The 116,989-nt window shown below is 41.3% G+C and overlaps 9 protein-coding genes across 21 annotated transcripts; 5 read left to right on the top strand and 4 right to left on the bottom strand.

Annotated features, from left to right (window-relative positions):
• Window positions 1-12,954: 12,954 nt before the first annotated feature.
• Window positions 12,955-36,611, bottom strand: cckbra (cholecystokinin B receptor a). Its single transcript, XM_029519266.1, has 5 exons — window positions 36,389-36,611; window positions 25,973-26,221; window positions 19,683-19,944; window positions 15,371-15,498; window positions 12,955-14,292 (listed from the first exon to the last, which is right to left on the bottom strand). The coding sequence occupies exons 1-5, from the start codon at window positions 36,519-36,521 to the stop codon at window positions 13,715-13,717; spliced, it is 1,350 nt and encodes a 449-aa protein (XP_029375126.1). The 5' UTR covers window positions 36,522-36,611; the 3' UTR covers window positions 12,955-13,714.
• Window positions 36,612-40,717: 4,106 nt separating this feature from the next.
• LOC115050554 (uncharacterized) lies at window positions 40,718-44,626 on the top strand. The gene is made up of 5 exons (XM_029513413.1): window positions 40,718-40,765; window positions 41,662-41,758; window positions 42,687-43,165; window positions 43,522-44,008; window positions 44,121-44,626. Exons 1-4 carry the CDS (start codon window positions 40,718-40,720, stop codon window positions 43,825-43,827), a joined length of 930 nt encoding a protein of 309 aa, XP_029369273.1. The 3' UTR covers window positions 43,828-44,008; window positions 44,121-44,626.
• nudt15 (nudix (nucleoside diphosphate linked moiety X)-type motif 15) lies at window positions 43,734-48,284 on the bottom strand. 5 transcript variants are annotated; one of them, XM_029519279.1, is made up of 9 exons: window positions 48,141-48,284; window positions 47,799-47,970; window positions 46,830-47,273; window positions 46,638-46,700; window positions 46,212-46,420; window positions 45,888-46,047; window positions 45,677-45,810; window positions 45,547-45,580; window positions 45,211-45,458 (listed from the first exon to the last, which is right to left on the bottom strand). In XM_029519279.1, exons 1-8 carry the CDS (start codon window positions 48,147-48,149, stop codon window positions 45,572-45,574), a joined length of 1,200 nt encoding a protein of 399 aa, XP_029375139.1. In that variant the 5' UTR covers window positions 48,150-48,284; the 3' UTR covers window positions 45,211-45,458; window positions 45,547-45,571. The 5 variants fall into 5 exon arrangements, with proteins under 5 accessions (XP_029375171.1, XP_029375163.1, XP_029375139.1 ...); XM_029519287.1 differs by having other exon boundaries at window positions 46,212-46,417; XM_029519294.1 differs by lacking the exons at window positions 45,211-45,458; window positions 45,547-45,580 and having other exon boundaries at window positions 45,788-45,810; window positions 45,888-46,001.
• A 247-nt stretch (window positions 48,285-48,531) lies between these two features.
• trim25l (tripartite motif containing 25, like) lies at window positions 48,532-54,314 on the top strand. Its single transcript, XM_029521674.1, has 16 exons — window positions 48,532-49,448; window positions 50,257-50,352; window positions 50,446-50,679; window positions 50,887-51,046; window positions 51,134-51,166; window positions 51,251-51,289; window positions 51,375-51,419; window positions 51,503-51,556; window positions 51,682-51,729; window positions 51,810-51,869; window positions 52,022-52,210; window positions 52,299-52,412; window positions 52,571-52,606; window positions 52,697-52,765; window positions 52,874-52,939; window positions 53,028-54,314. The coding sequence occupies exons 1-16, from the start codon at window positions 48,837-48,839 to the stop codon at window positions 53,600-53,602; spliced, it is 2,430 nt and encodes an 809-aa protein (XP_029377534.1). The 5' UTR covers window positions 48,532-48,836; the 3' UTR covers window positions 53,603-54,314.
• trak2 (trafficking protein, kinesin binding 2) lies at window positions 54,285-64,614 on the bottom strand. Of its 2 annotated transcripts, none has more exons than XM_029521661.1 (15): window positions 64,507-64,614; window positions 61,587-61,627; window positions 60,642-60,718; window positions 60,429-60,545; window positions 60,011-60,229; window positions 59,565-59,643; window positions 59,330-59,460; window positions 59,107-59,181; window positions 58,735-58,872; window positions 58,570-58,649; window positions 58,299-58,439; window positions 57,909-58,207; window positions 57,316-57,819; window positions 57,137-57,236; window positions 54,285-57,042 (listed from the first exon to the last, which is right to left on the bottom strand). In XM_029521661.1, the coding sequence occupies exons 3-15, from the start codon at window positions 60,690-60,692 to the stop codon at window positions 56,274-56,276; spliced, it is 2,703 nt and encodes a 900-aa protein (XP_029377521.1). In that variant the 5' UTR covers window positions 60,693-60,718; window positions 61,587-61,627; window positions 64,507-64,614; the 3' UTR covers window positions 54,285-56,273. The 2 variants fall into 2 exon arrangements, with proteins under 2 accessions (XP_029377521.1, XP_029377513.1); XM_029521653.1 differs by lacking the exons at window positions 61,587-61,627; window positions 64,507-64,614 and adding exons at window positions 61,272-61,331; window positions 63,971-64,131.
• A 386-nt stretch (window positions 64,615-65,000) lies between these two features.
• Window positions 65,001-75,145, top strand: stradb (STE20 related adaptor beta). 6 transcript variants are annotated; one of them, XM_029521719.1, is made up of 18 exons: window positions 65,001-65,396; window positions 65,605-66,826; window positions 67,395-67,503; window positions 67,655-67,849; window positions 68,180-68,237; window positions 68,350-68,454; window positions 68,544-68,908; window positions 69,372-69,606; window positions 70,243-70,323; window positions 71,551-71,653; window positions 71,734-71,759; window positions 71,951-72,059; window positions 72,331-72,454; window positions 72,555-72,726; window positions 72,852-72,956; window positions 73,045-73,301; window positions 73,396-73,438; window positions 73,596-75,145. In XM_029521719.1, the coding sequence occupies exons 8-18, from the start codon at window positions 69,595-69,597 to the stop codon at window positions 73,755-73,757; spliced, it is 1,194 nt and encodes a 397-aa protein (XP_029377579.1). In that variant the 5' UTR covers window positions 65,001-65,396; window positions 65,605-66,826; window positions 67,395-67,503; window positions 67,655-67,849; window positions 68,180-68,237; window positions 68,350-68,454; window positions 68,544-68,908; window positions 69,372-69,594; the 3' UTR covers window positions 73,758-75,145. The 6 variants fall into 6 exon arrangements, with proteins under 6 accessions (XP_029377579.1, XP_029377562.1, XP_029377554.1 ...); XM_029521702.1 differs by having other exon boundaries at window positions 65,004-65,396; window positions 65,605-65,669; window positions 66,744-67,503; window positions 71,734-71,855; XM_029521694.1 differs by having other exon boundaries at window positions 65,004-65,396; window positions 65,605-66,822; window positions 71,734-71,855.
• Window positions 75,146-76,105: 960 nt separating this feature from the next.
• Window positions 76,106-83,145, top strand: acp2 (acid phosphatase 2, lysosomal). Its single transcript, XM_029515993.1, has 13 exons — window positions 76,106-76,280; window positions 77,910-78,005; window positions 78,260-78,346; window positions 78,577-78,637; window positions 78,719-78,810; window positions 78,901-78,999; window positions 79,166-79,255; window positions 79,930-80,013; window positions 80,104-80,152; window positions 80,527-80,615; window positions 80,754-80,860; window positions 81,203-81,378; window positions 81,500-83,145. The coding sequence occupies exons 1-13, from the start codon at window positions 76,191-76,193 to the stop codon at window positions 81,643-81,645; spliced, it is 1,266 nt and encodes a 421-aa protein (XP_029371853.1). The 5' UTR covers window positions 76,106-76,190; the 3' UTR covers window positions 81,646-83,145.
• Window positions 83,146-85,955: 2,810 nt separating this feature from the next.
• gpr137c (G protein-coupled receptor 137c) lies at window positions 85,956-94,113 on the bottom strand. Its single transcript, XM_029515981.1, has 8 exons — window positions 93,524-94,113; window positions 89,016-89,065; window positions 88,572-88,679; window positions 88,343-88,481; window positions 87,827-87,976; window positions 86,753-86,878; window positions 86,541-86,665; window positions 85,956-86,392 (listed from the first exon to the last, which is right to left on the bottom strand). The coding sequence occupies exons 1-8, from the start codon at window positions 93,923-93,925 to the stop codon at window positions 86,107-86,109; spliced, it is 1,386 nt and encodes a 461-aa protein (XP_029371841.1). The 5' UTR covers window positions 93,926-94,113; the 3' UTR covers window positions 85,956-86,106.
• An 804-nt stretch (window positions 94,114-94,917) lies between these two features.
• Window positions 94,918-105,701, top strand: txndc16 (thioredoxin domain containing 16). 3 transcript variants are annotated; one of them, XM_029519943.1, is made up of 20 exons: window positions 94,918-95,327; window positions 95,735-95,910; window positions 96,254-96,336; window positions 96,461-96,534; window positions 96,732-96,806; window positions 96,972-97,093; window positions 97,253-97,343; window positions 97,453-97,621; window positions 97,790-97,959; window positions 98,163-98,223; window positions 98,307-98,433; window positions 98,515-98,661; window positions 98,773-98,832; window positions 99,497-99,701; window positions 101,487-101,623; window positions 101,942-102,026; window positions 102,360-102,495; window positions 103,070-103,257; window positions 103,371-103,561; window positions 104,368-104,675. In XM_029519943.1, exons 2-20 carry the CDS (start codon window positions 95,757-95,759, stop codon window positions 104,673-104,675), a joined length of 2,583 nt encoding a protein of 860 aa, XP_029375803.1. In that variant the 5' UTR covers window positions 94,918-95,327; window positions 95,735-95,756. The 3 variants fall into 3 exon arrangements, with proteins under 3 accessions (XP_029375803.1, XP_029375795.1, XP_029375811.1); XM_029519935.1 differs by having other exon boundaries at window positions 95,730-95,910; XM_029519951.1 differs by lacking the exon at window positions 94,918-95,327 and having other exon boundaries at window positions 95,757-95,910; window positions 104,368-105,701.
• The last annotated feature ends 11,288 nt before the right edge of the window (window positions 105,702-116,989 follow it).

The following is a 116,989-nucleotide window of genomic DNA, read 5'->3' as shown; positions in this document are numbered from 1 at the left end:
CACAAACAAACAGCATAGCAATGCGCTTTGGTGGAAAAGTGATCCAGCCAGCTTCTTAACTTTAGCTCATTGAAGTTTATTATATATTTTACATATCATTTTGCAGGAAAACATTTAAAAGTATTATTCATGTGCATATGTATTTTATGTATGTAAAACGATTTGTTGGCCTACAGGGAGCCCACCACTGGGCCTAGCAGCAGGTTTGGAGCCACTGCTATAGTCAATATTTGGACAAAGGATCACAAATTTGCTAATTCATCAGTACGAGTTACTGTCATATGAAATAGCTGACATTTCCCCCTCAGCTCTACAGAAAGCATCTTTAATTTCCAGCTCCAAAGGTTAACAAGTTAAGTCACATGGTCCGTTGTAGGTGGGTAGAGCAGTTTTCATGCCTGCAGCGATGACATCCCAGTCTTTGGATAAATATGTAGTTACTTGTTAGCTACTGGCATTTTTATAACACTTTTTAAAGTGTTTTAAAAAGTGTAGACTGGGGTATTTCCTGGCGTATTTTAGTAAAACAAAATGTGAAAAGGGTTTTTGTTAACTAGTTGGGATTGAGGACTCATTTCTGCAGCACTCTGTTGGCTGAAGACGCCCTCCCCATCTTTCGACTAGTTTGGAAAGATTCCCAGAATAAGACTCTTGTCTAAAGAGAAGCTCCTCTGGAGCCTCTTGTCAAAGTGAGATGTGAAACACTTAAGCGGATCATAAATTCCAGTCACATATGCAGTCTCTCCCATCACGGGTTTTTCTGTCTTTTAACAATCTTGAACTACCTGACAATGAAACACGGTGAAAATTGTGATTTATGGTGATTAGCCATAGAAGGTTTCCTTTCTCCATGGGCCATCAGAAGGTCTCAACCAGGGGCATACAGAGGGGCAGGTGGACGTGGGGAGGGGGTGTTATCAGTGAATAGTTGGCATGAGTGATGTGGCCAAAAGGTCAAGTGTTTCTGAGTTGAACTGCACTTGCACCTGCTCTGGTTTTATAGTTAAAGTCATGATGGGAAGTTATAATTCTATCTTTCTGTGTTTGTATGACATTTTTGTTTTTAGTTATGAGATTCAGTTCATGTGTCCACACGCAATTGTAAACCCAAAACCTTGGACAGAGCTTTTTGGTCAATGCTTTGTGATTTGTGATTTTTTCTTTTTTTTTTTTCTCCCCTGATGGCAGCAGCAAAGTTGGCGACAGAAGGGATGGCATGCACGTGCAGCGCACAAACCCCGGTTGCTGCTGCGGTCAGGACTGCACCTTCATGTTACACACGTCATCAGGTAAGATACCATTTTGTGTCTTTTAGAGATACTTCTGTATTTCGTCGAGTTGTGCATATTATACCTCTACAACCTCCACTTACTGGCATCTTAGCACCCAAATGCCCCTGAGTGTTTGCTCTGCAGCGGACAGCATCACCTCAAGTAATCATGTGACTTCAGTTGACTTATGGCAGCCAGGCCTTTTTGTCCACGGCAAAATTAATATTCATTGTTAGAATAGGGCTTCTTGCAGTGGGCTTGCAGGGAGTTCTTACTCACTACCTCTTACCCAGAGTTCACCAAATTGTGAGATTTCTCATGCGTGCCTTGTGGATGTCCTGTCATTGAGTGAGTCAGAGCAAAGAAGTGATATCAGCTTTCAGGATTTTGTTCCCTTCAGGGAGAAAGAAGAATCATAAAAAAGACATTACAGTCAAAAAATGTAATTTACTTTTGATGGGATTTCTTCCAGATAGCACAGCTTTGCTTGCTAACCAATTGACTGTAAAATAAGACTCCTCACTTGATGAGTTTTTACGCTTTCATAGGATAGTGATTACAGTCTGTTTCATCAAAGATGCACAGTACTTCATGGATCTACAGCTGTGGTTGTGAAAGAATAATGCATATTGTATCATGCTACACTAGAAAAAAAAACACGATCAGTGTGAACATTTTTTACCTCAAAGAAAACTTGAATCAAGAAGCAAACCAGGCTTATTGACTAAAGACATTTACATAGTTTGTTGAAAAATTAAGTCAAATATTTATAGGTTCACGTTTCCTCTGAGGCATAAGAGTCCTCTGAGAAAAAGGACAGAAACATTAGCAAAGTGAAATAAGATCAGGTGTCATTGTAATACAGCTAAAACGGGTTGTTAATGTTATTGTCAAAGATTGTCATTCATAGTCATTGCCTGCCAAATCGGCCTGTTTTGCCAGAAGAGATAAAATTTGGGTTTCACCAATGCAGATTTTGTCCCCAGCAGACACAGCCATGCTATCTTTTTCCCTGCTCTTTGTGCTTATCAGCTCCTGGTTGTGCCCTTGTATTTAACTGGCAGGCTAGAGTGGCATTGATTGAACAAGTTTCTTCTGGGCCTGGAAGCAAATAAGCATATTTACCATTGGGTAACTTTGAAGATTTAGTTTGGCTCGTTTACCGAGGCATTTTTGTTCTTGGTCAGTGAATAGAAACTATTGTTTGGTAGCAAATAAATAAGCCCTAGGTCGTTTTATCCTTTCACTTATTATGGTGGCAAGTAATAATTTAAATGCAGAGTGTTCAACCCTTCCTTTGAGACTGTTGAGTAACATAAAAACGACGGGGCTCGTTGACAAAGTAGAGTTCAGAAGGTGTGCGTATTATTCCAGACATGGCAATCAATGTGTTAGGCCGACTGCAAGAGTGTTCAGAGGGTCGTTTAGGGGGATGTTTTCAGTTGCCTTGAGCTCAGCAAATGATCTGCTTCCATGACTCCTCCTCACTTTCAGCTCTTTGGGCCAAGTGCCTGTCAAGATGATTGACGCCAAGTAGCTCATATGAAGGGTTAGGGTTAGGGCAATTTGTTTCTCACAGAGGGGTTACATTACATCAACAAAATATCCCATCAGTTCAAAGTAGTGCTGTATTTGTGATGTTTTACCAGAGTAGACATGAAGAATGTGAAAATACTGAGTTACTTGAGAAGGTGTAAGAAGGACGGTAAGAGCAGCATCACAACAATGCATCTATAGGGTAGGGCACTGGGCTTGTGGCAAAAGAAAAAACTGCCCAAGTACGGTCCTAAATTGTTTTTTTAACTTTACTGAGCTTGCCATAATGCTTAGATAGTGAATAGGGAAGCGTGAATGAATGAGTGACTGATTTCAGATCTTATTCTTTCAGTGTCAATCATTCAAGGCAAATGGACCAGGTAATGGAAACCAGCATTAAGCCTCATAAAGCAGTTTAATGGTAAAAGTTGTCCCAGACATTTTCCTACTTTGTCTCTCTGATCACGTACGGTCCAGACATTCAGGAAGTTTTTAGTGACAGCCAAATTGCAGACGTCTCCTCCTCTCCAAATCTGGGAAAAAAAAAATCATCAGATGTGACTGAATGGTCATGAATGGTCTCATTGGTTTATATATTGTCAGGCCTGTGATGGACAAGATTATAGAATATAATCTGTTTTTGGCTGTACAGACAGACATTTGTCTCTAACATAGTCTTGCTTTAAAGGAGAACAAAGCTTTTTGGATAATATTGATTCCCATAAATTTTTTTTTTTTTTTTTTTTTTCTTCCCCCCCAAGTCTGAAGCATCAGCAACCTCAGGGTTAAGCTTCTCTTATTGTTTATTTTAACCTTCATCAGCAACTAATCCTGCTGCTTTGATATCAATTTGGGGGACACAATCATCTCCCAGCAAAAGCAAATAACCCCAACCTCAGGGGCTGCATCACACTTGATCTGAGAAATCCTTCCAAGGCTGTGAGCAATGCGTGATATTTTCAGCCCAAGTGCCTTCTAACAGCCAAAATGTCATATCCCAGTGACAGACTTAAAGTATGTTCATATTTTCTTCCTCTTCCCTTCTGTTTCTGTTATGAAATACTCATTTATTCTGTTATTGAGCCACAGCAGCAACCTCTGACTTGACCCTGTTGGCTTGCAGCCCCTCCCCTCCTTGTGCCCCCATGCCATGTGGCACAGCCTCAGAAATCACCATTTTTGTAATGAGGTGCCAGCAAGGGTGACGGATGATGTCTGTCCTCTGCTCCTCAATTTGGACCCCAAGGTGCAGAGCTTTGGCAAACAGAGCCAGAAGGAAATCAGAGAGTGGAGGAAATGCAGGAAATGTGGTGCACCATGTGTTTAATCCGACTCCCACATAAACAGATATGTCAGTGACACAAGACAACAAGACGACAATACGAAGTTTCCTCCTTTTTTTTTTTTTTTGGGGTCTCAGTAATTTGATTCCCACGTGTCCCATGAGTTATACATGAAGAATAAAAGTACAATTAAATGGATGGGTAGTCATAGATTGTGATGTAATTTTTATGACCACATCTATCAAAAGTATAATGCAGCCTTAAGTGTAAAATAATCAGCTCTTAATGGATGTTGTTTTTCAACACAAATCGCACTGTTTGAGTCCAGCTCCCAGCACTACTTATGATTGTAATCTCATTAAACCTTTCAAAATAGGGCAAAGCCTTTTATCAAATTACTGAGTAATCGCCAGTGTTGAAGTAAACCTGAGGTGCGACCTGTGCACGAGTTAGCGTAGTGTGATGTGCATTCACTCAGGCAGTTTGTAGTGTTGTGTAATTGTGTATACACGCAATAATTTCATCCAGTCAGTTATATCTAATTAGAAAATCATTCTCGTGTCAGGATGGAGATGAACTTAGCTCTGGAAAGCTTCGGTTTTGGTCAGAGGGCTTGTACGTGACAGACCGGTTGTTAGTGAGAACCAATTTAACAGGAGATTGTTTTACAAATGAGACCACTGGTGTGGTCCTGGTTGTCACTGTAGTGATTAAATGGCGACAGTACGTGGAAAGCATTCTTAGGTAAAGTTATGTTACTTCTAACATTTTTCAAGCAGGAAACAACTTACCTTCATACACAATCTTCATAGGAAGGCAGATTGTGGATAGACAGAGAAAACACTGGATGAGGGATTTAAAAAAAAAAAAAAAAAAAAAGCAGGTGCAGTGTTGGTGATGACGCCACGATGTAAATGTAGCAAAATATTAATTTTAAAAATAAAATGTTGAGCTTGGATGTAGCCTCAGTAGATTAAGACTATGATTTTTGCACTGGAGCAGTCACAATAGTCGTCACAGCACTGAGTAAAATGAGCTGAAACTCATTTGCAAAGAAGAAAGTTTATTCTTGGTTATTTAATAAGTATTTAACTAACTCAACTTTCCTAACTGAAATGATTCTTCTTTTCTGAGGAAGCTTATTCTCGTTCAGAAGCTATAAAACAAATTAGCTAATTGTTTAGTCAGTTTCATTATTTTTATGCAATAATATTTAATCAAACAGCCTAAATTTTGCACCCATGCTGCTGAACATTACACATTTGTGTTACTGCAATAAAGATCATAAACAGTCCAAAGACGTTAAAAAGTTATAAAGTGCAGTTTTAATGAGAGGGCAGAGTGATGATCTGTTGCAAAGTCGGGATGACAGCAGGGGAAGAGAGACACCCTGAGAGCTCCTCACAAAAAGTTATTTTATTTATTTATTCATCCATTTTCCTTCTGAGAGAAACTTAAGTCTTTTGATTCGGCAAATTGTGCATGACTGCTTCTTAAATGAAACTGCCAAAAAAGAAAGGAGAGAAAAAAGAAGAAAAAGCTCTCATGCATGACAAAAACTGGTTAACTTATTTAAAGATTTTACTGGGTTCCCACAAGTGTCACTGCTTTCAAGACCGAAACTTTAAAGCTCAGTGGCATAAATAGCTTTTCTCCATAGGACATCCCCAATATGCCAGGCCTCATGAGGACTGTCAAAAAGACGGTGGAAGGGTTATGTGTCTTTTGCCGGATTGCTTGAAACAACTTTGACGCTCATCTTGAACCAGCACATAGAAGGTGCCAAAGATGAGAGCATAAACCTGTTAGACTGATACTTCTTCACACTTCCCTCTGCTGCAGGAAATTTATGCACAACATTTGCCAAGCACTGCAAGCTGTTGGTCTTGGCTTGGAGATGGTCAGGACAGAGAAGACAAATGCCAAATGAAGAAGGCAGTGAAGTCCAGTCCCATTAATATTAGCTCCCATCCCATTTCACAGGCCAAGCTTTTACTTCTCGCAGTAAAATGCAACTGTTTCAACCCCATGAGCAAGGATAAAATTACTGGGAGAGGAGTTTACCACAAGTAGTCAAACTCCATCTCCTGAGGCAGCAACACTGGAGAACACATATATTTGTACAGCATTGTCTCCAATTTTAAAGGCAAACACCTCCTCTCTGTTTTTTAGTGTCACATCAAACTTGTGTGTTTTTATAAGCTATATGTCAGACTTTGTACCTTGGACACTGTTCCAGGAGCTTCAGTTACTTAGCAACTAAATAATTTATCGCATGGAAAAAAACAGACAAAACAAAAAACAAATTCTCCGCCCTAACAGGGGAGGAAAACTTTAAACCACAGAAGGACATTAATGATTAATGACATAAATCACTCATATGTCTCCCCCAGCAAGAACATTCAAGGTGGAAATGTCACCCTAAAGCGTTTCCTCCCATGATGCGAATCCAAACTTTATCACATTCATCTTTAGTAAAAGGAGTCATTACAGCCATCAGAGCTCTGAGGTGTCAGATGAAAATGTCAGCTGCTGTGTCACCGCTTTATCTTGGCATCTTTGAATGCTGTTCATCAGGCTGCACATCATTCTTTCTGACTGAGCGTGGAGGGAAGGGGGAAATTCTGCTGTGAGCTCTCAGGGCTTCTTACAGTCAGAGAAAAAATATTAGTTATGTAATTAATATTTGCTTCAATATTTGATTTCACTGTGCTGTTAGACAAGTTTAACCCCTCGGAGGAACGAAATTAACACTTCAAAAACATTGGCTTCTTTGAAATGAAGCTAACACGTTTGCTTAATTTTTATACCCTGGAGGTATAAATCTTTATCCCAAAGAAAACCATCAACTTAGTGCCACATTCCAAATCACATAGACCCCCAATGTTAAAATGTCCAACTTTAAACTCTTTTGGTCTCAATAGATAACCTTCATGATAACTGTACATTAATTTAATTGTATTAAGTTTTCATTTCTGTATAATTGGGGGGGGGAAAAAAAAAAAAAAAAAAAAAAAAGGTCTCAGTGAAGGAGAAAGTATGTGTGTGTTTGTGCTACAAATCTTTAGGTCAGTATGGTACGATGTACTGCTCACCTGTTTGATAGAATGCTCCAAAGAAAAATGTGAACCGTGTTATATCTGATTCAGCTTCCCTGGACACATTTTAAACCGCTTTGCATCAGTGCACCATGTTTGAAAAGTGTATGCATGACATGGAAAAGAGTAATAAGTAATGCCCTGATGGTTTTATAGCTCACACTGGTTTATTTACCAAAGAGCTCCATGTCAGTAAAGGTGAATGAATATATACTGTGGCTCCTGGAAAGAACAAAAATAATGTAAAAGTTGCATTATTCAACAGCACCCAGAGCAATATAGACTAAATGTAAAAACAGGGGAGAAGCTGAATGGAGCTGCACCTCCAAAGTGTTATTTCTTACTTTAGGCCAGGGCTCGACAACCTGTCGACTGCGATATACCGGTAGATCTTTGAGACTTTCCTTGTAGCTCTCCAAAATAATAGAGAGCTATCCTGTGCTTTTACTGTTCTGTTCTGCAAGTGCCTCTCTCTCAATCCAGATACGCGAATTAGTTTGCTAGCTAGCCTGGCGGAGGGTTCAAGTAAGAAGGCAAAAACATGTAATTTCCACCCAGAATGGGAAGAGGAATTTTTATTTACCTTTTGTGAAAGTAGTGTGTATGTGTGGCATACATACATTCAGTATTTACTTTTACGATGTTATTTCAAAATAGCTTTGTTCTATTGGCAATTTCTGAAACTCATTCACTGCACGTTTATTTATTTATATATATATATATATATATATATATATATATATATATATATATATATATATATATATATATATATATATATATGCATGCATGAACCCTGTATGCCCACTAGATGGCACTATTACAGAAACATCAGAAAAGTGCTGTGGATCCTTCTTATTAAATAAAATTTTCTGCATCTTTGACTTAATGTACTAACATTTCTTTTTATTATTTTTGATATATCAATTACTTACAGTCTTTGCTTGGCTGCATCAATCTGAATGTTGCACTAAAGTGCGTGTAATTCAAATACAGGCAAATTAAAGTGTTCGCTGTCTTTTTCCATTGACAGTTCAGTAGGTTGATCTTGCCTTTCACCAAGGCTGAGATCAGGGATCTTGGACTTGTTGCCTACAACTGCTTCAGGCTGTTCCGAGACAATGAGCCTGCATTATGATTGTGTGGGTCCAAATGGCAGAACCCCCTGCAGACTGTGTATGTGATGGAGGAGGCTGTCCTCCCTGTCCTCGTCATGTCAAGAGACGAAACTGCACTGGATGCGTGCAGAAGTCTGAGGACTATGTGACAGAAGGTTGCAGAGAAGACAAATGAGCAGTCCTTGTTGCACCATGGCCCCCCCACAACAAAGCAACAGAGAATATCTGTCCATTTACTAGATCTGGCTTCCGTTACTGAGCCCTGTGGCAGAGGGCAGCCATGACAAATAGTGTGGGAGGCAGAAGACTAATGTCATACAGAATACAAAGAGGCATGCAGGACTGCAGAGTGACGAGAGCTGAAGAGCTGAGTAACAGGGAAGCAAAGTAAGGATACCGAGGTCTTCTGTGTGTTTGCCTGCAGTCACCATGAATTTTACTTTGTAGTCAGAAAACCTGTTTTGGAGGAAAACAAGTTGTGTTTCAAAGGATTCCAGATTAAGCTTGATGGGATATTGTTGTATTTCCAGCGTAGCTGAAGGGAACGAGGGTTGAAGACAGCACCAGGGGCTGTCTCCATCTGTTTCGCCAAAGCCCTTATGTCGTTTTTTTAGTGAACAAGACTCCTTTTCCTCACTTGGTGGGAGCAAAACCAATCTGTAAAGGCATCACCGCCATATCGTTCCCTTAAAAAGTAGATAAAGCTAAATTGTTGACTGAAAACAAATGCAGGAAAGATGATGCTATGAGTGAACAACAGTTCTTAAGTTTCTGATCACTGAATAAACACTGGGATGATTCCCCAATAATAATTTTTAATATTCGTAATCACAGATTAATGAGAAAACCAAGTTTGACAAAGTTTATACAGTTTTACAAAATATGATTTGTTATATTCCTGTCCAGGGTGTACTCCGCACCTTGCCCGACGTGAGCTCGGATTGGCTGCAGCAGCCCCGCGACCTGGAAACGGAAAAAGCGGTAGAAGATGGATAGATGGATTTGTTATATTTTTTTTCCTAATTCGTCACGTGGACTGCAACCATTAACTGATATCCATTCCAACGGTAAACAGCCCAACCATCATCTGTATTTGCGCCATTTACTGTGTGCGCTGGCTCTGTAAAATTACCTGCCAACGTGGCGTTTTCCCCAGGCGCCGTGGCTGAGAGCAAAAAAACAAACATATGTTTTTGTTTTCACGTGGAAACAAGATTTGTGTATCTGAAGGATATCTTTAAAAGAAATGTGCATTTTTCTCCCTTTGCTAGTCCAACAAAACAGATTAAAGTCGCGGCCTGGATGTGTTACCACGGCAACAGCTCCTTAGCATTCAGCCTCTTCCTCATCCCTGCCCATCTAATATGACTTTGAACCTCCTGGGGGCTTCCCATTCCCCAGAGAACTGCTTCATACCAGCGAGTATTCGCAAGGGGAGCTAACTTGCTATTGTTTGTTGCTATTTTATTATTCAGCAGCCTTTTTCATGTTGTGTACACTCGCAGCCCAACTCTTCTCTGCTTAAGGTGAAAAAGTGATGGCAACTTCACTGGAGGCATTTGAAGTCAGGCATTTGTCGTATATTCAATTTTACAGCAGAAACAATTTTTTTTTATTGCAATAATAACAACAGTGTCAAGTTTTATCCAGTATGAATTTATTTTTGTTTAATAATGTAAATTTGGCATGAAAAACACTGCACTTACAGCCAGTAACCATCAACCAAACCATGACACACAAGACAGCTTCATAATAATTAGATCTTATAGAAGAAACAGTGGAAGCAAACCATCACAAACATCAAAAATGTCACATTTAGAATCTCTGACAGATGTAATTCCTGGTTCAACTAACAGACAACTACATATTTCTTATTAATAAAAGGTTGCACAAACAGGCAGCAAACCAAAAAAGGATTTGGTAAACACTTATCGCACAACGCACAGACATAGATCTGTTCACAGTAAGACAGGGCTAATAAGAGCAAAGTGTGCAGTTTCATCACATTCCCTTTCCTTTTAAAGATACAGAACAAATGGCTGAGAGAGAAAATGACCATGAAGAGGAACAGCAGATTCTTGTTTCTTCACTCAGGTTCATAACCTGTAAGCTAAAGGTAAATGTTTTGTACCGCAGGTAAAGCACACACAAAAAAAAAATCTCTCTTTGCAATTATGAATTATTCTGCAAAGAAACAAAATAAAAAATCCCACAGAGGCACATTTCACTCACAGCCATCCACCAAGAGGCCTTTATAAATAATTGAGAAATAACTCCTCCTGATTTACTTATGAGGTGTTTGTAAGTGCTGGGAATCGTGGCGCTTCCAGCCATAAACTTTTTATAAAGAAAAAGTTTTCTTGCATTTTTTTTTAAGGCTTTGGAGATAACTTTATAGTATAATGTCACTCTATTATGCCAGTTTAATAGAATTTATAATGAGCATCTTAAAGAGAAGATTATTTTTCAAAGGTAGTTAACAAGCCATTTTTTCTTAAGTGAGCGCAGATGAACTGTCACAAATCTGAATTTTGCGTTTCACTGCGAGAAAAGTGACATCTCAGAAAGAAGACACTACAATTTCTATTTTTGTGTTCTGAAATTTTCTCCACATGTTGAGCTGAAGAGAAAAATGGGTGTGCTTGGCCCTTTTTTTTTTTTTTTTTTTTTTTTTAAGTTTAGTTTAGTTTTTCCTACCATACGTGCTGCCTCAAGCACATAGTATTCCTGTTTAGAGAATTACAGTACAGATCAGAAAGAAACCAACTGTGTGCATGGGCCCATGCCTCAGTATCATTTCAGGTCCAGTTAGCATCAGGTATTTTGCTGCAGATGGGGTCGGAAGGAGATTAGACAGGCACTATTTTTATGTTAAGCTGTTGCTCCAAAGTGATCTGTTTATGTCAGCTGTCAAAGATTAACTTAACATTTTATTGTCCATGATGCCAAATTACTTTAATATCTTGAAAGGAGAGCCTTTTTTATTTTTTTTTTAATACTCCTAGTGTTCTGACTAAAAGTGTGAAAATAAAAAGGCAGCTTTATCTGGGGTGTTTTGATTTAATTAATCATACATATCCAACAAGGCTCACTGGAGGTGAATAGCAAAACACAATAAAAAAGCAGCACATTTTTAAGAACAAATCTTAGACCCTCTGGGTGAGATTTTACCATAACGAAGCGGGCACGGTTACCCACCAGTTTTGCACTCGTCATTCATAATGCACATGAACTAAGGTTCAGATTTACTTTAATAAATTGAATGAAAATCAAATGAAAAAGAAGTTTAAAGTTTAAAAACGGCTGTGACCGTTTTTCGTACTTAAATGTGTCTTTCATTAAACTACAGGATTTTCATTTGATCCTCAAAATGTTCAGAGAAAATATAATTTCATTTAGAAATTAATGGAAATTTTAATGGATCATCAGGAAACTGACAGGTTCTTTAGTTCACCAATTATTGACAAGAACACAGAAATCACTTGTTACCTACCTTTTATTATCAAAGTGCATACAGAGAGAAGCTACCAGACAACGTGTTTAGAAGGAAAGATTTGTTGTGGATTTGTTGTGTGCCAATTCCCCGACTTTGAGCCAATCTTGATATCACCACCTGTAAACCGCGCTCGGACTGCGCTGTCACCGACACGCTGTTGTCATTCATGTATTCATACACCTCTGCGCTAGAGGGGATAAAAGGGGTGGCCTGTATATTGGCATAATGAGCTGAGTTAAAGTATATAAAGTATTAAAATTATTTCTGTGGCAATTTCATCCCAATTGCATTGTTTTATTCATATCAATTAAGGGCAAAAAAAAAATAAAAAATTCTTTCTTTCGAAAAGAGTTTAGAAATAGATTGTTTTATGTCTTTTCACTTGAGCAAGCTGCAAGTGATAATACTCTAATCTCTACTCGTCTTCATGCTAGTCAAGGCAAATGTCTCCTGACTCTGCCTTGACAGACATGAAAGTGAATGAATTCTATTTTTTTGCTGAAGGTGCAAGTGTCTCATTCGAGTTTCTTATTTCACAAATGTTTTAATATACCGACCATTTACTCATGTCTGATTTTGCACTTTGAGTTACATTCTCTCTGGAAAGGTTCTTTAGAAATCAACTTTGTTGTGATAATTTTTATGAGAACTGATTAAGTATGTGAACGGCAAACACATGTTGCACAAAGACAAAGCCATGAGGTCTGCATTGCAGGAGAGGGTCCCTGAGAAACACCTCATTAGTCTGAGCCCAGGAAACAAGGGGGGGCTTTATACTTGGGTGATGCTTTGAGTAATTGGGAGCACTGCAGCAGAGGGCAGGGAGGACATAAAAGACACCATAGAGCCAAGGAGAAAATTGAGCAGAGAAGGTGTACTTCTGAAACATGTTTCTTGTGCCAGAGGAGCAGCAACAAGTGCGATCAACCTCTAAATATGCAATTTGTTTCTGCGAATTCACATGCTAATGTTGATGTCTTTATCAGTATTCAGGATACATTTGTCGTTGCACTGATGGAAGATTTAAATTTTCTGTTAAACAGGGTGGATCAACGTGAACTTTGTGCCAGGCTTTCCTACTTACACACCAGTATAGAAGGCTTAATTATAGTCTTAGGATGTTTATCTTCGAAATGCAAAGATGCACCTGCCTCGTCATCATTAATTCAAAGTGGCTCTACAGAAGGGTCAACATCCCAACTTTACAGAGAAGCCAACAGAATCACCTGATTTTGTGCATACTAAATCTGCTTTACTCTTAGTAAGAGAGGAAGATAACACAGGAAGAGCAAAACATTTTTTCACAGGTGAACAACAAGCTTGTCTTCGATATATTTTCATGTTAACAGATTGATTTCTATGTTTCAGAAATGTAAAGTAAGACCTATTCATCTAAAACTGTCTGCTGTAGACCCTAAAAATGTAATTCTGATAGCAGAGAGGGAGAGACTGCCCCGACGAATGAAGGTGAAGCAACATTAAAAGACACAAGTCTACACAGATTCATCATAGTGAATCTTCACTCTTCAGCAGTACACAGGAAATTAACCTTTGGCATGGTCAGAACATTAAGATATACACAAACACAAGATTTTCTTTTTCAGCGTTTTTCACTAAAATGTCTGTCTTAGCGGGTGAACAACCTACCATGATGAAGCCACACAAAGAGAACAGGCACTTAATGTCTTCTTCAGGATGCAAAAGAACCGATTAAACAAAAAAGAAAATGTCAGCAATCTTAAACTATTTTTTCCGGCCTCGCATTCATGCACACAGAGACAGGGTTAGACTTTTTCAAAGACTTCATAATCCAGGACAATGATGCTACTCAGCGCATGACTTACAGCATGTTGAGATTAAGAGTGAAAACCAGGGGGTGCACACGGTGTGACTGCCCAGCGCTCTTCCAGCCTCAGCAGGTGCCAGTGGTGTTGACGGTAGTGTAGCTGAACTTTGACATGGACATGGCCATTGATGTGGCCATTGAGGTAGCTGTCATCCCATCCTCTCCTCCCTCCTTCTTCTTGCACCACCAGCACTGGCGGCAGAGTCGATTGCGGCAGCAGCAGGCGAAGGTGGACAGCAGGGCCTTGCGGAAGCGTGTGTTCATGAAGCAGTAAATGATGGGGTTGACGCAGGCAGAGGTGTAGGACAGCAGGTGGATGAAGGAGATGGGAGCTCCTGAGAGAGCTTTGGAGGCTGATTTCAGGTCAAAGGCTTTCCATGTGTTGGCTGAGTACAGGGGCATCCAGCAGATGAAGAAGAGCGCTACGATCACCATCAGCATACGGATGACCCGCCGTTTGGCCTGCAGCTTGGCCTCTGACGTGTTGCTGCGGGCGCGCTCAGTCTTGACCTGGGTTGCGGCTGACGAGGCGGAGAGGGTGGGAAGCTCCACAGCAGAGGAGGGCTTTTTAGCCACCTGGATATAGCAGCCATCATCGTCATCATTAGACCCCGCCACAGGTCTGCTAACGCCGTTCTTTTGTCCTGTAAAGGGAGCAAAATGTTAGTCTGGGGCAGATTAGCGCAGAGTATCTTTAATTTCACTACTTCTCCTCCTAAAGATGTTTTATATTGCTATATATTCACCATCACTTCATTTACATCCCATGACTTCCAGCGAGGTTTTGTCATTTATGAAATAGGTCTGATTAATAGTAATAGTAGTAGTAATAGATTAATAGTGCATAAATGTAGACAGATTGTTGAAGTTGAAGGAATTTGATCTCCCCTCTCTGAGCTGGAGCATTGAAGAATGACCAGGAGTTTGCTGAAAATCATTACTGATTCTCATTCACAGTCTAGAAACTGCTTTCAGTAAGCTTTTATTTGTATAGGATTAAATATGTCATGTTCTTATTGGAAAGTGTTGTTGGTATTTCTTACTATTGTTACTTACTAATGTTAGTGGTGGCAAATTAAGATCAAATAATTTACTCTTCTGGAACTCCACGGTAGATTTGAGGAAAACGTAGGACGTCTTATCAATAATGTGGAATGGAAGAACCTGAATCTTGATTTGAACTATCATTATTGATGTTATGGGTGGTGTGTGTGGAGTAGTTGTTTTATGTACAGCATTGGGAAATGAGGATGTGTGAATAGCATAATGTGAAATATTAAACACGAAACACAGACTCTCTGCCAAGAATGGAAGTTCGTCGTTTTACTGTATCGCAAAGAAATAAGATTAGTAGTCGCTACTGATGTCTATTTTAGATTTTGTCTGAACCTTGATGAATCACACGTTTGCCTGGACTCCATGGAAACCAATGACCCACATGCACACAGTTAGTTAGAACAGCAACGATATTTCACCTGAAGGAAATTAATTTCTACTGTAGTAAAATTAAAAGCAAGGTGGAATGAGAGCAAGTAGACTTCATGACAGCTGAGAATAAGTGTTTTTTTTTTTTTGATACACCATTGACGTTTTTCTATCATAGAGCATTGTACTGGTCTATAGAAAGTGCAATAGGTGTTATCTCCTGTATGAGTTGAATCAATGTGAAAGCGTGAAAAAAGCGTGTGGTGTGGTGTGAACTGGATTTATAATGGCTCTCACCAGTGCTCTCTGTGTTCTGGCTCAGCTCAAACTGAATGCCTCGATAGAGCTCTCTGGAGATCAGACCGTAGGCTATAATCATCACCACCCCGGGGATGAAGAACAGAGCGAATAGTAGCAGCACATACCTTGGGAGAAACACATCCAGAACAGAAAGTGAGGTGTTAAAAAAAAAAAATAAAATAAATGAGAAAACAGAGAAAAAAGTAACTGGGCCAAATCAGAAAACAGACAGCAAAGATCTTTCTTTGCTTGCACACTGCCATGCAGTTGCTGTAGGCCCTGCTGTTTGCTGACCTCTCCCAAAGACTGCCTTTACCCTCATGCTGCTCAGCAAAAGGTTTCTCCCTGCAGGCTGTCAGCCTTCTCTGTCTGTCTTTGGAAATGTGTTCTATCAGACGCCATGTTTCTATCTATACAAACATTTTAAATGGAATCAGTTTAATGTGATCATTATCCTTTATCCATTATCCTAGTTACTCTGCGTTTATTGTCCAACGATGGTGAAAGTAATCCCACAGTGAAAACTCTCAGGAACAAGCATAAACTGAATATAAAAATGGATGTAAAATCCATAAGCGTTGGTTTCACTTAATACAGAAGAGCCTGAAAACTGCATCTCCTAATCTCCTATCTAATGACAATTCCTCAACTTTATTAGACCAGTGAACATTTTCCTCGTTAATTCATTCTCATTCTCTAGTTTCAACTTTTTTTTTTTTTCTTTTTTTTTCCCCCTTTCCCTTGGAACGTGATATAAATTTTTTAGATGACTGCCCCATGTAGTGGAAAATGGACCATAAATCCGGGCATGTATGATAATCTGTGATAGCCTGCTCCGCGCAGACCTCTTTCCAGCGTCTGGACTGAAGACACATCCAAAAAAAAAAGCAACAAGGTGATTAAAAAGCACAAAAAATATCCAAATTTAGAATTTTTCAGTCGAAAGGGTTGTGTCCTACAATCCTAGTATTTTGTTTCAACATGCAGTAAAAGATTTGGGACCATAAAAGTGTGGTTCCTTCCAGCAAATGAATGAAAACTAAGCCCAATTATTGTGAAAGAGAAAACTACAAAGACTTCCCCATGAATAAATAACATTAAGAAATTGTACAGCTGTCACTTTGATCACTGTAATGTTTCTTCACCATCTTTTTGATTCAGCACAATCAGAGCCTGCTCCTCTTAACCAGCGGTGTCTGCGGCACACATCAGTCAACACATGAAAGTAACAGAGAGGAAGAGACACAGGGTTTTATCCATTCTCTGATATTCTAATGCTTTCCTGGGTGACCCTCTTAACTCAACATGACCCCTCTCTTTTAGTTCTTATTCGCAAAAAAAAAAAGGCTTCAATCACAGCCCCACATCAGCTGTATGTTTGAAACTGGAAATCTGTTCGGCTCTGACAAAAGCTGCCAGGAAGTGAAATTGTAGGAGTGAACATGCTGTCAAAGGGGGAAGAACGGTGCCGGTAGATTTTGTTGTGTTTTATGTTCAGATGAAGCCCAGATGGATGGAGCTGATGCAGGATGACAGGATGAATACTGATCGGGAGCTCCCTCTTTTGACTGAACCCACGCCACTTAATTGACTAATTGCTAAAGGAATGGAGGAGTGTCCCTTTTAAAGCAAAACTCCCCCAGTTTGGAGCTCAGCAATGACACTTGCTACTAGTAAGATTGAGGATGAGATAGGATGGCTGATCCCCTCAGGATATAACTTTGGCCTTTTTTTTTTTTTTTTTTTTTTTTTTTTTCCAAAATAGTGTGCAAGGATTTTAGGTTTTTTTTTTTTTTTTTTTTTGGAAGCTTGTTGAAAATGTGCATGTTCCTTTAGTTTCAGGATAATATTGTTTTTGGTCTGTTGTGACACATGTGACCTTGAATAACAATGCAGCAATTACATCCCTGCGAGTTTTAGTATTGCACTTAGCATTGTGGTTATTTTTGTTGAGAAACATAATTTTGTCATATTTCACTCGCAATTAATTCTATCCTAAAAAGTTGCTGTGTGTGTGTATGTGTGTGTGTGTGTGTGTGTGTATGTATATATCAGCAAACATCAGTGATGACAGGAAAACAGCATTAAAATACAAGACTGAATTTTATGTCCGCTGAATATTTCAAACAAACAAAACACAATTTATTTGCTGTGAAGTTGAAAATATCAGGTACTGTACCAAACAAAGTGCTGTACTAATGCAGGCTAACTGTGGGCCTATTGTGCACCCTGTACTGAACACTAATGAAACTGAATATTGGATCTTAAATGTGTTTGTGAGCTGATGAAGTTGGTCTCACACTGGGACAGCCAGGTATCTGTTCACACAATACACACAATACAATTCACAAAATAATTTGATCAGAGTTCAGTTAAAACATTATGTAGTGCATTGATGCATCGATGCAAAGCACCAAGACTTTTTAATGAAAGCTGTGTCAACACACATCTGTCGTACTGTCTGACTCTTCATTAGGCGTTTGATGGCTCTGCTGTGTCTTTATCATTTCCACGATACCAGATTGAGATTTCTAGAACTAGATTATTCAGCGTTGGGAGCTAAAAAGGGGTCCATGTTCAGACGATGAGAGGTGGATTGGAAGAGTTGTCATTTCAACCCTTAATAACAGAGTAATTTTCAGAGTAAAGGAAAGATGGTCATGATGAAAGTGTGATTTGAAACTCGAGAGGTTCTTGTAATCTGTGACATGTCAGGAACTTTCTGAGCTTTGACTTTTTTCCTCTACCTCATCTTCCTGCTCCTTGTGTTCAACCCAACAGACTAATTAATTGGTCTCCCACTGCCTTCCCAGTGAAGCTTAAGAATTTGATTGACAGTTACAGAAAACTGAACTTCTGAGAGTATGACCACAGAAGTTTTGAAGTCGAAAGATGTACAGGTTTGGCTTCTTCTTTGAAATAATTGCCGTAATCCCGTCCTTCAGGGCCAAAACTTGTTCATGGACAGATCTAAAATCCTGAGGTAGAAGGTCCTGAGATGCTTGAGTAGCTCTCCTGTTTAACCGCTGAGCAGCTTGTATTGCTCATCAGGCTGTTGATAGATTGATAACTACCTTAATCTAGCACTACTCATTTCGCTACCGACCTTTTGCATATGCTTCATGCTTTCCTCCTCCTCATTGTACAGTCAGGAACCTCAGACCTGTCACATTCATTTAAAATGATGGTAAAATGGCAGCATGCATCCTTGGAGCACTGTTACATGATCTAGTGTCTCAGTTTAATGATGTAGTGTCTACTTTCTTTCCTCGCTCTTCTTTCGTTTGGAGTGACCCCTGCTACATTAGGAAGCGGATCCATGGCAGACCGTCTCTCATTAAGCCTCAACAGGAGCTGTCTCTTAAACTTTTTGATCTTAAAATAAGAAAAAAAAAAAAAAAAACACACAACGATGTCCCATCTAATGATATCACCCATTCTTCAGACATCACCCCTGTCACCATCCCCACAGCTTCTCCCCATGGCATTAATAAGTTGTTCTCTCTCCACTGTTGCAGATACTCTTTATCCCTCTTATGTCTTCCTGGATATGCCTAAAGGAAGCGTTTGATATTATCTACCATTTTACTGATAAACAAGCCATCTTGCCTGGCCACTCGATATTTTGCTCGTCAGGAGATGGTGAGCTTGGCACAACAACCCAAAGGGAAGTAAGCGCTGGATCATTCACCCAGCACATCTAAAGATCACTCAGATGCTGCGACTCCCTGGGGTCTTTAGTATATGCTTTAACAAACAGACAAAGGAATGGTTTCGACCTCACCAGTGTTATTACTAACAGCTTGTCAGAAGGGTTCGACTAGGACATGTATTTATTTAACAGTGGCAATTAAAATTAATATGAACAAATATATACAGTGCAATGATGAGGGGGAAAAAGTCCTGCATGAGGCAATGCCCCTTTAACTGAAAATTTCAGATGCTGCCAAAGTGTTCAAATCAGCATGCAAGGTGTTGGTTTTCTAAGAATGAACTCACTCTGTGATATTAATGCATGTGCAAATTACACGATTAAACTAAGTGCAAAACAGAGTTTCTCCTCACATTGAGCACCTAAACCATGCAGATTGTATTCCCTTCACTAACTAACTATCCACTCGCTAATTCTTGCTGTGATTGTGGAGACACATCCACCTCATTATTGTCATACATATGAAATGTTTCTGAAGTATTTTGTGGACTTTGTTCTGAATCCATCAACTGCTGTAAAATATCTAGCCGGCCTTACGCAACAAGTAAGACAAAAACTGCACACCTACATCCCATCCCCACTCCTGCCAGCACTTACCAAGCCTGTTCAGCTTGTCGGCTCGGCCAGTCCAGACGACACATGTGCCCAACACTGCCGTTGGGCTTGGGGAAGGACTTTAGGGCGCTGAACACTGGGTATGGCACCATGATAAGCAGCGACACCACCCATGTGGCAGTGATAACGCGATAAGCATGGGACCGGGTCTGCCATGCGCGGGACTTGAGCGGGTTACAGATAGCGCTGTATCTCTCAATGGCGATAGCCACAAGGCTGAAGGTGGAGATGCTGACAGAAATCCCTGAAGGGAAGAAAAGACAAGTCAATGTGGGGAAAGAGGAAGCTCAGTGGTCCACAAGACAAATATTATGAATATAGCAATCAGAAAAAAGGCTATTCCGAATCATGTACAAAGGCATGGAAATGCATTAAAAAAGGTCATTAAAAAGCAATCAAAACCAGTTTGATCAAGATTGAATAAAAGGAGCGTGACGTGAATAAAAAATAATCAAGCCACACGAGAGACAGAGCAAGCGTCAGTGTGGTGAAATGATTAGCCAATCGGCTCTCTGCTAATTTGGAAACTGATTTCTGTCTGATCAATTATTAGTTGTTGAATTAGGACCTTCGATGCGTGCAGTTGGTCGCAGCTATTTTACATATATTATACTTTTCATGTCATTTCCAGTTGCAGACACGGGAACTTTACAAGACCACAGAAAGAGACTGAACTTTTCTGAGGAGTAGTTACTTTACTCATCAGTTGCCTTCAACCCTAGAGAGGTAAAACTGATGAGACTCTAGAAGGAATTGTGGTTTAATAAGTGGAAAGTGTTCTTCTAAAAAGTTAATTTGAGCTCAAGGACGAGTGCTTTTTGCACGTCACCCAAGTTCTCTTAACGGCTGGAACATGTATTATCCAAGGACACTAGGGGATGACAAAGATAAAATTCCCTTGGAGGTGAATGAAGGCTAAGCTGTACTTGCATTTATAAATATGCACAATCTTCAGAAGGTTAGCACGGTGACTCAATGCACAGCTTATGAACTGAGCCGTCCCCCAAGCTATCAAACCATTATTGTTACTACAACAAAGAACATCTTCAATCTACCGTTTTACTCTCTTATGTATATCCCCGGTCATTGTTCCTTTATGATGAAAGAGCATATCCTGTCTAAACTGTAGTTTGGCATTATCATTCACCAGCGGAAGTCATTATGCGTACTCCTGTGAGCATGGCTCAATTCAGTTTAGAGGAACCACATTAGGTATGTGAGCTGTAGAAAATAATTCATACTCCATTTTGCAAAATAAGCCTCTGTGAATGTCACGCCAACAAAACTGGTGATAAAATCTTTGCCCCTTTCTAGTGTGAAAGGATTTGCCACAAGAAGCGAAAAGACTAAGGATTTAAAATAAGCCGTCTGCAGAATCAACCAGCAGAAGAGCTGTGCAGATCTTTAGTGTGGGATGTGACGGGGTCTGATGGAAGCAAACAATAGCTGTATCTCATTGCTGCACCAACCGAACAAAGTTGCTGACTTACAGAGATAGTCAAGAACAAAGCGAGCGTCGTGGGCACAAAGAGATGTCTGATCTTTTATACTGCAGTTGGAGAGCCTCTGCAGTGCATTATTAAAACCCATCTCAGCTGTTTGCAAGATGGATCATTCTTTTAGGGTGCTGCTACACAGACAACTGATTGATGAGACAGACATTTACTTGACTGGCAAAGTTACATGATGTTAAGAGCCCACTGGTTTGGCCTCTTCATCAATACAGTCAGAAGTGAAGCCAGAGTGTCTGCGTCATTGAGTAGTCAAATGAGAACAGGCACATGGTGATTGATTCACTGTGACTCATGCTCTCAGATGGCAGCTTCAATTTAGAAATAAATCAAAAAATTTGTTTAAAAATCGCAGGGAAAAATTTTCACCTTTTAAATGCAGAATCTGCCTGAGAGACATCGTATTTTCAGGTTTTCTTTCGGATCAAAGTAACGTGGGGGCTAGATGACTGTAGCTGGGGCAGGGTTATGGGCCATTCCACCGCAGCGTAACTCAAATAAATCCATTGGAATATTAAGACAATTTTTAATCCCCCAGAATTTAGGTTAGTGGAATCTATCAAGTAAAAGCACAATTGAAGAAAATAAAAAATAAATACAAGAAGTCAGCAGTTTGGATATTGAAGGATATGTTGTGTTTGCTTTTAGATTTGAATCTCACTCCTGTGTGAGAGGCTCCACACTCTGCAGTCAGTCAGATGGAGAGGATGACATTATCCTGACTGTGTGTTGACCACCGTACGCTAGTGGGCAACCACAACATGCACCTCTAGCGTCTCTTTAACTACCTCTTTAAAGAGGAGCTGTATTTCTAAAATCAAAAAAATTCTGAGTGAAAGAATGGTGTAGTTTGCAGTGTATTCCGTTTTAGGAACAAAAATGACGGAGGTAGAAAGTCATTTTCACCACCAGCCAGCATAAAAACTATGGTGCTTTCTTAACCACTGTAGGAGGAACTGACTTGTTATATTTCACAGACCGTAGAGTTACTTTGTGTTTTTCCAGCATGGATGATACAAATGAGTAGATCAGCCCATTAGAGTGAAGGCTTAAACAGCCACAAGTCTTCAAATGAGTGATGTTTTCGGACTCTGCATGTAAAAGGTTATGCACATTCATTCTGACAGGAAGTGCACTTCCAGGTGATGCATTGCAGTGACAGTCCTGTAATTTAAATGTATGATGCTCTCACTGGTCGTCACAAGCCACTCAAAGAATTGAGCTTCTCGTCTGAAGGATTAGTTTCTTATGAGGCCCATATTCATCAACTGCTTCAACATTTCAGCCCAGCTCCGGTTGACTATCTGCTTTATTACTGCTGAGGGACAACAGATCAGCACTTGTGACCAGTTTGATTGGTCGATCACAGAAAGAGCAATGACAAAAATGTCGTGAAGCACACTTTAACATATTCGGCAGCAACTGTAAAGCTCATGCTCTGCCATGTGTTAATACTTAATGTACATTAAGTGGGCACAGTTGTAATTTTATTTAATTTTTTTTATGTGAAGTCCAACTTCATCAGTGGCACCGACTAATGAGAAACTCCAGCTGGCATTTTAGTATAACTGCTGCTGGTGATTCTACATTTCCAACTTGTATATTAAACACAGAGGACAGTTTTCCTTTTATATGCATGTCTTTTATGTCTCACTTATTGTCTCTGTAAGTGTTTCCTAGTTGAGTTATCAGAGAGGCTTGCTTATTTAGGCTACGGTCCCTGACTCTTGGCAGTCTTGAAAGGCCTATATTTCAGGAGAGTTATACTAGACTAGGTGCTGCCCAGTTAATTACCAGTCAACCAACAGAGCAAGTGCTCACATTTTCCCCCTTACGCTCTTATGCAGGATGAACACACTAATCCTCTCTGCTGTTCATTAAACCCCAGCCAGGCAGAGTCTAGCAGCAGTCTGACTGATAACAGTGACGTTTACAGTGGAGGATCTTTCGGTGCACCTCAGCCTGGGAGAGAGGCTTTAAATTCCCCAGATGAAATGCCTAATTCTCAGTTGAATGCAACTTAAGATGCCACATGCAGCTGCTTTTCCAAAAATTTGCCTGGAAGCCACAAAAAAAATCTTAATTTTAACACATTATGCAAAATCCATTTCTGATTAAATTGGAAGGGGGTTGGCAGAAAGAGCTGCCAATTTGGTTCATAAGTGCATCATAAGACCAGGAACAAAAACACAAACATGGACACATAAATGTGATTAATGACTGCACATATACACAAACACACACAGAATATTATCACATCGATCTCATAACTGCCACCAAAACAGCTCAGGGGCTATGATTCACATGATTATCAGGCCAGGGGCAGATGGATGGCTGCACAGACAAATGGGTGAAGAGAAAGATGGATGGTGTATCATATGTCTAATGGGCGTGTGCTAACAGATGAGTTTGCTGAGCAGCTTTCGTACAAAAGCAATGATTGGTGATAGTCACAATGATCCTATGTATTGATTGGTTCAGCCAATAGGAGGACTCGTTGAAGGACAGGCTCAGATCAGACACAGTGGAGCTCTGACTGACTGAGGTTCATATGAACATTTTGGTGTTTGGAGATGAGCGCGTTTGATATTTTGAGAAGACAAACATCACAGCGAGGAGCAGCTGGAGACATCAACATAAAGTTTCAGACTATTGTAGAAAAAGTCCTGAGGACCGAGTTAAGGCTCTTCTCCATTAGTTAAATTTTTTAGGAAGAGGCATCTACTTCAACATGTTGTGTGCTATAAAACGTCAAGACAAATGAGAGTGATTGCAGACAATGAGAATATAAAGTGATGGGAGTGTTTACAGATTTCAGAGGAGTACCAATATTTGTTTTTATTGTGTGGAGAAAAAAAGGTAAAAAAAAAAGATTTCTAATGGTTGTTGTTATCTGCTGGATAAAAGGTCAGAGTTCAGCGGTTTGGAACAAATAGTTTTGCTAACATCCATTATAAGTTTGAAGCCATTACCTTTTCATGTCTTAGGCAGCTGACCACCTTGTGATTTTCTTATCACAGCTCACAGAGCCCAGTAATAGAAAAGGGGAATTGGCGAGCCCGTTCTAACAGATGGTGCATCACATTTTGGAGACAATAATAGGCTTGCGAATCTCACCATTAAATCGATCTCATGAACTATTCAAAGCTCAACTTGAGGTGAGGAGACAAAGTAGCGTAGCAGATCTCAGTTTCTGAACTGTCTCTGTTGCTTCAGTCCGACTCAGGCCTCACGTGGCACTTCAGATCTGGCCTGACAGGAGCCAGCTCATCGCTAAGTCACAGTCTTGAAGATGGCTGACTGCTCCAGCCCTCTGAGTGTGATTGCTACCCTCTGACAGGCAAAATGAAACTCAGATAAAAGTCTTACTCCCTGAGAGACAGGCTATTGGTAGATATCAGCCAATTTTCAGGCAGGATTCTGCAGCTGGAGCAGTTTCTGATCATCTGGCAGCTGATTTGTATGTTAGGATAATAAAACACTTATTCGATTTCGCCCACATTCCTTTGTGTTTTGTGACAAATTGCCTGATTCGAGAAATAACTGGTCTTTTTAATGCAAATGGAGAAGGAAAGAACTGTTTACAAATTAGGTTTTTAGTATTTCTCCTGCAAATTAAATCAATTTGCTCAATTTTACATTTGTCCAATTTCTCCTTTCATCTCAGCTTATTGCGGGCTGCATAAGACACATTGCAAACACAAGCCTAGAGAGAGGTGGTCCTGATCGTTTGGCCTCTGATGAATTTGGTAATACACATCCAGTTATGAGCAGCAACAGCTTTGTGTTTCGAATATAAAAACTGTGTAATATACAGCCGAGAAAGAGTAAATGACTTGCCAAGCTTTGTGGGCTGGTAGTACATCAGCCACCAGCACCTCTCAGACTCAGGAATGAACACAAAGCATCTTATTTGTTATTCAAGTGTAAAAAGCTGAAGTGCAAAGTAAGACATTTAGATTTCATGAGGAGTTATGTGCTGGACTTCAGCATAAAATAATCAGGGGGCTTAAGATGTGCATGTAGACAGATACTGTGACTTTAAATAGAAAGGTAATTTTACAGCCTTTATGCTAAGCTAACACTGCTCATATTTAACACAGTCTGGCTGCTCTCCAGAGGACAGGAAAAAGCAGCTGGCAATCACAACATGTGATGATAAGATTCAGAATAATCAAGCTATGCGGGATGTGGCTGTATTATTTGGGTTTCTGTGCAGAATTTATGTCTCAGTCTCTACAGATGAAGAAACACACAAGCTTTCAGCTGTGTGTGTTCTACACAAATTAACAAGAAAACATAACGCAAGACTCATTGAGAGGAGCATGTCAACAACAGTGAGCGGTTGAGATGAAACTATATTATACAGTAGATAAAAAATAGATCCGTGGCAATATTGTCTTTTTTGGAACAAAGGTAGAGCATTTTTGTAAACATGGCATATATGTACTTCCTTGGTAAGTTTAACATGGATAAAATTTTTGCTCTGCTTTGTCCAAGTTGTAAGACAATCCAATATTTATATTAACATATCGACTCTTATATTGGCTGTTAAGGGAATTCTTTATTAGCGAGATTGTTTCTTTCCTCTTTATCGATCCATTCTCAGCCCTCAGTGATTACTGAATCAGGTGAAGGGATTAATGAATTCAAGCTCACTGCTCAATTTTGGAGCGAAAAGTCTTCACGCCAGTCTTTAATTAAAAAAACAAGAAATGTTGGAATATACTGTGATGCAGAAATAAGACAGTTGATGCTCACCCATGAAGTAGGTGACAGTCTTGCACATGGAGGCTCCAAAGATGAAGTCCTTCAAGATGTTGGGGATAAGGGTGAAGGGCATGCAGAAGATGGCCATCATCAGGTCGCTGACTGCCAGTGACAGCAGGAAGGAGTTAGTTACGGTCCGCATGCGCTTGTTCAGCAGCAGCACCACGATGATCAGCAGGTTGCCAAAAACGCTGAGCAAGAAGATGAGCGAGTAGAGGAGGATGCGAAAAGAGTCCATCTCTAGCGGGGACAGGGACATAGATTTAATAATCAGCTGATGAATTACAGGATCAGTTCACGAGAACAGGAAACAGGAAGCAACTCGTTTCAATAAAACATCTCAGTAAGAAAGATTGGCAACTTTTTTTATTGTAGTCCGGAGAGACAAATACATGGTGGACTGAATAATCGTTCAAGCAATTCACACAATAAATGACACATGAAACAATAGAATGAGAGAAGTAATGAAGAAGATGGTGAAAAAAATATGTTCAATTTATCAGGTCATTCACCCGGGAAATACATACACAACAGTCTGATTTAAGACCGACTAAATATACATTATCAAAATAGTCAGTATTTTCCTGCTCATACTGTGAGCTAACAACAATTCAAATAATTCTGGGAAGAATGCAGACAACAGCATCATAGGAGTTACAGAAAGGTGGCGTGTCAGCTGGTCACATATGAATACAACCCAAACTGGAAAAACAAGACCAAAACTAAACAGTTTGACTTTTCTTTTCCTCAGTGATAACTGTTTTCTTTGCTAGAGGAGGTGGCATAGGCTGCCGCTGCACTCCAAACAACAAGAAGTGGGTATTTGGCTACCTTTAACTGTTGCCAAGGCCCAGGACTCTTCTGAACTTGTTCAACGCCTTTTAAAAGGGTTTTAATCTCACCCTTGCACAGATAGGACAGTGTTTTGTGTGTCAAACTAAGAATGAAACTGTGCTCTGATATAAATGTGATTTAGGGGTTGCCATATATCTGAGCATCAGTGAGAGCAGGGCCGCCCAGCCAGAGGGTTTTTGGGATGCTCCCTTGACTCACACTGGCCTGTCATGGCGAGTATGTTTGAGAATGAAAGTATCTGACAAGACAAGGTCGGGCCTGGCCATGTGCTACGCTGACTGAGCCCTCTGATTAAATGGGAGAAGGCTGACGGTCTGTATCAGGGCCAGCAGACAGAGCGCCGCACATCACCTAGAAGGAACATACAGACAAACACGCAGCACTCGTGAAGAGAGGAGTCAGGGCACGAACATTACTGTACAGTATCTTCACCTATGAGCTCATGTGGGATTTGCTCCTTAATTATATTTAAGCTGCTTTCCCAGACAGAGCCACAAATTCAATCTCAATACTTTATTTATAATCATAAAGCATTTCTCTTTTGAAACATGATGAATTGTAGCATTCTTAAAGTAATTTAAAGTAATTTAATGCCCCTGCATATTTAAAAGGCATTTTCATCACAATTTTGTCATTATACACATACTCGTGTGCATAATGATTTAAGAGAGACAGGCTGTCTGATCATTTTCAGTGTGCTAAGCTACCCTAACTGGACACTCATCCAGCTATTCATAGGAGAGGGTGGTTAATAGATAATAATGGTGTAACTAGTGACTTGTGGCTTCTAACATTACCTAATTTAGATAGAGATTACTCTTAAACTGATGTACTTGTATAAAGTGCACTTGTTCAAACTTCAATTTGTTATTGTTATATAATTACATTTTCTGTTGCTACGGTAAAGCTCAATATTGGCATCTTCATTTCATCATGCTGTTCCCATTCACAGTGACTAGTTTCCACAGCAGTAACTTATGATTATTTTTCCTATAAAGCTGTCTTATAGCTGCTAATCAGACTAATTTAATGAAAAATATTTACTTAAATTAACTTTAAAACTATCTTTATGAACAGTTTGTTAAAATTATCACTACTGATGTTCAACATTTAACATTTATATTGTTTCGTTTGTGCTCTGTTGCAATACTGCAATGTATCAATGCTGGCACCAACAGATACTTTAAGTTTCATCAGCTGAAGATTGAAACGTGGGTTTGTGATGTCAGTCAGTGAAGGGTAAAGCTTCAACACAGGTGACAAATTTGATTTACCAAATAGAACTACGTGAGATTTGCATCATCAGCACTAAATTGTGAGACTTCCTACACAAACACAGCAGGGAGCTCCCATTGGCTCCGCAGCGACTGCTGTGTTACATTTTGTGCAATACAACCAAGTGAAAATGAAATCATCTATTCACTGAGCGCCGGCACTCTGACTCCCCTGAGCCACGACTCCAGGCCAATTCACTTCGGCTCGCTCATGTGTGACAGCTGTGTTCAAATCCACAGGCAATTATATAGATAAAAGAACAGCGCTCACCTCCGAGATCACATCAGGTGTCATCATATCCTATGTGCAGCAGGAGTTTTAAGTGTGGAATATTTTAGCTCTAACTGTCTGAGAAATTAGCAATTATGTATGTAGGCTTCTGTACGTTTACTTAAACTTTGTTTGTTCTATTCTTAGTTTCTTTCAATTGGTTGTTGCGATATAAACTGATATAAACTGTAATTATGATTCCCCATGGGGATCATTAAAATTTCATCACATCACTTTGTCCTATCTTTAGGATAAGATTAGTGCAGCTAAGCACTGTGTGTCGTATGAGGGCTTTTCACGGGGAGTTGTGGAGCTGGAACTCATCATCACACATGAATAAATCGTCACAAAGATCATGGATAATGAGCAGTAATATTCTTAGAGGTGATCTGATCGCATGGAAAACAGCCCAAGTTCCCAACTATCCTTTTAATCAAAACCTTGCCATGTGGCTGTAGTTGATACCACACCCCCGGGAGAGGATCAGATGTTCCAAATAGTCAGAAATGGCCGCCAGCACCCTCCAAATCCGATGTTACAAGTAATTACAAGTGAGCTGAAAGCCCTTTGGAAATGAACCTGTGAAGCAGCGGACATGTGTCAGGAAATGAATCCTGAGCTTATGGGAGTCAATAACAAATTCTCTTTTCTCAAGTGCCGTTGAGTGCAAACCATCTTCCACTGCAATTATTTTTACTACTGTTGTATTGATTATTTGATTGATTGATTGATTGATTATCCAACTGTCAACAAAAAAAGTTGACCACAATTTAACCCTAACCCAAGTTTGAAAGGATGTCCTGAAAATAATTGTCTAATTTACAAAAACTTCAGAAAGAAAGTAGTGAATTGACCACAATTTACTTTGTTTTGTTTTTTTTTTTTTTTTCCCCCTGACTGTGTTCAGCAGCAGCAGTTTTGAACGGATAAAAAGTCATCCTACAATCTTTGTTTAGGGGGAAGACTTTGAGATGCAGCTGAATAAAAACAATTAGGGGACCCTGCGTTGGAATATTTGTTTTCAAAATTCAGTTGCATGCCCATAAGCTCTTTCAGTGAATGTTTACCATCTGTGCTTGCTGAATTGTTTACCATATTAACAGAATTTTTTTGGCAGCTGTAATAATTTTGAAATCTGTGGTACACCATTCGATTTGCTAGATGATTATTCTGTTGAGACATTTCAGTTTTTCTTTAAGGGGGAAAAAAACATCTTTCTTTCAGTCAGAAACCTTTTTTAAATGTCCTCATAATCCAATGATGAATAGGAATAATTGCATTTGATTCGCACATTTTTGAGCAGACGCATCAAATTCCAGTAATGTTAGCACAATAAAAATGAACTGCTCTTACTCACCTTTTCTAGTCTGTGAAAAAGCACCGGCTCAGTCTCTTTCTTGTAATGAGTGTCCAAGCACAAGAATTTATTTATTTATTTATTTATTTTGCTAGATTTCAACATTCTTATCGTCATAACCATTAATGGTTGTGTTTTGGAGCCATCACACTCCAAGTAAACACTCCAAGTTTTTAGGTTTGATAAATGTGCATCCACTGGGTTCAAACTGGCTATTTGGAATTTCTCCCTGCTGCCAAACTTGTTTTCTGGACAGGACAAGGTTGTTTACTCGCTGGCAGATTTGAAGCTACAGTGAGACAGGCCAGTTCAAGAAATTAAGTGGACAAAGTTTACTTATAGGCTCAGAAGTTCCCATCATCTTCCACCACAGGGGATGACTTAGTAATTAAAGTAGTTAAGTAAACAGCTGTTAAGTCTAATCCTGGCTAGGTTGTGTTAACAAAGCAAACTTTGCAAGGAAAAACTGGTTATTAAGCGTTTCATTTTCATGCTGTAACAGGAGTCTGGCTTTATTTATGTTTGCCTCATTTATGAATGTTTATGAATGTTAAGTTGCTCTAACCCAAATGAATGGATTCATCTTAAATACAATGCTACCAATTTTTCACAAGCTCTGGTGAATAAACGATATTTCTTTCTTGTCTCGGCTAATCAGGGGTACCTCAATTCTGCTTGCCAAGAACTGACTGTGTATTGTGAAAGATTCAATCAAAAGATAGAGATCAGGGTAGCGTTACACTGCCCTCGCTGTCCTGTTGGGTGTAATCACAAAGGGAAAAGCACGATCATGGAATACCAAGACATGTCCAATGTGTGAAATTCCTCCGAACACTCCTGTGGGATATTGGATGTATTTGGATTGGCTGATTGCAGGCTTAACCTGATGCCCTTCTTTTTAGCTGTCTTTTCCTGGCAAGGCTACACAGCGTTACTGAGTCTGAGAAACGTGGTGGCAAATGAACCCTCTGACAGCAATTCACTCCATGCTCAATAAGCAGGAGTCCCTCTCTGTATCACACTGTATCACTGTAATGAGCTGCTGTTATAGTCAACACTATTCAGCTCAATTAGTCCTCCTACCAAACCATCCCACCAGAGAGTTACATTGATCCTGCAATACTTGACGTTTTTGAGAGTTGGAAAGAGCTTGTATAAGGCACAAAAACAAGTACTTAATTACCCATGAGGCCCCCCTGTATGTCAGCCTGATGCAATTAATTCCTCTTTTCTCTTCCTCATCGATTCAGTGGATATTTTAATTTGAAATCACATACTGAAACAAAGAAGGGGGGAAAAAAAAAAAATCTAAACAGGCGGTATTGGCCAGTAAGTTTGATAGCAGAAAACTATGTGTACCATATGTGCAAGCTCCATGTCTATTTTAAGTAAAACATTTAGCAGACAATCTGAGGAGGAGTTGGAGGAGTTGGAGTACTGCAGCCTTTCCCTTGGGAACAAATTCACCAAATCCCTGTCCATTCTACTGTCTTTGCACACACCAAGACAGGAGGGCACACTGCTGCCAATCTTGGACAGGGTGCTGGCTGTAAACTGTAAACGTTTATCTCATAGGGTCCATGTTCACGATGAGTGTGTAATGAGCGTCCCAACAGTAACGGCTGCATGACATGCATATGCATCAGCACTGAGCATATGTTAAGCAAAGATATGAGCGCTACACTTTTGGTTGGACTTTGGTTTGTTAGTGAGCCCTTCGCCATAGCCAAGCCCATCCATCCACCTGACATGTGTAGCATATTGAGATGCTCATAACACCGCAGGATTATTGCGCATGTGTGCTTTTGGCTTATCAGAATAAAGGGCCACTTTAAAATATGCAGTTTTATCACACAAAACAATCCCACGGATGTTTCACATTTGGAAGTAGTGCCCATTTGGCGTCCGTCTCCAAAGTTGTTTCTGAGAATCCAATCAGCTTTTTCCTCATGTTTGGGACACTCTGGATCCAGATCCAGTTCCTGCCAAAATCCAGCAACTGGAAGAGGAATGTGCCAAGATGACATTGGCCAGTCATGTGTCCCCTGATACTGTCTCATTTCCTTATTGCCCCTACCACAAAAATTGTGCACCTGCTACAAAAAATAGAGTTCAAAATCTGAATACGTGTATTTTTTTTCTAAATAAAACTGCAGAGTTTACATATTCTCCCCATACTTTTATGGGTTACTCCAGTTTCTTTCAAAGACATGTATATTTAGGTTAATTGATGACTCTTAAATTGTCTTTACAGTAGGGCTGAGTGTGAGTGGTGGTGGTTCTCTGTTTGTCTTTGTGTGTTGGCCCTGTGATGGGCTGGCGACCTGTCCAGTGTGTACCCTGGCCTCACCCAATGTCAGCTGGGTTTGGCTCCAGCAGCCCTCATGACCCGAAAAACCGAAAAGTGGAAGAAGATAAATGAAGGAATGAATTAAATTAGAGTAATATGAAATTATATTCAGTTTATATACTTGACCATTCTGCAAAATCCCTCATTATATTCAACACCAACTGTTAGCATCTCCACTCAACAGAAAGATCACAGATATGGCCAGACGGTCAGAGAAAATAAGAGGCACCAATCCTCCACATCCTTGCTTTACTGACATAAGCCAGGAATAGTCCAATAAGAACGTAACTCCCAGTAATCCATTGTCATCAGTTCAACTATTCCCTCAAAACCGTCCAAAAACATATTCTTGACTGTTTCAGCCAGACAGCTATTTCCCCTACTGCTCGAAAACACTTGAGACTCTTAATCCTGTCCAGGATGTCAAAGAAGACGATCGGCACTTTGATAAATTTTGTTTTTCTTTTCGCAGGCAGGCTGCCTCTTGGCCACACAATTTGTCAGTTTGATATCCAAGCTCATTCCAAAACCCCAAACAAAAGTAGGCAAAAAACTGATTGCAGCAGTTTATAACAGATGTCATAAAATTTTAAGTAAGAGAACTTCCTAAATTTGTTAATTTGTTAATTTGTACACAATATTCTACACATATTGAGTTGGGAAAAAGAACACCTTAAATTATTAAACAGTAAATACTGTTGGGAAATAATTTTTTTGTGTTCTTGCTGAGACTTTGAAAGAAGACACCTCAGGAGCACCTGTCAATACAAAGCAATTTCTAACCTAAATAAGTTTCTTGAAGCCTATGTAATCCACTTAACAAAGACGTGATTTTCAAAAGTGCCACCAGGAAACTCATTAAAAGAAGTGAAATTAACTATAGTGACATGCAACTTGATTAAATAGGTGGCCCCTCCCCAATGTCGGTGTTGTCTCATAAGAGCCAGCACCTCAACGTTATTGCAAATGCTGCATCTTGAGGCATTTCCGAATAAAATTAAACATTCAGCCGAGGCGTTTGCTGACTGACTCCCATAAATCACGACGTAAACAAAGCCAGCAGCAAGCCACCGGGTTTCCAAAGGGGACGCGCTGATCTCCACTTACTAATTGGACTTTCTGAGATCTTCAGGGCCCCTACCGTTTGAAGCATTCAACGCTCACATATTACTTCTCAAATATATCAGAATGAGTAAACCTTTTTGTCGTTGACTGTGGCATAGCTGCCCCATAAAGTGAAGTTTGAATGCCCATTATGTTACACTGGTGAGGACTAGCAGACAGAAATTAGTCCCACATCATTTGCAACAAGTCTAACAATAGCAGACAAACTGTTATCATTGTACTGCAGCTCTACCTTCATGAAGCTAGCCTGCAGAAAGGGGGCATTACAGATCAATAAGCTGCTGTATGGTTGAAGGATTGCTGCTCCTACTCAACAGATATCAAAATTCACCTTGACCATCTGTAATGTATGCACCGTGTTTATAAAACCTTAATCTCTTATTGATTTTCCTGAGTAAATCTATACTGAAACAGAATGATTTCTAAGTTAATGCATCAGCTCAATATCTGGAGGCAGGAAGTGCCAAATAATTTTCTTCACTCACTGCCTGTGTTTGTTCTGCCTCAGTTTGTTCCCAATTATTTTATCTGTTTACTCTGATCATGTTGTAACAAGCTATATTGCTGTGTTCATATCCAAAGGGAAGCAGTTGTTAATTCAGATGTTAAGTGACACCGAGTTGTAAAAATTTGTTTCCATCATATTATAAACTCCTGAACTTTCTTCCCCCACGATTTCTGAAGAGGCCATGTGCAGCTTTTTTCACAATAACGCGTTTCTCTGTATTTTTTATTTTATTTTATATATTTTTTTTAAATCTACTTAGCAAATCCTGGTTGACCTTTTGGTTTTCTGAAAAGTGAAATGGTGTCTATTTGCTGCCTATGACATCAATTTAATGATAACATGCACTCACAAACTGGGTCAGCTCAGGAAAGTGCCACTATGAATAAGGGGTGAGTGCAGAGTGTCCAGGCTGAGTCAAGGTGCAGCTATTAATGTTGTACCACACACAAAAGTCTGGGCTGAGCTGCTCTCAGGATTCAGTGATTACTATGTCATACGTGTCAGATGTTGTTTTGTTTGTTGGGTCGGTAGGAGCTTTACAGCAGCGGATAAATAGTCCATATTTAAAAGTAAATTCTGATTAGAAGCCAAGTGACATAAAATTAATGAGGAGCAACTGATTAATCGTTAATGTTTTTAAGTAGATTAAAAAATCCATCCCACTCTAATGTCAGGTCATCTTCTATTCATTTTAACATTACAAACATGACTTTGATGAATATTGCAGATGTGTGACCGAAGAGTCAAGAACCTCAACCGCTGCCATGAGTGGATACAGATCCAGCTGCTGCTTCAGCTGCTGATCACATTGGTCAAATCAGCAGCCAAATTAAAATATCTAACTTCCTGGAGCTTTTCAAACATGTGAAAGAGAGCACTGCACGCAGTATCTCCACCTCATGTCTCTCCATCTGCTCCCAAAGGAGACGTGCCTCAGTTTGGAAACTTCCTGAATGTCTGTACTAACTAAAAGAGGAAAAAAAAGCAAACAAGCCGAGCCGTGTGGCAGCAGTGTAATGGAGCTGCCTGCAGGTATTAGACTGTGAGGCTGGATGTAGATAAGAACTCAGGGAGATGATATATTAAGGTCTGGGCACTAACCCTGCAGTCAGGAGGTGTTTAAAGATCTGAGGAGTGGTTCTCTCTTTAATGCTGGCTCTCTAACCTTCTTAGTGTACGACAGTAAACTGAATACCTCTAATTTAAACCTAGTAAACCTGCTGTGATGTCATATTACCTTTTAAAATAGGCTGAAAGCCCAATATGGATTCACATTGACTCAACAAATGACTCTGAAGTGCTTTTCTTCTGCATTTCTGTTTTATACTTCATCTCAGAAGGATGTACTCATCTGTGCCCTCGACCACATTCATTTGACAACTTTAGTAAAGCTGTCACTGTTTTACTGTCCTTGGTTCCCGTCTTCCCTGGAGAAAAAGTGGACCGTTTTTTCAAACTATTGCTCATAAAATGAAATTTTTGCAAATTTGTTCAATGGTAACTCGGAAAATAAACTTGAGACATAACAAATGTGATTACCCCCCAGTAAGATCAGCCTTTTTTGCAAAGAGCAAAATTTCCAATTCAATGAATCGGACTGGGTCATTCCACAAGTTGTGGGTCAAGGCTTTAATTTCCTGTGCCAACGCTTCGTATCATATCTCAGAGAAACAGTATGGCTGCAGAATCAGACTCTAATGCTCTGCCAGGGCCTGAAGGGAGACAACAAAGAAGAACAGGTCCGCCAAGGATGGAGAGAGATAAAACACAGTGCTTCTGTTACCTGACAAAAGTAAGAGTGAGGGAATTTGTGTTCAGGACATTTTGTCTTGGTCAAACACTGAACAGGCCAGCCAGTGTGTGATTCATCTTGGGATAGCTGAGTCTATACTGCTTTTGTCCAAACCTGCCTCCCGTATAAGGTCAATAAAAGTAATGCAGCACAGGAAATGGCTGTGAATTATTTAGTGGGGGAAGATTTGAAATATTCTCAATACTGCAGCAGTAGAGTTAAAAAAAAAAAAAAAAAACAAGCAAACAACAACAACAAAAAAACACTTGCTCTCGCCGACACCGAGACTCGTTGACTTATCAGCCCAGTGGTGCCCTGACAGAGACAGCTCAGGGGCCTTATCTCCTCTGGGGTGGGTTTAATCTCCTCAGCAGTTTGAAAATTATGTGGGAGGAAAATAAATTTTCAGAATTTAAGACCTGAAGATTGTGGATGCACAGAGAAGCAGCAGTGAAGTGTTTATGGACAGACTGTCCACACTGAGGCTGATGAAATCCAGGTTGCAAATTATTTCTCTTTTTCATCACTTTGGGGCTGTACAATTTGGTTCCTTTGCCAACACCACATTTAATATCTGATCCCCTTAGATCAGGCCTTCTGATTAAATTTAGCCAGAGCTGGTAAATCATAGATGGCAATTTCTCAAATAAAAGCGCCAAAACAAAGAGCTTTTATTTTGTCGGAAATATTAAGTCAGACTCGAACTTGTGTGAATTAAAAAAAAAAGTGTCTATAAATAAATGTTGGCAGCAACACATATATCCAGCCCTGCCAAAAAAAAAAAAAAAAAAAAAAAAACCAACACAATCAAACAAACAATAAACAGAAGCCCACGGCACATCTGTGTGCGGCCAGATGTTGGCAGGAGGTCTCACCTCTGGTTGTGCTGCCCGGCCTGGGCGGCTGGGTTCGGTTGTTGCAGCTGATGTTGAAGCCGTTAACATCCATGCTGAGGTTGCCCTGCTCCACACAGCCCGAGCCCTCCAGCAGGCTCCCGTTCAGAGCCATCCTCCGCCGGCGGGCAGCGTGCCGCAGCGGCCGCGTCTTCTCGCGCCCTGCTCCGGCTTCTTGGACGGAGGAGCCGCGTCCGGGAATCAACTTGGCACCGCAGCTTTCTTCTTCATAGCCTGCCGGAGGAGAGGGAGCGTTGTGAAACTTGGGTTTGGCGGAAAAGGAATAAATAGATAACAAAAAAAAAAAAAAAAAAAATAATGTGGAGTTTTCGAAATGTAAAAGCTGGACTTAAGTGAGGACCAGCCGGGGCGTGACAGTTTGGCCGCGGTGGAGCGGAGTGAGGCGCGGCGCGGCGCGGCGCGGCGCACAGAGCGGCGGACTGTGGAGGAATGAGGCTGCTGCTAAGGCAACTAAGCTGCTGCTGCCTCTATCTCTCCTTCACACGCTGTCCTCCAACACCTCCTCCCTCCCTCCCTCCCTCCATCTTCATTCAATTCACGGCTCTCACTGTATAATTTAGCCAAAGCAGCCCATGAATTGCAACACGGCTGCTGGAGGTTTTTAAATTGAGAAGATGTTCTTAGATTGCATTTTACCTTTACCTTAATTTTGCAAAGTGTACTAAACTATCTTAAAAGTGGAGTGTTGAATAGTGCTGCTGGAAGTGACAAAAGCAACCAAAATAGCCTCTCTCTCCAGTGACTTATGTTAGAGGAAGTAGGTAGTGGCATTTTTGTTGTTGTTGCTCGGTTAGTTTATATTTTGTGATTAGATTGAGATTATTGGTTTCCAGCCAAGGGGCCCGGATAAATCTAAAAGAAGGTTAGGGTTAAAATGAGTTAGATATTGGACAATTCTTGTTTCTGAGGCCGGGGAAGACAAACGGAGAGTTGCAGGCCCATGAAAGCTGAGTGTGCTAAAATCCCTCTCATGTTTTCTCCTCTTCACACCATCGATGTCATCAGCTTTGTTAGGACTCCTTTCTCTAAATTGGTTTAATTCAGTGTTCCACTGGAAGAATCAATAACAGAACAATCTCTTTCTCCCAAGGGTTGAGCCTGGTTGATTTTGCTGCCCAGCTAAACAACTCGCAGGTCCTGTGGAGTGTCAGGGGGACCATCAGCAGGACAAAGGGCAGCGATCCTCCAAGATCTAGAGAAAAGTAACAGGTACCCTTTTTTTAAATAGTGATGGTGATTTACGGAGGACAGTTAAGTGGCTACAAGTTGGTCATCTGACACATGCTGCCTTTTTCCCGCAGATGCAACGCCCATGTTTTTAGTGTTGTGGATAGATGAACTACAAGTAATCAAACTAGTAGGGTTTTTTTTATATATATATATTTTGCTGTAACGTGGTGGCAGCGCAGGTACATTTCATATCTGCCCAGATTCCAGTGGAGTTAACGGCTGACAAACAATTTTTGGCCATGAAAGGTTTTCTCCTGTTGATCTGAAGCTCTTTCAGTGTAAACTGCTTGTTTTCACTTTAACTGCTTTGAAGAATTGGTTTTAAACTGGAGAATGTCTTGGAAATTTTCTGTAGCCCGTGAAACAACAGTTAAATTTTCCACTTTCCTAACTGGCTCGCCCACCAAAATAAGGTGAGGGTTCGTTAGACTCCTGATGTGCAGTGTGATGGCTTGGTTTATTGGGAACAATGAGAGAGCGCCAGAGGGTTTAGTTCATTTGCTGCCTTCTAAAATGATACATACGCTTTGGAAAAGTGTCTGGGGGCTGTGGGGGAGGAAAGGGAGTTTGCTTGCACTGTGGGGGAGGAGGGCTCTTTGTGTTCCTGATTTGTTATGTGGTTGCTGTCAGTTCTGCTGATGGGTTTACAAGTACTGCTCTTCTTGTGTGTGGGAGTTAAGTGTGTGTGCATGTGTGCATGTACGGCGCTCCAGATTTCTCAAAATGTGCAGATGTTTCTTCCAAATATTTCAGAGACGGTGGTTTATGAGAGTTTCAATTCAAAACCTCCAACATGAATTTGGCAGCTGCTGCACATTTATTTCCACCGTACCAAGCCCTTTGCACCGGTCACGGTCAGCATGTCTGATGAGGCAGAAACTATTCACTGTCTGATTGTCGTGGGTGTCAGAACATCCTGCTGCAGTGGAGGATTTTGTTGGTATTTCACTTCAGCACAACTGAAATTTCTTGTGCAAAAGTCCTTCCAAGCAAAGGCAGCTCAAGTGAAGTAGAGAGTGTCAGGCTGCACATCTGAAGAAGTCACAAACACACGACAGTTCAGTCAATACTAATGAGCATGCTCTAGTCTTTCCTGATGCTAGGGACCAGACAAAGACAAATAGGAGGACTGACTTTGACCTTTGACTATGCAAATGAATAGCAGAAAGGTTTGCTCTGTAGTTGCTACTCATGAATGGGTATGAACACTTGACTCTAGGGAGGCTTTGAAAGGGATAATTTAATAGTCTTATGAAAATGGGGTCAAGAGAAAAGACCTAGACTACAAATAATTCTGATCAGTTGTTTTCGTAGCACATGTGAAATATATCATCAGCAATCTCCCTGTCACATGGATAAGTTTGAAAGATAAATTTGATGCCAAACCCTCACAGCACGTAGCGCCTGCTTCAATGGTGCTGTGATTTCACTTCATCAGAGAATTACTAATATAATCCCACTTCATGTACGAATAATAATGACTACTGTCATCATTGAGTTCATTTGATCCTCAGAAAAATGACAGATTAAAGGAAAAACCAAAGGTAATCACGTTCGACTGTTAGCGGCCACCACATTGATTCCTCAGGGCTGTTTAACACGAGTCTAAAATCTGGGTCGACATCTTGAGACAGTGAAGGCCACAAAGAATGATTCACTTCATGAAACTATTCAGTGACCCTTGACTTCCTCCTTTGTATGGGCCACACCACCATGGTAGTCACATTGGCTCTTATATGCTTCATTGTTCTTCCTCTAAATTTTTCAAGATTTCCCTTTAACTTGCTGTCAACGTTTGACTATCCGCTCATCCCCCAGATGAATGTGGACAGACATGTGTTGTACTTTGTAAGTAAATGAGGTTCAGATGAAGAGAGAGTTGACCTCAGTAGGAGTACATGTCTTTGGAGGTGTTTGACATCTTTTTTGCTGTTTGTTCCTTGTCAGGTTTTCTTTGTCTCTGCAGGACGCTCTCCAAATGCTGTCTGGAGCTTATTATCTTAACTTAGTTTAACATTACAGAGACAGAAAGCAGGAGAACTTTGCTCTGATAATTCCTTTAGAATGAATTTCATGAAGTCAGATGTTAATTTATAAGTTTTATTCAATTGCCCATTTTGTCTTGACTCTTATTTTATTAGAAAAAATATGCGAACCATGACTCAGGCATGAAAAAATGAGAACCAGATCAAAATTGTTCTGCGCACCCCTGGTTATGGCATAAAGCTAACGTTATAGGCCAAAGGCAATGCCGCCCCTGACTCACATTTCTAACGGTCCTACATTTGTCACTCTAGAGAAAGCATGAGAGACACCTGGAGAGGGCAAGACGATGAGCCAAACGACCAAGCAGCTGAAACTGTGGGATACGCCTCGCGTGACACAAAAGGGTGTGGCTGAACGTCTTGTTGATTTTGTTGTTAATGGCCTGCGCCCTCTGAGTGTCGTAGAGCTGGGTTCTCAATGTCTAGTGAAGTACTGTACCTCCAACCCAATGCATGTGTCATGGTTCGCAATACCATAAAGAGCAGAATCAACAAAGCAACGACAGCGATGAAAAAGAATCTCAAGGCGGCAATGCACGATGTGGAGTCCATCGGGACCACCACTGATTGCTGGACAGCAAACAGAAAGGGCTGCAAAGTCTGCAGCCATGCTCTGCTGCACTCACATGCAAGTATCCTAAAGGACCACGCAACTTCACTGCACTTGCAGATGCTCTGATCCATACAGGTATGTAGGCTATTGGTAGGTTTAGTTGTATTTTACTTGAGTCCAATCCAGCTTAAAAGTTTAGGTTTGTTGTCACATCTTCATTCATTCATTCATTTTGATACTTTGCCTTTAACTTTGAATATCTATATTCTTAACTTCTAAAAAATATTTCTTAAAATTTTCTCTGGCTACTGTGAACTTAAATTTCTCGTGGGATCAGTAACGAATCTGTATGCCTTTTCTCTCACCTGTCTGTCTAAAGTTCAACGTCAGACAAGATTGTACGTACAACTACAGATAGTGGGCCCAATTTTCTGAAAGCCTTCCAAGTGTATGGTGTCGAAGATGAAAGCAACAACGCAGAACCACTCGGGCCAGAGGCAGATGAATCAGGTGAGTGTTGCATCTTGGTTTGTGAATATAACATCACTATTGTCAAATGTTTGGATATCTTGAAAAGCACCATTGAATGCAAAATAATATATAATTTTATTAATAAGCAGAAGAGGATGGCCATGAGGAGATCTTGATGGAGGCTGTTGGAGCAGGATGATGGCCTGGAATACCAACTGCCAAAGCACCATCACTGTGCCTGTCATCTTATGAACCTGGTGGGTGATTGATTGAGTTTATGAACTGAGTAAAAACAGTAATCCAAGGAATGACATGCAAGTTTGAACACTTATTCTCAACACAAACCGGGTCTACATGAAGCTCTCCCATTCATCTTTGCAAAGTGCCAGGCTCTCTGGAACAAGAGCAGCAGATCCACTCCAGCTTCAGAGATCATTGAAGAACACTGCAAACTCCAGCTCCTGAGGCCTTGTGAAACATTTGCATTCTGAGATGTGTTCAATGCTTTGAATCTGTTTCAGATGAAAAGCACGATACAAATGTCATGTATTCTTTTTTGCTGTTGAGAGGATTGTACAGATTGTGAAGGAACAAGGAGAAGCAGCCATTGCAGCGGTCTGCAGCGTGCTGAAGATTCTAATGTTAGTTTACCTTGCTGGTGTAAGTAAACATGTAGGAGACAATCAACAGGAGCAGCTTTCTTTATTCACCATCTTTTCAGGCGATACATTCTCTCTTCCCTGCTGTTAATCTACCAACACTGAAGAAGGTGATAACCTGTAGTGCTAACTTATTGTGCCACCTAGTGGCCTAATATAGAGTAAAAGGTCTCGGTATAATGCCATAATGCACTTGTGGGCATTATTATTCCATCATGTAAACATGTTTGACTGCTTGGACACTGATGGTTTTGTGTGTCTTGGTGTGTTTCTCAGGTTCAGTCCTGCCGAGATTGCGTTTCTCACAGAAGACGCAAAGCCCTGTTGCAAAGGCAGTCGAAGCTCAAGAACCTTCACACCACCTCCAAGTGTTGTGGGCCATTGGTGGATGCTCTTCAAGCAGGGCTTGAACTTCGCTTCGGACAGGTGCATCCTTGTCCCCAAGTTCAGGACACGCTGGACCACTGACTGAAGGCATCCTTTAAATGTGGTATGTGCTGCATCACTTCCTTTTATTGTTATATTTTTATATTATGTTTAATATCCTTAACACCCTAAAACTCACTCCCCTCACATCTCTATGTACACTCAAACAAAGTGGATCATAACCAACTGTTGCACCTGTTAAGTACCACTTCAGAACCCCACATCCCTTCCCTACCTCCTCCTCCACACCTCCATCCCTTCCTCCCTTGTCTCCCCCATTCTGTCCATCCTTTCCTCTTATATGCTAACTGAACTGATCTGAACTGAACTGAAGCTCAACAGAAGGTTTTGTTAGATTTGTTTTGTTTATCATGCCTTCACATTAGACTTGCATTTAGGGATGGAGGGGGGTAGTCTAGTATGTGTTGTGTAGGCATAAACATAGTGAGTTACTGTTCCGAGGAACACAAGAATTGTGTCTTTAAATGTGAATGGTTAGCTTCACCGAATGCATTTTTCATTTATTTGTCAGGGACATAATGGCTAGAGAAGCTTAGTTATTTTCATCTTAAGTCCCCGAGTGTGCCACTCACAATAACACAGCACCTGTACAGTGAGAAATAATCATCTGATGTGATATTTAAAAAAGCACTATTAAAAAAGTTGATTTTAAGAGTTGGGCCTATGAGCATAATTTGTGGCACCACAGTGTGAAGTGGTGTGATGTGTAAACCTTAAGTGTACAATACAAATGCCTAATGGACTATATAGTGAAGTACATTAGAATACCAGGCAGGTAGTGTTTGTTCAAACAATTACATTGATGAAGTAGAGCAATAGCGACTGTGTTATTTGAATCACATTTTCTTTCACAGCTATTGGAATATCAACTAACTGCTGTGCTGAAATCTACTGTGGGAGCAAGCCTGTGTCTGTGCCGGAGGCTGAGGCGGTGACTCAGTTTGTTGGAAAGCAGAAAGACGACTTCCTGTGTTTCCTCACCATCCACTCCTATAGCCAGCTACTCCTGATTCCCTATGGACACCCAAACTTCACCGCCCCCGACTGTGATGGGCTGATATTTACAGTGACATCTGTCTTTCTGAACATGCAAACACCTGATACTCCCCATTATATTACACAGCAATCTGGTTTATGCCTATTTTATAGTCTGATTATAATCATCACTCCATGTGGCTACATTCATAAAGAGAACGAGTTCAGCATGTGCCAAGACAGAGCAGAACAGGAAGAAGTTGTAAAAGGGAAGAAAAACCCAGTGGAGCTGCCATCCACAGAGAATTATGCAAAACAAGATTACGTCCATTCGTGTAGGAGGACTTTGACAGACTCTTGAAAGCCTTGACATCCACAACGGTTTGTCAGCTTGGATGTCAGGTGACCCTGCATTTTTATTTATGAGTAGGACTGGTTTACTGTCACTGAGACATCCTGTTGGGTCGTCTTCGTTATCCCTGTTATTGGGAATTACATACTAGAAATAATCAAAATAATTTGCTGTGTGTGGGCACATAGTGTTAACATAGTGTTGATCTCAAACTTTAAATCAACCCATATCAAGGTTATTTGTTTTCGGGAAAAAAATTACAATTGGCTAATAGCAGACTTTTTAAACATTATGCAAGTCTTCCAATCACCGCTGAGCATCATCACTGATTTTCATTCAACTGACTGAAAATGAATCAATAAAAACTAAAAACTCTTTCAACAGAGCCCAACTCTGGTTCAGCCAGAAATTGGGCTCGGATGCAGGGAATCCCTTTCACCTACACCTTTGAGCTGAGAGCGAAAGGGACATTTGGCTTCCTGCTCCCAGTGGATCAAATCCAGCCAGCCTGTGAGGAAGCCGACAGAGGAGCCCTGACCATCATCACCTACGCCCATGACAAGACCTTCAAAAATACACAAACAACTTCCCCCTACATATTAAAAGATATTAGATTTTTATTCTGTTATGTGTGTTTCATGCATAGTGAAGGAATTAAGTTCATTTAATACAAATATTAGATTGTAACCGTTCTCAAGATTGGCAGAAATCACAATGTGTGTCGTGGCATTTGAGGAAAGGCAGCCCCTGTATGAAATATCAGTTTTTGTTCCTGAAGGGCTGGTAGCCTTGTTGCCTCAGACCAGCCAGTGGCAGGAAGAGCTGCTGCTCTGGAGGAAACTCATCCCAGTGAGTCCACGCCCATCCTGAGAGGAGAGAGGACCACACATATTATCATCTGTCCAGGCGGGCAGAAATGATTTTTCCCCTTTAACGTACCCTCATTCTTCTCCGGCTCCAGGTTCTCCGGCTCGCCTGACTGCTTCCTGTCCAGCTCTCCCTGCATGATGATGGTGACGTAGTGATACTGCTCCTCCAGTCTGACTGAGTTCAACACTGACACAAAGTGGACGCCCACCAGATGCACCCCAGCTTCCTCCAGCACCTCCCTGTGAGCACACTCCTCCCACGTCTCTCTTTCAACAGTGTGAGACGGGGAAACATCACAATCAAATCCTGTCACACTTCAGGAAACCTCCAAAGTTTGGAGCACTGTCTGCCTCTGCTGGACCTTTATTTTTAAAACCACACTGCCTCCTGGAGGGTTTATCCTGCCTCACCACTTTTAACCAAGGCGCATTTACATGAATAAATTCCTCCCTGGCAGCAAAATCTCAATATGTTTAATTATTTGCGCACAATTCGGGAAAAATTCGATCCAATAACGAATGAGAAAATGTTTATTTAATCTCCAACAACAGAAAAGTCAAAGTGGCAGGCTGAATGATGTGATTGAACAGCAGCAGAGTTGCAGATCTTTGAATGGGTCCAGGTTCGCTCCTACCCAAACTCCAGGTGGCCGCCGGGCAGCTGGTACGTCCCTCGGCCCGTCCTGCTCCTGCGCTTCCCCAGGAGGACGCAGCCGGGGTGGGCAGAGTCCGTCACCAGCACCCCGACACCGACCCCCGGCCGTCTCACACTTTTATCCGCCATGCTGACTAAAACAGACCAAAGAAAGCTCAGCTGACGCCAAACCGGAACCTCTCAGGAGGTGCAAGATGATTCATGCGAGTACTTCCGCCTTCGCCTGTCGATGATTAAAGCCCAGACAGTCTGCACGATGTTATCCAATCTGATTTAACTCTTTATATTCACACTGCCATTTAAACACACACAAAGCCGTGAAAGTCACAGCAAAAATCTACGACAAATTATGTTTAATACAATGAACATAAGTACACAATGCGGAAGTGCTACACTGCCATCTGCTGGCTCGTGTATGAAAATGGTCAGCTGGACTCATTGGATCGCTCTCTATAAATATGATGAAACATTGGTTGATATAAAACAGCATAGAGAGGTTATAGTAAGAAAGATGACAGCAGTGGAAGTGGTTTGATGATTTATTTCTGGGCTAGGTGCAGTGATTTCGTTCTTTTCATATGGTGCCATATTATTTATTGGGTTATCAGAAGTACAGTTGTCAAGTCAAGATTATGTTTTAATGGAGTCAAAAACTCAGATAGAAAAGTTAAATAACCTCCTGAAGATGGCTGACGTGCTTTAGAAGTTGTACTATTTTGGTCCATCGAAAGACGCTTTCTATTAAAGACTGATTGGTGTTACACTTTTTTTTCACCTGTAGAAAAAGCAATGAAGATATTTCAGTTTTTTCAAAATGTGAAGTTTTAATAGTTGTTATTAACAGGTTTTAACTTTTTACTCACCAGCCATTCTCCATGAACAAAGAGATCAATGATGCTACAAAAAGGCAGATTTTAATGAGTAAACTGAAAATTTAAATATTGCGTTTCAAACTATGTCAGAGCAATTCGCTGCCCTGTGTTAGATACCCACCACTTGCGCTCCTTTGTCTCCCCTTTTCTCTGCTGCTTCATCCCTCTCTGCAGCCTGCTGCAGCCATTTCTTCACGGCAGACTCCACAGCTTCGTCTGCAGCTCTGGCACACACACTGTTCCTCCTCACCGCATCTGAAAAATAAAGATGGCCAATGTAAAGCTTTGATTTCAAATGTAACTGTGAAACTTTGACTGGTTTTTCTACTGACCGTTTACAATTTGCTTCAGACATGAAGATGCAAAAGAAATCTTGTTGTTTTTGCCTCTCCAGTCCATTCTCTTTGCAAAATTGTTGGACAGCATCCTTTCCAGGATCCTCTGGACTGTTTGATCAATAGGACATCCGTCATTATCATCAAAACAGCTGATCTGAAAACACAGACATTTTTCACCTCCATGAAAATGTGACTCCTCAGGAAACCTCTTCTAATGAAGAGTTAAGTTCTGGAGTGAATGTGTGCCAACGGGCCGCTGGATTCAACATTGTTTTGTTTTTTTTATTACTACTGGATTTTTACAACATAGCTTCTCACAATCAGATTTTTGAAGTTCGGAGTTCCACTGAGCTTTAGCTCCAAGTTGGCGAGTCCTTCCTCATCTGTGATGGGCAACATGGCCATCATATCACCCTCAGTAGAGTCATTCACACTGTCCTTGTTGGTGAGTTTCAGCAGCAGCTGCAGGATTTGGTTCTGCTGCTGCTGGAGGACTTGCAACTGTGACAAGATATCCAGTTCCACTGCTGTAAAAAAAAAAAAAAACTTTAACGAGCTGAGTACTTGTCATCAATGTGATGACGTGTCAGAGATTTTCTGTACATGTAGCACGAGTATTGAGCAAAAAAAACATTGTTCAACATTTCCTGTCTCATTTTCAGGAGTGATTGTTCATTAACTTCCAAATGTGGCATGATCTGGTTTTAAATAAAACATTTTTCTACTTGGTTTGAATCTACTTACGTGTGGGATTGTGATAATATTCTGATCCACCCACAGCTGAATCAGTTGTTGTTCCCTTGTGACCTGTGAAGAAGGACAAAAAATTAAACGAATTTCACAAAACCTCTTCAACAAAAGCTATCAGAATGAAAGGAATGAAAACACAACCCGGAAATGTTGGTTTGATTTAATGAATTAATTTCAGTATAACACCTTTGAGGGTTGAAGCTGAGGTTCTGCTGGATTGTCTCATTGTCATGGAGATGTTGAAAGCTCTTTTATTCATCATCATATTGCACTGTGGGCGGTGTGCTGGATTCTTCCTCCCTGTGTTTGATTGGCGTGGCTCCTCTGAAGGTGCTGAGGTTATTTCACTATCTGAAGCTGCAGCTGTGTTTGAAAAAGTGTCTGAGGTCCTTGGCTCACACAAACTCAGGGAATCAAAAGTTGGACTTGGATCAGCATTGTGTTGAGACAGAGGAGGCGGCTGTTCTGGGTCATCATGAAGGCTGACTGACTGACGTCTTGTGGGAAGGCCCTCGTGTTTTGCATTCAGATGATGAATGAATTGGTTCCGATTCAGGAACAGCTTCTCACAGAAACAATGGAAATGAGCGTGTGGTCGGCATCCCAGGTTGCACTTGTAGATGTTGTAGCCTGTTGATGAGGAAAAGAGTCTGAACGAAAAGCTACAATTATATAGATGTTGGTGTTGGTTTCACTTTTAAAGTAAAAGTACACTATAGTAAACTAGAAATTATAAAAATGTCGATTATATTAGAACATTTAAATATTTAATCTCTTTACATAGAAAAACGTGTCCCCCACGCGACAACTTCTTTTAAATATAAGTGTATGTATATTTATGATGTTTCATAAATATTCTGACTTTATGTAAATACTTTTCTTATTCTGAAAGTTTCGGTGCGGATTTAACCACAATTCATTTCCGCCTTTTGCTTTCTATTTACGGGGGGCTCGGTGAAGTCCATTTAAGTTACTTGTGGAAGTGAGGCTGCTTTTTGTGTTTTGAATGAACCGAAGTGGGGGGTGGGGGAACCCTGTCATTTTCTAAGATATCTTCAGTGGCGTTCACGAGCTGTGCGATTTAAACCAATTGGATCGGAAACAGCAACGTGGAGACTTTTCCGATGAAATTTGGCACATGTACTTCCTGTTTACCTTTAAAGTGCACGGCCCTGGCCAGGTGGCACTGGAGGTGTCTGTGGACTTTGTATCTGTGGGCCGGTTTGTAGATGGGGGGGCTGCAGAGGGGGCAGTGGAACAGCAGGCAGCAGTCAGAGCATCTCTGCAGCGGCGGCAGCCGGCTCCCCTCCTGCACACTCACATGGTACTGAAAGGGACAAATAAATCCCACAGCTTCAACCAAACTGCCGCAGAGACAGTCACAACAAAGATTTACTGAGAGGAGGGGACGCGTTTAGTCAGGGGACGAGTTTTAGCAGGAAGTCAAAACAGGCAGTCTGCAGAGGAAATGGTTGGATACGAAAACAGATAGATTACCTGCGACATTTGGGCCACCAGCAGCTCGGCAGCAGTATGACAAGAGAAAGCAAACACAAGCAGTCAGCACTGCTCTGCAGATTGTGTGTCTGCGTTTTCTCCTGTGAAGCTGCAGGGCTCTCACACGGATCCCTCTGCCGGCCGGGTGGACTCCTGCAGCGGCCTGTTTCAGTGAGAGGACACACTCCTCCATCAGAAAATCGTTTTCTGGAATAGTTGACACTCACATCTTTTTTCGCTTTGGGACCTTTGTGACATTTCAGATGCTACTCAGAAACTGAACAAATTGTTTAATTTCAAGAAATGACCCAACAAGTAAAATTAGTCTGAGGAGTCTGGAACCATGCGACCTGATCTAATCAGTATCTGAATACTCCCCTGGATATATATATTTATTTTTTTTATTTTTTTTGGGGGGAGGGATAAAATCACAGGTCTATTCACACATTGATTTTCATGGCATTGAGCAGTTTTCTAACGCCACCCGTTCTCCCCGCTCAACCTGCCTGGTGGCTCTGACTCCGCCCTGCTCACCTCTCCCTGCTCTCACCTGGCAGACAGCATTTCCTCCTTTAAATCCAGGCTCTTCACATCTCTGAATCCTTCTCTTAGGCTCTTTGCTTTGTCAGGCCTACTAACCGTACATCTGCCTGTACTCCCTGTTTCCTTCTTTCCTTTTGAACAGGCGTCTTTACCATGAGCAGTAAACTGTGGACAGAGGAGCAGTTTAACTGCCCCGTGTGCCTGGACCTCCCCAATGATCCGGTCACCATCCCCTGTGGGCACAGTTACTGCATGGCCTGCATCAAGGATTACTGGAGTAAGGATGACCCCAAGGGGATTTACAGCTGCCCCCAGTGCCGTCAAACCTTCTGCCCCAAGCCCTCCCTATCCAGGAACACCATGCTGGCTGAAGCTGTAGAGCAGCTCCGCAAGGGGGCCCTCAAATCTGACGTCCGGGAGTCCATCCGCAGTGGTCGTGGAGCTGGGAAGGGGAAGCTGTCGTCCTCAGCTGTGCCATGTGACATGTGCAAAGGAGAGCAGCGAGCAGCCATCAAGAGCTGCCTGGTCTGCATGAGCTCATACTGCGAAACCCACCTGAAGCCCCACCAGACCAAGAAGTCCCTGAATAAGCATGAGCTCATCGCACCCACAGGCAACCTGGCTGAGAAGATCTGCACCCAGCACAAGTACCTGCAGGAGTTCTTCTGTCGCCAGTGTAAGATGTTCATCTGCTGGCTCTGCACCAGCAACCAGCACAAAGGCCACGAGTGTGTCTCCACCAAGGCTGAGCGGGTGGAGAAACAGGTGGGTGTGCGTGTGGATGCTGAGGAGAAGCTGGTGAGGGCCGCTGAGCCCGCTGACCGGGTCCACTGCTGTGTGATCCATTATCAAGTTCGAGTGTGGTGGGGAAAAAAATCCCCTTTAGTCAATGGGTCAGCAAATTTTAATATTGTAACTACACAATGTAAGATCATATAGACAATTCAGTTATAGCACACAGTGAGCAATAATGTGTCAGTGTAAATATTGTATGTGTGTCTGAAAACGTCTAATCTCACAGGAAAGGCCATAATGGAGGAATAGCGTTACTCATTACAGCTGAGTTGTTCCTCATTCTAATTGTGTAACTCTCAGAAGTTTAGATTTTTAAACAGCATGTGTGTTCATATAATTACATGTTGACTGGCTCAAACTATTATTGACACGTCATGTTAACAAAGATGATTACAGTCGGTGGGTTAACGGTGAGCAGCTGGACTAACACTTTCTGCTTCCTGGCTGTACCCAGAACAACATGGCAGAGTTCATCCATTCGTTCATCTTCTACCACTTATCCGTTTCTGGGTCACCAGTCCATCGTAGTTCACATGGCTAATACTGAATCTGGAGCTACTTTACATGGAAAACCAGCTGCTGACCGTGTTTTCTTTGTCCCTGTTTGTGACTGAGCCAGGCTGAGGACATGTCTAACTACATTCCTGTCCACCATACAACTCCACCCTCCCATTCTGCCTGCTGTGCCACATACATACACAGCTGCTTGCTTGAGATTTGATGGGAAGAATATATGTCATGTCTTTTTTTTTTTTTTTTTTTTTTTGTGCCTCTGTAGAAAGTGTTGTCAGATCTGCAGACAGAGAATCAGCAGAAGCTGAAAGACAGAGAGCAGGAGCTCAAAGACATGAAGAAGATGATGGAGTCGATGAAGGTTGGTCGACAGATGGCCACCATGTCACTTCAGTGCTGACTGTGTGTTCTGTACTCGCCTCCTGGGGTCAACATCTGCTTCCTGTCTGCACAGCGCTCCTCAGATCGACTGCATGAGGACTCGGGGCTGGTGCTGTCGGAGCTGCTGCAGTCAGTGGAGCGTCTGCAGGAGCTCCTGGAGGAGGTGCTGGATCAGGCCAGCCTGGAGAAAATGGGCCAGGCCCAGGAGGTCACAGACAGTCTGGAGGCAGAGATCAAGGAGCTGAAGAGGAGGGACACTGAGATGAAGGACCTGGCTCGCTGTGAAGACCACATCCACTACCTGAAGGTAGACTGAGATGCCCTTCATCGTTCAGTCTCTCCTCTTTAAAGGCTTTATTTCAGCATAGAGGGCGTCTGGAAAAAGATTCTGTTGAGAGGAGTAATATCATTAAATGGTTGAACTGTTGTACTTCCTGCCTATTTACTGTGATGACATTTAGTGCCACCATGTAATTTGACCCTCTGTCTACCCTCAAACCATATTTTCCTCCAGATGTATGAGTCCATGTGCAGTCCCTTGGAGTCAGGGGACCTGCCCACTGTGGTGGTCAATGCAGAAGCTTCCTTTGAGCCTGTTCGTGAAGCGATCCTGGACCTCAGGGAGCGAGTGGAGGACCTGTGCAACCAGGAGCTGGGGAAGATCACCAAGCAAGGTCAGTCTCAGTCGGTCTCAGCTGTGTTGCTGCACTCTTCCTTTTATGTTTTCTGGTTGTTTTATCTCATCGTTTGTTCTCTTCCAGCTAACGATACAACGCTGTTCACTCTAGGAGACGGTAGGACTCTTTTTCTTTTGAACATCAGAATAAACACGTTTGCATGTTTGTGTTGATCTTTCCTGCATGTTTTCCTCCTTACAGCCAACCGGGGCTCGGGACCGAAGGCGGGGATATTGAAATGTGAGTTTTTTGTTTTCCCATTACATCTAAACACACTTTTATCCAGTTCTCATTATTTAACGAACTCATTTCTGAATTTGAATAGTGTTTTCCAGTTTGGGTTCCCGCAACACAAACAGTCGTTCACCAGGTACGTTCATAGTTTTACTGCATCATCACTGCGTATTTTTACTTTTGTTCCCTTGAATTTAAATGTGTGCCATTTTCCTGCAGCTCCTACACCAACTGTCTCTGTTGGAGGGAGGAACACAGACAGACGGGGGCTCGGTACTGACATTCATTATATAAAAAGGAATTACATAATTATATAAAATATGTTATCATTCTATATTATATAAACAAAATGAAAAATAACAATGGAAGAACATTAAAGATTATATTTTATTGCTCAGGTATAGGCATCAAAAGTCAAGATGTGAGGAGCAGAAATAACCCACGAGGTGAAACTTTTTCTGCTGATTTAAATAGAAAGGGATGGAGCAGGGAACATGTTTAAAAATATACTTCCTCCTCGTTGTAGACAGAGGAAACACAAACTCCTCCAGACCTCGGGACAGACAGAGACAGGAAAGGGAGACAGGTTTGTTCTGATGATTGTTTACTGTCCATCAAATATATTACGTGTTTGTTTCCATATAATAAACTATTTTTACAGTCAAGATGTATGTACAGATTTTATCTTTTTTCAAATTGAACAATAAGAAAACAAACCTCAATCTCCGCTCCAAACAGTGAGGGAGACCAACTCCAGGCCGAGCCCTGCAGCCAGTCCAACCCCGAGTCGGAGAGAGTCTCAGTCCCTCTGGAGCAGATCCAGTCAGAATATGGTTGCTCCTGCTGCAGCACCAACCCCAACTCCAGTCCCGGCCCCAACTCCGGCCCCAACTCTGGCCCCAACTCCAGCTCCAGCATCAACTGGAGGTAAAGTTAAAACGTTCAACACACATTTGCTTCCACCACATGACAAAACCTGTAAAATGCATTTCCTAACCTCTCCTGGTTTGGTCAGGTTTCAGTCGTATGGCATCAATCACCAGCCTCTTCCGCTCCCATCGACGCGGCCTCAACCAGGCCACCCCGGCTACCCCAGCCCCCAACACGCCATCTGCAGGAGGAAACCCATGTAAGGCCTGACTACAACTCCCATCATGCTTAAAACTCAGTACTTTATCATAATACGCTTGATGAATTTGATGAACTGATATGGACCATCAGTAAGCAGTTTCTTAAATGATGGAGGATGAGTTTAACTTGAAAGTTTGTGTCACTGTTTATCAACAGGGGGAGTGGCTGCCCTGTCGGAAACGCCAACAGAAAGTAAGATGTCAGCCTTTTAATATGTCAAATTAACAACCCATTAGTCCGATCACAATAATTCACCACAAGACATTTCCTCACCCTGCACAGTTAACCCTGGTCTCTTCTTGGACACGCCCACCCCTGAAACCATGGTTCATGCTCCTGCCTTCCCTGGACGTAAGTGACTCTGAGCCAAACAACTTGGACAAGAACTCCTAAAAATATTAACATTGCATGCAGCAAAATGTGTTCCTGAGAATAACTGAGAGACTCTGATATTTACAGTGAGAGAAATTAACATCGACCACATCCAAGCCCCGGAGCCCAGGACCAGAGATGAGTTCCTTCAGTGTGAGTCTCAAGTGGAAAAAAATAGAGTTTGGACTGTTGAAGATGAAGCTTTACTCGAATTAATCTTTTTTATTCATCTCTCTTCTAGACTCTGTGGCCCTGACCCTTGACCCCAACACAGCCCACCGTAGACTGGCTCTTTCTGAGGGGAACACCAAAGCAACACTGCAGGCAGCAGCACAGCCCTACCCCGACTCCCCCCAGCGTTTTGACGGCTGGACCCAGGTAATGTGCCAGAGCTCGCTGTACGCCCAGCGCTCTTACTGGGAGGTGGAGTGGAGGGGTCGCGGCTCCTCTATGGGCGTGGCTTACGGGGCGTTGAGCAGGAAGGGCGCAGACGCACGGTCAGGGCTGGGTTACAACGCTCAATCCTGGACCCTGGAGCTGTCAGACACCTGCTGTTCAGCCATGCACGACAACGAGAAGAGGGACATACCAGTCACCTACTCCCCCCGTCTGGGCGTCTACCTGGATCTGTCTGTGGGGACACTGGCCTTTTACAGTGTGGCAGAGAGCATGACGCATCTTCACACCTTCCATGCTAATTTCACCCAACCACTTTATGCTGTCTTCGGGGTGGGTAGTGGAGTTGGGGTAGGTCTAGACTTTGCCTTAGGCCAGTTCTCCTCAAGCTCCGACAGCATTAAGATCTGTCCTCTGTGAGGATGCAGACTGGAGGAACTAACCACAGACTTGAATACAGCGGCTTGGAAGCACCCATGTGGATAAAAGTCATGCAAACTGACACAATGGCTGAAGGTTTTTTGAAAGTTGGCGGCTCATGTCACTTTTTTCATCTGTTAAATGCACTCAAGAAAATTATGTGCTGGCCAAAAACTATTGGATGGACTTTAAACATGAAAATCCTGCACATCCGTGATACAAACCCATTTGCATTATAATGTGGCTTAATGAGACCTCTTCACATCTCACTTGCTCTCTTGACAAGATGAAACTTGATCTTTTCTATCAATGCAAATAGTTATCAAAAAAAAAGTAAGTTTTTCACACAACTTTAACCTGAGCTCAGCCAAAATGTCTTCTAATATTTTTGAGCAGGAAGTTGCTAATGTATGACAATATATTGTATTTTGTGTTGTAAGAACCAAAGCAATAATTAACTGGAGGGCTCGTACAAATGTAGTGGAGTAAAAAATAGCTGTAGCATTTAAAATGGGGTTGGGAAGGATTTGTTCTGGGCTAATGATGCTCATGGGTTCTTGCTAGGGATGGTCTAATATAATTTATGTACTATATTTAAGATTAAAAACTTCCCACAGAAGGACTGTTTCTTGTCTAGTCTAGGTAGCCTTAAATAAAACCAGTGCATGAGTCAGAGGCTTTTTTCCATTGCTTTATTAAAAAAAAAAAAAAAGAGGCAACTTAATCATACCCATAATACATTATCATTATTATTATCTCAGAGAAGTGACATGAATAGGATATTTTATATTTTAGCCCGAGGAAGACCCAAACCTGAACCTCCTGTGGAACTGAGAAGATTGGATTAATGATCACTAGTCTAAAGATATGAACAGTCTTACTGCACCTTCTTTCCTCTTGTCTCCGAGTATATAAACATACAAAACAAGAAACTCAAGCTTATCTTCCACTGTTAAATATGTCACAGCTAGTTAGAGTAAAATGCGTCATATATGTACATGTATGATTCTTCAAATTCTTCAGAAAATAAAAGTAACAGATTTGGCTTTGATTTGGATTCCCTTCTATGGGCCTCTAAGCGTGAAAAGAAAGAAAAATGACATATATTATGACAAAATGTTAGTTGACATTATTAAAACAGGCACTCACTATGCAAAATCTTATTATGTTTGAAGTTGTATACTTCATAGTGCGGTCAGTCCAAAAATAAAGATTAACTCAAAAATAAAAAAGGGGGGGAGGTGGATTTGGATGAATGTTAGGGAAGTCAGGATTACCGGGGTCGAGCACAAAGCTCTAAGTCTCCTTGTATCTAAGCATGAGATTATGTGGCGTTATGTCATATTAGATTAATATGACGATAATCCTACCTGCTGGCTAAGGAGTGAATCATACATGTCCTTGAGATTACCCCCAAGGTCCATTTTAAAACAGAAGATGACTTAGATGTGATAGACTAACTAAAATAATGTCAGTGGTTTTTCCCTCTGAACAAACTGAACCTGAACGTGCCAAAGGCCTGAGATAAACACAATTATGTTCCCGAAAAGTCCAGCGCTGTGATGAAATCTTTTCAGCCCAGCAGTGATCCTCGAATGAGCTTGAGTTACACACCTGCAAATCCCGCTGAGTGCAAACTAATATATACAAACACCATTGAATAGAAACACAGTTCATAACAGTGCTGGCACCCACTTAAGGCCTCATCATATTAAAAACACACAAAACACAAGGACCTGAAGGATAAGGTAGATCTTCTCTTTTTGCTTTTTGCTTTTTGCCTGGTGTTTAGATTTGGTTCTAACCTCGCCTTCAGCCTGGCCCCACCTGTCTGCGGACAGGTGCATGCTGGGAACCTGTAGGAAAGGTCACATTTGAAGTGTCATGCAGACGCTTGCAGGAGGCAGGACAAAGGAAAGGGCACATGGACGGACACCAGACATCTGCGCAACAAAGTTATTACATTAATAACATGTAGCATGTTAGAGGCATGGACTGACTACACGTTGAGCCTGGCAGTATGCTGTGAAGCCAGCTAGCACTTTAAGTCCCCCAGTTGTTGAGCTGAATGCCTTCTCGGGTCACTGTACAGGTTTGAATGTGCTGACACAGATGTTCTTGTGTGACAGCTACGGTCGGCCATCACAATGCTGTTTCATTACTGACCAAAGCCTTTCCAGCCGGTGAAACAAACCCTTGACATAGAAACACTGATGCTCAGTCCTCCTTTCTTTACCTTTCACTTACTTTCTCGTCTTCTTTGCGTAAGAGACCTCCCTCTTGTATTTATACTTCTACTGTGCCTTTACGCTTGCATCCACTTCCACAAACCATCATTCACTTGCACGTTCCCTCTGTTCTTGACCTGTGACTCAACATCCAGTCTCAAATGGAAACTACAGAACCTAAACCATACACTACCGACAAGAGCTGAATAATCTGTTCAGAGCCAAGCTAAGGCCTTAACAAGTAGCATCAGGGCAAACATCTACACAGACACAACGCCGTTGCTAGAAAGTCTGTTTCTTTAAATTGTGCTTCAAAAGTAAGTCATATAAAGGAAGGATTGTTTTGCCCATGGATGCCCTGACTCGTCTCTCAGAAGGCAGAAAGGAGGAGAGATGAGAGGATTTTGATTTTCGGTTTGTACCCTCCCAGTCCATCCCTCTCTTCAGTGCTTAGTTGAACTTGATGGGAAATGAGAGACAGAAGCAAGATGTCGGCGTCGCTCTTTCATGTTTCCCCACGGTGGAGGGGGGAGGGCTAAGGAGGTGGGAGGCGTGGGATTGCTGATTGCCCTTCCTGCTCTGACACCAATCATGGCAGGGAGGCTCTGGTTGCGTCTCAGCCCGTCCAATAGGCTCCCTCCACCTGCAGACACAAAAGTGGAAGAATCCTTGCGTGAAGCCTCAGACTCTGAGCCGTGGAGCACCTTGGTGAATCCGAGCCGCCGCAGTCTTTCCACTAGGCCGACACTGACGGGGTCGGTCCGGACGCGGCCTGAAGGGACCAAGCCAGGGGGTTCCTGGGAGGTGCTTGGGAGGTCCGGATGTGGGGCACGGCCCAGATTCAACCCATAAACGTCCTGGAGAAAAAGCTCCGCTGGCCGTGAGGCTAGAAAATTGTCAGCTGGGTGCTGGCGAGCCTCCATGGGCACAGGAGAAGGGGCGGGTGAGTGAGAGGGCGAATTGGGGGGTGTGCTTGGGAGGAAATGGAAGAGGTGCTGCCGGGTTGTGGGTTTTGGGGATGAGGGTGGGGTGTCAGTGGACACTTGTGCAGAAATGCCCCTCTCCAGAACCAGCTTGGCCAGGCTGCTGGTGGGCGCAGGGGGACGTCGAGGGGGAAATGAGTCACCCAGGCTCAGTCGGCAGGGAGTCACAGGGGTACTGGGACCCGTCCTCATGGAGCTGGGTGTGTTGGCCAGGAGGGATGATTGAGAACTGGAAACCACAGACACACAAGGTGCGACTATCAATTTGATGCATAAAGTCTTCATGACAAAAAGAGTCTCCTTGTGCTTTGACGATGGCTTACCTTGGGGTGACCTGTGTGATGTCACTGGGATAGAGGATGCGGCAGGTGGTGAAAGTGTAGGTGGAGAAAGTGGAGCTCTGACACTTTCCCGGATTTTGAACTGAACAAACAGGGAAAAAAAATCAGGTTATGAGAGAAAAAGAGAGTCACAACGAGCAGGAGTGAAATCTAGCCTTTACCTGAGGAAGCTGCTGTTGTTGATGCAGGCGTGCAAATTTGAGTCTGTGGTTGAACCGCTGCTGTCGAGGCTTGTGGATTGGGCTGAGGCCTCTCAGAGGTGAGATGAGCAGCCGGTGTCAGACAGAGGTCTGATCTGCCTGAGGATGACGATGTCGGCACAGACGGGGAGAAAGGTGGGGCAGGGATGGGCGACACCGCCTGCTTTCTGTCCTTCCTCTCCTCCGGTGTTGAGGTGTAGCGCACCTTGAAGGTAATCCCGCCTTCCTCTTCCTCTTCCTCCTCCTCCTCCTCCTCCTCCTTACCCCGCTCTGCTGCCCCCTTCTCCAGGACACCATTCCTCCTGAGCTCTTCAACTTCTTCATCCTCCTCCATGTCAGAGAGGTGGTAGACAGCATCCTGAGCCAGCGGGCGGAAACCCTTCGTCACCACCCCTGGGTGAGGGTCCAGGATGGTGGCTAGGTGTGGTTTGGCCAACTGCTGCCAGTGATGGAGTGTCAGTGAACCTGAAAACAGAAAGGCAGGTGAGGATGAGTCAACTTTTCACTCAACAGTGCACAATGTTTGAGGTAAATAGCAAATGAAAAAATTTTACCTTCCATGGGTTTGACAATCTGAAGCTTCTCAGGCAGAAAGGTCTTGAAGACACTGGAGCTAATGGAGAGTTCGGACAGGTTGGAGAAAGAGGAGAGCACGCTGCCCATCGGTGAGCTGCAGCAGCTGTCATCCCCACCTGCCTCCGCCCCTGCAAGGGCCTGGAGCTTCTTCTCCCGCTCCGCCTGGAAGAACTGACGCTCACACAGGAAGTTCTGTCGGCGCAGCGACAAGCGGTGGAGCGCTCTCGTCAGGTCGTTCCCACCAGGCGAGCCAGGCTGGCCCATTCGCACCTCCTCCCTGAACAGAGAAACTTTTGTTGACCTGAAAGCTTCCAAACTTTATGCTTTGTCTGTCACGTGCAAGACAGGAAGCAGATCTTCTGACGTACCCCTGGCTGGACTGGAAGGGCTGCGCCGTCATCACCAGAGAGCTCTGTCCTGAGCCGGGGATTGGAGGCGTCGCTGAAGCTGGCCGCGATGCTGAGGCGTTGACGGAGCGGACTGTTTGGAAAACTCGCTTCTGGGATATTCTGCAGCGTGAAGGTTCAAAGGTCAGTGACAAAGTCCACAAAATACGACCTGATTGTCGACCATCTGATCCAACAGCTTTGATTTCTGTTAAAAGGTCTACAGAGGTCTCCTATCTGATGTGTTTCTAACCTTTGGTCCTGAAAGGCAGTCTCTTCCTCCACACTCAGCTCTCTCCTCATGGTGCCCTCGATCTCTGCAGCCAGAGAGTCCTGTACAAAGACACAAGTTTGAAGTTATTTTTGGATGGCCACTCACGTGAATGTGTGGGGTTTATTTGAAGATTGTTTTCCTCACCATGGGGTACAGGCCGTAGGAAAGGTGCCGCCGCATCCCAGCAGAGGGAGCATTTTTACTGCGAAGCTCTTTGATCTCCTCCTGAGACTCATGGAGCATCTCCACACACTCTGCGTTCCTCTCCGCCAGCTCATTCAGCTGACGCACACACACAAACATACACAACAGTTATCCATATCAGCTTTCTCCTGTTGCAAATAATTCAGCAAAGGAAAGTGAACTAGTTTTATTATTTCAAATAAATTGCCAATTGATTAATAGATTTACAAAATTAACATTATTTCTTTTCTGCTTTTTAACCACTTGATCTGATGCATACATTGGTCTGTTAAACTTTTCAAATTAAATTAAATAAGTTTGTTTTTTTTTTACTTCTGCTGTGAGCTGTCTCTGAGCATCTTTGGATGCCTGCAGATGGATCCTCAGTTCTTCTTTCTCCAAAGCCAGCTACAGAGAAACAACACAAGCATCACATAAATGAGAGACAAACACACACACAGTCAGTGTATTCACCTGTGAATTGCCAACACAAGTGATTAATGAGAGCTGGATGTCTGTCCTAATAAACACTATGTTTGACCCCCTCCCGCCTCACCTCCTTCACCCTGTGCTGCAGCTCCACTATCTGGGAGAGCAGCTGAGCGATTTCCTCCTGGTGCCTGAGCAGCTCCTCGTTCTTCTGGGACAGTTCATCTGTCAGAGACACCATCTGGCTGTTGGACTCACCTAAGGGTCAGCACAAACGCACACAAACCATGTGAATGTCAAAGTAGCACTGCACCATTAAAAATATCTTTGTGTGTGGGAGGAGATGTTTGCATTTCACTCACGGAGCTCTTTGACACAGTCGCTCACAAGCTGCTGCTCCTTCTCTTCATATGTGATGGTGTCCCTCTTCAGCTGGTGTGCCTTCAGCGGAGATGATACAAACAGGCAGTCAGATTCATATTTTGTCAATCACAAGCTTTTTCTTCTGTCAGGGACTTCTACAAATCTATCAACCTCCCCTTGTAACGTCATATGTTTAACCCCTTTTTTGCTGTCGAGGAAGTTTGTTTTATCAATCTGTTTCTCTTTGTCTCGATTCAGACCTACTGGTGTGTGCAATGTAAAAAAAAAAAAAAAAACAACAAAAAAAACTGTCTTTATAATTTGCTGCAGTAATAGTACCAACTTCATGGTTTCATTCTAAAACTTCCTCCTTCACTTCCTGTTGTTTTCCAATCCAGTGATTCATCATCTCCACCAAAATTCCCCATTCGCAAACACCTCGTACCTCAGACCTCAGCACCAGATTCTCCTCCTCCAGCTCCTGCAGCTTGCTCTGCAGAGATTCCAGCTGGCTGAGTGTGGCGGCGGCGGTGGTTCCTCCTGGTGGCTGAGGCTGTTTCAAGGGGGTGGAAACGCTGGAGTCGGTCTCGCTCTCCTCAGAGGCGCTTGCAACCATCCGCAGCAACTCATCCTTCTTGGTAAGTTCATGCTGCAGCTGATGAACCTGGATAGTGGGAAGAGTTGGACAGCAGCAATTAGTTTGAGACTCCTCATATGACCAGGAAACACTAGAATGACAGATTTCATTGATAGCAATCAATTTTCAAAAGCAAAGATTTGAATAATTTATTGTACTTATTCCAACTCACTTAGACAGACAAGTATTTTTCATGACTTGCATTATATTAGAAATTTGAAGCTACCTGGTCTAGGGTCTGTGCTAGCTGCTCCTCCAAGGCCTCATTACGTTCCTGCAGCAGATGGTTTCTCTGCAGGAGCGACTGACCGATCCGAGCTGCAAGCTCCAAGTCTCTGTCCCGCTGTCCAATCAGAAACCAGGACATCCAAGGTCAATCAGCCAATTGCATGCCACTTCTTAGCACAAAACGAACAGTTACAAACTATGGGATGCTCACCTCAGCCAAAAGATGTGTAACCACTTCGATGTCATTGTAGGTCTTTGTCATCTGCTCCACCCGATCACCACTGAGGACTGTCCAGAGTAAAAATGTGAGTTGTCGAACATAAAAACACAAACACATGAAATCTAGAAAGCATGCTGCAGCATGTGCATGCAATGTGTGTAGTCACCACAAAAAAAAAAAAAAAAAGAAACTCTACACCCCAATCATCACCCCAAACTAACTGACAATCTTCTTTAGCATGCCGACTTTAAAGGTTCTGACCAGAAGCAACGTGAGCAGCCAGTTGCATCATTTAATGGTTTATGGATTTGAGTATATTTCCCAAACACAACTAAAGCTATAGATAATTTGTGAGAGCCACAACATGCCGATACGGTTGCTTGTGGTCTGAAAGTAACTGAAGACACACACACACACACACACACACACACACAGCCCACAAACTATACAGTACTACCAGCTGTCTACAGTGAGGGGCTCCAGATCTGTGGCTCTGGAGTATGTCCAGGTCCAAGTAAACTGCAGCTGTCAGAGCCACACTGAGGGCGGAGCCCCTCTCTCACTCTAGAGCTAAATGAAGCAGCTGCAGAGCAGAACAGGCAGATAGGGAGAGAAAGATACCTTTGGAGAGGCTCTGAGAGCCAGTATGGGGATAAGAGGAGGGCTCCAAAGCAAGATATGCTAGTGAGGGATAGAGGAGAGAGAAAAGAAGGGAAGAGAAATTCAAAAAGGTGTAGAAATACCCAGCTTCTTTCAAAGAGAGAGAAAGAACAGAACAAGAAACTGAGATTCAGAGAAAGAAAGAAGCAGCAGAGAGTGAAAGCTTAAGCTTAAAAAAAATAAATAAATCAACTTCACATAGAAACATTAGTCTGTGGAGAATCTACACATTAATTACGTTATATTAATGACATTAGTTTGGTCTGATTTTAGCACCTGAGTGGGCGTCACCAGCGCTGCACTGCTCCCACTTCCACCTGTTTAAAGAAAAGTGGCATCTCTAATCACTGAAGCATCCCTTATGACCTCATTTCCCTTTCACAGATCAGACAGACGTCATACTCTGGATTTACTCTGCAGCTCACAATTTGCTTTGATTTGAGGAAAATTATCAAATTGTGAGAGTTGGGCATTAACTGCCCAACTCTGAGCATTGAGCTTGAGCTATGGATTTGGCTTTATAACATAATTAATTTCATTGACAAAATTAGGGCAACTAAAGATTTTCATCACTTATGAGGCAGGAGGTTGGTTGAGCCAAGTGTGATGTTTTAAATGTATTTTTTTTGGTCTGAGAAACACACAGTTACTGAATAAAACATAGACCTGTAATCTGAGAGGCTTAAACCAAAATATATTATTAGTTTTATCTTTAAAAAAGAGTTCAGAAGTTTAATCAATTAATAAGAGATAAGACAAATGTACAGTTATTCAGTGAAATCAAATTATCACAGTCCCTGATCACTTTCCTTTTCATTGGTTTTGTTGGAAATCTAAATAGTTTCAGTCTAATAAATTCACCAATGAGGATTAAAGGTGAAATCTTAAGCAGCTGCTAAAAGCAATGAGTTGCGGTCTGGTAATCTAAGGCCCACGGTGACCTCTGGATCTGGACACTGCACTCTCCTCCAACAACTTCCAGATAAAAATACCGTCTGTCCAACAGAGCTGTGTCCTGTTACACTGGAACACAGATATAGTTCAAACACATACAATCTCTCCTGTTCGGGGATGACATGTTATCTCCAAACGTGCCTGCACACAATCACACACACATGAGCATACCTGCGATGTGAAGTATGGTTTCTAGGTACAAATCATACCCGAGGTCCGCTTTGATCACGTTCTAATGAATACAACGAATGAAAAGCTAAATCTTTTAGCCACACACAGTCAGTGTATCAAGGAAACATTAACAGTGAACTCTGAGCCCAATAAACTACCTTCACTGCACAGTCCAGTGAGTTGTAAAAAGATGCAATGCATGCATGCACATACACAAACACTAACACAAGCGCACACACATGTACATACACACAGTACAACAGTGAATGGGTGACTTGTCAAGTCACACTGTGGACCTTTTGATTCATGGTCATTTGGACCTTTGGCACAAAACACCAAAAACACCAGCGGCAGGTACAACATTTGTTTATTTGACAAGTAATTATTAAAGTAAAAATAAAACAAACCTGCAGGATAAAAGTTTAAATGTTCAAACTGGCTCTGCTCAAATTAATGTGCAAGTTGGAGAAAAAGGTCAGGGTTCGGGATCAGAGACAAGACAAACTAATCTGTTGATTTTAATGACGATTTTTGGGTGAAAGTCCACAATAGCTGTTCCTTAAGGCTGACAGTTGTGTTGTGGATGTGGGTTTGTCAAGTGGGATCAGAGGACACACATGAGGTCAGCGCTGATGTTTTCCAGCATAGAAAAGTATCAGAATCAATTACAGATGCATCCTCTAAAATCTGTCCACGTGCTAAAACCACATGCAAACATGTTGTCAGCATTTAGACTCACACAGTAATAAGAAACAGCATTTAACCGTCATTCAACAAAGTCCTAGCTCAGACATTGCATTTCTGAAATATCTGTGAGACAGCTTCTCTTCACGCCATGACACAAAGAGTGGGTTATCAATATTTGAGATCCTTGTACACATCAATATGTTAAATGTATTGCAATATTCAGGCTATTAAACTACAGTCAGCGTTGTGCAGATATGTCAAGTCACAATGTCTTGTCAGTGTCTCCTTGTTTCAGGGGCAACAACGGGGCATTGCATATTCACGTGCCATGTCTCTGCAAGTGCATCAAGATCTATTAATAGGCTGCCGTTGATTTTCCACAGCAGGAGTGGATCAGCTGAGAGTCTGGTACTGTACGCTGCTCTCAAACGTCCAACTCGTCATATAAAGTAAGTCTTCATAAAAGTTTCTGCATCTTCCATGTTACTCTTGGCAACTCGACTCTTCTATGCAAGAACTCTGCAACAGTTGCCGGTCAAACATTAAGGATTACTTCTTGAATGTCAAAGTAAAAGAAATCAGGTCGTGAGAAAGAATGGACAGGAAGTCTATCCAACTGTCAACACTGCTCCCGCCGCATACCACAATCTGTTTGAGTGGAAACAGAAGCATTGATTCAGACTTCCCCGCTTCCTGTCTTTCGAGGCTTTCACTTAAACATTGTAACACAGTCACATGCACTCTGCCTGACCTCACAGACACAGCTGAAGCTGCCTCTGCTGCTCCTCTATCTCCCTCTCTCCCTCTCTCAAGTCCGTCAGGCTCAACAACAAAGCGCCTTCGCTCACCCTCCACGGCGATGTTGTCGTAAGCCTCCTCATTGTGGATGTTGAAAACCGGCATGGCCCTCGGCTCCTCTCTCTACTGTCCCGTCTTCATCCCCTGTGTCTCCACTCTGCCTCCCCCCCGCTGTCCTCATCGCTCTGTCTCGTGACTCTGGCCCTGGCTTTGAACTCGGCGGCAGTTAACTTTGGCTGGATCCCTGGATTCCTTGCCCTCTTTCCCTCCCTCCTCCCTCCTTCACAATGTCTGAGCGGTCAAGAACAGACACAATGACAAACCAAAATAAAATCCGTGCTAAATCCCTGTGATTTTAATTGAAGAGGATCTGCGCTGCGTACAATGAATCCCTCACGTGTACTGAGATGCACAAACGCACCATCTGCTCACTGATGTCATCAAGAAGTCGACCAATCGAAAGAAAGCAGACAGAGAGCCACCAAAAAAAAAAAAAGAGAGACATACAGAGGCTATTTCTGTCCAAACAATTTACTGCAACTTCTTTCCTGTCTAAGTTTGTTGAAATGTCAGAAAAGACACTTACTCATGTAGCGGAAGGTTTCCTCTGCCAGCAAGGGGGAGATGGCATTGTGCTGGCTGGAGCCTTCATCTGGAGAGCAGCTCGGGGAAACCACCCAGTCCTGACTGTCGGACAGGTACACAGACCCGGCAGAACCAGAGCCGACCGAACCGGAGCCATAATGCCTCCCGCTGCTGCCCAGCCCCTCATCTGTGGGAGAGGGGACAGATTCAAGCAACATTTACAGTCCTAGATCAAATGATTTAGAGAGCGTTTTAAATCGCCTTCCGAATAAATTCCCAAAATAATGAAACTCAATTATCCAAAAACCAAAAGATATAAAATAAATAAGCAAGCAAGTCATTATATTGGTAGAGCCCTAACTTTAAAAACAAAGTTGTTTATTTATGATTTAATGAGCCATAAATGACTTTGATTATAGTTGACTCATAATTTTAGCATTAATTTCAATTACAGTCCCTTCAAACACAATTAACTCATTAAGTGATGTCAACAAATTGAGAAAGACAGTCGTTCAGTCTTGCACGCAGTTAGCTGTTCTCATATAATGGAGTTATTTTACACCTGAAGCCCAATAATTCACACTATATATTATATAAGTGTGACGGGGCAAGCTGGCTCCCCTTGACTCTCCACAACTGGAGACTATGCCTCCCTCCTCCTCCTCCATTTTTAACAACTTGTAACAAATACAACTTCACATTTGCAGCATGAGCTGATGGTGCATTTGAATGTGTGTGTGTGTGTTTGCGCTCTTGGCTCATACACTGTTCAAGGCAATGTCCTTTCACTTGAGCAGATATGTGGTTTACTAGGACAGATGGTGCTAACTATAGCATCATGGCCATAGGCGCAGCAACTGTGCATCCGGACAGCACGGCAGCGGCAGTGTGGTCAGTGTGGGTTTTTCAGTATTTAGGGGAAAAGCCAATATGTTGTTGTTGCTTTTAGTTTCTGCATGTAATAAAATCCAACAATTTAATGAGAGTCAACGTTTCTGAAATAAACGTTTATTTATTTATTATTATTTAACACAAATGTATTAATCACTTTATTATAAAAAAAGATTAATAATGAAACAATGTGTTTTCCTCTCTCTAGCCCCCTCGTGGCCAGAGCTTCTCATCGCTGCAGACAGCAGGCTGCCTTAAAGAACGACTGGGGAAGTAAACAATTTTTATTACTAATGTTGGTTACGTAGCAATAAAACAAATAGTTCTCTATCCTGCTCACTGCTTGTTTCACGATCAGACGTGATTATTATGTCAAAATGGAGCATTGGAACATTTGTACACAAAGCTAACAAGTGTGATACAGCAGTCATTCACATCACAAACCTCCCACCTGTCTCTGTGCTCGACTCTTTCTTCTCCACCGCCCGGGGTTTGACTTCAAACATGTCCTGTCGTAGGAGCCAGGGGAGGACTCCCCACTTCAAAACGAAGGATGGAAGCTGCTATCGTTGTGACATCACATCCTGTCCCTGCAATCATGGGAGATGCCCCCCCCCCCCGACACACACACACCTTTACCTTAAACAGGAAGAGAGAGAATGAGAGATATTAATGAAGAAAAATTATCATCAAAATATTGACTGAACTGCAATACTCGTCTGTTGGTTTTTAATGTGTGATCATTTCTGCCTCCGACATTTATAATCCCCCCCCCCCATCTCCTAAGGTTTTAGGAGATGGCCAAGGCGGGACGTGGAGCCCTCCCACTTCCTGTTGCCTGTATCTGTAGGGACTGTTCCCAGTCTTAAAGGGATGGCATGAGGAATGAGACAGGAAGCTGTCTTAAAGGGATAGATTACCAGTTCTGTGTCGTGTCTCTTTTTAGTCACTGTTATATTTTTTTCACACAATTCTGATGTTCCAAATAACCCACTGCTGCTGGAAAAAAGACAAATGACTGAGTGCCATTGTATGTCACAAAGTTAGAGACAGAAAAACAGCCGAGGCCAAACTATACCTCCAAAAGCAAAGATCCTACATCTCCCATAATGCAACTTGAAAGCATCTTGACTAGATACTACATCAGTCAAACACCACATCTTCAGTGTATACAACAGCCTCTTTGTTCCGAATGTGAAACTAAAACAACCCTGATGGCATCGCTGTGACATCATTGTGGTATTTCCTCTTCCAGAGCGAAAATAATTTGGACAGGGGTTTGTGTAATTGTGCTATTTCATTTTTGTTTACTGACAATAAAAGCTGCAACTCTGGCTATTTTTATAGGACAGTCTTGTGAAGAGCTTCTTCATCCTCATCATCAGTACCATCTGCACGAATGACCCTGGCTTGCAGCTGCGTGGGGGTATGTGAGTATCAGGAAGCAATGTCTGTGGACAGACTGAGTCCTTGGGCAACATTCATCCTCTGCTTATGTAACAGTGAAGCTGAAACTGTTTGCTCCAAAAAGGAGATTACTGTGATGCACACAATGCTAAACCCTAAATGCCCTGTTAACTATGAGAGGCCTGGCAGATATACTGTACTGACCCATTAACAACGATTGTACTGACTGATGTGGAATTAGTCACATTAGGTTTTGGAGCAAACAGAACTATTGCATGCTTCTTCGTTCCATCGTGCTAAAATTTGAGAGCTAATCTTGTTTTAGTCCATGTGACTCATCTCATGAGTAACACTGACATACAGCTTCTTGTTTGTGATAAAATAAATGATCCCAAGAATTGGATCTTAAGATAACAAGAAATGAATTTACATTCCCCAGCCTCACAGAGCAGCTGGGGAAAATTCTGACCACAACCTGGTGACACATTAGTTTTCATTATTGTGATGTAAAATGCCAAGTGACAGCAGCAGGATTATATGCAACACTGCTCTTTCCCAGTGAGAATGTCTGCTTACATCAACTTTGTACAGACTTCATCTCTTCTCATGTCTGAGCATCCTGGTGGTGCTGTCATCCAGAGTGACCTCCAGCTACTGCAGCAGTGGAAATGAGCACATCTGAGTGCCAGACTCAAGTGAGGTCAGAAATATTACCAGGAAGTTTTCCATTTACACATGAAACTCTGACTGCTGTGACTCATATCCCACTCAGCTTCTGTGTGTTTGGAGTTATTTCCCTTGTTTCTATTTGTGCTGCATCACAGCATCTGCTCTCTGCTCATCTTAAGCAGAAGAGGACTGGACCTGAGGCAGCATGTGACCCTGTCTGGCTCACTGAGCTCTAACAAAAGCCATTCCTGCTTATTGTTTGCCAGAAGAAGAAAATCTAACTATAACAGAGACAGCTAACACCAAGAACAAAAAACCTTTCATGAAGAAACTGAAGAAAACAAAACTCACTTGGAAAGATGAAAGATACATTACTTGTCAGTAAATACAAATTCATTTGCTTCCTGCCATTTAATTCATCCCTGTGAACTACTCACATTTAACTCGAAGGGATAAAAGCCCTTTAGATAAAACTACAATTACACAAAGTGTCTGAGTGTAAATCCCACAATAATCCTCGATCTCAGTGGGTAATGTGAAGCCAATAAAATCAGGTTGTACTGTCAAATCGATGCTGCTTTACAGACTATTTAAAAAGGAAAATATATCCAGGATAAATAATTTCTGTTCTTGTTTATGCCTTATATGTGGAAATAAATGACATAATATTTTGAAATGGTATTAAAGTCCTGTGTGACCTGTCTCAGTGTTTCTGCAGGCCAGATAACTCTCAGCGCTATCAGAGATAATCCTGCAGGTCAGGAGGTGAGTTTACAGATAATCTGTCATAAAATCCCCTCTTGTTCCATCTAATATGCCTTCAGTGGTTTAAGTGTTGATGGCTGCTTCATGCGTGACATGTTTTCCTCTCGGGCAGGATGACAGCTCCTGTTTCCTGACATTGCGATGGTGAACACAAATACCGTCAAACTGGCCGAGTCCGCCGCTGGATGAGAATCACGACATCACCGAACTAAAATATGTTTGTTTGTTTTTGTTGTTGTTTTTTTTTTTTTAATAAAAGATGAAGGATGATGTGTAAACTCACCCTCTGTACGTGTTAATCCACAGCATGGGCAGCTCCTGCAGTCCGCTGAGCGAAGACCATAACCTCAAACAATGGAGGAGAAGGGAGGGAGAAACGCGTCATCAAACTGCGACTGAAGCTTTGGGTGACGTCTACACGGAGCGACACTTATTGGTGTCAAATTAAAAGCCCTGTCGGGATTACATTTTTTTCCCCCCTCTTGATCTTTGACATTGTGCGGTTCGGTTCTGACTGTAAATATCAACTTCTCACAAACGGATTATGATTCGGACACATGATGATAGAAGACATCTTGTGTAGACGAAGCGTCGTTTCGGTTTTCAGGCCGTCGTCTGTGTTTTGGAGGTTGTTTACGTCGAAGCTCCGGAGCTGCTGTCGACAGGAGAAGGTGAGCGGAGTCTTTTCTGCACATGTCGGCCGCTTTTAAATAAAGACAGTGACTATAATCCCACTGCAAAACGTGAAATGAATATTTACTTTATCCGAGCACCGAATGGGAGCTTACAGGACAACGGGTTCCTTTTTCCCCTCTAAAGTAAGAAATACAGTCTGATAAGATCAGATAAAGAGCTGATAAAACGCGTATATCATGTTTTCATTATAAATAATGTAAATTGAGGTTGATCTTCAATTCGAATAAAGTTGGTCTTCATTTGAAAATGGCTGAAGTTAAAGCAACATTGAAAGAGAACTGATTTTCATAGTTTAAACTGTGAAATAAATACAGTTTTCGACTGTGCTCGACAAGTGAGGCTTTTATTTCTGCACTATCAGCATGTCCTCTTTGACATGCACCAACAAACACCAACATGCATCTGACTGGAACTAATGAATATATATCTCTCTTCCAGGCTTCACAGGACTGATCTGTGGATGTTTTGATGCATGGATGGATGGCTGAGGCTGGATGGATGCTGGCTGCCTAGATTGTTGGAGGATCGTCCGTGTGTCTCGGTCTCGTATTACGGCGCTGCGCTTCCCCCCTCCTGCGTCCCTCCATCACGGCCGGACTCCTGCAGCCTGTGAGCGGATGAATGCCCCAGCCTCTGCTGTTACCGGCGCCGAAAGGACTCCATGTCTTTCTTGGTGAGAATAAATACGCTGCATGCGTTTCTGCGTCGATCGTCGCTTTATTGTGACCCAGTAGATGTATAGTCGCGATCAGATGGCTCATGCTGATACCCCGGCTGGGATGTAATTCATTCAGAAGTATCTTAGTGAATTAAACATGATGAGCCGAATAACTGTGAAATATCAAGCACTGATTCTGATATTACTGTTTTACTGTTCTAATATTACTATCCATGAGTTCATGAGCTTCTTTATATTGGTTGCCTGAAAAGTATTTCCAGCCTGCATCTGCACAGTGTTGTGTAGCATTAATAGGCCAATTGTCTGTCTGTCTGTCTGTGCATCCCACACATCTACCAGGCACATCTAAGTATGTATGCAGCTCTTATCGTGGTCTTTTGGGACACCTCAGCCAGTCAGCACCTTCTTTGTTGCCATCACTTTTGTTCCACTTCACTCACCACTTCTGATAAAAAGCTGTTTCAGTGCCCATATTTCCAGATGCTTGCTTCCCTTCCTCATTTGTGACTGTTCCACCCTCGGCAGATTCATTTCAACACCCCACTTTCCAAGCTCCATGTTTTTCCTCTCCACTCCTCCTTGTCCTTTTGGGCATTTCTCACCTGTGCTCCCCCCTCCCCCATTCACCAGGACTGTTCCTGCATCTCCCACGCTCAGGTCCAGCCCATGGACATAGAGGAGCGCTATGAAGACACCAGCCACCAGTTCCTGGTCAGTAGGAAAGATGCTGTCAGCATGGAGGCAGCCATTACACTGATGCTCTACCATCTTCACTATTCTTTCATCAGTTCTATGAAGCTGCTTAACCATGAAAGACAGTGAGTCCTGGCAGCTGTTAAAACTGCTGGTGACACCTGAAGGGTGTTGTCCATCAGTTTTGTATTCCAATCATATAAATTCTAGAGACTCAGTAATGATAAGTTGGACAGAAGAATGTGAATTTTGGTTCTATGTCTATCTATACTATGGCTGAAGCGCTAAAAACATTCGCTCCTACAATTCCCATTAGGCAACCTGATACTCAGTGTCATTGGATCCCTCATCATTTGCAAAAGCCTCTGTAGGTCATATCAGTTGTTTTTTGTTTTTGTTTTTTTACAAAATCTCAGACCTGGATTGAGATAACACTGATGATGTCATTCACAAGTACAAATGTCTTTTATGATATAATTATTATTATGTACTGCTACTGTATGAGGCCATTATCTCCTGATAATACAGGCAAAATGCTGGGACGGGTACAAGTGAAGCCTAAGAAAGTGTGTGTGCATATATATTAGTGTATCATATGTATACACACACAAAATCAAACTAGATTTCCTTTACCCAAACTGCTGTCTGCTTCACTCAATGTGCAAGCATCCCCCCATGACCCACCCCCTTCCTTCTCTGTGCCTGGGGTCATGGCGCCATCCCCTGGCAGCCATTGTCCCTCCACACGTCACCTTGTCTCAAAAGTGTTGTGTTGACCCGTCCATCAGAAGGTATATGTCTGTGGAGGTCTCGGGGTTATTACAGAACAAAGCCAGTTAGATGGATGATATTAGAGAGCTGAATATTTAATGACCCACTGGAGGGAAAAGGTTATTGTGTATTAAAGGGGCAGGAAGGAAATTATGCTCACACCATCGACCCCTTTAATGTCTGACAGGCAGCTCTTTGTGTGGAAATTTAATCCACCCCCACACGACCAGCTCACACTCTGTGGCTCAGTGACAGTGGTCAAAACCGCCAACATGTATATGTAGCATGCCTTGGTTTGCCAACATAGATGCAGTTGCTACCAGTCATTACCAGAGGTTGATAAAGGTCAAAAATCATTCAATGCAAGAATAAAAAGTTTGAGTCACTTGCACAATGTCATGTTTATTTGCTCGTGCTTTTAGATAGATGCTTAATGTGCCTGTGGGCTGAATGTGGGTGTGTGCATTCCTGCAGAGCTTCGATGGTTCTGAATACACACTGCAAGGGCCAGCCGGTGGTGATGACGTCACAGGGCTGTCAGCTGAGCCAGCCCACTACCAGCTGCTGTCCGAGCTGGGTGAGAACAGCACACCGGTACACCTGAGTCAGCCAAGTACACTGCAAAGAGTTCACTCATGCCAGTTCACTGTGTTACAGGCAGGGGCTTCAATAACCTGAGCCAGGTGAGCATGGCACGACACATCCCTACTGGCCAGCTTGTGGCCGTCAAACAAACCAACCTGGATGAGTGCACTGAGGAAGAGCTGCTGCAGCTCATGGTGCGCTGATTGCCTCAAAATCTATTTCATGGGAATTTCTGCTTTGCGTAGATTCTTCTTGCATCTTCAGGTCTGATCTCTTTCCCAATCCCTAGAATGAGGTTCTGCTCTCCAGGCTTTTCCGTCACCCCAACCTGCTGACCTCCCGCTTGGTTTTCAGCTCCTGCTGCCAGCTTTGGGTCCTCTCTCCACTGATGGCCTATGGTCAGTTTTTATTTTGCACCAAACATCCTGCAGTTACTCAAATACAGGAATAATCAATATTTTTCAATGACTAAAACTAGCAATTTCATAGTTTAAATAAATAAGATGTGATTCTTCATCATAGTTGACAGTGAACTGAATATATGTGGTCACTTCATTTTAACTAGTTTCTGAAGCTTTTTAGACAACATTTGATAACTGCAATTAGTTCAGCCTTCGAATTTGCATGTTTGGAATTTATGACCAATTTGTTGTGTCGTCCTGTCTGCAGGCTCTGCAGACACTTTACTGAGGACGTATTTCCCAGATGGAATGAGTGAATCGCTGATAGCATACTTGCTGTATGGTGTCCTGAAAGCATTAGAGTACCTGCACCGGATGGGCTACATTCACCGGTCAGTGAAAACAGGGAAAGGAATGGCTCAGACAAAAAACCTAAAAATATAAGTATTTGTGTTTTGAATTTCTTCCTTAATTTCTCGTTGTGTTTCTCAGGGGGGTGAAGGCCAGTCATATCCTGCTGTCAGGGGAGGGGCATGTTTACCTCTCGGGGCTCCACAGTGTTTACAGTATGATGCGTGAGGGGAAGAGGATGAGGGCGGTGTTTGACATGCCCCATCACAGCCCCACCCTACTGCCCTGGCTCAGTCCTGAACTGCTGCGACAGGTCAGGACTCTCTAAATTCAGTCAGACACATCCATCTTAGGTGAGCTCCAGCTCAATGACCACGTGCAGCAATGCTCATTCTCGTCTGTTCTGTGCTCCTCTCCCTGCCGTGTTGTCCTCAGTAGGACCTGCACGGTTACGGAGTAAAGTCAGACATCTACAGTTTAGGTATTGTTGCCTGTGAGCTTGTCAGCGGCAGGGTCCCCTTCCAGGATATGCCACCCACCCAGGTAATAAAGACACTTTAAGTTCAGTTGAAGTGCACTTTTAGCTTTCACAAGTCAGGCCAGGCATACTAAAGTTTGAACTGTGGCTCAGATGCTGCTTCAGAAGCTGCGCGGTTCCCACTGCTGCCTGCTTGATGTGGCCCCCTTCCCACTCGGAGAGCTCGGGGGACTGAAGGTGTCGCGGTCTGGGGTGGATTCTGGCATTGGGGAGAGCGTGGCCACTGGGAGCCTGACACACAGTGCCACCGCTCCTCCCACCGACCGACCTCAGAGCCCCGGGCCGAAAAACCACTCAGCTACCCTGCACAACCTAGTCCAGCTGTGTCTGCAGCAGCAGCCTGAGCGCAGGTTGTTCCATTGAAGGAAGAGTACAAAAGACAGAGAACATAAACATATAGGCCACAACACAAATTACAGTTTGCCCTCTTTCTCTCTTCTATAGACCGTCAGCAACTGCACTGTTGACCCACGCCTTCTTCAAGCAGGTGGGTTTCTGACCGATTATGTCCAACAAGCAGAAATAGTTCAAATCCACTCTGTTTCTGTGTTCAATGTAATGACTGCCTTTACAGGCGCAAATTGATTTATCATCTTGTACTATAAAAAGAGACACACATGAGTGGTTGTGTTGTTTTATAACAGGTGAAGAGACACAATAGAGACTCCTTCCTCAGCCTCATGTATCCAGCAGTGCCCCTCACCAGCCCAGAGGACCCTCCAGTGTCCTGCCCCCCCGGTCCGTCCTGCCATGCACCAACATCACCCACCGCTGACACTCCTGAGACCGTTTGGGACTTCTCATAACCTCCCTCTCCCGCCATCTGCCCTTCAATCCCCCAACTTTGACTAGCAAGCCAAACACAAGACAATCAAAACAAAGCAATGAGGCCATATTCTACTGTGCTTTCATTTTTTATTATTATTCTAATAGTTATTATTATTAACCCAACTCTCTGAGCCTTTTTTAAGTGGTTTTGTAGATTTTTTTTTTAAGACGTTCATCTGATGGACTTGGTGGTGAGGCAACTGTGAAAGTGCTGGATCGAAGAAGCTGCTCTGATCATGTACTTAAGATCCATAATGGTAATAATAATAATGGACCTTCAATGAGTCTCACGACAAGGGAGTTAATGGTTGACTATAATCATGCACTTCCTTGAAGAGACAAGGCAACTACAAGTTAACAAGTCCAAGAACACATCATTGTTGAAACAGGTACTTTTGCTTAACTGTGTAAGATGATGCATATTCTTTTGTTTTTATGCTGTTTATTATTTTTTAGGTGAGTACTGTACCTGTTCCTCTGTTTCAGAAGCAGAAATTAAGGACCTCACTAACAGTATTTCACCTGAATAGGTCACTACACCGAATAGGTATTAACAAAAACCCTGAAGTGTAAGACACTGAGGCAGAGTTTTCCTTTAAAGTGTAATGAATTCTGACTGTGAATAGCAAAGCTGCGCTGCATAAAAGAGATTTACAGCACATATGTGCATATATTTTCATTTATATCCAAGAGTTGAAAAAGTCACTCTAACTCCAGAACTCACCTGAGAATTATTATTTTGTTTCTACATTTTCTTCAAAATCAGAATAATGCAGGATTGTTGTACATTAATGGCTAAATTCTAGTGTTTGTCTTCCTCCTTTGAAGCTGTAAATGAAGAGAAATTTGGCTCCAAAACAATTTCATTCCAGCCCAAATCGAACACTTTTCCACTGTGAGCTCTATTCAGAATTGTTCTTTAGTACAATTTCCCAAGTTACCAGATCTGAAATGTTTTTGCTGAGTGAGTGAACATATCTGCACATGGTGGTGGTGTATAATAATTTTAGAACTTGTTATCACCCCTTCCTATGAGCTAAAAAGACAAGGTGCAAGCTATGAGCTCAACAATGGAGCAAATGAGCAATAGACTATATATAGTGTTGTAAGAGTTAGTAACCATCAGTAGAAAGAGTAGATGACAACCTTCCCTGTCCTGATCATCAGTGCTTTGCCAAAAGAATAATATTTCTACTGTGCTCTGTGACCACTTACAGCAATGCCTAATGTTTTACTGAGACCTGCATTATGAATATGGTGATTGATCTGTAACTGTGACTAAGTGAACTCTGTACAAGAACTGTGATTTGCAGTACATATCAAACACGGTAGCTGTATAAGCCTGATATATACCCACATATGATAAATGGTCATTTGGTTTCTAACCTTCGTGTTAGCCTATATTGATTCCGAAAACTTTGGAACTTTTGCATTCGAAGACACAATTTTAAATAGCATTAGCTCTTTTGTACGTATTTCGTTCAAAGCTGTGGCCAAAATATGTTGGAAACTGTTATGATTGATACTGACAAACAAGTTGAGTTCACCAGTCATAAACTGGTGCTGGAAGTAATAATTGAATGATGACACTAACATAAATTAATGACAGCTCGTACAGCCAAAATAGCATAATATCTAAAAGCAGCTGCAGCTCCAACACTGCACACAACCCACTTACTTAGATTAGCCATTTTAAAGATACTTATAATTATAATCTGGTGTTGATCTTGATTAATATGAAGTAGCATATTTAATACACGGAAATGTATATCCTCAATGGTTAAATGAATGCCAGTCCTTGGAAAAGAGGGATTACAATGAAATATACGAGAACACCTTCTATTAACATATTTCCCAAAATGTTGAATGTACCCTGATTGTAGTGTTTCAAACGTCTGTGCAGTGTTGGACACAATGAAAACATCATTAGAACAGTTTTCTTGTTATTAACAGTGAATCTCATGTTGCTGCCTTCAGGTGGCTGCTCAGAGAAACTGCAGCTGATTTATCTTTCCATCTGAACTGTAGATGTTAGTAAATATTCAGAAAGGTGTGTCAGCCGCGTGAATTTTTTTAGATTGAAAAAAAAAAAACGGCTAAATTACCACTTCCGCTTTGGATGCGCTTTACTTCCGTTTTCCCTGACTCCGCGATATCAAAATAAAATATGTGAAAAATAAGATTTTTAAATTTTTCAATCAATTTTCGTAAATAGAACAAGAACATTTCTTTTTTTTTAATTATTATTTATAAACAGTTTTGAGAACATTTAAAGCCACCTAAAGTAGTTTTCAAAACGTGGATTCAAGCTTTTATCCGACTTCCGGTTGACGTGTGGCTGACGGGCCGGCGCTCCGGCAGTTCGTCAGCGGCGGATCGGTGCTTGCTCTTCGGTCACACAGGCAGAAAACATGGCTCCTGCAGCGGTGCTCCGTCTGCTGATGGTCGGGTTTGTGTGTCAGCAGGCTACAGCAGGAAAATCACTCATTTATGTGACTGTGGTGAGTAATGTCCATGTCTGCTAAAACCCTGCGGAGGCTGGCGGGCTCCTCGTTTGTCTCTGCGCTTTTGTCGACGTGAAACAGACTCCGCTGAAATTTCGGTGCATTGTTCGGTTTGTTCTGCTTGTCAGTGAAAAAATGTATTTCATTTCGTGTGAATTAAGTCAGTGACAGATTAATGTGGCTTTCTGGGGAATTCGGCACTATTAAAAATTCAGCTACCAGTCTTTGTTTTTTAAAAAAGAAAAGGTTTTTTTTCTGTTCTTTAGCAATAACTTGCCCCAGGGAAAATGACGTTGTGTAAACATGACTGAACTTTAAATGAACTGTTTTTTTTTTTTGTTTTTTTTTGTACATGTACACTGAAAACTTGGATCTCTTGTCGCCTTAAGGTTAGGCTTAAGGTGGACATGGAGCTACAATAATCAATTTCAATCCATTTTCTGTTCCTGTTCTGTTCCTGGTCATTCAACCATCCTGTCAGCTGACTGCTCATCTGATTTTCGTTACACAGACAAAAATAAATCATTGGTCCACTTTTTTTCATATTCTGTCATTTCTAATCTCTGTGGATCATGTAGAAAAGTCTATTGTAGATGCAGAAGTCAAGGACCCTTTTTGTATTTACCAGGAGTAAAGAAATGCAACACAGATATTCCTGTCTTGCTCCTGCAAGATGCTACAGTTGAACTCCCACTATTCTGACCTATTATTATTTTCTGTGCAAAGTATGATGGCCATGTTGCAGCAAAGTTCAGCCCTTTTGGAAAGCAAACCTTGAGTCTGCTTTCGGATTAAAGATGTTGGTAACAGCAAATATGATGACCTGGTTGCTAAACATTTACTGTACTTTAGTTATTTAGTAAAATTGAACCCACGTTTTCATCATAAATCATCTCCAATATTTGGATTATCAAATATGTTATTTGTTTTGATCCACTCTCCCCTCAGGCTGAATTCTTTCAGCATTACAGATTGGAATCTGCCATAGCAGTGAGAAGCGAAATGGCATTAGACACGCTGTTTCCCTGCATTTAAACCATGAAATCAATAATCCTGAATGTCACAGCATTTACTGATGTTGCTGAGGTGGAAGGTCAGCTGCAATCCAAGCCGCTGATCTTGACGCTCTGTCCTACTATTGCACTCATTCTTAGAAACTGTTACCTGGTTACCTGCCCGGCAGCCATTAATGGACTGTGGAGGAGATGAGATTAGCAGTTGCAAAGGGATTACCCTCCCCAGAATAGAGTTTACACACTTTTTCAGCTATTTTAATTCAGCTTGGTCACACAGAAGAAAACCAGAAACCAACACTTCCCTTTGATGGTTCCTTAACTGTCTATATTCTATCTGATGAGACAGCTCTGCAGACTTATTGGTGGTCACTTTGACTGCAAATACAGATATTCAATCTCAAGCGGAAATTCAATCTTTTAGGTCATATTTCAAACATGTTCTGTGCTGCAACGTTTGAATATTTTCACTGGGCTTTCAGTTCACGGTATCATTGAAAAATGCAAATGAAGAGGCAGAGTTTCAGAGTTTGTGCCAAAAACTAAGGGCCTTGTTGATATTTTAACCATGTGTGTACTCAGTGCCGTGTTTTCCCTCATCTTTCCCCTGCAGTTGTTCCGTCATGGCGACAGATCACCAGTCAGGGCCTATCCCACCGACCCGTACCAAGAGAGCGCCTGGCCACAAGGCTTTGGACAGTTATCACAGGTACAACATGGCTGACCTCACATGTGTAAAATATTTGTTCATGAGAGCAATGAATTGTTACACATGTAGCCTATTTGGATGGCACAACCTACAATCTGCATGCATTTCAATCTCAGCTCAAATTGCATGATCAAGTTCATGATAGTGTTGACAGTCTTTCATTATACTGTTCCCCCCCTTGCAAGGGGCAGTGTTGACCATTGAACAGCTATTATAATATTGGGTATTTGTGTGTCTTTTTTTTTTTTTTTTAGGAGGGGATGAGGCAGCACTTTGAACTGGGCCAGTTTCTGAGGAGTCGATACAAAGGATTTCTTAATGAATCCTATGACAGACATGAGGTGGGAGGCTGACTCTCAGATCACATCGCCTTCTTCTTCATATGTAGATGTAGCTTGATTTAGATGGATTAATATTGGCCTCATGCAGGGTTCCCACTGGTGCTGGAAGTCCTGTGAATCTGTGCGGATAATTATCCAGTGCTTGCACTTGTCTATGAACAGAACGTGTATTTGATGGTGCTTATTTGAAGTGTGTGGTGACTGCTGACTTGAGACTCCTTTGTCCTCAGGTCTTGGTTCGTAGCACGGACTACGATCGCACCCTGATGAGCGCTGAGGCCAACCTGGCAGGTCTGAGCATCCTTCTCCTGCTTCCTCTTTACAGGGCTCTTCCTCTTCCTCACTAACATTGTGACTCCTGTTGCACTCAAGGTCTCTACCCCCCCAGTGGTCAGCAGCTCTTCAATCCCAATCTGAAGTGGCAGCCGATCCCTGTGCACACTGTGCCACAAAGTGAAGAGAGGGTACGGTGTTCGATCCGTGCACAGAGTGGAAAGTGAACAAAAATCTGTTGAACAATTCATCTGAATTTGTCCTTTTCTTTTTTTTGGCAGCTTCTGTCATTTCCTCTGGGAGACTGTCCTCGCTACCAACAGCTGATGAATGAAACAGAACACACGAAGGAGTTTCTTAATGTCACCACCACATACCAGGTACACAGAGGCCTTGTCCTGAGTTTCTTATATTTCTGTTGTGGTTATTAGTCATAAAAGAGTAAATTTGAAATGTAAGAAAATGTAAGGTAAAATAGAGAATAATGCTTTTTTGTTTGTTTTTTGAAGTTATTTCAAATCATTTGACATTTGCTTCTCTCTGCAGGACATCATCAATCTGGTGAAGAATAAAACAGGCCTGAATAAAACCGACGTGGAGTCAGTGTGGAGTGTGTATGATACACTCTACTGTGAGGTAGGACACACACCAGTGAAAACAACATTTGTGTCCATATGTCCGTTGATTTGTAACAGCAAGTTGAATGAACTTTTAACTGACATTATGTGGAAAATCAGAATTTTTCATGGAGATTTCATTGGGACTTTCTTGTCATCAATACATTTTTCAGTTAATGATACAGGGCTTTCTCAACAAAAATCTGTACGCATACTAAACTTTACGCGGGTTAACTGTGACTCATCAAATCTACTGACTGTTGGCTGTCGTCTCGTGACTCAACTTCCCTCAGCAGTTTAGAGGAACATGAATGTGAAACAGGCTGAGCCATACATATTCAAGCTCATTATTCATTGTTCATTATTCTGACTTTGCGGATTTACATTGAATCAAACAAGCCAAATCAGAGGCTGATCATTCAAACGCCTGTGGTCACTTTGGAGTAGCTGGCTCCTGGATGGACCTGTGTCTGTCTGAGGTGACGGTGCTAACCACTGTGCAAAGGTGCAACATTCCCATCTTGATCTGACAGGGACCAATCCATACAAGATTAGGGACCTCTGGGTGACAGAGTACAGCCACCCAATAGTTGAGTAATAGTGTGAGACATGGTTGTAAAGTGCTAAGTCATACAGAGCGCCAGTTTGTCTACTTTAATTAAACATTTCAAAATCGTATCTTGTTACTTTCAGTCTCTTCACAACATGTCAGCTCCTGCCTGGGTGACTCCTGAAGTGATGGAAAAGCTCAGAGTGCTCAAAGACTTTGGATTTCAGGTACAAGAAGGAGCAGCGGTGCCTTTCAAATTACATTTTTACGGTTACATTTTTTGAATGCAATTATAGTTTGATGGCTGATTTTCACAGATCATATTTGGGGTCTACAACCAACAGGAGAAAAGCCGACTGCAGGGAGGTACGTGGGTGTAGCTCAGGAAAGGAACCATCATTCTGTGGTATTTCATGTTTTTGGGGGGGGTTAAGGCTCAGTAATTTCCTGAAACAACACAAGCTAGATTCTTGTAAATAGCGCATAGACAGGAGGAAGCAGTGCACTTGTGGGGGATTATTTCATGCTGTGGTTTGATCTGTATTTTATTCTCCATTCGATTTCTGGAAGCAGCACAGTCAACAGTGTATGCTTATGATAATGAAGGAAAATGTCTGCTAAACCTGATACACTATTTGTCTTTAGCATTAATTGATATCTTTTTTTTCCTCTTGTATCTGCTGACATTACTGACCTTTTAAATAAGGGATTAAATGAGGGAATTGCTCTCTGTCTCTCAGGTATCCTGTTGGGTGAAATAGTGAAGAATCTTTCTAAAATGGCGGTCCCAAGTCCAAAACAGCGGCTGAAAATGATGATGCTATCAGCGGTGAGTGAGATAAAACACTAACATTATAAGATGGCTCAACTGCCTGGTATGTGGGTTTTGTCACCTTTGATTGGTCATAGGAGTGTTATTGTTCTTTTTATCTTAACTCCTGTGTTCTTGTGTGTGTGCACTTCACAGCATGACACCACTGTGGCTGCTCTTCAGGCCAGCTTGAATGTGTTCAATGGAAGACAGCCACCATATGCTTCCTGTCAAATATTTGAGCTGCACAGAGATGACAATGGGTAAAACGCACACTTGCACAGACAAATGCATTCAACTGTGAAAATGAATTACCTCCACTGAGGACGACAAACCTAACTAAGCAACTCGCATAATATTGAAGACATGAAGAGCTGATTCTCAGAAAGAAAGAAAAGAATACATTTTACTTTGAAGTTTGACACAACCAGATTTAGCTGTATCAACAATTTAAACATTATGAATTTACTGATTTTAAAAATGCGTTTAAAATATGAATTCTTGTCAGTTTGTTCTCCTTTGACCATTGACTAATACTGGATATTAGATGTAAAAGGATAAAATGTAGATTATAACTACGACCCCTGCTTCCTCTCTGTGTCCAGTTCTGTCTCCGTGTCCCTGTTTTACCGTAACGATAGCTCGGTGTCTCCGTACCCGCTGGAGTTACCAGGCTGCTCACTTCAATGCCCCCTGGAGGACTTTGTGAGAATCACAAAGTCCTGGATCTCAGATGACAGGGAAAAGGAGTGCCAGGTGCCCTCTGAACACAGCGATAAAAGTGAGCTTTGCACACACACACACACACACACACACACACACACACACACACACACATGCGCAGAAGAATAAAGACAAAAAAGACTTTCCCTCTATTGATTGTTTCCCTTGTCCATCTTCAGGGGTGATCATCAGTCTGGCAGTGTCTGGCTGTCTGCTCTTACTGCTCATCATCCTCCTGCTCGGGGTTATTTGTTGGCAGAAACAGCCACCTGGCAGCAGAGGATACCACCATGTGATCAGCCAGGGGGCTGGAGAGGAATCCTGACAGCAGCACAAGCTCCTCCCTCGGAGAGCTCCAAGCCTGACATCATGGGACAGCAGCGAAGACGATGAACTCTGAAACTCCTGGGAGACCTTTTTGATGGCGTCAACTCTGGTACAAGAATCACAGTGATTTTTATTTTTTTATTGGGGAGCTTGTTTCCACAATGGGAAAATTTTAAGAAATATTTCAAATTTGGATTTTAGTCTTTGATCATGATGATAAATATTGTTTGAAAACAATGGAAAGACTAAGACAAATGCAGCAGGGAAAACTTTTTTTAATTCACCACTCTGTCCTGTAAAGTAGCTGATGTGCTTCCACATGGTTCAAATTCCACACAGCTGCAAAAGCTTCAAGCTTTCAACAAATATGACCCAGATCTCTGCCCGGAAAGGTGCCGTGTCTGGACTTTTTAAAACTGTCATTGAGGACAGAGGAAAAAGATTGTGAATAATGACAGTTATGGTCTGAAAACTGATGAGTTCTTACTGATGTCTAACTGATGTTCTAACTTTTTAGTGCTTTCATCTCCCAGCAGGTAGGATTTTTATAGAATCTTTTACATGATTAAGACATTGGACTGTTAAAGTTGTTGATCACTTTGTCTGCGTCCCAGGCTGGTCTGTTTTTACAGATTTTTAATGTACATGGTTACATTTATTTTAATGTGTTTTAATTCACGTTCGTGTTGAAGTACACATGAATTGGCATCAGTATTGGTTCCTCGTGTTTATGTGTTAACTCTGAGGCTTGAATACCAAGTTGCCTTCAATATTTTTTTTTTCTTTGCTCTCGTTGAGCAAACTTTTTGAACCTTTTTGGAGGGCTTTTGTGGGGCTTTTTTTCAGGTGGTGCTGCTCAGTAAGAAACTGTCCTGTGATAAAACACCAGCTTCATGTGGTTTACCTGAGCATGACCTTTGACCTCTGGAAGAGGTAAATTAAATGGATAATCTTTTGGATTTGATAAGAGTCAAAACTGGAAAGTGATTATAGAAGTCACTTTATTCCAGATGGATACTGAACATTTTTTAATTGTGAACTTGACAGAAAAAAAATCACATGGAGATGAATCCTTGCCTTTTTCAAAGTCAACTCCTTAATATATTACAAATTAGTATCATCTCAGTGCAGGCAAATGGGGATCAGATCTTTGAATCTGGTTTATCACATTCTGGATTAAAATTCATTTTCAATGACTTCAAACATGGACTGATTATCTGCAATAAAAGATGAATCAAAACTCTTCTCAGTTGTAATGTACAACACGATTCAGCTATTGAGAATGTGCTTGTAAATGTTATTTTGGAAAAGTAAATGATCGTTATTTGGAAAACATTATTTGTTGGTAAACGGGCTGTCGATTCTCTGACATCATGGCGATCTGAGAAGCTGATGCCAGTGAGTGTTTTACATTTTTACTTGATTAATAATCCATTGAATTAATCATGATTGAAATGAAATGAAATGAAATTAAATCTGGTCCTTGTTTTTGACTGTGCTTGCCAGCTGCTTCCTCCATTCAGATGTCCCTCATAAACTTGTTAACTGTTAAATTCAACCACATGTTCAGCATCGGTGGGAAAAGTCAGAACGAGTCAGGCCTGCAGTAAGAAACCAAACCAGGACATTCATGTCTGTGTGGAAACTATTATGAATATTCCAGCTGATGTTTGTCTTAAAACAGTGCAGGAGGCCTTTATTTAATTATGGTAGTGCTTTTCTTGCATACATCATTAGTGATCTGTCACACCAAAGGTTACATTCAGTATGGCCACGGATAAAACAATCTATAACATAAAACAATTTATCAAATAACTTTTTCACACAAATTATATCACCTTGGAAGGAAAATATGACACAGATTCAGAAGCATGCACTGCAGATGTTGGCTACTTTTTCAAAAAGGTTTGAACAGCTGGACGGAACAAGGAGAAGTTAACTTTTTTTTATTGTATAAAATAAAAGCGCCCTGTGAAATCCAGGTGATTTTTACTGGTAATTTGCAAGTTAAACTCGGCAGCCATGTTGCTTCTATTTTTTTATGGTCATTTACAGATTGGATGTCATGAAGTACCATGGTCTTTAAAAACACAAAAGTAAAAATGTTTCCCCCCTCAGTCATGACAAACGTGAACCACACAGACGCACTGATATTGGTCTGAGAACTGGGTCATAAACAAAATGGTTCAATTAAAGTAAATATTGCTTACAGACTTTAAGAAATTTGTGACCTTATGGTTCATGATACAAGAGGGGAGGTGAACAAAAATAAACAATAAATTTTGTTAGACATTAAAAATTGAAATAAAACATGATGCATAAAAGCATACTTAACTTCAAAAACAAAAAAGTCACACCCTGACCCAAAACATCACAAATCTCACACTTGGATTAGAAATCGATTAGCTTGGAGATGCACAAACGATTCAAAACACATCATCCCATCATTTCTTGTGCAAAAATATTTTCTTGAACAACTGAAGCTCAGATACGACAAAATGCGATGGCACATTGACATTTTCTTTCTCAAAGGATAAATAGTAACATACAGAAAATACTTAAAATGAGCAGATGAAATCTTACATTCAATTTAATCCACAGCCTTTTTCCTCTGAAGGTGAATTTCTTTTCTAAGTGCAAATTGTCTCACAGCTCACAAACAAATCAGATTACATGAAAGCTTTTTGGTCAAAAATATTGTTTCAGAGATTTACCTGCCCTGTTAACAAACAACACACAATCTTTAAAGTAGATTTTCCACCAAAGCTGAGTCTAAGTTACATATTGCGAAGTGAATCTATTGTAAATGCATGATGCTGCTGCCCTGTAAAATCTGCGGTGTGTTTTGACAGTATGTATTTGTACAATGACACAACTCCAGCTGCTCTGTTTTCCCATAAGGAAGTCTGGATTCCACACGTTTCCATCCAACAGCTGTGTGTTGTGTATATTTGACCAAGCTGAGTGATGATTTCCACCTGATGGCAGCCACACATTATCAGGAGGCTTCACACAGGTGATATTTGAAAACACCGAAATAAACTGACCAGTAGTTTTTTGAAAATTGCAAAAAAAAAAAAAAAAAAAAAAAAAAAAAAAAAGAAGCTTATTTTACAAGTCAAACTTGGGACTCTTTAGTGAAGTGGGACTTTTGTGTAACAGGTAGTTCAATTTGTGTGACCACCGAAGTTGCGTGGTTTGGTTCTTTAAGTGTCTTGATGTTTTTATTGTCACTTGACGAAAGCTCCAGGCAGTTTTGTGTTTCCAGCTGAGGTTTGATTGCTGCTTTGGGCGGACTGCAGGCTGCACGGAGACGACAGCACAGCCCCGGGGCTAGCTGCTTAGCATGCTAACATCGGAAGAAGAAAACACCTGACGGAGACAGAAGCTTTGGCGTTACTTTCTATCTCCAGAGACAGGTTTTTAGTCAATAAAGGAATGGCGTTTAATGCTGAACCCACAACGTTTCTTCTTCCCGGGAAAGTAAGTGAACAGCTGTTAATGCTAAAGCTAACATTAGCGTGGTTAGCGTTAACGTTGCTAATTAGCAATCGCTAAATTTACTAAACGTAAGTTCCTTCATGACAATTTGGCATATTTGCTCCCAAAAATACAGTATTAATAGATCTGTGAAAATTTAAAGTTTTGTTTTTATGTTTTATTCTTTTTGGGCCACTGTTTGGTTAATTTTAGTGCTTTCACAGATTATGAGTTGAGGTTTGCTTAGATCCATTTAGATCCAAAAGTGAGAACCACCATGAATTTATGCATGCTAGTCATTTTCATGGTCAGATGATGGTGAGTCACTGGACTGTCAGTGAAGCTAGGACCCAAAATCCTTGATTGTAATTTTTTATAATCATTAAAATCTCTAGATCATAAGCATAAACAGTAAAAACACTAACAATCTATTTTTGAAAACCCACATGATTCATACAATGTGTTGGCTGATTGATTGCAGCTTTTGCCACATTGAATTCATCAGCCCGCTACATGGATCCTGTCCGTGCATTGTTTTATCTTCCACAGAAGAATAAAATTTACAAAGAAAGGAAAATGAGAACAATGATTATCTGGTCCCTGATATTTCCATGTTTAAAGATGATAGTCAGACCAAAGGATTTACCAGAAATAGTTTGGTCTTTGCAGATTTAAGTGTGTTGGCCATATCCGTAATCAAACTCTGGTCCATGGACTGCGCTTGCTTTTATTCTGGTCCATTCACGCCACTTATATATGGTGCAAATCCTCAAAGAGCTGTTTGTCATGGCACAACAATCCCACCACATTTCTCCAGAATAAATTGGCTAACCAATTTTTTATTTTTTATTTTTTTTTTTTTACTTGGTCCTCAGCAATCTTTCAGATTACCTGTCAGAAGTACCTGCCTTGATGGGAGTTGAGGAAGCAAAATGGTGACATACAGAGGCAATCATTCAGATATTAGTCTTTTGTATGCTTAACTCTGGGGTGTGCAGAAATATGTTTGCGACCCACAGTAATAATTCTGTGGTGTGGAATAGTAGTTATTGTGATGATGGTGGTGGTGGTTGTTGTTGTTTTGTGGGGTTGAGTAGTAGTTGTGGTGATGGTGGTGACTTTGGATGTTCCCATAGGCAAAAAGGACCGGGGCAGTGGAAGATGGCGGCTGCTGGGCTGACGCCATGCCCGCTGCCAGAGTGCCATTACACTGGATGGAGCCATACCAACTGGATACACCGAGCTGGGGAGTGGTGGAGAGAAGGCTGAGAGAAGGTTCAAAGTAGGAGGGGGAGGGGGGGGGATAAGTTAGTGATGGGACTGATCGAACAGAGTTGGTGTTGATACCACTCTTTAATAGCACAACAAATACTCCTATCTGCTATCTGTGTTGTTGTGTGAGAATGTGCCCACCTGGCCCGATCAGCCCTACTGTTAATGCTCCTGGACAGGTCGTCATCACTATCATACCGCCGAGGGTTGTCAAAGAAATATGCTCTGGAGCTGAAACTGTGGCTGTTGATCATCCCTCCTGGAGCCTGAGAGATGGATGAGAATATTGAAGCATCATTGTGGTTTTCTAGCATTCGAGGAGTTAAAATGTCCATGTAAACATGCTGTTTTACCAGGTTTTGGTTGGGCCTCCGGACTCTGAAGAATACCACCACTAAGCTGGTTGGCAGCAGCTCCCAGAAGAACAAAATTATCCCAAACGTGATGTACGCCTCACCACTGATCTCCTGCACATCAGCCTGTAAGACACACACTACAAAATGTACTTGTGCTGACATCACATTGAGTTGCATTCATTACCTAAAACTTGAAGGCAGTGGCAATTTGACTCAAGGGCTTTCTAATTTAATGCTTGAGTGCAATTTAGCAGAACTCTATGCTAACCTGCTGGCTCTCAATAAGAGAGCAGCATCAATCTTGTGTAACTCATTAAATTATCGCGTAACTCTCTAAATGTCAGGCCATGGCATCTCTTTCCTGCTGCTTACAGTTTTAATGCTGATCTTGGCTGCTTTAGCCCAGTAGTAGCAATAATCTTCTAATCTTTTGCCAAGGAGGTGAATAAGTGAATTGACAAAATGACAAGCTATCCCTGTAACGAACAGTGACCCATTAAGTTATCCATTATCCACCACTGATGATTAGGCTCATTTAGCTCTTGGACTCCACAGCTTTAGTGCCAAGGTAAAGCCGTAGCTTTATTTACATTCTTAGGTAGAACTCTTATAATGGCCAGTTAGGTACTGGCAAACCTTTGGGGACTGCAAGCTTGAAGTCAAACAAACAAAAGCACCATAAACAGGAGTGGTCAGGACAGATTCATGGACACAAGGAAGGGGCATAATGAAATGCTGGACTGACAGATGTGATACCGGCAGATTAAAGCAATAATTTGTCAAGTCAGATTATGCCCACACATACACATGTACACAGAAATACACACCCTTTCAGATGGGTTGTCCATCTCAAGGCTTGAGCCCTGATGTAGGTCAGGACACAGACAGACACACACACAAGCACATACACACAAGGTTATTTATAGCAAAACAAAGCCCTTTACCCCACTGAGCATTGCTTTCCCCAAATCTCATGAGATGCAGTGTACGCGCACACACACACACACACACACAGAACTATATGCTTCCGGCTGATTTCACGCCTATAATTGATCATGCACAGTGTCTTACCTGATCAGACACGCTGTACCAGCCATAATTAAAGGGGCTCGGTCTGTCCTGTGGTAACAGAGCCACCACCACTAGGTTGTAACAGGCTCTGGATGTGTAGAGAAGAATCACCACGGCGCCAATGGCTGTTGCCTGACACACTGATGTACCCTGGAGGAAGAGTTACTGCATTTATTTCAGGCCTATGCTCATGTATCAGGCTGCTATCGAAGGTCAGACATGGATTGGCCAACACGACCAGGGCCTCATGACAAAAATGACAGACTCTTTGCCCCATATTGAGTTTTAGCCAGAATTTGCTGTTTTTCTTTTTTTCTCAAAATAGATGAGAATAAAACATGTTTGCTGCATGTTTGTTTCTTGGCATACATCTAGTCTGGCATATTTTGAAATAAAGCTCATGCTCACCTTACCAATACTCACAGGAGGGCTTTGTGCTTTTAGTTTGTGTTCAGTTTCTCAACACAAATCAGAGTGAGACGAAACAGTCTTCAATGAATAAACTTGTCATTTTACCTTTGATTCAAGGTAAACGTTGGCAGAGGACATCTTAGCAATTTTGAAGATGCAGACAGCCAGAGAGACGGCGCACAAGACGAACAGACTGTCATTGATCAGGACATGGGCCAAGACTGCATGTGTTATCCCCCCATCGCTGGAGACATAAAGGTTATTCTTTAAAAAAACATCAAGTCTTGTGATTCTCAAGCTATTATGCAAAAAGAAATTTTCTTTTTTTGTTTACCTCGGGGATTCTGAGCGTTCCAGAGCCCCTTGTACTAACAATGCACAGGTCAAATTCACCACTAGGAAAAATATACTGAGAAACAGGAAGAGCAAACGCAGAGGAACCCTGTAGAGAGAGGGATGAAGGAAAATATGACGGCCAAAGCATGAAAATATATATATATATATATATAGATTCCAATCTATTTCTATCATCTAATGAAAATTCATATTCTTCTGTAGCGGTGCCAAACTGTGTGTACGTGTGTGCGAGTTAAAAGTATTGCAACTATTAAAATCTTGCAATTGTATTCTGAATATCTGCCTTTTAACAATCAAGGACAAATATACACACACGTGTGTGTGTGTGTGTGTGTGTATATTTAACATTTAGAATAGTTTCCGGTTAAAAGTCAACAAATGAACGCCCCCTCCCCAAAAAAAAAATCTGACAGTAACTTACTTGTATTTGGTGAGCTCTGGAGAGTACTTGGCTTTAGCTTTAAACATCACCTTAAAAGAGACAAAGAGAAAAAATATCACATATTTCCAATTCTTATGATATATCAGTTTGTACAAGACATTTAGTTAATTCAGGAAAAAGAAGGCCAAATGAAGCACATGAAGATCTGGTATCTTGAACAAAAGGGTGGTTATTCATTTTGGAATTGACTATGAACTTAACAAAGCCTGAGGAGATTTCAGTCTGCAAGAACACATTCATACACACAGATTAATGCAGTCTTCAAATAATAAATACCAAGAACCAGACAAGAATCCATATTACATAGCCGCCAGTATCTGAACACAGAATGTTTTATGCTAGATTTTTAGTGCAGAAAGACAGAAAAAAGGGCCTTTGGTGAGCCTGCAGGTCTGTGGGTGTTTAACTGGCAGCTTGACCAGCAATGGGGGTGGACACAATGTCAACAAATTTAAATGAACTGTATATTGCAAAACAAAGAAAGTTAATGTTCATGGAGAAAAAACTGCAACAACATTTGACACCAATTTTGACTTTGATTTCTTCAAAACATTTCAGCCACTTACCAAGATTTTGGATGTTGGTGTGCTAACCCTCTATCACAGCATGTGTGGTCATAATATTGTATTAATGGTGTTTTGGTGAGTGTTGAATGATTATATATGATAATATCACTGAGGTGAGTGTTTTAGTTACTGGACCTCAGTAAGAAAGGTTATTGGAGTGTTTACAAAAATAATGATTTGATATACATTATATTATAAGAGGAAGAAACACAACCTGCTGCAAAGCAAGCACATCATCCTGATAAAGTATAGTTTTGAAATTAAATTCAGAAATTGTTCATTAAAATAACAATTCAAAAAAATTGACTAATCTGGTGATTCAAATTCTAGCAATCCAAGATTCTCAAAATAAACTGAAATTAAATTAATGGTAAAAAAATGTCTGTAAATGCAATAATGTCGTAAAGCTTTCCTGGTCACTATAATATCATTATTAGTAGTATTATTAAATACAGGTCCTTTATACAGATGGATCAAAGGTTATATCCACAAAGAGCAATAAAAGATTTCCCAGCACCATCTTCAATTTGAGTTGAATTTTCCCTCATTAGGGCAGAGAAGGCAGTAACTTGTATCTATGAGGTCTTTTATTCTGTAGCTGTAATTTGCTGTTTTTGTATTTTATGATTTGTTGCTGCCTGTGAGTCAAATTACCCATCTGGGACAATAAACAATCATTACAGAGAAAGCCACAATGGCAGGAGTGATATAGCAATATTTAGGCAAATATCATCTGCTGTTATGAAATATTATATTTTACCCAAACTCTAGACAAGGAGAGGATATAAACCAGAAGCTAATGTGTAATCCAGTCAGACATTATGAAAATGAGCCAATGCAGCCATTTGTGCAGACAGGAAGTGCCTTGAAAAGAGTAGTAACGAGACCAAGAAAAGATTAAAACAGAGAATCAGTCTGGAAACACATGCAGTTTTAACATAAAAAAAAAAAAAAGTCAATTTTGTTCTTCAACTTGTGCAACACAATTGTGAATCTAAATATATCCTGTTAATTTGCTTATCTAAAGAGAAATATTGACTTTATATTTGTTAATAGTCATTTTATCTGGAATTAAAATCATCCATAAATATTTGAGACTAGCCAACAAAAAATTATTCATCTACCAGCTGCCTTATTGCCAATATGTTATCAGCAATTACAAACACCAAAGTGGACATGGGTCCAATGTTAGTGTACAGTGGCTGGGCACTGGCCTCTCTGATCTAGTTCAGTCAATCCCTTGAATGACTTTTTGCTTGTGAAAGTTGTTCATCAGAATGCAGTTTATTCAGATCTGAAGCACAGACAGACAGACCACATAAACAATATAGTTTCTGCTCCCTCTGATGAAAGTTGTTTTAAGTTGCCTGATTAGTAATGATGATGATTATTTTTTGATAATATCTTACAGATTCAATGGCCACCAGATAATGGCGTGTTGCCCAACATGCACACATCTACACTCACAACAGCCTTTTGTGTGAGAATGTAGGCCAAGAGGTCATTTGCAACCTAGAAATGAAGCAACCAGCCAGAGAATTACAATATTAAATACTTTATCTGATTCTGCTTGTGTTTGTACCTCAAACACCTATGGCCCTTAGAGCTATAAAATTTACAGACAAATTTGTTACAATTCTTTCACTGACCTGTTATTTTTTTATTTCTTTCTGTAATGAGAAGGAACTAAAACATTTTGGGGGAAGTAAATCACAGGTCAGGACTCATGTCTGACTCATCAGTAAAACAAGAGTTTCCACACATGCATGTGTCTCTCAGATGTGTCATACATCCTGATGTTGAATCTGCTTACAGTGTTTATTGCTGTTTTTTCTGAAACAGTAATGCAGGAACTGTGTTGGGAGGTTGTTTAAACAAATTATTAATCATGCAGGGTTACAACAGTTGGAGGTTTTGTTTCGGTGTGCAGGCTCTGCACTCAAATTGTGAGTGATGATGCTTTATGCACTTTGATCAGATGGTAAAGGTACTTCAAGTTCCCCCATAATTAATTAAAATGGAGTGCACTCTAATTCTTACACTAATTCATTTTAAGTGGTTCCCAGATTGTGTGTCTACTGTAAACAAAGCAATCACAGCTTCAATATGTCTTTGGGTAGATACCAGTTTCACCTTCACAGATGTTTTATTTGAATATTTTTTTTGAGCCCTGGAGGATCGAAAAACAACTGAGAAAACCACAGATGTGTAAAATGTTTTGCTTTCATATTTTTTAACAACCATTTGAATATTTCCTGACATTTTAGATGGATTGAAAGTTATACTTACGAGCTCCAAACCACAGACAATTTTTGCATTTCTAATTTCTCTCATAAAGAATAACTGAATAGGTAACCTGTTGGCCAATTGAATATGCATGTGGAATAGGATAAAGGTCATCATGTCAGAGTTAAATTTGTAAAGTCTCACAATGGGTTTTGATTTAAAACATTATATTAAAATGATAATCTTCCATCTCCACCTTACTTAGCACCATTTGCTGTTAAATGCTTCACTGTGTTCGCTGGAGAGTTGCTAACATTGTCTGTCTGCATTGAGTTCAGGAAATGGCGATGCACTGTTGTTGTTGTTTTTTTTTTTTAAAGCATTTTCAATGATAATTACTGCATCCAGAATTGACAAGTTTGAGCATGCTTTCAAAACCATAACAAAGAACTAAAGGAGGTGAAAACACCTTGTTGAGTTGACCTGAAAATTTATGTGATAATTCTCTTTGGGTTTATCACCATTAACAACCTCTTAAAACAAGTTGTCGTGTTAGTAAAAATTTTGGTGACAGCAGCTTTATATGTGGGTCGTAATCAAGAACAAGATCACTGCAGCTTTCATTGATTTGTCTTTATTTCTGCTGTGGAGGAAAATTTTATACTACTCAAGTCTGATCAGGCCAGACATGAAACCACAACAGGAAAACTTTGTTCACAGAGCTGACCAGTCACAGGGTATTCCCACCAGAGATAGATACATATTTTTAGGCATTTAATGATAGGTTTAGCAGATATGGAACAACACCATTTTGTTGGTGTTAGTGGAAAGGGAAAAGGCCTCTGTTGCCACATACATGTGAAGTATGTCCGGTTTGGTTCCTTCATGCACATTTGAAAGGAGAGCTCAGAAAAGGAACATTTTTTTTATTCAAATGAGTCATATTTGTATTTGTTTTACCTGGCTGAAGTGCTGCATTGTCATACGACACCATTTGTTTCATAGACTAACCTCCACCCTGGAGGGTTACAGTGCTTTACTTTGAAAGAGTGACTGAACTGTGGTGCTGCTACCAACTGGAAGTTAAGTACGTAGGTGTTAGAGAGAAACAAAAAGGTCTCTCACATTTGGAGCATGTTGGTGTCAAACGGTAACCAACCAACTGCACCCTCACATATAAACATTTGGGAGAACATGCCACTGATGGGGACATTTGCTTCCACCTTATCCATATATTGAACAGAAAGCATCAACGGAGGCAAATCCTCCATCTGATGCCCTTCAAAAAGAAGTCAAGTCCCTAGACCTCTCGACTGTGGAGGCCAGTGTTGATCACAACAACCACATCTGAGGGAGAGGAAACCAGTGCTGCAAAAAAATTTTGCAGGGCACTATTCATGTTGCAGAAACTGAACAAGCAATGATGTGAATTTAAAATTGCTAAACAGACTAGCTTAACAGTTACATATTGACAAAGCTTAACTTTACCAAACCCAGCCTCCCCAGCAATAGCCCTATTAGCATTTTTAGCATATTTGGCCATTCTGCTTCAAAAGAGAAGTGGAGGAGACTAGAATGACAGTCTGTGGCATGTGAAGTAAAAGAAACAAAGAGAGTGCAAAATTGCAGTGTCAGCTTTTTGATGAAATAAGGTCACCAAACATTGCACAGCTTGAGCCAGACCCACAGTCCTACCTGTGTGAAGTAGAGGTTGAGCAGGCAGAGTGTGAAGAACTGCAGGCAGACTGGGCAGCAGTAGAGCAGCCAGTAGGCCAGAGGCTGCAGCTGGTTGGCCTGCACCACATTTTTAAAGTAAAAAGAGAAGAGGGTCGTCCTCAGAGCTGCCCACAGCAAACACAGAAACAAAAACACACTCTGGTAGCTGAAGCGCTTGTGGCCGTAGTGCAAAATGAGCCAGAGCTGCAGGTAGACGAAAACAAACAGGAAAGAGTAGAGGGCAGTGTATATGGTTGTCAGACTGAGCTCCAGTGTTGGGGAGATTGCAGCTCCAGGGGACTCCTTCAGTGAAGTAAACAAAAGGGAATTAACCTCCTCTCCTGCCGAAAACATCTCCATTGACGGCTGGCACCAACACATGCGATGCAGCGAAGGCTAAAACACTAAAACTGGGTCAGACCTGGGCTAAATTCGCCGTGGATGACAAAAAAGACGAGGGTATTCGAGGGAAAAATTACGATAATAGCAGTATATTCTGAAAACAAGTGGCATAATGAAATTGCGCTGGGGGTTTAACAAGGAAAAACAATTGAAGTGTCCTTTTAAGAAGCGCAAGATAAAAAAAAAAAACAACAAAAAAAAAAACCCCAGAAGGCGAGAGAGGAAACAAGAGAGATCCCCCAGTGAATCTCTGCAAGGCTGCTCTCTGCAAAAAAACAACTTGAGGGGGGAAAACCTCCCGATCAGCTGTGATGCAGTTAAAGGCCCGCCCCGAGTTCTACATTAAAACGGAAACTGGCCCCTTCCAGGCCGCCATCTTGGCTCAAAGCAGTCTTATTCGTGTATCAGGCAGCTAACTCTGAAGACGCAGGTCGCAGCCAGTTTCCAGCTAATTCTCCCGTTTACAAAATGTCCACGCCCACTTCCATACTGCGCCTTCCCATTGGTCAACCCCGCCACCCAGCCTCCACGGCTCTCCCATGCTATTGGTTTATGATGATGTCAGCTGTGGGAAGCGTCCGTCCCCTACATGCTCCTGATTGGTCATCTCCTCAGGTCAAAGCAGCTCCGCCCTCTGATTGGCTCACGGAAAACACGTGGGCGTCTCTCGCAGGCACCAAAACAATTGACAGGAAATAAAAGTCAAGTTAGTGAAAGATAGCACATGTTTCCGGAAACGTGATTTAGCCTTTAAAATAAAAGCTTCAGACGTAAGTAGGCACGGAGATAAAATCTCATCGAGAAGAAATGAATTACATTAATGAAAAAACTTTGATCGAAACAGCTTCATATTTTACCAAAACGATCTTGTGTCAATTTACTTCTAAAACATATTTGCTAACTGATTTAGTTTTAAAATGATTACCGGAAGTACGTCTAAACCATGTTAACTTGATGCTTTTGCGAAAGATGAAGCATCTTTCTTAAAGGACAAATTTCTTAGTTTTTTCTGTGCTGCTTTGAGTAAAATAACCCCAGAAACTGGCTTTATCTGTGGCTCACATCTTACACAGACATGTCGACACGGTTATTTTAATCTTTACAGATGTTCACGTTAGCTTATTTTAGAAACACATGGAGGAATATAAACCAATAGGCAGCTAGCAAGCCTAGCTAACGACTTAGCGTGGTTTACATTTCTAACTAAAGCAGAAAGTGCTATTTTGGACTTTCTTCAGAAGTTTGCACACCTTGGACTAGCTCCTTCTGATTTTTGGGGCCATAATGTCATTATGTCGACTTAGTACGGTTGTAATTGTGACTTCTCAGGTTTTTGCAGCTGGGAAAAGCAAAGGTTGAACCGTCACCTCGACTTTCTCAGGTAACAGATGGCTCCCTTTTCAGTCCCAAGACAACTGTAATAAACCTACATTTATGCAGGTCTTATGTAGTGTTGTCCTTTCTTGGCTTATTTGGGATCTATTTATAAAGATTCATGTGTTTTCTGCAGTTTTTTCCCTCAGGAAACTAAACTTGAGATTTTTAAAGGCCTGTACTGTAATTAAATTATGAAACAGAGCAGTTACATATAAAAAATTTTGTTTAAATGGCCAGCTTGTAAACATTTAAACATCAGATTGTCGCTCTTGTTTCTCTCACCTAGAAAATAATTTTTAACATGTTTGAGGAGTGAATATTGATGCATATCACCAGTTCTTTTCTCATGATGTGTGTGAATGTGCTTACACCTTCATGCTGATTAAACTTCTGCATCTGTTTAAAGTACAGAGACAACAGCACAGTCTGCACAATGTGGATATGCATTGCTGCTTTCCTGCTGTGGATGAAGTCAGGAGGTTGCACAGAAAAGGCCAACAGATCAGAACTAATTGAATACACTGCTGCAGACTTTTATGAGAAATTGCATTCTGGGAAGATGATGTTTATCTATTTTGAGCATAAAGGTAGGTTGGTCACTCTGAAGCACAACAAAACAACTCAGGCCTTTCTGTGTTTGCATTTGCGTTCTTTCTCACTGTTGCAAAATAGTTGTCATTTACTTCCAATTCAGCAATGTTGCATATGCATTGTGCTAGTTAGCCAACATGCTGACATAACAACTTACCTGCACCTTGCAAACATTTAAAACTTTAAATCAAGTTTTCAGACATACTAATAAGATCCATCCATCCAGTCCATCCACTATTTATCTAAATGATAATGATCTCATCAGTATCTTGTCTCTGCTATCTAAAATTTCCCCCCTCACTTATCAAAGATAACTGTCTCTGTCCCCTCTGCCTCCAGTCTCGCCAACCATCTCTCTCTTCCTGGTGGAGCTGGAGAAATCGGCTGAAGTTCTGCAGGATTATGGTGTTCTGGTTGGCAAGGTATCTATCGATACGTGCCAGGTGCTCCATCTGTGAGAAGAGTTGACATTAAAACTGAATTTTCATTACTTCAATATTTCAAGGAATGAATGTGTGGCAGAAACTTTTTGGTCTTTCTGGTTAGGTTAACTGTAATAAGGAGTTGGTCCACTCCTACTGCTCCAATGAAAGGCTACTGCACACAGCTTTTCTGTTCAGGTAGGTTGTGCAGACATAGACAATAACAACTCCCCACTGCACAACACCCGGGAGGTCCCCACTGCTATCATTTCTTAAGTATCATCATCACTACTAATGTAACGCTGGACGCCCGAGTTTTCTTTAAGGGATGAATAGAGTAAAACAAATATTTGGTGCGTTGTATGACTATTGTCCCTGCTTACTTCCTATGTCAGGGCTGGCCGGGAGTTCTTAGGTCTGGATTTGGACACTGTGTTTGACGTCAATTCCATCGTTTCTGAAGTCCTGTTGTAAGTAAACAATGAACCATAAGTTATAATGCCTCATAACTGTGTGAAAGTTGACCATTTCATACTTTTAACTAAAGATGAAGATACCGCTTTTATGTGTCATGTAGTCTCACAGACTACATGTAAATAATAACCCTAGCCTTAATGCTTCTTGAATTGTTCCAGTGCCATCCTGCGTGAAGAGGTCAAGTACGTCCACACAGATGCTGATCTCTTGGCCATGGAAAAGACAGCCAGGGGACAGAAGGACATCGTGCTGGGTTATGTCAAAAGTCTAGGAACACAAGGTATGAACAAGTAGGATTGAAAGCAAATGAGGGAAAGTGGAGATTATCATCTTGAAGTATTTAACGGTGATCAACTGACAGCAGCTCCTGATGGAAACAGGATTGTCTGATTCACTCATCAAATTCATTGTCTTGTTTCTGCTGATTGTATCACACCAGAGCACAGGTCAATGATGGAGACGGCATATGTGTATGGAACCAAATACCAGTTCATCCTCATAACTGGAGGCCCAGTCCTCAAACATCTAGGGTTAGCTCTTCTTTTGTTTTCATAAACAAGATGAAAATTCAAATTGTTTCAAGTTGCTTTTATCAGAGTTTGTCTTCACTGTTTCTGTCTCTCCCTCTCTCTCATTCAGTGTAAATGAATCGTCTCACTCGTCTCAGGTGTGGTTCCTCCACTGTCGATCTCACCGTGGCTTCATGACCACAATGACCTCTGAGCGCTGTCCCCTGACCCGCATGAGAAAACAACTGTCCCTTCTCATCCTCCACTCTTTCCTGCAGCTTATGGAGGCTCCATTGGTGGTAACTAGGATGGAAACGTACTTTAGCAGACATTATGTTGTATTTAATAATCTTGTGAGGAAACAGTACATTAAACACACAAATGACAATTCTGTCATTGAAGCCAAAAAATGTCCAAAAGGCAAAAGCCAACCTAAACTGTTGATGTGTATGTGTGTCTGCCGCCAGTCTGAAGTATACGATGACCCCTCCGTAGTCCCGCCCCCACAGTTCCCCTACCAGCAGACCCCACAGGTCTTCCTGTTTTCTCGTCCTGCAACTGAACACCTGGACCTGGACACAGCCACTACCCTGGCCTGGAGGCTGCGTGGCATTGCCCTGCTGTTGCTTGTACACAGGTGTGGATCTGATATAATTCATGTCTTTTGGTCCACTTCAGTATTTTAAGTTTGACTTGAGTTTCTTTTTAACAGTATTAGCTTTATTTAATAACTAAAAATATTGTCCCTTCTAGTCCATGTAGGATCTAGTCCTTTTCGTCATTTCTCTAACAGAACTTGATTAAATCTACCTATATCACTGTGTATGTGTGTATTTTCAGACAGAGTCCTGCAGTGAAAACCCCAGATGAATATAATGCTGCTTATAGGCTACCTGAAAAGGTATCATGGTCACTAATAACTTAAACAGACTTAATTATGCCATTTTTATCCATGTGTGCTTTACTGTTATTTTGTGTGTTCAGAGTTTAGAGGTGAAGTATATGACCTTACACAACCTTGATGAAGTGTTGGAGCTTTTTATGAATGAAGAGAAAAATGGAGAAGAGGAGGAGGATGGGGATGAAGAGGAAGATGAAGATTCAAAGTTTGGTAAAGTGTGTGATGCTTAAATGGAAGGAATAACAGTGAAAGCAAAGGAAGGAGGAAATATTTATGTGTGTCTGCTGACAGGAAAGCTGGATGATGAAATTGCAGCGTCTGTCTATGAAAATCGAGGCAACTTGCTGGACATGGACTCAATTACCAAGCTAACCTCAGACAACTTCCACACTGCAGTGGCAGAAAGTAGCCTGACGGTGGTGCTCTTCTATCTCAAATGTAAGACACAATCTGCACTGAATGACCATGATGGAAATGTGCTGCATGAGGATGATTCAAATCAAATATGTGTGGGTTGGAATAATTGTAGCTTCTGTTGGCATCCACCAGGGGATGCTGTTTCAATGACTTTTCTCAGCTCCATCACTGAAGTTGCAGAGAGACTTGAAGGTAAGCAGGAGCCCACAGCAGCAGACAGGAAAATCAGAATCTGCTTTGTTCTTGGCTGATTTTTATCAGTGCAAAATATTAGATAGAATAGGAATAGAATAGTTTTACAGCAGGAAAATTGGTTATTAATCTTAGTTATTAGTCTCTGGCTCAATTAGAAAGGGTAAACTACAATCTCTCTTCCTCGCTTCGGTGCTGTTGAAAGACATTGATAGTGCACCATAAAACAAACAATACTCTTATTTTGTTTTAGGGAATACATTTTGGACCTACAGTTTTTTTGTGTGTAAAATGAAAAGATAATATTGCCTTGGCGTCTGTGTTGATTGTGAACTGCAGCCATGGCCTCTATTGGTTTCCATTATGACAAAAGTAAGAGCAGGATGATTCTGGGTGTAGTGGAGGTACAGATGAGTATCACTGGATAACTTTGATATGAAAGAAATCTCTGGGTGATGGTGGTTTCATGAAAGCTAGGGATTTCTCTACTTCTTCACTATGTGAGTTATTGCAGTTTTATGTCTATAGTCGTAAGTCATACAGTGGGACATTATTGTTCATGTTTAAGGTTTGATTTTTGTTTGTTTGTTTGTTTGTTTGTTTGTTTGATCAATATTTTGTTATTTCGATGTCTTTCTGTGAATGATTCGCCGTCTTTCCTCAGACTCAGAGGTCTATGATGTGCGCATGAGTGCAGTTGACTGTGGAGAGTGGATCGACCTCTGTGCTGCTCAGCTGGGCAGCTCCCTCCCTGTCCTGTTCCAGCCAATCACAGCCTTCCCCAGTGTCTTGGTGCTCCGCCCCCACGAGATGGCCCAGAACTACAGAGGCATGCTGGGTAGTGAGGCACTGCATCGTTTCATCCTGTTGTGAGTTTTCTTCAATTAATCTAAGCAGCTAGAAAATTCACCAAATGGAACCAGATGTGTAATATCTGTGTTTGATGGAGAACATATGTCCCTGATGATGTCATAGTTATGTCAGTGTCATTTTATTTCTTCTTAGCTCTGGATGCTACAATCCGATTGTTCAAGAAGTTTCAAACTGCAAATGTGTAGTTTGAAAGATATGGACAACAAGGTCTAATTTAAGAAACAATTTCTTTGCATCATGAGAACTGTAGTAGGCAGAATATTTGAAGAGAGAAGAAGCTAGAAGTCAGAGGTATCTTTGCTTCTGGTCTCTTGCCCTAATATTATGCAAGTTTGTCGAGTTTCATTTAACTACACAGCCATCAGATATTCACAGTGTCGAGGAAAACTTAAACATAGCTGTCCGTCATAAGCCTCCAAAAAGATCAAGTCAACATCATTTACATTTTTTTTTACAGGAAAAATAAAATGCAAAAATTAAATTGCAATCAGATTTTATTTTATTTTATTTTTTTGCATGAAGTGTTGCTCTAATATGAACCAGCTCCAGTGATTTGCATTCAAGCCTTTTACTCTTACTCTGAGCTTCTCTGGTACTTTACTGATCCTCCTGTTTTGTGACTCAATTTGGCTGGACTCACACTTCCAAGCAGACCGTCCACTGAACTAAATCATGTCCATTTATAGATAATTAATTTGACTGTGGACTGATGAAGATGGTGAACATTTTCAGCTTCATGCAAATCAGAAATACTTGATCCTGAGATGCGAGGACTGGTTCACATCGGCAGATGTTTCTTGTGAATAGCAAACTCAAATAGTTTTCTCTCGTAACTCCAGTTATGTTGTTGCCCACGGGTTAGTCATGTTTTGATGAAAAACAACAAAATGAAATGTGCATTTTTAGTGAAAACAGACGCGGTAACAACTCAGATGATAATCTGACCATATTTAGGAAATAATTCGATATCCCACAGTCTAACCCTAAATATCTCTCATTCTAATCTTGACACCTTAGAAAGCAGCAGCAGAATAAACAAACGTTTTTATCAGAGCCAAAACAAAAACATCACCCAACGCATATAGAATGAAGGAAGTCCAGGAAACATCCTGCCCTCCCCTGCTGGGATGTTTGTCTTGGACATCAGCAAAGCTGCTGGACATGAAATAGTTCCTGGGAAGAGAAACAGACTGCAGTGTTCTACCGAAATAATTCAAGTCAAGATTGTATCTTGATTGACATTTAGGACAATAATAAACAATAATAAATAAAGGGCTCATTAGGTGAGTCAGGAAACATTGTGAAAAAACCTTATTGAGCAATAAATAGCCATAAATTCAAGCTGCTGCTTTTCGTCATCCAACTTACCTGAAACAGCAGGACAGATTTCTCTGAATGGGTCTTCAGTCTTGAAGATTCATGAGGTTGTTGCTTATATATTGCTTATATATGTGCAGTCATGTTTTCAATAACTTCTGAGAATTTCTGCAGGCAGAGCTTCTTTTTCTGGTAATCACAGAGGCTTTGATGGCTGTTATGATTCAGGAGTCTTACCTGGAGAAGCTGTCTGGACTTTCTATAAAATGGACAAATGGCCCTAATTCCCATTTGATTTATTAGCTCAGTAAATGCTTTCCAAAGTCTCTAAATTAAATACAACATGATGACCCTTTTTTGAAAATGATGGACAACACAGACAAGGCTTTTTCAGCTGTAGTTCACTTTCATTTACTTGAAATAAATGTCATTCATGTGTTTCCGTGCACTTTGTTCTTTACCAGGAGCCGACCTGCTTGTCCTGCTCCTCTGTCCACCGAGGAGGAAGTGATGTCATTTCTTCAGGAAGCACCTCACCCTGAGCTTGCAGGCCATAAACCTGACAGAGTACTGGGGCTGTTTAAGACACAAAGTCATGCAGGTAGGAGGCTAGAGTCATATGTTCACTCATGACTGCACATTACTCCCCAACAATGATCTTTTGATTTAAATTGATGCTTCAGTAAATCTGATGTGAACAGACTGGACTTAATTGACTTTTGTGTAAATGACTTGAGGGAGCATCTTTATTCATTTATAGTTGAATACATGTGTGAAAACAAGGCTTGAATTTGATTTATAAAGCAGGATCGTGGGCCTGTGTAACCTTTAGACACTTAACTGCACCAGGTCATGTAGTGATTTTTATAAATTGACCTCTGTGCTGTCAGTAACATCATCCGATGCTCTGTTTTGCCAGCACTGCCAGTGTTTACTGCAGCAGCAAAGTCTTTGAGAGGAGAGCTGCTCAGCGGTCTGTTGACAGATGGGCTGGCAGAGAAATGGTAACAGTCTCTCTTAAGATCCTCAAAGTTTTTAATTTATCTGCAATTCATCTGGAGAAGACAAAACACAATGTGTGAACAACAACACATTAGCCAATAAGAGGTGGTAACAGACATAAGTTTGCTTGACGCTAGCTTCAGTCTAGTCAGGTTTTAAAAAGTCATTTAAGCCGATGCGTTGTTACAATTACAGCTGAATTTATGACCTTTAATGTCTTAAATCATTTTTTAAATTCTCTATATTTATTCTTTTATATATTGCTTTCTGGTTTTCTGCTCGATTTTGTGTCCATTTATGGCTTGTGTGTCTGTGTATTTGCATGTTTGCTGCAGGGCTGCAGATCACAGTGTGGACCTTCCTACAGTATTGGTGTTTCCATCATGGAGGACACACACTCCCTTCAGTCTGCCCGTGTCATCTGCTGAGGAGCTGCTCGCACAAATTAACACTGCACTACTGCATCCAGTGGTAAATCCAGATGTGTACATTTATCTGTTTTATTACAGCGGTTCGTTTAGGATTAATAAAGACATCTCATGGTCAGAGAGTGATCATGTCTTTATCTAAATCTCATGAAATGAAAGGGTCCAATGTCAAACCCCTCTGTTAGTGTTTCTTGGAATCCAAGATGGCGCCGTCCGTATTATTTCACAGATAACAAGCAACATATGTGGATTTTGTGTGTTTTTGGTTTCGTTAGTACATTTGAGGGATGGACTGTGTCTGAGTCACATAAACATATGGAACCAACTGAGGTTGAAACAATGAAATTTAATCTTCATGTAGCTCAAAATCACAACTTCCCAAAACTGTTGTAACTGTTTGGCCAGTGGTAACAAAGGGATCCAACGCTAGACATGGACATTGGAGAAATCACGAGATGAATGCAGAATCAGTTCCTCTTCTGAAGATTCTCACGCTCTCTTTGGATGGGTTAATTTTTTTAATCTCCATGACCATGTTTTTCTTTTGGTGGTCACTTTTTTTCTTATTTTACATTGTCAAATATACCGAAATATCTGTCTATATCTCACATGTTAAGCCAGAACTGACGGTAGAAAACCTGCCGTCCTTCCTGTCTCTGGGCAAAGCCCTCCTCCTCCTCTTTGTGGGGGAGGAGGAGGACGAGATCGGACGGAGGCAGAACCAAGCACTGGAGTGGGAGATGAAACGAGTGGTAAAATTGGGGGAGGGGAGGATGGAAAGATACCTACCCTGCTGGATCCACCTGTAAGTGCACCACTCACTATTGTCAATATATTTTTTGACATTTTAAATATTGTGATGATTTGAGTATTTTCTTATCAACCACTGAATAAATGTACATTTTTGGTCTGTCCCAGAGGCCGAACTCCAGCTGGCATGTCTGTCCTGGGGTCCTACCTGGGCTCTATGCCCCCCCTTCCTGCTCTGGTCCTCACCCATTTGCCCTCTGGGGGTGAAATCTATCAGTACCCTCCTAACACTCCCATCGTGGCCCACTCTGTCCTGCAGTGGCTGCAGAGGATTGAGGACGGGACTGAATCCCCTGCAGGTACTGAGGAAGTGATATTCAAAAATGATTGTGTAGCTTGGAGGAGGTCCTGAGAGTCTCCATGTCTTCCAACTGCCTCGAGATAATTCAACACCAGTGACACAATTTAATGGCATCTAATCGCACCCAAATGCTCATTAATCCACATTTTTTCTCATGAGCCATAAATCCAGACTGATCCAGCTATAAATCCAGACCAACAAGACTCTTCAAGTTACACATGTGAATGTTTAAGTACTTAAAAGTGAAGGTGATTATTGTTGAAGCATCTTCAGCCCTAAAGCGACAAATATCTTGAGGCCTTAACTCTTCCCCTGAGATCCCTGTAGTTTGTCTCAGTGCAAACCGAGATAAGATATTGTCAGTCTTTGCTCTGACTAGTGTCAGCACGATTTTTGTCTTGACTGTGAAACAACCAAAAAGAAATTAACTGGCTTGAACCAGTGGAATAAAAGGTTTGCAGAATGAGAATGTGATACATGCAAGTGAGTACCACAAAAAAAAAAACAACAACAATTAAATCAACAATTGGAGCCACAGTCTATTTTCTTTAAGATTTTCTTCAGGCAGTGACAAAGCTTGTGAATGTTTCTAATATAGACTAATGTTTCTAATTTCAAGCATGAACATGGACTAGGATGCAATGCCTGGTGAAGAATCCTCTTATTTATCTTCAGCAATTGTTGCAAGCTCAAATCTCAACACGTCAGGTTCAAATTGAGTTGTGGTCTAAATAAAATCAAATGTGATTGATTAACGTAAATTATAGTCAAGAGCAGCCATCATCGTCCACTCTGTCTTTGCAGGGATGTTGGCTGAGGACACTTTTCCTCCTGCTGTCAAGTTTTATGACTTCCTGAATATCATGGACATGCAGGAGCCCGGCTCCGCCCAGCAAAAAGCTCCTAAAGAGGAGGAGGAGGAGGAGGAAGAGGAGGAGGAGGAAGAGGAGGAGGAAGAGGAGGAGGAGGAGGAGGAGGAGGAAGAGGAGGAGGAGGAGGAAGAGGACGAGGACCGGGAGGAGGAAGAAGGGAACATAGGAGATGATGGGGTGGTGGAAAAGGAAACTGCTCCTGCTCCTGAATCAAACACCAACCCTCACTCTGAACTGTAAGACTGAGAATAACACAGAACCACTGATTAAAGTTGTTCAACTCTTGATATGAGCTTTAGTTTTATTTTTGGTGTATGAAAGTTATTTTATCATCTCTTTTTATTCAGATTTTTTTCTATAATCTCTTAGTGTCAGATTACGAAAGTTTAGTTTTAAAGTGTGTGTTAGTGAGTCATTAAAGGTGGAATATGACACAAGGAACGGTGCAGTTTAAAGTGTCTACTTCCTTGTTAGATTGATATCCATTTTGGTTTTCTATTTATATTGTAGTATAACAAAGCATATGTTTTGAAGGCATTTTCTCAGGATTGCTAGTTTGGTTTCCAAGAGCTTTTCTCAACTGATTCACAGTAAACTATGTGGTTTCAGGTAATTAACTGTTTTTAAAGCTACAATTTACATCAGAAGTGCATCGGCGTGTCGAAGCCACAGCGCTTTGTGAACCTGGAGGAGACAGCTGGTCTCACTTTGTCATGGCTGCATTTACATGTTAATGTGAAAAGAATGAATTCCACAACAGCTATTTCTCTGATGGTTAGTAAACGTTAATAGCTTTAATTGTTGCCATATTTGCCCTTTCGACTAAGAAACTTCCATGTGTAGAAATTAATGACTATCTATATATCATATCTATATCCTGGAAGGTTCCTGGATTTTTACTCAGATGTTATTTCTTCAGTCACTGCACTTCAGATGTTAGCAGCTGTGAACTGTATACTGACAGTCTAGATGCAGAACAGAGGATGTGGGTTAGATTTGTGTAATTTTTCTGCTTTCATCAGTGTTGTGGTTTTTGTTAATCAGTGAAAAGGGAAGATGACCCTAAACCTAAAAGGGACTGAATCATATTTGGATTGTTGTCAATGCTGAATTCTTTTTCTTAGCCTGAATGTAAACCCTTGCATGCATTTTTGTTCAGCTTCTGGCTTTGTTTTCGACTCAGCTTCCCATGAAATGACATATTTTTTTATGCATTTGTATATTATTATAATTATTATTTACTCATTTACTCATTTCCTGTATCCGTTTCTGGGTCGCGGCGAGGGCGCGGGGTCACCTGGACAGGTATCCAGTCAATCAGACCTCCGGACAATTCAGAGTCATAATCATTTTTTGAATACACTAACTATTTAATACTCATATTTTTGTCATTGTTGTGTAGTTTTCACTGCTTTGCCTTTCTCATTTTTCATTCAGTGCGCACAAATGCGTCAAACACCTCCCCCCCTCCCCACCGGGCTGTACCGGTGTTCCCAGCGAAGTCCACCAAAGTGTGTCCAGGTGAAATGAATCTAATAATGAAGGTTAATCAATCAAACCTTGTCATGGGAGGGAAGGAAGATTTAGTTTGTTTCACGGATTTTCAGGCAGTTCGTACACACTGATGGAGAAAGAAATTTTTTTTTTCCAGCCGTGGACGGAGAGGAGCGGAAAACCTGAACTTCAGAAACACAGTCAGAGCCATCTTAACAATGTCTAATTATTTAGTTATACTTATTATTTTAATATCCTTTTTATATATATTACAGTTGTGTACTAAATTGAAGCTGTTGTGTTACGCTAAACACAAGAAATGGGCCATAGGCTGGCCCTTTTTATTTATTTATTTATTATTATTATTATTTTTTTTTATGTCTGCTGCTATTTGTATGTTTTGCTGGTTGTAGGTTTTTTTTGATAAATCATTAGATATCAGGAGGCAGACAGTGACGTGGGAGCACGGTGCTACAAATGGGACTTCCGGGTGTTGCTGTTAAATTAATAGAATCGGGGCGGCATCACGTGACCCGGATGTGTTGTCTTAATTGTCTATGGGCTGCTAATCATTGCAATTAATTATGATGATAATTATAATTACCCAGAATATAACTGGATTAAATCACAGAGCCTGTATGATTGCAGATGTGTACCTCCACCATTCACTATTTAAACAGAATTAGCAGTTCATCAGAGATTCATTTGGCCTCATGGGGAGATCTGGGAGACAGCCTGGGGGAAGAAACTGTTTTTAAGTCTGGTGGTTTGGCAAAGGAGCTCTGTAGTGTCTACCGGAGGGAAGCAGTCTGAACACTTTGTGTCCAGGGTTTGCAGACAACCATGTGTCTGTTGTGTCAAATGTTGTGTTGTGCTACACAACAGTGGACCAATCTGTTTGTGTAGTTGAGGAGTTTACTGATCTTATGTGGTATAAGGTGACCTTGAGTGCTATGAAATGAAATGTTATTTTATTATCATTATTATCATGCTGACCTGAGCCAGCAGAAGGATTGTTTTATATGTTTGAAAGGAGAATGTTGGATGTGCTGACTGTTTTTTAAGATGTTGTTTTATTGCAGATGATCAAAATAACTGGCAGAAGGCATTTCTTCTTCATGTGGTCAGTACTGTAGCCAGATTACTTTGCACTGTTCAAGTCTATCAGTCTCAAAGCGATAGCGAGAGAAGCAGAAGCAGATGCACGATTCAAATTGTGTATCGTCCGCAGCAGCTTTCACCATACACTATCTTTGGTGAGAGAGCAGAGCTTGTTATTCAGAAGGTCTAAATACTGAGGTACTGCCTCAGGTCGCCTGTCAAATAAGTTATTTGATTTTTTTTTTTTTTTTTTTTGTGTGTGTTTTAAGATAAATTCTGGGCTTAAATTCTTCTGTCACCTCATTTGTCAGCTTTCTCACAGATAGCAGTGTTGGCTCAGGGAAATTGAAATAAATGTTGTTGATGACTTTTTAATGGGCCAGATTGAGGAGATGAGAAATAATGGTGTGCTTTGATTAGGTCAGAGAGTTAACTGAGGGCAGCTCTGGTCTGTTTTAGAAATATATGTGTGCATTTTCCCAACTACAGCCTTGCTAGAAGCAATTAAACTTTTCTTTCATCAAATATCTCTGTGCCTGCAGAGGTCACCCGTCATGTAGTTTGCACATTAATTGTCGTCATCTTGGAGGAAAGTGGCTTTCATATCAAGTTCCTTTGTGTGGATGTTACGTTGGCAACGGATGAAATGTTGCTATGCTGAAACATAGGTAGATGATCAAAAGCTTTCTATTACTCATTTCTGGTGCTGACAAAAAAAATCAAATACAGTTGTGGAGATAAGTGGTGCACATCGTATACTAAAAACAAAAGCTGGCTCCATAATCAGCTACTTCCTTTGAGCTGCAGAGTCTGATGGTCAGCTTCTTTCCCGATAGTAGTGACTGTTTTTCACTGGTTTGTTGTGCAACTGTGTACAGTCTGTTCAGCCCATTGACCATAGCTTTACTACCAAAACTGGAAAGAAATGTGGACTGTATTTAAGATGCTTTTGATGTCTCATAGTGAATTCGTACAATTGTTTTTAGATAAATTGTTATGATACCAGACTGAGAGAGTGTGTGTGAGTCAGTATATGTTTGTTGATCCTGGGGTCTCACCCAAACAAACTACCCATAATTGTGTTTGCAGCAGCCTGGAAAATCTTGAGTCAGCATGATCGATCAGCAGGGAAATGATGCAGCATAAATCAGACTAAGTGGATTGTACAGCAGCCACACACACCCATATTACATGTGAATCATGACATTCACATATCCAGACCATGTGTATCATTCAATTTCCGACGGACATTACACAGACACACACACGTGCTTGTCTTGCTTTCCTATTTTAGTGGAAGCCTGTCATATGGTGTTTCTTTAAATTTAACCTTGAAATCCTTATCTGTGCTTTTTTTTTTTTTTTTCTCTCTCTTTTTTTGATGTTTATCTGCTACCAAACTTTATACTGAGTGAGGTAGTTGTCAGGCAACAGTTTTACACAACAATGTTTATCCACTTAAAATTGTTTCAAAAATTGCAGCACACCAGGGGCTTCAGCTATTTGTTCAGCGATTTCAAATCGATGAATGACAGCAAATTGTGTGGAGAAGTAATCTGGCTCGAGTGCTTGGCGAGTGTGAGCGTTCAGTGATTTGGTCGTGAATGTGAAACTTCAAAAGTGATGATGGGAGAATGTGTAGGCAGAAACACGGCAGGTATGGGAAGAGTTTCTCTCTGACTTTGCTGCGTCTGAAGATAAAACTTTGTCTCCCAGGACTGACTTAAAAGGATGTCGTTGTGTGTGTTAAGCTTTGCCAGTATACACAGCTGAGCCTGCAGAATCTCCACATTACATTATTTGTCCCCTGTGTGTCTGTATGTTATTGATAAGTATCTATCTCTGTTTCTGACAAAGACAGACGAAGTCGGCCTTGTGGGAGCAGTGTAACAGAGACATGGATTGGAGAGGGAATAGTGTGCGTGAGTGAACTGGATCTGACTTTGTGGGAATATATGCTCCAAGCTTGTGTTGATCAAATTCGTGACCATAATTACACTGAAAGGCCGACGGGAGATTCCTCAATCTGTTCTCACAGACGCACTCACGAGCAGAGGGAACTCGGGTCGCATGTTTAAATGATGCAAAAAACATTTCAGAAAATGTAGTCTTTTCTTATCGCACAAGCTGCAGTTGTAGTTATTTATTCTGTGGCCACTAACTAGTCTGGAAAGTTCATTCTGGCTGGTAAAACTCACCACTGAGGTTTTTTTTTCCTCACAGTTCACAGCTCAGACCCGATCTGCTCCAGGGATTGAAAGAGGTCATCTGAGTTCAGAGCTGCATGGTGATCTGAAAAGCACAACCTTGAGCTCAATGGTGATCTATCATTATTGCGTTGCCTGTGTCTGGACTTTGACTCGGGTTGTCTTGTCTTGTGTTCAGGAGACGTTAATACTCACCTTCCAGAGTAGTCAGATCTGGGCCACAAGACACTGGTAAGCAAAAATATTCAGTCGGTGGCAAGTAAAGACAAAGCCGTCCAACATTTCACATGGGAAAAAGCTAATCTTAAGGAAAATCTCAACAAAGACCACACATCTTTTATCATGTGCTCAGCTTGAGAGCGTCACATTGACACTGTCTCTAATCTAAAAAATCTGGGCTGGCTATCTCCCTTCTAACATTTGTAAATGTTAAGAATTGCAGGATGAAGTTTGTTTTCATTGCCGAGCACATTTTTGAGTTTGAGATCTTTTTTTTTTTTTTATATATATATATTTGAAGTGTTTTATATAATACTTAGATGCTAACAGGAATGAACTGGTAAACTGATTCTTCGAGTAAACAACAAACATCTGTGATGACGGTTTTGATTATTTTATTTTTTTTTTTTTTTTTTTGGCCCCAGGTTAAGAGTTTCTATCTCTGCATCCACTTCATTTCTAATATTCTAATATAAATCAGTGGCTGTTTTTCTATGCAACACAATAATGGTTGGCCCACTGCAGGTCAGTCTGAGGGCAGGACTTTCTCTGGCATTCTGCTCTTCCCTGCTTTTGTTTGGATTTACTTGCAGTCAGGAGAAAAAAACCTTTGAACACCTGTTTGTTATATGTGTGGCCCTCAGGGGCCAAAGAAAACTGCAGGAGCTGGACTTTTTCAGATGAGCTCTTTACAACATGGTTTAGACTCTTTAATCTTCCTGATCTAAACCAGTATTCTACCATTTGCACCTGATTTATGATACAAAATAAAATGGTGTACTTGAACAATGCCAGTCTTTTATCTTCCTTCCAATAAGCTGGTTCAATTCACTATTAAGGCAGGAATGCATTATGTAAAAAAAAAAAATAAATAAATAATAGTGTGGCGTGTCTAGTGAAAAAAATACTAATTTACTTCATAAAATTCTCTAATCTGACCTTTCCAGTTGGTGAATTTCTCTCTCTATTGTGGGGAAAAAATTAGCATCCTCTCCATCGTCAGGATGTCTATGAGCACTAAATGCATGAGGGGAAATGTGAAAGTGGAATCAGGCCACATTTTTGATGAATAAGTTTTATTAATCAGTTCTGGGGGTCACTGCTCATATTTGACCAGCTGACCTTGGTGAGACACGAAGAACCATTTCCTGTTTCTCTGCCATGCTGGGAAAGAGAAACAGGAACTAAACTATGATCACAATGAGTCAAGGTGAGATGAGTCTCTGCAGATTTATTTTGCAAAAATTGAGGTCATATGACCCTGCAACCACAAACTCAACAATACAATACAATACACACAGCTGCCATCTTGGTTTCCTGCCAGACAGACAGAAGTAAACTAATAGAAACCTGCCTCTGAATTGTACCAGTTTATACCTTTGACCTCTTGTCGTGAACCGTGATAGCGACAGTGCATGAAAGTGAGTTTGGTGACTTTGTGTAACTGCTGCCACTCAGGTTTTCTTCATTAGATTTGTGTTCCGACTGTGCAGCTGTGCAGAATCTTTACTTATGAATTTATTTTGTTTTCCTGTATCATGTGAAAAGAAGCAGATGGCTGCTGCAGGTTAGGATGAAAGATACAATCAGACGTGAGCAATGATTCATTTCTCTCTGAGGCGGAATGACAGTGAGCCAATAGGGGGCGCTAACAGCTGCCAAATGGCCAAGCTAATATTATTTATCTTCAACTTTTAAAATCATTCACATGCTTCCATTTCAGGATTATTTATATGAAAAATGCCTCCATCACCACCATTTGTTCATCCGGAGTAATTTCTGATAATTCCATATAATTATCACTCTTCCGTCTCTCTGTTCCTTCTAAAAACAAATGAGATGCACGCAAATTAAAATATGAGGATAGATAAGAAAAAGTCCCTCATTTCCTAAAAGTATGTAGCTGGCATGCATGTGTGATGAAGGGTTTTAGGGTGGAAGGATTGGTAAGTCTGGCTAAGGTGAGCAGGACTACAGGGGAAGACGAAACCAAAACATACAGGCCTGCAGACTGAAGCCAGTTATTCAGTGTCGGTCAGATGGAGCAGAAAATTGGGCAAGGCCACGACACTGAAATGCTTGCAATACTGATTTCCTCTTCCCCGCTGACTTCTCCCCAGACAAAAAGGTGGCAGCAACCATAACGGGAAATCTGAGCTTGCTGTTAATTTTACAGCAGGCACTCTGTCCACTAAAATGTTGTTCTCTGCCTCTGAGAGAAATGACCAGAACAGACACAGTGAATGTGTAAGCATAGACAAGTACAACAAAATGTTGTTGTTGCTTTTTTGCTCTTTCAGCAGGTGTGACTCATGTTGAAATGTCTAACACAGAGGATCTTATGAAAGGACCTGATGTTTCTCTCTCTCTCTCTCTCTCTCTCTCTCTCTCTCTCTCTCTCTCTCTCTCTCTCTCTCTATATATATATATATATATATATATATATATATATATATATATATATATATATATAATTCAAATGCATCACTGGCCTCCAACCTGTCTTACTCTGTAATATTTATCAAAACACAAACTTATCTCCTGTCAGTCATCTGATACTCACGAGTGCTGTTATATAAGTCAAAACATAGTCAAGTCCCTGACGGCCCAGCGGTTAGAACATTTACCACATGGGAACACTGAACCCATGGCTCCTTCTGCACTTTGCCAATCAAAAAATGCTGAAAGAATAAAAATAGCAAGCAGAAATCTGTCTGATTTGGTACATTAATTTCCCAAAGCATAAACAGACAACATTATTCCTGTTTAAATGAAACATAGCTGTGAACTCAGTCCGCTCTGAAGGGCTCTGTTGGACATTTCCTGACTGAACTGTGCTGCTGGAGGTTAGACAGTCTGCATCGGCCTTTCGGTGAGATGCTCTCTTGGTCAAATTCATTAATAATTTGTGCCAACAATTTTTGCCAGCTACGTATTTTAGCTCCTGAGGCAACAATAGATTACAGCCTCTTTAAAAATAAAGAAGTGGCCACAGAGGAGTCACAAACACACCCATATGGCAACTTAAATTGACTAACACTCGCATTTCGTGTGTGTGGTTAATGCTGTATCATCAAATTCAAGTGAGACAGGAATTTACAGGGTCAACATCACGTTCGTTTAAGTTTATTGTGAGATAGACATTTTGTTTGTGGACATTTTACCAGCTGTAAAAAAAAAAAAAAAAAAAAAACTGTATGTGTGTGAGTGAGAAAGAGAGAGAGTGAAAAAGAGGGAGATACATTAAGGGGAAACTCTAAGAGGCTTTTATCAGGTTTATTGCTCAATTCTGGGAAGAGAAACACAATCTGCTGCCATGGAGGAGTAGATGTCAGGAAATTTGATGTTTTTGTCCGAGCCTGTGATGTGAGAGACAGAGAGAATATGGCAGAAAGTAACGTGGCTCATGGTCAAATCCTCACTCACTTTTCCAGGACTTTGAATGCATTTTCCTGCCTGTAATATTTGAAACACGACAGTGTAGCGTGGGCTGCCAGCGCGGGAGCTACCACTGCAGAGAAGAGAATGAAAAAGATCCTCATTAAACTATGAAGGAAAATCCAGAATAGAGAATATGTTACTTTTAATGGTTTTTCTCTGCCAAGCTAATTCCTGGTTGGATCTGCACCACCTTCTGCCTTCTATCCAGAAACTAAAGCTCTAAAGTCTTATGCTGACGTCGGGCCGGGTGTCGGACTCAGATACTTTCACTGATGGCCTGAATTGGTTTAATAGGCTTTAAGTTGTAAAACAATCTTGACATTTGATACTAAATGAGAAAATCTCATCAGTGCCTGAGTGTGCAGACAGTTTACATATGAGTAGATTTTCTTTTTTTTTCTTGTTTTTGTAGAAATCAATTTGATAAAAAATGCCCGGAGGACTCTGTGTGAGTGGCTGTTGGTCTCTGTATGTTGGCCCTGTGATGGACTGGCGACCTGTCCAGAGTGTGGACAAAGAAGAATGGTATCATTCTGTGTGTGATGCTGGTCATCAACAACAACACAAAGACTTCTCCCCTCAGGTCCAGCTGCTGGCAGCCACACAATGCACACCTTTTAGCACCTATTGGAGAGGAGAACAAAAGCTGTTTTGGTGTCGGCTTTGGGCAGTTGGACAAAGGCTGTGGGTTTCAGTGACACAGAGCCGGAGATAAAATCTCAGTGAGTCTTTTCAATTCTAAGTAAGGAAAAATTCTCCTGACTCTCCAAATGAGGAAAAGTCAGGATTCCTGCTCAGACCATAAAATTAGTGACTATGGAAGCTGATCCCAGCTGTTGTGATTAGAATAATTTGTGTCCTGTCTCAGCCAAAAGTAAAATTTGCTGTATATTTGGAAATGTCAGTTTTCTCAATCCTTCTTTAGACTTTTACTGTCAAATAGGATGTTTCATCTTTTTGCTTTGACATCGGTGATTTATGTTTTTAAATGACCTTCAACATGAATTCAGAGAGGCATGGATGAGAAAGCCAAGGATAACAATGAAAGCTTGAAAAACTGGAATAAGTAGAATTTCCCTGAATTTCTGAACTCTGGGAATTGAAATTGGCAGAAAAAGATGGACGTATACATTTAATGCTGAAAATGTAAATTATATCAATAATATTCCATAGTAACTAAAATAAATATTTTCCCACTATCACTGGGTAATGTTCCACAATCCTTGTATGTCCATCTGCAGTATTGTCTGGGTGTGTGTACATGTCCCTCATAACAAATGGATTTAATGTTGTGTTTGTGTGTGTGTGGATTATAATGACAATGATCCATGACCAGAGGCACTTGGTCTCTGTCGGGGGGGTATGGAGGGACATTCTTTAATAATTAAGTCATGTTGCTGTGCACACACAGAGATCACAACGTAAACACTGCATTTCGTGTGTGTGCGTGTGTGTGTGTGTGGTTAGGGTTAGAGTAAATCTAGTCGGCCACATTTCTAGCTAGTCTCACATTTAGCCGCCAGCCGGTGAACATAGAGGAGCATTTAGCAGATAAAGAGCCAGGTTTCACCCTCACAGCTTGTTGTGGTTCCAGTAACCTTTTTTTTTTTTTTTTAAAGCATCTGTTAACAGCTGTGGTCTGAGACCTGATGTTATTAGTGTTGTTTCAACGTAACTAAGCCCAAGATCACAATTTATTGGAAACTATTTAAATGTATTGAACATTTTGCCAAAACATTGATTTTTCATAATTTTGTGCTTGGTGTAAAAATATTTCCTCCATAAGAAACAGTTCAGCTTCATCCTTTACCATCTACAGTGTCTGCTCTTCACTGGAAACAGCCTGAGAAGCTTTCAGCCCAAAAGCTCAAATGCCACCCGAGTGACTTTTATTGGAATTCCTTTTGGGTTCCCCTTTCATCTAATGCGTCTTTTACTGTTCTTGGTCAGAAACTGCATCATTAACTTGTTTATTCATCAAGTTGGAAAAAGATAAATAAGCTACTGTAAAACTCTGAGATAAAGTTTGAAATCTCCAAACATGGATGTATTTCTTACTCAGGAGCAGACGGAGGGGAAACATGTAGTTTCTCTTCTGGGTTTGATCCCCCTGCAATTAGTCTGAAATCAATGGCATATCCCAAAAACTAAACTTTAAATGTTATTATTTTTTCTGATTAATTTTGACTTGTTGGATTTAATGAATGTTGGCAGATTTTACTCAGAGTTTTCACAAATTCATCTTGGCTTCAGAAGTCTTTTGGGTTATTTTTGAAACAAGTTCCAAAGCAGTGAGGAGAAGGCCAAGACAGAGGAAGAGCAGAGGTCAGCAGTCCTGCTTGTCCGCAGAGACTCAGAAACAGACTGCAGAGAGAGTAACTGCAGAAAGCGCAGCATGTCTTGATGTCGACTCTGCAAGAGGTCATTGTGCTGCTCAGAATAACCAAAGCTGTTAGTCTTTAATAAACTGCGTAAACACAGTTACTCAGAAATTGCTTTTCAAAGATCGTGTCCAGTTGGGAAAGTGAAACTTTGTGTGTGGAAAAATGATTTATTTTGTGTTAATGTAGCCGATTGTAGTTGGAGCTAAAGCAGAACTTAAAGACACTGAATCTGGGTGTCACTGAGGTCGCAGTGGCGTTGTGGCCCAGACAGACGCCATCCATCGCTGCAATGAGTTGTTTGACTGAAGCACAGCTGGAAGATCGTCCTCTGTGTATGTGGACGTCACATCAGTCTTGCACACTTTGCTTTTTTTAGGGTGAATTTAAGACCACAAGTCTTAAATCTGGTGGAATCAGATGAACTCCGTCACTTGTAAAGACAAGTCGGACAGATACCATTGGCTGCTCATTACCAGATCCGGATCTTTCCCCTTCTCTTCTGTCTCTCTATGCAGTTTGAGAAAATAATAAAGGTTTAAAATGCCCAAAAAACTACTTATGACTCTTATGAGTAGCTGATGACATCGCAGCATCACATTTCCTGGCATCTTTTTAAGATCATTGAAAACTATACCTGGTGTGTAAACACATTTCTGCACACTGTTTATTGAATTAGAGCCCGCAGATATTTGCACAGTTAATATGTAATATCTGCTGTATGATTTCTTTCATTTGAGGTTTCATTTTCATGGATGGTCTGCTGATGGTGATTGATGGTTACTGGCTGTGAGGTTGTTGTTGAACCTCATGAATGTAGAAAATTAGGACAACTGCAGTTGTTCATAGCTTGTTGTTATTACTGTACCTGCAGGTTAAAACCGAGGAGCAGGCGGGTGTTTCTACATCCATGTTTGGTTTAGTGTTGGAGTAAAATGAGCCTCCTGCAGATGCAGCCAGTTCTTTGATTGTTTTTGTAAATCTGAGTAGGATGTTTATACTGTGCTGCCCTCATAAGGAATATCAATCTGTCATTATCGTCTGAGCTAAATCTCTCGTTGAAATCTTTGATATGTTTCCAGGATAAGTTTTACACAGCAGAATGATGAATTTGTCCAAACACACGTGCGTGTGTGAATGAGTAATTGAGGTGATTATCCAGATGTTTTTGGTCAAAGATGTCTGTCAGCTGTCAGTAGATGAAATGTTAAAGCTGTTTGCTGGAGAATACGTTCGGGAACATGGCACTAATTCTCCATATTCTGGTGTTGTGTGTGTGTGTGTGTGTGTGTGTGGGGGGGGGGGGGGGGGGGGGGGGGTCACAGCTGAATGTCCTCACAGTATATGTAGCTCCAGTAGAGAAAACATCCTCCTGTTGGTGCCTCTCTCTGTCTCCACATGTAAGACCTGGTAAACATCCTCCTGGGCCTCAGTTCATCAGGAATACAGCGTTTGTGTTCTTGGTGAACCGGACAACTGTGTGTGCGTCCTCCACCCGTGACGATAAGCCTGGACAACTCCTTCTTGTCAGGACCATGTGTGTTTTTAGTGACGTCAGAGCTCCCATCTCATTTTTATGTCTACATTCCTGTCTCTCCAGTGCTTTATTGATTCAGTGTTTTGTTTCAACATGTGTGTCTAAAAGAGCAGGATAATATTTGTATGAAGTCAACGCTAAGTTGCCCTTCAATGAGGCAATCAGCACTTATGA

Source organism: Echeneis naucrates, chromosome 2 (genome assembly GCF_900963305.1).
Source record: "Echeneis naucrates chromosome 2, fEcheNa1.1, whole genome shotgun sequence".
NCBI classification, from domain to species: Eukaryota; Metazoa; Chordata; class Actinopteri; order Carangiformes; family Echeneidae; genus Echeneis; species Echeneis naucrates.
Note: the sequence above shows the minus strand (reverse complement) of the source record. Positions and strands in the feature narration are given on the sequence as shown.

What these genes read in the sequence shown, in the direction of transcription:
- LOC115050554 (XM_029513413.1), top strand. Translation starts at nt 40,718, where the DNA reads ATGAAAGCAACAACGCAGAACCACTCGGGCCAGAGGCAGATGAATCAG. An exon ending in TCACACCACCTCCAAGTGTT is followed by an intron (nt 41,759 to 42,686) that starts GTGGGCCATTGG and finishes TTTCTTTCACAG; the next exon opens with CTATTGGAATATCAACTAAC. An exon ending in GGAGGACTTTGACAGACTCT is followed by an intron (nt 43,166 to 43,521) that starts TGAAAGCCTTGA and finishes ATGAATCAATAA; the next exon opens with AAACTAAAAACTCTTTCAAC.
- acp2 (XM_029515993.1), top strand. Translation starts at nt 76,191, where the DNA reads ATGGCTCCTGCAGCGGTGCTCCGTCTGCTGATGGTCGGGTTTGTGTGT. An exon ending in CACTCATTTATGTGACTGTG is followed by an intron (nt 76,281 to 77,909) that starts GTGAGTAATGTC and finishes TTTCCCCTGCAG; the next exon opens with TTGTTCCGTCATGGCGACAG. An exon ending in TGCCACAAAGTGAAGAGAGG is followed by an intron (nt 78,811 to 78,900) that starts GTACGGTGTTCG and finishes TTTTTTTGGCAG; the next exon opens with CTTCTGTCATTTCCTCTGGG.
- txndc16 (XM_029519951.1), top strand. Translation starts at nt 95,757, where the DNA reads ATGTGGATATGCATTGCTGCTTTCCTGCTGTGGATGAAGTCAGGAGGT. An exon ending in ATCGTTTCTGAAGTCCTGTT is followed by an intron (nt 96,807 to 96,971) that starts GTAAGTAAACAA and finishes GAATTGTTCCAG; the next exon opens with TGCCATCCTGCGTGAAGAGG. An exon ending in CTGCACTACTGCATCCAGTG is followed by an intron (nt 102,496 to 103,069) that starts GTAAATCCAGAT and finishes TCACATGTTAAG; the next exon opens with CCAGAACTGACGGTAGAAAA.
- trak2 (XM_029521653.1), bottom strand. Translation starts at nt 64,025, where the DNA reads ATGCCGGTTTTCAACATCCACAATGAGGAGGCTTACGACAACATCGCC. An exon ending in CGACTGTGTCAAAGAGCTCC is followed by an intron (nt 59,461 to 59,564) that starts GTGAGTGAAATG and finishes GCTGACCCTTAG; the next exon opens with GTGAGTCCAACAGCCAGATG. An exon ending in TGCAGCACAGGGTGAAGGAG is followed by an intron (nt 59,182 to 59,329) that starts GTGAGGCGGGAG and finishes GTTTCTCTGTAG; the next exon opens with CTGGCTTTGGAGAAAGAAGA.
- nudt15 (XM_029519279.1), bottom strand. An exon ending in CTCAGCTTCAACCCTCAAAG is followed by an intron (nt 46,701 to 46,829) that starts GTGTTATACTGA and finishes CCTTCTTCACAG; the next exon opens with GTCACAAGGGAACAACAACT. An exon ending in TCTGAAGCAAATTGTAAACG is followed by an intron (nt 45,811 to 45,887) that starts GTCAGTAGAAAA and finishes TTTATTTTTCAG; the next exon opens with ATGCGGTGAGGAGGAACAGT.
- cckbra (XM_029519266.1), bottom strand. Translation starts at nt 36,521, where the DNA reads ATGGCTCTGAACGGGAGCCTGCTGGAGGGCTCGGGCTGTGTGGAGCAG. An exon ending in CGACAAGCTGAACAGGCTTG is followed by an intron (nt 15,499 to 19,682) that starts GTAAGTGCTGGC and finishes GTTTCTCCCAAG; the next exon opens with GTATGTGCTGCTACTATTCG. An exon ending in CCAGAACACAGAGAGCACTG is followed by an intron (nt 14,293 to 15,370) that starts GTGAGAGCCATT and finishes CTCCCTTTACAG; the next exon opens with GACAAAAGAACGGCGTTAGC.
- gpr137c (XM_029515981.1), bottom strand. Translation starts at nt 93,925, where the DNA reads ATGTGTTGGTGCCAGCCGTCAATGGAGATGTTTTCGGCAGGAGAGGAG. An exon ending in CCAGAGCTCACCAAATACAA is followed by an intron (nt 88,680 to 89,015) that starts GTAAGTTACTGT and finishes CTCTCTCTACAG; the next exon opens with GGTTCCTCTGCGTTTGCTCT. An exon ending in GAACGCTCAGAATCCCCGAG is followed by an intron (nt 88,482 to 88,571) that starts GTAAACAAAAAA and finishes TTATGTCTCCAG; the next exon opens with CGATGGGGGGATAACACATG.
- stradb (XM_029521702.1), top strand. An exon ending in CCAGCTGCTGTCCGAGCTGG is followed by an intron (nt 71,654 to 71,733) that starts GTGAGAACAGCA and finishes ACTGTGTTACAG; the next exon opens with GCAGGGGCTTCAATAACCTG. An exon ending in GTCCTGAACTGCTGCGACAG is followed by an intron (nt 72,727 to 72,851) that starts GTCAGGACTCTC and finishes TGTCCTCAGTAG; the next exon opens with GACCTGCACGGTTACGGAGT.
- trim25l (XM_029521674.1), top strand. Translation starts at nt 48,837, where the DNA reads ATGAGCAGTAAACTGTGGACAGAGGAGCAGTTTAACTGCCCCGTGTGC. An exon ending in CACAAACAGTCGTTCACCAG is followed by an intron (nt 51,420 to 51,502) that starts GTACGTTCATAG and finishes ATTTTCCTGCAG; the next exon opens with CTCCTACACCAACTGTCTCT. An exon ending in GAGCAGAAATAACCCACGAG is followed by an intron (nt 51,730 to 51,809) that starts GTGAAACTTTTT and finishes TCCTCGTTGTAG; the next exon opens with ACAGAGGAAACACAAACTCC.